Source organism: Rhinatrema bivittatum, chromosome 4 (assembly GCF_901001135.1).
Source record: "Rhinatrema bivittatum chromosome 4, aRhiBiv1.1, whole genome shotgun sequence".
Lineage (NCBI taxonomy): Eukaryota > Metazoa > Chordata > Amphibia > Gymnophiona > Rhinatrematidae > Rhinatrema > Rhinatrema bivittatum.
Window position 1 is genome coordinate 176,014,484 of NC_042618.1, and position 144,179 is coordinate 176,158,662.

Consider the following 144,179-nt stretch of genomic DNA (forward strand, 5'->3'; position numbering starts at 1 on the left):
TACATGTTCCACTTTTTATGTTAAGAAATTTCCTGTCTGCTAAAGCTAATGGTTTGATTCTGGCATCTCATTTTCCAGGATGCTCTGCATTATGCCTCTTACCTCTGATCCAAAGCGACTCCAGCATAGCCTCTGGCAGCATGGTATTCCTAGGATCTGAGCTAGAACTTTCTGTACGTCTGGATTCCTTATATAGGTCCCCTTGCCAGGAATTTCTGTGGCAATAGCTGATGATATCATATTCCCCATCTGTATATAAAGAAGTCCTTTGCAACCAGCCAGTACCTCTTCAACAGTGCATGTTGCTATGTGTGTCTTGTAGTGCCTTGTTCCTTGTTCCTTGTTTCGCTCTTTGCTTTGTCTTCATCTTCTCTGTGCCCTGATCCTTGTCCTGTTCCTTGTCTGGCCTGTTCCTTCCCTTCGCCTTGTTTGCACCCTAGTCCTTGTCTCCTCTGTCTCCCTGTTCCCTTCAGCTTTACTCCCTGGTTTTGACTGTAGCTTGGATCTTATCTCTGCTGTCTGCTGCCTTCCCTGACCCTTGGCCTGGACTCTGTCTATTCTAGCTGCAGCCTAGATCTGACCTCTTGCTTAGACCTGATCATTCTTGCTGGCTGCCTGCCATGGACCCGGTGTGACTTGGACTGTGTTCTTGTTCTCTGCCATAGGGCCCCACCTAAGTCCTGTTGGCCACCAGCCGCCTCCCTCAAGGGCTCAACCCATGGGGGAGGCGGCCGGTATAGGTGAAGTTCCAGTCTGGCCCACTACTAAGTACATTCACCAGCTGCCAGTGTAGGCCTTATGACTTCACTCACGAAGCTGTGTCACCTACTTTGCAGCACTCATGCCAATCCTTATACTCTGGGTGATATTGGCCCAATAAGAGCACTAAATAAATAAGGTATAATTAGAAAGATTAGTTATAATAGGATGATTTTCAGAAGAAACATGATATGAAATCAGCTTATGGACCAACGTAAATATATGGCCTCTATATATATATATACATACATATCAGCTTGGAGTTGACTGGCAAACTTTACGAATTTCCGGTTGTGTGTGTGTGTATATATATATATATATATATATATATATACACACATAGCGTTGCTCATTGTTTCATTTCATTAGCTAACAGAAAGTATATTAAAATTTAGAAAACCTCTCCATAAATTACATTGACAGTATTGTTGTCTGGCAGCAGGAAATTTGACTTCTCCTATTGGCCAACTCTACTGAGTGCCTCATGCAGCTGCCCGGGGGAGAAAGCTACTTCAATTAGTGGAGTAAAATGTGACTTGAAATAATGAAAAATACAGCTGTCCATGGGAGAAACAGCCACTTATTTCTTTATTTGCATTTGTTAGCCATCTATTCCAAGGCCTGCAGCGGCTTGCAGGGAAACATACACAATAAAACGATACAGCACTGTCCCCAATATATGCATGCATGTTATAAAATAGCCTGGATTCATGCACATGTGCGCCAAATTTTAAATGGTTGTGTGCATGGAAGTGCAAATCCCACTTCTACCACATAAGTCGGGGGATTTTAAAAGGTGTGTGCACCAGCACCATTCCCAGTTTACCAGTTCGATCACCAGTTTGTCCAGTTAACAGCTAGGTCCTCCAATCCTCCCATGGTTTGATAGCCTACACTCCCCCCAGTTATCCCAGACCCTTTAAACCCCTCAGAAATGGCTCGATCCTTTTATTTTATGACTTGCACATCATCCATAGCAGAAGTAAAGTTACGTGGCAGGGGACCCGGGCGCATGCAGGAGGGCATATTTATTTATTTATTGACATGCACCTCTCTTGGCCAGGCCTCGAAATGCTCATGGCCTGCCCATACCATGCCCGTGCCCCGCCCCTTTTTGGAAACTTTGTAGATGTGCACGCTGCAACATTTACGTGCGTGTATGGGTGCTTTTTAAAATATGGTCAGCGTGCTGGAGCCCAACTTCTTTGCACAGCCCCTAATTTTGGTGCGTGCTGGGCTCTTAAAATTCACATTTATAAGTGCGGAGTAGAACCCTATTTCTAATTTTATAAGCAATTTGCATTTCACAGCAGAATGATGGAACTGCGTCCCGAAACACTTTCTCATTTCATGTTAACCGCCAATGTATATAATTATATATACATATTTAATAACTCAACAGTACTTAGATCTAAGGAGCATGGCCATTAGCCAGCAGCATTTACTTTCAACATGTGTTTCCAATTTTAAAATGTCCAAATCTAAATCTTTAATCATTTCACACCTGCCTTTATTCCTTTCTCTTCGTCTCCTCTCGGCAAACATTGTCGCTCTTTCACAAAGTAAGGGGCCCAGGCCTCTGCTCAAGCAAGGCAGCTAATGAGACTCCCTTTATCAAAATGAGAAGGCTGATTTCGTGCTGAAATGCAAAGGCTCGTACGGATGGTTCTCAGCGTTAGCTTGGGAGGCCATCACCCCCCCCCCCCCCCACCCCATAATCACCAGACTCTGATCAGATTCCTTGTAGAGAATACGATTTATAGGCAAGAAATGTAACTTTTCAAAACACCCATGTGTATCACTTGTTTAAGCATCTCAACTCTGCTTATTTGGCTATAGAAAGTGAGCAGCTAGATAGGCAGAAAGCTGAAACACTCTGGAAGTTGTTGCTGAACTTGTTCCTGCAGCTTCTTATTTCAGCTGTAACCCTTGATGGAGTGGGCCTTTTACTGTCCCTGCCGGTGGACCTTTCCGCCTGCGTCTTTATGCCGGATCAGGAGTGTCAAGCTGCAATCCTGGAGCGTTGCAAACTGGTCAGGGGGTTCAGGAATACCCGTAATGATTTTTTGCATATTTGTATACAGTGGAGGCAGTGCACCCACATATATCTCATGTGCATTCACTGGAGATACCCTGAAATCCTGACTGGTTTGCAGCTCTCCAGGACTGTAGTTTTATAGCCGCTGCTCTAGAGGGAGTGATAACAGAGCCTAAGGTAGAATATTTTCTTTTCTTTAGGCCTTTTACCTTCAACATATTACAAAACGTTAGCTGCTTACATAAACATCCCAACCAAGTCACTGAAATATGATTAGTGTTTTTAGAGGATTAATGGCCTCTATGTGTTGCTTATGATCTAACTAATCAATATAAGAATAGGTAGGTCCATATTCAGACATAGCCTGGATAGCAAAGTTAGCCGAATAAACTTAGCGGCTAACTTTGGAACATATTCAATAGTGTAGCCACACTATTGAATATAACCACCTATCTTACAGCTAACTTTAACCTTAGGTAGCTCTTTGGCCAGACCAGACTTAGCCAGCTATGTTAACTGGCTAACTCAAATGCTCCCAGTTATGCCCCTAATTTAACTAGTTAAATTCTAGCGGGCTAACTTGTGAGCTAGCTAAAATTTAGCCAGAGAAGTGCCCAAATATTAATTTAAATGCTTCTGAACATGGACCTTGTGAATAATTAATGAATTAAAATGGATTCTATGTTAAATTAATGCAGTGTTTCCTAGGCTATTTGCTATCCTCATTTATGAAAAGGGAATTTATTTGTACCATAGTTATATAATAATGCTATATTAATAATTTTCATATATATAATAACTATTAAAATTAAAATAAAATATTTAAAGTAGGAATACTGCTTGTCCAGATTACTTATTGATAGGAAAGCAAATGTAAAGCAACTTGTGACCTTGGGCAAGTTACTTTAACCTCTATTTCCTCAGAATCAAGCTTTCTGGGTGATGCCTCAAGCTGCAGTAGTGCTCAAAAGCGTGTTAAACAGCATATATCACATGGTAGAGCACTATAGTGATGATATTGCGGTGAAATGCACAATAATATGTATGGCCCTGCCCAGGTTGCCTCCCCTATTACAATGACCTGCTTTGCATGTGATTTTCCTGCATCAATAATGCAAATGCATGCAAAGATCATTAATAGGCAATTTGATAAAAATATTTTATCGCGGCCAACTGAGAAAGTGGTCAGCTATGATAATATAACAACACCTCCTGAGAAAGTGTTAAATGTGACGCGGAAGCCCTGGGACCCTAATGTGGGTCCCGAGGATCCTGCATTACATTTAAAGGGCCGGGAAAAAACTGCTGCAGCTAAAGAAAAGGTTGAGCGGGGGTCAGAGGAGTCAGGTCCACTACTCAAGGTGGACCCAACTCGTCAAAGTACAAAAAAGTAAAGTTTTCATGCGTGCGATAGCCCTCTTAACCCCCTCACCCCTGACCCCTGCTCAACCTTTTCATTTCAGTGGGTTACTTTTTAAGCAGCTTGCCTGTTAAGGCAATGGTGGTCCCTTGAAGTTGAGGCCGCCATTGCACCTAAAGGGCCACCTACTGCATTCTTTTGTCCTGTTGTGTTTGGCTACATGGCAAAAGAAAGTACCCTAGAGCCGTGATCTTTTTTCAGGGGAGGGACCCCACTATCACGGCGAGACCTCCCTCTTATAGTAGGACCCCTCCCGTGAAAAAACATCGTGGCTTAGTGGCTTTAGGCCTTAGATTGTACGTTTTCTGGGAACAGGGAAATACCTACAGTACTTGAATGTAATCCGCTTTGAAGTGCCGAAAAGTGGAATATAAATTTAAATAAATAAAAAAATAAAAAAAAATATAAAGCTATAGATTAAATAGGTACTGGAATATTGTGGCTAGAGCTGGATTTATCTGTTAAGCATGCCTAAGCACAGGAGCAGAGGGAGAGTCACCTTCCAAACATGCAGGAGCAGGGTTGAGTGGTTTCTCTTCCTCCAAACATTCATCATACTGAAATGAGTAGGGTTTCTGTTGAATGATTTTTTTCTGAATCCGAATTGGTTGTTTTCTAATTTGATAAAACTGTTTTTTCTAGGACTTTCGCATTGAAAGGCAGGTTCGCTATGGGTTGGTAATTGTCCCAATCATCGATTCTGCTGGTTTTCTTTTTTAGAATTGGTTTAATCACAGCTTCTTATGCCTTATCGGGGACCAGTCCTTCTGCTAGTGAGTGGTTTATTATGGTTGTGAATATTGGGGTTATTACACTGTTTACAGTCTTCAGGGCACTTGCAGGGATGTGGTCCAGTGGGTGGGTAGCAGGCTTCATTTTAGTGATGATTTGGTTTACTTCAAGTTTACATACTGGCTTGAATGAGTTCTATTTCACTTGACCAAATTTTTCTTCAGGCTCTGTTGTTGGTAAGCAGTGGGAGTATTGTGATTTAAGTGTATTGATAGGGAAACTGGGTATACGAATAATAGTAATGTAATGTGCTGATTAGGAAAGAGAACTAGGTTTTAGAGGTACAGGAAGATAAAGTGACTTACGCAAGATCCTCAGAGTCAGGGGTAGAAACACGGGGGCAACCTGTACAAAGCGGCAGTTACTACCTTGGGAAGCTTGCTGGGCAGACTAGATGGACCATTTTGGTCTTTTTCTGCCGTCATTACTATGTTACTATGTAATGGATGGAGGGTTTACCATTCTCAGACAGCATCTCCACAGAAGTTATTGGCCTTCTGCACAGACATTGGAGAACAGCGTCGGGTTGGTCATGGGGCCGGAGGTAAGTGCGGCGGTCAGTGGGCCTGCCTGTGGACCGCCAAATGCAACAGTTCCCTGCTGCCTGGCTCTTTCACCTGAAAGATCCCTGTGTGTTATCTGGAGAAAAAGAAGTAAGATCTTTTTCTTGCACTTGGAGGCCCCCATCTGGAGTCTTCACCCTGGGGAAAAGAGATGCTAGTGGGAGTTTGTGAAGAGACAGAGACCCTGTGTTTTTTTGATGGCCAGTATTTCTGGAAGGGGTTTTTATCTACCCAACTAAGATAACCCTATCTGCCTGGGAAGCCATTCTTTTCCAGGGCCTGGTGGGTGAGGACTTTCCCCGGGCCTGTTTACTGAGGGACACTTGCATAGATACAGAAAGTCAGAGAACTGTGATAACAAGTTGTTTGTGCCAAGAACTGGAATGTAAAGTGCTACTAACTGCTTCTGAACAATTGCTACAATAAAGTTTTGTTTTGGACACCCAACTCAAGTGTCCAAAGTATTTTGTTGGCACTCACATTCCTCCCATGGAGCTTGAAGAGAGACCTCCCCAGGAAAAAGTAAAAAAAAAGATTCACCCCCGACACCTTTGGCACTGGATGAGTACCTCCTCCCCCCTCCCTTCTTAGTAAGAACTCAACTCCCAGGGGCCACAGGATTGTGAAGAGAAAGCAAGAGTCAACCTCGGGACCCATGTACCCCTACCATTCTAGGTTCAAGCACCAGAACAGGGACTATAGCTCACAAAATACTAACACTCATTCTTTTTATGGAGACTACAGGACATCTTTTGGCAGCAAGTATAAAGTATAGTATCACCAGCCTGCTATTAGGCTTCACAGACAATAGAGGTACTGTATCTCAAATGAGAGGAAGTGGTGGAAACAAACACAGTGAGCATATTTTGGATACATCTCTCCAGGCAAATAAAAACATCCAGGAGTTTATGCAACAGAGGACCTGAATATAATCTGTTTTGAAGTACCTGAAAAGCAGAATACAAATGAAATAAATAAATAAATAAATAAATAAAAGAGGCCCTAAATTATCTGCATATTTGCAGAGGCTGGATTGGGCATCGTTTCCCCGCAGAATTCCAACAGGATTGGTTTGCTCTTCTTCTTTTTCTATGACTTACAAACTAGGTATGAACCTCACAAGCCATAACATCATGCAGGCTGAAGGAACACAAAGGTTCTCCATTTGTTGGTCACTGTCTCAAACCTTTAACTGGTTGTAATGAATTTTGGCCATGTTCATGCTTTGTATATGGCATTTGATGCAAATTGCAATGCGGATTGCTATCCATTTTACAATGCCATTATTGGTTCTGTAACAGATTGGTGTATATTCTTGAGATGTGCAAACAGTTCAAAGCTGAACAGGAAACAGGCAGATCTCATTCAGATTTAGAGGAGGAAACTGAAAGACCTTAGATATGTTTCCAGGGTTTATTTTTCAATTGGTTAACAAAAATCTTTTGAGATGTTTGCATATCTGTAGCCATTATGCATTGTCCTTCAGAACTAAGAAGATTTCTGTGCTGAAACACTGGCTTCCAAATCTAGCACTTCTGACTGCCCCAAAGTCAGATTTACTTCTTGGAACAGGAGTAGGGGGGGTTTCCCTCTAAAGCTGTGGCTGGGGGTCCCCCTTTGTAGTGGAGTCCCCGCCAAAGATCTGCTACTTATGGAACTCTGTCCCCTTGGACCCAGGCACCCAGGACTGGATTTCCCTTTGCACAGTAGGTGCTTAATGGGAATTCCAGTCCTGCCCAAAGACAACCGCAATAAATATGCATCAGATACATTGGTAAACATGGGAAGGGTAATTTTGGAACATCATGAGTAACATATACAGCAGCTACATGCATTAGTTACACCAATTTATAAAGAAAACTTCTGCACTTTGAAAATTATGGAAAAGCACACACACAGATGACCCGCACAAAGTTTCAGTTCTAAAGTAACTTGTTCATTTGAATTTATGCACGAACTTTTTAAAATCAAAAGTATGCGTGTAAGTTCAAAATCTGTCCCAACTTCACCCAACTACAGAGCGAGTCTCTTTTTGTGCTCATAAGAGTATGCATGAAATCAGGTTATGTGCGTACTTTTATGTGCAAAACCTCTGGGCAATTTTGTAACATTACACACCAATTTTCAAAGCACACTTGTGTGCATACGTCCGCTGGGAAAATGATCCTGACAAAACTGTACACCCTTGCTGCAGTTTGGTGTGCATGGTTTTGCTGAGAGAACTGAAACCCATGCTTTTCACAGGTAATGTTCAGCGATTTGTTGAGGGCTAAAGCTTGCCCTTACAAAGTACAAGCAGACTTAAACCTGAATTTTCAAAGCTCTGCGTTCTATGTTTTATTTTATTTATACCCTGCTCTATCAAACCATGTATTCAAAGTGAATTTATACACGTCTACTTTGAAAATTAGTGGTACACGTGGAACCCACTGTGACCTGCATGCACAGATTTATGCCTGCTTGTTGGCAGGTGTAAATATATGTGAGTAGATTTACACACACGCTTTTGAAAATCAAAAGTATGCATGTAAATGCTTATCCCTGCCCCAACTCTGCCCCTGAACACTTCTTTGCTGTACTTTAACAAGTACATGTAGAATCGCTTCTACGGGTGCTTTTACACATTTACAATTTTATGTGTACACAATTTTACATGCATGCAGTTTTCAAAAGCCTATGTATGTGCATAAAACCATGTTTTATGTATGTAAAGCCTTTGAAAATTCAGCCCTTAAAATAAAAAGATACGTGGATATGTACCAACTCTATCCAGACTTCACTGCCTGGAATGCCTCTCTCCTATGCACAGAAAAAAAGGGTAGATGCCCAAGTCTTTTTCAAATCTTTATTGGAGTAGAGACGTGTTTAAAATGTACAACCCGACTCAGGCCGAGTTTCGCCGCTCCCACAGCGGCTGCCTCAGGGGCTATGAATAAATCATACAAAACACTATGATTAACAAAATTAAAATTAAAACATGACGAATAATACATAAAATCCTATGCATTAAAATTACAGTTATGCAATGGAGACATGTGTAGCTATTGGCATTCAATATGGTGAAACTTTACTTATATGTTAAAAAGATAACATTGCTGTTTATGTTTCCTAACGGCTTTTTTAAATCGCCTACCTTCGTGTTTCTTGGGTCTCTCCTATGCACATACAGGAAGAAATTTTCAAAATGATTTATGCGTGTAATTGGGCTTTTGAAAATTGCTACTTTTACATGCATAACTCCTTTGATACTCACTTCATAAGGCTGAATTTTCAAAAGGTTTTACATGTGTAGATGAACCTTATGGGGTAGAGTTTTTTTAAAAATGCACGGGCATCCATGTGAGAGCGGTTGCCAGCGCACGCACATGGACGCACCAATTTTATAACATGCGCGCACCGACACGTGCATGTTATAAAATCCGATACCTGCGCGCACATGCGTGCCCGATTTTATATTGGCGTGCGCATGTGTGCGGATTCCATCTTGCGTGTGGAACCAGAGGGGATTTTATTAAAAAATGCGCGGTGGCGCAATAGGGCTTTCCCCAGTTCCCTCACAGTCCACACCAATAAAGGAGCGGACTGGGAGGGAACTTCCTTAAGTCCCTACCTTATCTGCCTCCCTTTTCCCCTCTTCACCCTGACCCCTAAAACTCTTTTAGCTATGTGGGGGTTGTTTTGTTTTTATACTTACCTGCTCCCCCAAGCAGAGGTAAGCAGTGCGCGCTGGCCTGCCGCCGGCGCATGCTTCCCCGGGACAGGGTCTAATGCCCACTGTCCCGGCCGGCCTTCTCTCCACCCTGCCCCTCCCCCGCCCTGCCTCTTTCACATAGCCCGGCATTTCAGCGCATATCGGGGATCCATGTGTGGCTGGGCCGTTTGTAAAATGCGCTTCGCGGATGCATGGCCCGGCCATGCGCAAATCCCCTGGTTTTTGCGCGTGCGAGCTTCTGAAAATTCAGGCTTATGCATTTAAATGAGCTTTTGAAAATTGCTACTTGTATGCGCGTTACTCCTTTGAAAATTCGCTCCACAGTGTGTATGCATACAAGTTTGCATGCATATCAAACGTGCAATCTTCAAAAAGGTCATTTCTGTGGGTAAAGCATTACTTTCTTTGTTGAAGTTCCTTTGAAAATGATCAGCCCTAAGGCGACAAGAGTTAGGTTAGGAAGGGAAAAAAAGTTAGGTGCTTGACAACGAATGTTAGCACTAGGCACCTAACATAGGGGGTCATTTTTCAAATCACATTAGGTATAAAAAGATGAGATTTGTACATTGTACTCTCGACCTAGCTTGATAGATGCTAGGTATAGAGTGCATCAAGCTAGGTCGAGAGTACATTGTACAAATCTCATCTTCGTGTACCTTTTTATCACTCCAAATCAAATAAAATCTCCACTGATGTCTACTTTACAGTTCGTACCCCTGACTGTGCATGTAAAACTGACCCCCAAAACCTAGCCCTCCACCAAAACCTTACCCTGAGGTATTAGTTACCCCTCTTACAGTGGTATAAATAGTCTACTTATATGCAAGCCTTATAAAGCTTTTCTCTTCTTTCTCTCCCTCTCCCTCTCTCAGGAACCCAAAATGCAATAAAAGCCTGTCTGGGCACTTCTCATCATGAGATGCAGTTGCTGTAAAATAGTTATGCAGTATCAGGAAAATTACCCTAACCACACCCCTCTTTTTTTTTTTTTTTATCACAGGCACTATTTTTCACAAATTTTATAGCAAAATGATAATTCTAGGCCATAGACACCAAATCTAGGCAAATAAATTGCAGAGCTAAATTTAGATGCCTAAGATTCAGACCATAAATTTAGAGAGGTTTTCAGCTGAAAACCTAGGACCCTAAATTCAGCTGAGCAAAGAATTGTGGTGGCCATATTAGTCTACTTGGATATGTAGAAATAAAAGTCAACAAATAAGTTGTAGATGACACCTTTATATTGAACTAACTTAATATATCTGGGGGTCAATATTGAAATAGTTTGTCCAGCTAAGTTCAGGTCTTAGCCGGACAAACTTCTGGTTTTCAAAATTCTCATGCGCTGATCACCTCCAAGTTATCCAGCTAAATGTATCTGGATAAATTGGAAGTGGTTCAGGCTTTTCTGGATAAGCTTTCTGGCTGACTCTGAAATTCAGCATTATCCAGGTAACTATAGGGCTTCCTCAGAGCAGACCTAACGTTATTCGGGTACACATACCAAGATCACTTTAACGTCAACTGGCTGTTTTCAGAATTGGAGAATGCGCTTAAGGCTCCTGTGACAAGCCAGTTCTGGCCTAAGAGGATCAATAGAAAAGAAACTGGAATGGCCAGATTTCCATGGGTCACTGGCTCCCTGAGGAGGAGAGTGATCCATGGTTTAAAATCATAGTTTTCTTGGAAAATTGATGATCTTTTTATTAGTTATCCCCCTGAGAAAAGGAAAATGCCTCAAATTTGGATGCAATTATATTTTTACATTTGCAAGAAAACAACACCTCAGAAGCCTAGCCAACACTGATTTTGTTTTTTAAAGCATGGTTTGATTAAGATAACTTCCATTCAAAGACACTACAGATTTGGCATGATCTCGTAGGGTACTCTGGGAATTGCGTTGACATTTCTGACTGAATCATAAGGAAACCAGAGCCATGTTTTTAAGATTCAGGTCAGACTTAGAGGTTGCACTTTTCTCAATTTTTTTCTTTCTTGTGGTTCATTAACATCCTCCTTCTTTGCTTTCCTTTTTTTTTTCTTTTCACTGGAAAATAAAAATTTCATCCAAGCTTGCCAAGTGATTTTTATCTTGGTGAATAAGAACTTGCTATTTCCTGAAAACCTACCGCTGGCTTTTTAAATACTTTCTGAGCATGGAATAGACCCAGGTAACTTGATCAGGAGTTAATGAAGTCCTCGAATACAAATTAACTTTGTTTGCAGAAATGCATTGAAGTAAAGGAGGGCTTAGGCTGCTGGTGAAAAGCCATGATTATTGTCTGTGTTGAGGGATATGCTACTTGGAGGCACTATTGTGGGCCTTTGGAGCTATTCAAAATGGTCTTTCAGGATCAGCGTATTATCTCTGGGCAAAAATTATGTTTTTTTTCTTGCTTTGGGTAATATAGATAGCTTTGCACAGAGCTCATCTAATAAGCACACATGAAAAATATCTATTATGTCTGTCTACTTAGCTATTTTATGTATAATATACCATATCTGTCTTTCTAGCTGTTTGTCTTTCTGCCTATCCACCCATCTGCCTGTCATATCTACAATGGTGACCGTATTAAACAAGAGAAAAAAAATGTGGGAATCCTTGGCTTAGCCATTAGAAACATATGGCCTTTCTACTGAATGGAATGGAGCCTCCATGCCCTGCTTCTGTAACTTTTGGAACTTTTACCATAACTAATCCATGATTTTCCAGAAATACCAAGACAAAATTACAGCCCCAGGTATCGTGTGGATATTGCTGTACAAAATATGCAGCCTCTGGCTGCAGTAAAAGGAGACTTGCTGGATATCCATTTGACTCTTAAGCTTATTGTTTGTCCACTGGGGTATTTTCAAGTAACTGAACAAACTTAAGGTCACCAAGTGAATCCAGGTCATGAAAGAGACAGGCTGAGCCAGTTTAAGAGAAGAGATCATGGTATGTTACTTCATTTTCAGTTTTTATATTATTTTTCCTGGGAATTCCATTGTTATAACCAAAATTAAAAAAATCAGTGGAAAAATGACTTGGTTATAACACAGGAGAAAAATCAGTAGAAAAGCCATTTTTCTACTGTATTTTTTTGTTATAACATTGAAATTCCCAGGAAGAATAAAAACTGAAAACAAAAATCCCTAGCTATGAAGCAGAAAAGGGGAAAAGGAGGTGCAGTTCAGATTAGAGTAAGGTAAGAACATATTTATTTACACAGAGGCTGGTAGGTGCATGGAATAGTCTTCAAGTGGAGGCTGCAGAGACAAAAACTGTAACAGAATTCAAGGAAACCTGGAATAAGCACAGACAATCCTTAGCAGTGGGGATCAAGTAGAGTCTGTGATATAGAAACAGCAAGGGAAAAAGGACAGATCATGATTCTATCATGTTCTGTGTTTCAGTTCTGGTTTTGTCCCCATTGTGTATATGTAGTTCCACTTTCTGCAAGATGGAATTTGTTGCCAGAGGATGTGGTTAGTGTAGTTAGTGTAGCTGGGTTTAAAAAAAGTTTGGGATAAGTTCTTGGAGCAGAAGTCCATTAACTGCTATTAATCAAGCTGACTGAGGGAATAGCCACTGCTATTAATTGCATCAGTAGGATGGGGATCTTCTTAGTGTTTGGGTACTTGCCAGGTTCTTGTAGCCTGGTTTGGCCTCTGTTGGAAACAGGATGCTGGGCTTGATGGACCCTTGGTCTGAACCAGCATGGCAATTTCTTATGTTCTTATATTTCAACAGATCCATAAACACAAATGGGGTAAAAGCAAGACTGGCTTAGCCTATGCTTGATGAAAATGGACCATCAAGTAACTCTACATGAAGGCGAGAAGGCTGTCTTTTAACAGCAGAGTATTAAAGGCATGGGCAAAAGTAGGGAAGAATGGCAAAATATCACTGGTTGAGTATTCTTCTTCCTTTCTGAAGGGATTCATTGGAAGAAACCTGTAATATAAATACAAATACGTATTTTTAAGGACGTGCTTTCCAGGATTTCTGTTCTTTTTCTTTAGAGTGCATGTTGAAAGATAAGTCTAACAATCGTGTGATTTCAATCTTTTCTGCTTATTCAGTGAGTTACTTCATACTCCTGATTGGAACCAGATTTGTGGGAATTAGGAGCTGAAATTGGAACGGCGACTGCTGTGTGCAGGATGTAAAGAAAAGAGAATGAATGGGCTATTAACCTTCAACCACTGAATATTAATCAGTATTTCAACAACAAAAAAAAAATACAGTGCCTGCCACACTAAATATTTTTAACACTTATTGACGGCTAAGATTTCCTTTTCCTCTGACTCCTTTAACTACCAATCATAGATTAAAAAACAGCACAGCACAGATGCAATTTGTCTATATAAACATATTCTTATAGATATCTATATACAGATATATATTTGTATACTTGCAGACCATAAACTAGCTGCAATGGCAGAGTGGAACTCTGTGGCCATTCTTTGAGTGACTCCATGTAAAGCAATAATCCATCTTTTAGGCCCAAAGTTTCCAAATCCAGTCCTTGAGACCCCCCTCCCCCAGCAGGTCTGGTTTGCACAGGGAAACCAATATATGCAAATGAACCTAGCCTAAATGTATGTGACCAAATATCATGAAAATTCATTATGGATATATTGAAAGTCAAACCTTTGTGGGGATCAGGACTGGATTTGGGAACCAATGCTCTAGGCATTCACAGGACTATGTAGCTTTTGGCTTAAGACACTTATAATTCACTCACCGGAGGAAAGAAGGGGAAAGGGGGGGGATAGGATAAAAATAAATAATTCACAGGTTTAAGTAAAGTACGAGAAAGTGGATGATTTCATAGAAAAGGAAATTTAAGGATAAGGGGTGGATTATGATCTGAAGTTGCAGGGAGGAAAGATCAGAGGAAACATAAGAAAATACTTCTTTACTGAGAGGATGGTGGATGGATGCCTGGAACAACCTACCAGCAGAGTTGGTAGAAACTAGTACTGTGACAGAATTCAAGCATGCTTTGGCCAGATATAGAAAACAGCGGTAGGAACAAGGTTAGATAGTTGCAGTACTGCAAACAACCCAATACTTCGGTTCCAACAGGCAACCGACTCATTTGTTTTGGTAGCTGTATGAACTATTACAAAACATCGTGGTAAGACATAGGGGGGAGGATTTTAAAAGGCCTGCGCGTGTAAATCCTTCCGGATTTACGTGCGCAGGGCCCTCGCGCGCCGGCGCGCCTATTTTGCATAGACCGCCGGCGCACGTAAAGCCCCGGGGCGCTCGTAAGTCCCGGGGCTTTCGAAAAGGGGCGGGAGGTGGCGTGTCCAGGGGCGTTCCCGAAATGACGTGGCGTTTCGGTGGCGTGCCGCGGCATTTCGGGGGCGTTTCGGGGGCGTGGCGCCGGCCCGGGGGCGTGGTCGAGGCCTCCGGACCAGCCCCCGGGACTGGAGGATGGAGCGGGGCTGCCGGCCGGCGCACGCAAAGGTAGGGGGGGGTTTAGATAGGTAGGGGAAGGTGGGGGGAGGGCGAAAGAAAGTTCCCTCCGAGGCCGCTCCGAAATCGGAGCGGCCTCAGAGGGAACAGGCAGCGTGCGCTGGGCTCGGCACGCGCAGGTTGCACAAATGTGCACCCCCTTGCGCGCGCCGACCCAAGATTTTATAAGATACGCGCGGCTACGCGCATATCTTATAAAATCCAGCGTACTTTTGTTCGCGCCTGGTGCGCGAACAAAAGTATGCGATCGCGTATGTTTTAAAGATCTACCCCCGGGTGTGTAAGGACCGGCAATTGGTTTAAGAATGGGAACTTGTATGCTCATTAGAGATGTGCAGAGGCAAAATATTTATTTCAGTTTATTCATTTAGTTTGGAGGTCACCTCTATTCAATTCATTTGTTTCAAACAAAAAAAAATGTCTTTTATTTGTTTCATTTGTTTCCCATTAAAGTCAATGGGGAAAGCAATGCAACCTATTTTGAGTTTCAAAATTGGGGTTTTCTAATCAATTATAATGACACTTGTGGGTAGACAACATCAGAAGTGGAGCGCGAACTCCAAAGCACCAAGACTGTGGCAAAGTGACACCCAAAGTGGCATGAATAGCCAAAGGCACCGTAAAGGGATAAAAGGGTTCCAGCAGTGCCAGGAGCTCTCCAAGGCACCATCAGAGGAACAAAGCAGCTACAACAATGTCAAGGCTTCACAAGAGGGCAACTATAACAGTAGCATGAACCCCCAAAGGCAGCACAAAAGGGGCAAAGTGGCAGTGAGAGTGGCACGAACATCCTAAGGCACTATGAAAGGGGAACAAAGGTGCAGAAAAACCCCCAGGCACTGAGCAGAAGGACAGATCAGCACAAAGAGTGGCATGAAGACCCCAAAACACTATGAGAAGTGCAAAGCAGTCACCCACAGTGGAAATAGCACACCAAGGTGTAGGTTATGGGATATGGCATTAAGGAGGAGTGGCAGAAAGACCCCTAAGGCATAGCGTAAGTGATATAGCAGCAAGGCAGAGTAGCAACAAGACTCCAAGGTATGGAATCTGGGATATGGCAGCAAGAAAGAGTGATGGAAAGAATGTCAAGGTGGTACAGCTGGGGTTGCCAACTGGCTCCTGATTTTTAGGACAGGTTGATCCAGTCCTGTAAAATTTTACTCACCTGCATGCAGGTACTTATACTCTTGCATCTCTTAGGGAATGCAATAGGAAAATCAGAATAAATCCCAGCATGCAATGGGGTAAAACCAGGACTGGATTAACCTGTCCTGAAAATCTGGAGCTAGTTGGCAACCCTACATACAACAGCGGTATGGCAGCAAGGCAGAATGGCAAAAAGACCTCAAGGTGTAACATAAGAGGTATAGCAGCAAGGCAGAGTGGCAGCAATACCCACAAGGTGTAGCATAATAATAATAATTATTATTATTATTATTATTTATTTGACTTGATTAATTGCCATTTCTTACTCCAGTAAATCAAGACAATTTACAATAAAACATAGAAAATTAAGCAGCTTAATAATAGGCAATAAAAAACACTACTGTACAGAATGCTACTAAACAGAACATTATCAATCATAAAACCATAATAAATGAATTAAGAATTAAAACATAATAATAATAAATAAATCCATACATGAATAAACTAATACAATGAAACCTAAAAAGAAATTCTAAATTAATGAGGGAAATAAAAAAATGAGAAAATGGAGTAACAGTGAGACAAAAGGTAAAAATAAATAATTAAAGAAACCCTTGAAACAAATGTGCAAATAAGAAACTTTTACGTGATTTCCTAAATTTCATGTACTCATTCTCAAGGTGTGAGCTTAGAGGAAGAGTGTTCCAAATACTAGGAGCAGACACATAAAACATCTCTCTCTAGTAGTTTCCAACTGGATCTCTTTGTGTGAAGGAACTGTACGTAGTTCTTGATGAGTAGAATGAAGAGTTCAGTTGAGACAGTTTCACTTGATGAGATTAGCAAGATAAGAAGGTACACCTTGTCCATAAGCTTTGTAAGCTAAACAAACAATTTTGAATGTAATATGGGCAGAGACTGATAACCAGTGAAGATCTATGAGGAGCGGTGTGACATGATCATATTTGTTTTTGCCAAAAATACCTTTTGCTGTAGTGTTCTGAATGCTTTTAGTAAAACTGTGGAAAAGTGCATTGTAATTGTCAAGTTAACTGAGGACTAAGGCAGGTACAATGGTTTTAAGGTCATTGGAATCAAGAAAAGGATGCAATCTGCGAAAGAAATGAAGATACAAGTAAGTTGTTGAATCAGATGAGAAATGGATGATTTGAATGTTAAATCTCTGACCAGCCTTACACATAAAGCTGTAGGGACTTCATTGACCATAACTGAAATACCATCCATAACTGGAGAAGGTGGCTGATTAGCAAGGAAGAGTGGGAGCAAGATTCCCAATGTAACCCGCCTCTTCACGTGGATAGCTGAAATAAGGAATCATACAGTTCCATGGCCCTTACTCATCATCCTGGACCTCTAACTCAGTTATACATCTTAAACAGCCTTGCCTGGCCTCTGGGGTGCCAGGATCCTGGGTGTGATGGTGGGGCAGCCCAAAGGTTCTCTCTTAGTCTCCCAGACCCATTCACATTCACAGTCTACTGGGTACTTGTCTGAGAAGCACTTACAAGTAGAATTTCTTTCAAAAAAAACAGTCAGCATCTCGTTTTTGGTGTTCAACAAAAATGGAGACAAGCTTCAGTTTGAAAATCAAAATTCATGCCAGTATGGCAAAAATCACCAATAGCAGGAGAAAATACACAGCACAAAAACCACAGACTCTTCGTCTATGAAACTCCTCTTTGGGCCCCTCTCCTTTAAATCTGAATCAATATCTATTATCCCTTCCCCTAAAAGGGTAGGGGAAATGGCCTTCAGAAACAATCATCCACCAGCAAAATACTATCAAAAAGATTCCCTCCTTAGAACAAAACAGGTCAGTAAAGAGAGTCTCTTCTATGTGAGCATGGGACTCTATGGTTAACTGTCCATAGAGCCACACCATAGAGGAAATCCAGTCCCTTGCAGCAGAAGGCTACAGCCATTCTAGGCAGGATATGGTCAATAGCAAAAACCCACAAAACTTTTCTCCTTGAAAACCAGGAAAACATCCTGAAGTCAGTGAGGGCTCTCCAAATCAACTGTCCTTAAGAGACCTCAGCTTTTAGAGATAGGCCAGGGAGCCTACTCAACACCCCTAAAATAGCCTTCTCAGCTCCACCTTACACTCCTCTAAAACACCTCCACAACTCTTCCCAAAAGAGGCTTAACCCTTCTTTACAAAGGGCTAGGCCCACCTGAAAAGGATCAAAAATGTAAAGATCCTTCACCATGTGGCCAGAGGGGAAATTCAGTTAAAAGGTAAAGCCCTTGTTATGCCAAGGTATAATATCAGGGACACGGATGGCAGTAGGGCAGAGTGGCAGCAAGTCCCTCAAGGAATAGCATAAGGGGTATAGTAACAAGGTAGAGTTTCAGTAAGACCCCCAAGTGTAATATCAGGGGCATGGCAACTAGGTAGAATGGCAGAAAGCCCTCCAAATGTAGCATAAGGGATATAGAAGCAAGGCAGAGTGGTATCAAGACCCCTAATGTGTGGATTCTAGGATATGGGAGCAAGGCTGAGTGGTAGCGAGGCTACCAAAGTGTACTGTCTGGAACAGGGCAGCTTTACTTTGATTGGTATTTCATCTACTTGACCTCTTCTCCCACCTTGGCTCTGTCCTGGCTTCTACCTAACTCAGGAATTTCTTGGTTGTGATACTTAATAGTCTCACTACAGCACTTTTCAACTCAAAAAGGCACCCTCCATTCGTTTTGAGGGTCCATGAATGAAACAAAAGTTTCATCATTTAGTTAAGATCAGCGGGAAAAAATCTGTTAGAGGTACCCACAGTAAAGAAGGCGGCATTAAACGTAACAAGACAAAGAGCATTCTCGGTCGTGGGCCCTATTTTATGGAATGCCTTGCCTGATGCATTGAGATTAATTTCGAATCAAAAAGAGTTCAAGAAAGCTTTAAAAACTCATTTGTTTAAGGAAGCATTTGAGAGCATTGAAAGTATGAATTAACAATTTGGATGAAAGAAAAGAAATAGATGCCTGTAGTCTTAAAACAATCCTTTATTGCAGTGGAGACACAAGGGTAGCCCGACTCTGGCCGAGTTTCGCCGTTTCAAAACGGCTGCCTCAGGGGCTTACAATAATCTTCTTGAATTCATTAGTTATATATCGACTAAGAATATAATGTGATCATATAAAGAGCTGTATGATCTCTTATGTTGCGTTTGCTAGTGGAGTTCTGCTATCGCGAATGCTTCAAGACGCAACATAAGAGATCATACAGCTCTTTATATGATCACATTATATTCTTAGTCGATATATAACTAATGAATTCAAGAAGATTATTGTAAGCCCCTGAGGCAGCCGTTTTGAAACGGCGAAACTCGGCCAGAGTCGGGCTACCCTTGTGTCTCCACTGCAATAAAGGATTGTTTTAAGACTACAGGCATCTATTTCTTTTCTTTCATCCTGACGGCTATTATAGATCGCCTTCCTTCGTGAATTAACAATTTTACAGCTATATAAAGTCTTAGCTTTTGCTATTAATATCTTTAACACTATAGTTGTATTTTTCTTTCTTTTAGTTCTGTAATGTAGCAGCCAAGTTAAATACTATTTTAGGTCACTAAAAATTTTATGTTATTGATCATGTCATTAATTGTATTTTTATTCAAACTTTGTTTAGATGTTTAGTTCTTTCTTTATTTTATTTTATGTTATTTTTTATTTTATTTATTTATTTTTAGTTCTTTATCTTTAGAGATTTTTTATTATAAATATACCGCTGTAAACCGTTTTGATCAATATTTGTATTGGTAAACGGTATATAAATATATTAAATAAATAAATAAATAAATTTGTTGCATTTTAATTACTTGTTTCAAATGAATGCACATCCCTAATGCTCGTCATCTATCCAGTTTGAGAAAACAGCAAAAACTGACTTGGATTAGGAGAAATATCCTACTAGTGGTCAAGCTTCTAAGCTGGGAGTAGGGATATAACCTTCGTAATGTAGACCAAAATAACTGGGCAGATTGGATGGGTCAATTGGCTTTTATCTGTGTCATCTGAAATGCTACTATTTTCCAGCAGTCTGCACTGTACATAAAAGGTATCACAAAGCCTGGCTCAAAACACAAGAATCATTCTCAAAAGCTGCAAGAAAATATAATCAGAAAGTGTGATGAACTGCAGCAGACCACTGGTCAACTCTAGCAATACTGTGAAATCCTTGTCCACTTACATGGAAATTGCTGTGGGTTTCTGCACAGGGCTATGAAAGAGAAACATAAAATATGACAGCAGATAAAGGTCTTCCCAGTTTCATTCCTAATTCAGTACCTTAGACCCCAGTAGATCTCAGATTTTCTCCTCCCTTCTTCAGAATTAGGGATCATGTGTGCTTATTCTAAGCTTTCTTGAATTCTGTTACCTGCAACAGACAAGCATATGTTCTTAATGGATGGCCATGAGCACACAATGGAAGCAAACCTTGTGAGAATAAGGCCCATAGTCCTTCTAGCCTCACATATGGCTTTGCTATAAGTGTCTTGAGCAACATCTACTGAGCAAAAGCGAGTTTCTCATTTTCATTTCATCCAGTTTCTGATTTATACAACATTTTTCTTTGAACCTAATTAAGCATGTTAATTAATAAAGCCTAGCCTTTTATTCTATTTTGGGAGCAAAACATAATATTGGGAAAGGGGGGGTGGGGAGTGGGAGGGAGTAAAGATGGCTGCGTGATTCTAGGTGTTGTCCAGACCTTCTGCTTGATTTCCTGGTTACCTGTTTTGCTGATTATTAGCGCTTGTTGAAGATACCTTCAAAATGTAAGGATAAGGTCAGGATTTATCTTGATGTGCCCTTGACTTCATCAACTCAGCAGAAGATTGTAGGATTCCTAGAGCCTGCTATGGGGCCTTTGGAGGAGCTCTCCGTTGCTGAGGTCAGCATGGGAGAGCCTTTCTCAGCTGGAACAGAGGCTTTCCTGTCCCCTTTGTGCTCTCTTCCACCGCTTGTGAGACCATTATATCCAAGTACTGTCACTGCTGCAGTGACCAGTGATGTCACTACTGTTGCTGGGATTCAGGCTGCTGCGGGTGCAGAAAACCAGATTGGAGGATTTGAAATATCGACCTATGAGGATTTTTCAGGTGATCCGGGTGTCCTGAACAATGTTTTACAGAGGGTGGATCAAGAAGACACCGCTGCTAGGGTGAATTCCTGAATCTCTTTGGGACTGTAGAAGTGTGAGTTACCTCTTCCCTTGGGGAAACCCTCCGTGGTTACCCTAGATGCCATTTGGACAGTTCTGGCAAGGTTGGTCTCAGCTATTATCTTTTCTTCTCAAGATATTATTAAGCTATATGATTCGGTTAATTTCTTTGCTGGAAAACAAGAGGCTCAATTTTGTGAATTAAAGAGGAAGGTTAAGGAGCTGGAAGACGAATTCAAGGAAGTGAAGGGGTAGATCTTAAAAGATGCACGTGCGGGTTCATGTGCGCGCGGTTCCCAGCGTGTGCACATGGACGGACCAATTTTATAACATGCGCACGCCGGCGCACACATGACATAAAATCCATGGGCCGTACAGATATATGTGCTGAATTTTAAAAACCATGCGCACATGTGCGGGAGGCACACGCAGGGGAGGGGGATTTTAGTAGATTACTTGCGGCAACAAAATTGGGCCTTCCCCGTTTCCTCCCAGTCCACTCGAATTAAGGAGCAGATTGGGAGGGGACTTTCCATCCCCCCTAAACCCCTCCCTCTTCCCCTCTCCTCCCCATCCCCTTAACCCATCCCAAAAACTTACAATTTTTTTGTTTCACTGCTACCCTGGAGCAGAAGTAGTTTGTTCGCGCCGGCCAACTGCTGGCTTGTGCTTCCCCGGGACAGTGGCTAATGGCTGCAGTCCCAGCCGGCCTCTGTCCTGCCCATCCCCACCCAGATCACGCACCCCAGGCCCACCCCCTTTTCAGGGCCCGGCAATTATGTGCATATCGTCACGCGAGTGGCCGGGCTTTTTGAAAATATGCATGGCATGCGCAGGGCCCGGCCATGCGAATAAGTGATGATATTTGCTCGCATGGCCAATTTAAAATTCAGCTGAGTGTATACTAATTCTTTCTTGGTTAAAGACCAGCTTTTGGTTCATAGGCATCTAGGGGATATTGAAAATCAAGTTTGTCAGTTGATCCTGCCATGTCTTAATTTTCCAAAAGTTTATACCTCTTCCCCCTTTTTTCAAAAGTATCTAAAAGAAGTTCTCCTAATGACTCTAGAGGAATTTCCTCAATTGAACACAATTTTTTGTCAATGAAGAAGAACTCCTCAGTTAGGGTGGATGTTTCTGAGACTCCAGTAGAGGCTAATGTAGACATGAACTATGATGTTCTTCAGAATTCTATGAATGCTGAGCCCAACCGAGCCACATTTAGGGTTGCCAACTGGATCCAGATTTTCAGGACTGCCTACATGAACTTTTCTCAGGGGAATCAATAAGAGCATCAGAGTTACTAGGCAATGCAGGAAATACAGTAAAATCAGGACTGGATCGACCTGTCCTGAAAATTTGGAGTCAGTTAGCAACCCTAGCCACCTTACTGTATCATTCATGTTCAAACAGGACTTACATAATATTCTTCGCTTATATTTTCAAAAAAGTTACAGATCACAGCAACATATACAGAGTTATCTTGTTGTTACTAAAGCCATGCAAGATAGGAGGAAACAATTTTTGGCTATGTGGCAAGAGACTAGATCCCTAGGAGCATCTTTTCTCTTGTGGTACCCGTGTAAATGCTTGGTATCATATGCTCAAGTTGATTACATTTTTCTTGAACCAGAACATTTGTGGTCCTTCCTAGTCAAGAAGAAACTCATAGTACCCATGATTGGGGATGGGAATGTTTGAGAGCTTTTCCTTCCCCCCCCCCCCCCCCCCCCTAGCATGCCACTAATTTTTTTTTATTATTTTTTTATCTTCTTTGTTATCTAGTTTCCTCTTCTCCTCCCTCTATTCATATTGAGGGGCTACTAACTGGGATCTTGTTTGTTTCTGGTTTTTTGGTTTTTTTTGTTAAAGTTGAATTTTGAAACTTGGCTTTTGATTGTAATAAGTTTTGTATTGTGAATATGTTGAAATTTAATAAATATAAAATTTTAAAAATACTTCTAATATTAGAGCTTTAAAAGCAGGCATATTTGATTTTAATGAATTTGTTTTTATTGATATATAATGATGCTGCATTTGTTGCTTATTTATTGATATATAATGATTTGTTTTTATCTGTAACCTGCTTTCATGCATTTTTTGAGAGCTGTCGAGAAATCAAATTTTAATGAATAAAATAAATAAAATATTGCCAAATTAAGACCTTGATTTACTAAGGCTTTTCTCCCATTCTGTGTCTATGAGAAAAATGCTTGGTAAATGAGGCCCTAATGTTGCCGATCTTTTTAAATTCCCCCAAAAAACAGAAATAATGAAAAAGGTAAACTTCAAAGGCATTTCCATAGATAAAACAACATTTTAACACAGAAATGGACTGTTACAAAACTGCCCACCCAATTTGCAGGTAAGCTTATGCACGTTTGCTATGCTCATGCATAAGTTTATTCAGATTGAGTGGAGGCATTCCTGGGGGTAGAGCTGGGAAGGGATTTGGACATAAATGCACAATCTTGGATTTTCAAAAATTTGCAGGTGAATTTTTCTGAAAACTGTCTGAGCACATAATAGCAGGTGTAATTGTGGGCCAGCAAATTTGATGGGATAATTTTCAAAGTAAAATCGTGTGCAAGTCTACTTTGAAAATTGATACATCTCACCTGTACTTTTTTGCACTAATTTACCCCAGGATTCATCATTCCGCGGGAAAAAAAAGGGGTAGGGGGGCGACAGTGTGCAGCCAGCCGCATTGTGGTGGTGCGGTTTCGCCTGCTGCGGTGCGTCGTGCCGCACACCGTCGCCCCCATAGCACCACGGGAAAAGGTGGTGTTATTTCCCACGGTACTGCCGGCGATAATGTGTAAAACATTATTGCCTGCAGTGCTGCCGAGCCATAACCCCACCCAAACCATGCCCACACTCCTCCTCTTCCCCTGATTTAAACAGCACCACCGCGATGAGGCACGTGATAACGGCACATTGTAGGTTAATAAATGTCCCTGTTAGGTGGGCTGTTTGAAAATTAGCCCATAATGTCTCACACATTCATTTTTTATAAATAGCATGAGATAAAAATGGTGTGGTAGAAATGTCGCCAGATATTCAGCTTGTGAAGTTTACTGAATTATGTCATCAAGTCAGTACAATGCGGTCCTTGGAGAACTATGGCTCAAATGAGTCTGAAATTGCATTCCATCAGAATTTGGAACTCAAATAGAATGTGATTCAGAGCCCGGCCAGTACTGTACATTCACTATAACACAAGGGAATACAGCACGATGTTTTCAAGAGTTTGATTCAAGCAGCAGGAGAGGATAGGTTGCAATCTTTTGGACTCATACTACGGTAGAGCCTTTCCCTGTAGGCAGACTGTATTTTCTCCATGGATGTCTGGCGACTGTTAAGTCTGAAAGCTAAGCAAACCCGTGTTTCGCCAAAATGCAAACGTTTAACACGGTGCACAAGTGGGCTGTGTTTTTTTTCAGCCTGGGGAGCAGTTAAGGATCTTTCAGCACCTTTTTCTGGACTTCTTTAAAAAAAAGATTTAAATTGGAGGCAATGGCATTGAAGGCTCAGCTTTTGACACCAAGACGAGACTGAATGAATCATATGTTTAGGAATCATCAATTTTCTACAACAGCTTCCTCCCCCCCCCCCCCCCCCTGAAAACATTTGTTTTTCAGGCAATGGCTTGTTAGAGACAAGAAAATTGTGCATTAGTAGCAGGAAAACCTGATACAATAATGCTATAAACCCAATTTGCTTCTGTCTTCGTGCTAACACTTCTTGCAAAGGTTCAAGGTCCCTATTTCAAGCTATTTTAACATTGTTTCAAAGGGCTAATCTTTCCTGAAACAGACAAATATGCAGCCCTTTTAATCTATGCTGCTGCAGCAATGAATCAAAACCATGGAATAAAGTATAATGGTTAAGGTTACTTGTTTGATGAACTCTTAAAATAAAAAAAAAAATCAAATAAAAAATGTGACCTGTGTTAATCAAGAGTTTTGACTGCATGCACAAAGCTTCTGTACAATGTTAGCATTTGGACTGCACGAGAGCTAAAATTAGGGTTATCCCCAAAGGATGCTGTAGAAACATAAATTAATCAGGAAACGGATCCAACATTTGAGAGACTATAATAGGCACTACTTAGGTTAAGCAAAGCGAACAAGCCTGGAGGCACTAGTCAATGGCGAACTCAATTTGTTTTAGCTTGAAAATACATATTATACATATTGACAGGGCACCTGTGAAATGCACGCGCTTGTGATGTGCTCCTGCCCTATCACAATGTGGAGACTCCACATGACACTACTGAGAGGGTAACACACCAGTAGCAGGAGAAGTCTGGTAGCTAGGAGGGAAGGTTAAGGCTCATTTCTACTTCCAGATCTCATTCAACGTATTTATTGATCATCAAGAGAAGTTCTCACACAGATGCAAAGAGCCTTGGGATGTAAATCATATGCACCACAGTGTTAGAAATTAGGCATTAATTTGTCACTGATAAATATGTGCAGTTGAAGGTTCTGTCTAAGAGTGCAGATTTCTTATTTGGCACTAAGACCTAGATTTATCAAAATGCTATAAATATTGTGGAAATAGCACCTGCCATAAAAAGGAGCGTTGCAAGGCTAATTTTCATGATACCGCATCACATAGGTATGCGTGATACATTTATTGCACCACTTGTTATTTTTATTAGTCTATCACAGCCACCATCCAAAAAGGTTTTTATTGCAGTTCAGGCTGATGGGGAGAGAGAGAAAGAGACTCACAAAAAAGTTTAACTATTTATACCTCTGTAAGAGGGGGCACCAGTAAATCGGGGTGATATTTGTGGGGGTGGGGTAGGTTTTAGGGGAGCAGTTTTACATGCACAGTCATACATATGAACTGTAGGGATGTGCATGCGTTTAGAACGAATTAGGCAATTTCAACGAAATTGCCTAATTCTTCGGGATTCGGGAGACCTGAATCCCGAAACGGACTTTTCCCGAAATTCAGGAAAATTTGTTTTCAGGTTAGCGTAGGGAGAGGGGCACATTTATTTAAAAAAAACAACCCAAACCCAACCCAACCCTTCAAATTTACTTAATTACACCCCCCCCCACCATCCTGATTCCCCCCCCAAGACTTACTGAAAGCCCTAGTAGTCCAGCGGGGGTCCTGGGAGCTATCTTTCACTCTCGTGTCGTTGGGCCTGCCAGGAATCAAAATGGCACTGGTGGCCCTTTGCCCTTACCATGTGACAGGGGCTACCAGTGCCATTGGTTGGCCCATGTCACATGGTAGGAGGAATGGACGGCTGGCGCCATCTTAAAAAATACTAATTTAAAATTTGCATATGCATTATGCGATGCGGTATTTATCGTGTACGTTACAGCATTATCACAGATGTTAGGGCCCTAACACGCGGAATAACGCCCTAATGCATTTTGATAAATGACCCTTTTAGTTTCCTATTCCTACATTTGTTAGGTGCTATAATTGGATCTCAGTCTGCTGAAAAAAAAATATTGACTTGACCAAATAAATTATTCCACTAAATTGACATAAGTTGGTAAGGTCCACTATGTGCAGCATTTGAGGTTTTTAGATTTTAGGCCAAAGAATGAAAATATCATATGTGTCACACAAAAGTGAACTGCATGAGGACAAATTTGTAGGCAGAAATATGAACCAAATAAGAGTTGGTCCCCTAAGATAATGGCAGAAAAGGCTATCATTCTTGCCTTGAGGGATGTCCTCCTAGCTCCTTATTTTTTAAGAACATTTTTGCATCCTCAAATGCCCCAGCCATGTATTTATTCCAGAGAATGTTAGGCTGAATGGAACTGTGATCAGGCTTAACTTTATGAGAAAGGTGAAAGAGCACTGGGTCAGGCCACCAAAAATTAAAAGAGATCCAGCAAAGTTTCTGGGTAGTGGTGAGGGTTATTATATGGTTAAATACATAGGGAAATTAGCATGGAGAGGCATGAGATGAGGAATGGAAGATTAGTAGAAAGGGTTGGTGGGATTATTACATACGGAAGAAAATTTTGAAACTACCCTCAGAAGTGCAAGATTGGTCGGTATTTTTCACTCATGGACTTTGCATCAATTTTGAAAATAGCCATGGACTTTGAAAATTGCCTAAGAAAAAGCACCTGCACAGCTTTGCACCTTCTATTGGTGCGGATACCTCTTCTGGGCAAAGTTACATGCATTCGTTTGAAAGTTTAGAAGCATGAGCGCATCTGCAGGCCCCTCTTCCCCAACCCCCACCCCCCGGAATGCCTCCGTTCATTGTGGGCAAATTTACACCTTCCTCATTTTACCAGCACATATTGTGGGCAATTTTCAAAGATTCCATGTCTGTGGGCAAAGCATTGTTTGCCCTTCTGAAATGGCTTGGAGATTCGCCCTCATGCAGGGCATGCAATGCATGAATTTTATAGTTGTTGCAACATGTGCAAACCTTAGCAGTGCTGACCTTGAGGGAAGAAGGGGAACTGGGTCAACTGCCCTGGCCTGCAGCTTTGGAGGGGCCCCCGTGGGTATGTATGTGTGGAGCTGTTGTTGCATACAGAGCCTGTGGATGTGAGTGTGAGGGTGTGAGGAGTGTTGCGAGAGGGGTGACAATTGGTGTGTGTGCATGTGTGTGGTAGTGCGTGCGGGGTGTATGATTGTGTATGGGTGTGTATGGGTGTAGGGGAGGTATGTGTGTATGAGCGCGATGAGTATGGTATGTGTGTTGTGATAGTGGTGTTGATTGTGATATGTGTGTTCATGTGCTGTGCTGTGAGCTGCTTCAATTTTAGCCTTTTTTTGCTGTGGGCAGAGCTGCTGGGGAGTGAAGGAGGCTTCACCTTACCTGCCGCAGTAAAACAATTTGGGATTTTTTGGAAGAAGTTGTTTTCTGAAACGAAGCGTCTGGTTTTTGAACTCATCTGAGGTATTCCCATTTTCTTCCAACACGCCACATTTAATGACTTTTCGGTCCTTCTTTGGAGAGTTATTTTGGCCCTCAACAGACACAGAAACAAATCTCTTTTACATAATTCTTTCCAACATTCCTTATGTTGGGAAGCACAAAACTGTTTAAAGACGCCAGATTTCAGGATTTCTCTTACATTGCTTGAGAAAGTCACCTTGCTAGTCATGAAAGCCTGCTTCTGAAAACATTTGTTAGCATTGTATTGCCTCTAATCAATGAATTTCCTGATTTTCTAAGCAATTTTACTTGTTTGGAACTGGCAACCTCTGAAATTTGCTTCTCTGTCAGTTTTACAAAATGTTTGTCATTTCTTTTCTTAGAGGAGAAAGAAAATGTACAAACAAACATATCCTTTTTAATCACTATGACGAGAACTTTCATCGACCTTGCAAGGTATTTGGTTTGCAGCCTGCTTCTCCCACTATTCTTCTTTAATGTTGCAGCTCACTGGTTTGGGAACTTAACCTGATGTCAAGGTGAAACCGATCAGCGTTTCCTGTCACTTTATCAATTGACCTGGAAGATCTGACCGGGAGGGAGGAGAGAATGACCAAAATCAAACCTGTCTGCAGTGGACAATTTTTCAACCTTTCATGGGAAAACACAACCCCATTCTGGTGCTTAACAAAGGACCTGATTCACTAAGGGGTTTTCCCCATAGAAAGGTTCTATTGAGTCAAACTCAAAAATTGCTGATGACACTTGACCTCATTTCGGTTTTAAGAGACATACCAGCTAATAGGGGCTGGTAATGTGTAAAATAATATTGTTTCTTGTCATTATGTCATTTCGTTTCACTATTATGTCATTTCTTTTGTCTCATTTTCCAATGCATATCCTATTGTTGTAGGAGACATTATATTTTTACAACAAGTGAACTTTGCTAAATTTTGTGAATAGTACATATATTGAAATGCTTTAGCGTGAACTCAGATTTAATAAACAACGTAAACAATATTTCATTAATTATTTTGTAGTATTTTGGATGGGAAACAACTCAAAACGATGTTTACCCGGCTACCCTTGTTTCAAAACTGTGTAGTTTTCTCACGTAAGGAAGCTATGATTGCTGTAAACTGGATTTTTCAAGGATGCTTAGCTTCCATTTTATCTCTTTGATGACGTACACTGTCCCTCTTTTATTCTGATGAAAAAATGATGTAAGAAAACTATCTTACATTACTTTAAAAGTAAATGGCACTTTTTTTTTCCTGGTACTGAAATGAGTAAGAAACTGTTATGTCCTTGGTGGTCCCAGCTCTGTCATATTGTAATGTTTGCCAGTTGTGGAGTTGTCCTGCAGCTAGCAGCACTCACCTTAGCACCTCCAGTGGCCTCCCAGCGTGACAGAACATTGCCACAAGCAGATGGGCTCTTCACAGCAGATGCTGCCATTGTATCAGCGCCACTGTCACCCCTCTTTGATGTGCGCACATGCACTCACCCACCTTATGTAGGCCCTGCGGCAGGAACTCTCTCGAGGCATCCTGACCTCCAATGCCTGTTGGGCTGTTTAAGGAAGGGCCCTGTCTTGTGTGCAGTACGTGTTTCCTCAGCGTTTCCTGCCTCCGTACCTTTTCTCGTCCAGCCTGCCTTGTCCTGCCTCTCCAGCCTGCCTTGCCTTGTCTTGTCCAGCCTACCTGTCCTGTCTCTCCAGCCTGCCTTACCTCATCTCGTCCAGCCAGCCTTGCCCTGTCTCTCCAGCCTGTCTTGCCTCGTCACCTCTGCCTGCCCTGCCTCATTCAGTCCATCCTGCCTTGCTTCTGCTCTTGCCTTGGACTGACTTCCTACATCTGACCACTGCCTAGACTTGACTACACTTCATCTGCCACCTGCATCTGACCACTGCCCCTTGATATCCTTCCAGCCCCAGGCTTCTCCCCTCTCCAGTTCTCTGTTCCTCTTTCTGTGGTCCTCTCTCTCCATTTCCCTCCCTCCTCATTTTGGATCCTATCTCCTGGATCCTCCTCTCTCCTAATGCTTGCCCTCTATCACTCAATGTAGCTTTCCCTGCCCCTCTTCCTGTCTCCAACCCCACTCCCATCCAATACAGGTCTCATATTTCCTGCCATCCCCCAATTCCTGGTACTTTTATTTTTTTACCTCCTCTCCCCGTCACAGCCATATCCCAGTTATTCTTTGGGCCCCTCCATGGACGGTAGGTGTGGCTCTTAGTTAGTAGTGCATCAACTTCCTTTGTCATGTAAACCATGAGATCTATGGGGTCTTGCAGCTCATACTATAAAACTGACCCCGTGTGACAAAGGAAGCTGAGGTGCTGTTAAGCGGCACTTATTCCATTGCTGGCTGCGCATATGGCATGGGGGTGGCATGGAGACAGGCCTGGCGCAGTGCAGTAGCTGAGACACCCCTTGTCTCAGAGTGCTCCAGGTGACCATTTGGCTCACCCTACTGTAGGGCTGGCCCTGCTCCTGAGAGAAAGCTACTTAATTTGTCAGATGGGCACACTGCAGGAGGGGGAGGAGGAAAGGTTGCAAGTTAAAGAGTTACAGAGGAAATTTCGGTCACGATGAGGCACACCCCCACCTTCCCTAACCCTAAGTGCTGTGCAGATGGTCCCTTGAAACATTAAGGGTACATTTTCAAATGTGTGCGAGCGCTTCCTGGCACACGCACATAGACGCACCAATCTTCTAACACGCATGTGCCGGACCGTGCATGTTAGAAAATCCGTGCGCTACGCGCACATGCACCCCCAAACTTTATAATCCGCAGGCGCACGTGTGGGCGGCGCGTGCAAGGGGAGGATAGACTAACGTAATTTCCGTGTGGCGATGCATCCTGGCCTTCCCCAGTTCCCTCCCAGTCCGCTCCAATTAAGAGGCGGACTGGGAGGGAATTTCTCTATCCCCCTGCCTAACCTCCCTTCCCCTTCCCCTCTCTTCCCCACCCCCTAAACCCTTTCTCCTACCTTTACTTTTTAAACATTTTATTGCTTACTGCTCCGTTGGAGCAGAAGCAACTTGCGTGCGCCAGCCAACTGCTGGCACGCACTGCCCCGGCACAGTGGCAAATAGCCGCTGTACCAGTCGCCTCCAGCCCTGCCCCTCCCCACCCTCAGACCGCCCTTTCTCTGGGCCCGGCACTTCAGTGCGTAACGGGAGTTATGCGCGTGGCCAGGCGCCTTTGAAAATGCGTGTCACCCCCGTTTTTTTACGCGCGCAGGGGACTGAAAATCCGGCCGAAACTCGTTCTGTAACAGATTGAAAAGGTTCCTTATCAGACATTTTACGCCTTACTGTAGATTAGATTTTATGAGATCTCAATGAGCTTCTTGCCAGGAGCTGCTAGATTTCTTTTGCCCCCTTTTCTGATTTATTTTCAGAGCATGTTTTCTTTATTACTTAACATCTCTTTTTCCATATTGTTAGTTTGTATGGTCAGTGCCTTGGGATGTGGTTGCTTATAAATTAGTTCTCCCCCCACCTCAAGATTTCTGTCCCTAGATGATATTTTTGGCAACATTTCTGGGTGGTTTAGAAAAAAACAAATCTTTTTTTTTTTTTTTCCTTTCAAACTCAAGTCTGTTAGCAGTGGAAATAAAACAGGGTTTGTGAGTCCCTGTGGAGTGGAATATTTTCACAGGGCGGGGAAAGTCTGTTTCTTAATTGGCTGAGAAGGTGTTTTGAGAAGCTTCAGGAGTGCGCACTTTAGGGGGAATCCGCCCTCGTTATGACATTCAGTGTTCTGTAAGGTGATCTAACGTGGTGGCGGAGAGTCTGGGCAACAAAGTAAAAAAAAATCTCTTTGTGAAAATGGTAAAAAAATAGTGAAACCATTACTTGCTGCATTCCCTTGTGCTGACATTTGAAGGAGGGACCCGTCTGGTTCTCAAATATACCCTGCCTTACAACATCTTTTTGGTTGGTTCAACAAAAATTATCAAAAGCTCCTAAATTTCCAGTTCTCTTATGCACAGGGCATTATAAAGAAAAGTACATCCCCCATTAGAAAGCCTATGGGTTTTTTTTAACTTTATTCCCTAAATATCTGTCACTATTGCACTCTGTCCTGCTTTCAGCTTATCAGTGTCTTTTAGAGCCATTTTGTTTTGACCTAATGGTGAAGGGAGTGTAGTTCCTGAAAGCTGCTCAAAAAGAGGTCGATATTCAGCTGTGGGCTGCCTGGCTCGGTTACACAGAGAAACGTATATTCAGTGGCATAGCCGCACAGCTGAAAGAAACTGGACAAACCCAAAGTTATCTGCCTAATTTTATCCAGATAACCAGGGCTGCCTCTGAGCATGACTGCAATTGTCTGGATAACTTACCCCAATAAATTTGAATATTTTATCTGAGTTATCTGGTTAAGGAATCTATGTACCCTGCAAGAAACAGCCTAATGTAGTGATAATGCGTGGTATTTAAAAAGATGCCAGCTGGCCGTTAACTTGGCTTTGCTCCAACATGTGATGAGGCAGCCAGCAGCATTTTGGAAAATACCCACCACTGTGCGCGGAGCCTAGTGGGCACGCTGGGCCCCTACCAGGCCATCAGGGCAAATTTGGTAAGTCAAGAGGGGTTGGGTGGGTGGCCTAGGGAGTGGGGCGAGAAGGCTGGCCTGATGATTTTGTGAGAAAGGGGAGAGGGTTGGATGTTGGGGGAAAGGCCATTGCCAGGAGGGTTCTAAATTTAAAACTCTTTTTGGGAACATTAACCGCCTCCAGGAGCGGCAGGAGGTGAACGGGATGGGGGGGAGGGGGGGGTCTCCAGAGACCCATGGGATCTTTTGACCGTCTTACGGGGGGTGCTACTTGGGATTGAATGGCCTTGTTAAGGCATGATGGCCCCACAGCCCAGGGATGCAATCACACATTAGCTCTGTGGGCAGCTAAGCTGCAATGTTTCTCCCAGTAGTATTTTACCATTGGAAAAAATACCATGGGGGTTTATTAAGCTACGGTAGGTAGCTGGAGGTGGACATACAATACCAAATGCTGCAGCTTAGCAAACCCCATGATATTATTTTCCTCACTGGAAAAGCCCGTAAGTTAGCTGGATAACGTTGGTCTGCCCAGAAATGACCTTGGAATAAGCCTCCTTTATCAGCATAATAAATGTTACCTGGGCAATGATTTACCTGGGCAAAATTTCTCTGGTTAGAGGAGAGGGAATTTAAAACCTCACACAAACCCCTTTCAATTTTGACCTCAAATATATTAAGTTATTCGAAAGAAAAATATCACCTTATATTATTGGAGGTAGACATACAGCCACTGGCTAACTTAGCTAGGATATTCAGCAGGACAGATGCTAAATATACTCAGCTATCTAAATGTTAACTAGATAAGTTTATCCGGCTAACTTTAGGCCTGCTTAATAACGGGCCTAACATTCCGGCTACCTTAACCAAGTGAGGGTGAATAGCGGCACTTATCTGGCTAAGGCCTGGATTCACCATTCTATCGCAGAATGGTGAATCCAGCGAAAATGGGGGGTGGGGGGGCGGGCCTGCGAAAGCCGGCAGCCTTCGCACCACCGCGGTGTTTTTGCTGCTGGCTTTCGCACCCAATAACGCCACCGTGAAAGGTGGTGCTATTGGGCGCGCTACTGGCGATGATAACGTTACTTACCTTATTGCCGCCAGCGAAGACATCGCCGAGTCCACCTCCTCGCCACCCTGACTCCTCCCCTCGCCCCCCCCAACTCTGCCCTGACTCCGCCCTGACTCCGCCCCCAGCATGCTATCGCACGCGAAAAGGGCCTTTTCGCGTGCGATAGAGGCTTATCGCACACGATAAGCCTTTGAAAATGACCCCCTAAGTTAGCTGGATAAGTAGCCACGCCATGGAATGCCCCCGTCCTGCCTGCCTTTTAGCCTGATAACAATTTAGATGGATAAATAGTTATCTGGCTGAGTGGCAACTGCTGAATGCGAGCAAATATTGAAACAGTGCCGCATAGCCAATAAGTGTGAACTTATCTGGCTAAATGGAGCTGAATATCTATCTTTTTGTTGTTTATTGAGTTTTATTTCTGTGCCTTCAAGTGGATTAACATGGCAACCAAACTACTTAATTAATTTGATGCATATTGAATTTCTTTGGTGAAAACTACAATTTTGCTAATGACAGTAGATTCCTTGAATAAAATACCCTTTGGACAAATGTAATATGTTCTGATTGTTTCTTTCACAGGATCCTCCTGTTCCAATTTACTGTAGGTGTGCAAGATGATCCTATTTGTTGTACATCTGTCTGAATGGGTGGCACGTATATTTACTTTAGAATGAGCTACCTGAGGTTTCCCATGACTACAGAAGATCAAAGATTTCCATGTCACTTTAGCTGTTAGCACTGTAGAATTGCTGTGACACAGGGAAGATTACTGTCAAACAACTACACATGGTGGCATATATGCATGTATTTACAATAGTATTTTATGTCCCGCACGTAACTCAATCACAAATATTATACGTGTATCTCTGCCCCGCAACATATGCGCATATACATGCAAGGCACTGAAAGTGAAATAACTAAATGCATTAAATGCATGCACTTTTCCTACCTTTCTTAAAAATATATGCGTGCATATTTTACGCAATAAAATAAAGTAGGACTTACTCGCATAAATCCCGATTTACACGTGTATATTTTAAAGCATGCGTGCAGGATCGACATGACTAATTTTAACAATTACTCCACCGGTTTGCCCAGTCCTTCTCCAGCTCATCGAGACCCCACTGGTTCTTCAGCTAGAACTCCCCCCAGTTCACCCAGACCTCCCACACCCACCCTACACTATAAGCACTTTTGATATCATGCAAGATAATTAGTAGATTCAAAATGATATAAGTAAGCTGCAAATCTACATGTGTATTTTTTATAATAAAATGACAACTTATGCAGGGACATTTTGGGACCCCCTGTTTCACTCACGTATATGTGCATGTGAAATAAAAAATGTGCGCATATGTTTATCAAAGAACTTGTAGGTGAGTAGACGCTACTTACGCGCATGCATGTTAATTTTTACACCCGCAAATCTTTGAAAAGTCACCCCTTAATGTGAAATTGCAAAATTAAAAGCAGCTGCCTAAAGTTTTTCTGGGACCCTATGGTGGATGTGAATAAAGCAGCCTTTCCACCCAGCCCATGCCAGGAACGGAAGGCAAGAAATTGGAAGATTTCTTTCTTTGCAATTCTTTTTTACTAGGAAAAAAAAAGAGGATGTCTGGTGTACCTGATGAAAACGTTTACTTCCTGCTGTCTCCAAAGCCAACCGTCTCCTGTGTCTAGCAGACGCCCCCCACCCTGGAAAAATGAGGATCTTCCGAATGCCAAAATCTCACACTGCCAACAAGAATTGCTTCCAGGCTGCTGGAGACTGATGCAGAGACAGAGGACTATACTATGCACGTATATTCAGCAGAAACCTGTTCAGTGCACACATTGCTTCCACAAAACCAAGGATTCCTTCTGCTATGCGTTCCTAGCAGAAGTGGCAACTCGTCTGTAGGAAAACTGGCAGCAGGCAAGGCAAGCTGCTCGGTACTGAATTGGAGCAGTTCCAAGGAAAGTACCACAAATGCACCCACTCCGCCGTGTCTCGTTGGAAGGAAGGGGGATATAAACACCAATAAACAAATAAATCCAAGAACGAAAACAAAGGCCAGAGAAAGCAGAGACTGAGTGAGGTTGAGTGACCTACATTAAAGTCTCAAGAGGCTGTGAATTTCAAACTTGGGTCTTGAAAGTTTTATAGTGCTTCTCCAGTCAAGTTGGATTTCAACTCCCTGCAACTGCAAAAATAAAACGTATTTATTGAACAAATTCATTCTTTTGTTAGGTCAACTTTTATTTTTCTCATTCCATGTAGTAGAATAATCTCTGCTTATAAAAGCATAGAGGATGTCAGCAGATAAGGATCACTGGGGTCCACCCAGTTGCCGTTCACACCTGCCTACTGTGCAGCCACAGAACTTGTTTGAGCTGTGGTTTTCTCCCCCCCCCCCCCCCCAACTCTTGTCTTGTCGCTAGGATCCCTTTGTATCTATCTTGTGCATGCCGGAGATGATCTGCTTTGGATCCTAGTGTCTCCACTGGTAGGGTAGGGAATGAGCACAGAGGATTCTTAGGTGGTAAAAGTGGAGACAGCAGACAGCATGACCTAGTGACACTATTTTTAAGCATTCAGAGCACCACATTTGTGTGATTCAATGATAACTGTTGGGGCTGCCAGAATGTATGGCAAATAGATTACTATAAAATGTTAGGGGACCAATATTAAAATCTATCCTGCTTATCCAACTTATCCAGCTATCTTACATAGAATATTAAGCTTATCTGGCTAACTTTATTTATTTATTTATTTATTTATTTATTGTTTTTGTTATACCGAGTTTCATGACAGGCATCACATCAACCCGGTTTACAATTAACAAAGTGTGAAAGCATAACGTAGCGTAGTAAACAATATTCTCAATAAAAACCTTGAACTTTAAATACAGGGAATCAGAAAAAGGATGTGAGAAAGTTACAATAAAACAGGGAAAAATTAACTTGGAACTGGAAGAGGGGAGAGAAAAGAACAGAGCAATATTTACATTTCAGCCAATTAAAGTAAAAAAGTAACAAGATGAGTAAATAAGACTATGCGAATAAATGTGGCTGTACATCACTGTGAGATGGAACATACGTAACCAGAAGGTTAAGTATGACACAGAATATGAATAAATATGACACAGAATTTAGATCCAATTGTGCTGTTGCGTGAAGGTTTTATTCAGGGCTTGGAAATGCTTTTTTGAAAAGCCAAGTTTTTAGTCTTTTCCTAAACTTTAGACCTGCTAAAGTCACGTCTAACTTATCCAATTAACTTAACTAGATAAGGCTCATTATCACTACTTAACCTAAGTTAGCTGGATAGTTATGCCACCCTGTCATGCCCATTGCCTGCCCACTGAATATATGGCTAACTAGCCAGATAAGTCACTTATCCGGCTAAGTGGAATATCCAGATATTCAGCGGCAGGCACTTAGCTGGATAAATCCGATTTATCCAGCTAAGTAGTGTTTGACTATCTACCTCTAGAAGCCTTGGCAATAACACAAGCATCCTCATGGCTAGATTTTCTGAGAGGCTGAGATAGTAGAACCTAGGGAAATGCTTTCCTTTAAAACAAAATGTAATTTTGTTTTGAAACCAAACCAAATAAAACCAAAATGTTATTTGTTTTCATTTTCTTATCAAATGGCCACCACCATCACCATCACTGACCCCTGCCCCGCCCATTGCGCCCCCCCCCCCCCCCCCACCCTGGTCTCCCCAAGGTCACATCCCCAGGTCTCTCAGAAAAAGGTAAAGACCATGCACAGTTTTGGTGGGTCCTCCCTTGAATCACCACAACCTTTTCAAATCAATATCCCTTTGTAGATGTGGTCTCCAGAACCAGGTTTTGTACACATAAGATGGATGCTCATCTGAAAATCAGTACAGAGGAAATATTACCACTTCCTTCCTCCTCTTGATTATTTTCCTTATCTACCAACCATACTATTGATTTATCATAGTGATTGGTTACCATAAGGTCACATTCCTGTTTGGTGGCTGCCAAGAATTTCTGCACGCAAATGCAAACATTTGCCTATCTGACCCTTTTTCTAATTTTTTTGAAGGTTAGATTTCATTATACAGTATCTATCTTTCCAGGTGATCTCTCTGTTCCAGATGCCATGTCCTGTACTCTCTCCCTTTTGTTCTTCCACAGTGTTCTGTGTAAGGACATTGAAGAGGACTGGGCTTAGCACTGGTCGTGGTCACTTTGCCTTCACCAGAATGGATCCATCCTTGTTCTAACCATACCCCCTAGTTCCTCTCGCTAGTCCCCTGGCTTTCCTCTGAGCAACTGTGCACTGATGTTTATTTCACATCTGACATCCCATCAGTGCAGTGCCGCACCTCGCTAACAACCAGCCTACAGACATCTCTAAATGCAGCGGACAAAGCTGGGCTTTCCAAAGCACACTCAGGAGTTAATTGGTGCAAAGATTTTTCCACCTGGCAAAGTTAGAAATAATTAAAAAAAAAAAAAAGAAACCCTCCTAAAGCCAGTGGAGATATTTTCAAAAACATGACACACAGGAGTGTGATCCGCTTGGGTTTCTAGGTGGGTGGGTACAGTGATTTTTTTTTTTTTCATGTTATTCTTGTCAGTGAGCCCAACTTCACAAATATGGCCTTTACTATTGCGTCTGATAATGTGAAAATAAACTAGCACTTTTCCTTTCCAGCCCACAACTTGTCACTGCCAGTTGAGGAAGTGGTAGTGGAGGAGTTGCAGGGGATTAAAGAACTGGTCGATAATTAAAGTCAAAGGAGAAGAGAGAGGGGCATGTGTAGACAGGGTGGAAGGCAGAAAGAAGGGGAAGAGGAGAGAGCATATTAGTGGAGGGGAGAGAAATGAGAGGGGAAAATGAGGAGAAGTTAAACAAGGGCTAGGAAACACAGAGACAGATGGGAGAACATGATTGAAAATCCTAGTCAGATCCTGAGACTGCAAACCTGATACAATATTTGGATAGTCTGAATTTTAATCTTGTGGGTGTTGCTTCTCAGCCAGAGATGGGGAATGTTTTGAACTCCAGGGTCATGCCCCACCCTGGCAGATCTGTTGAGAAACTGGTCATATAATTTAGGATGGCTAGTAGGGGCTCCATTCCTTTCTGGTGAAAGTTGTTCCTCTTGATTGCTGGTAAGTATGGCCAGGTGTGCCATCCTGGGCACTCCTACTGTGAGTTTCATCAATCATCATTACTTTGAAAGTCTAAAGGCTTCTTTTGGTTCTTTATCCATTGTAAAAGGAGGACCTTTCCAGGCTCATTGTCAATCAGAGTAGCCTAGTGGTTAGAGCAGCGGGCTACAAACCAGGGAAACTGTTGCTCCTTGTGACCTTGAGCTAGTCACTTTACCCTCTGCTGCCTCAGGTACATATAAAGTGGGTCATTTTTAATTTTGCATTAGGGCCCTAACGTGCGATATGGCCGTAACAGATGAGATAAATATTGCAACGCAAATGCGTATGCAAATATTACATTGAGAATGCAAGTGGGAGAAGTAAATGCAAAGTAGGATCTCCTACTGCGTAATGCATTAGAGTAACGCACAGTAACCCAGGATTTAACATCAGAAATAACTACACCTAATTTTGGTGGCAGAACAGGTAAAAAACATTTTTTCTTGCACATGCATGGCCATTAGCGCAGATCATGACTATTATCATGCATGCTAAAATGAGGCCTATTAGCAAAAACACCTACCACACCCTCTTGGGCCAATAAAAACACCTATCCCTACTTGGCCCGCTCTCCTAGACCCATAATGCTTGTGGCTAGTGCACTTGTGAAGGGATACTGGATGCCTGAGGAGGATCACCACAACCAACAACTGGAAGAAGAAGAACAACCAGCCCAAGTACCAGAACAGGCCAGGGAAGCCCCAACCCTCCTAGGGAAGTCCCTGCAGTGGAGCCTGAGCCACTGGCCCAACAGAGAGAGCGTCGGGGCCAACGACAGCACCTCCCACACAGGCGGCCATGGCGGAAGAGATACAGGGATCACACCTTTCCTCCATGAATCTCTTTGCTGGGCATGCCAGAAGAATATGTGGTAGGCAGGTATTACCTCAGCTCATGAGCTATCCTGGACTTATATAAGGAAATAAGAGGGGATCTGGATCCGGTCACGAAATGGTCTCACGCTATACCTGACCTCACTAAACTATTGGCCACCCTGCATTTCCTGGCATCCAGCTCCTTTCAAACGACAGTAGGGGTCGTTGGGGGAATGGCCCACAGCAATTTTTCGTGCTGTCTGGGCCAGGTCAGAACAGCTGCAACTGAATGCATTGATCACTACATAGCATTGCCTCAGGACAGGCAGGGCTTGATGGATATCAAGAGAGGCTTTTATGCCATTGCACATTTTCCCAATGTTGTGGGAGCAATCGATTGCACTCACATAGCCATCATCCCACCATCTCACAGGAAGGAGATCTTCCGCAACAGAAAGCTCTTCTACTCCCTTAACTTGCAAGTTGTTTGTGACACATGACTGCGCAGATTGTGATAAATTGTAGGAAGACCTTGTGGGACTGGAAAATTGGGCATCCAATTGGCAGATGAAATTTAATGTGGATAAGTGCAAGGTGATGCATATAGGGAAAAATAACCCATGCTATAATTACAAAATGTTGGGTTCCATATTAGGTGCTACAACCCAAGAAAGAGATCTAGGCGTCATAGTGGATAACACATTGAAATCGTCGGTTCAGTGTGCTGCGGCAGTCAAAAAAGCAAACAGAATGTTGGGAATTATTAGAAAGGGAATGGTGAATAAAACGGAAAATGTCATAATGCCTCTGTATCGCTCCATGGTGAGACCGCACCTTGAATACTGTGTACAATTCGGGTCGCCACATCTCAAAAAAGATATAATTGCGATGGAGAAGGTGCAGAGAAGGGCTACCAAAATGATAAGGGGAATGGAACAGCTCCTCTATGAGGAAAGACTAAAGGGGTTAGGACTTTTCAGCTTGGAGAAGAGACGGCTGAGGGGGGATATGATAGAGATGTTTAAAATCATGAGAGGTCTAGAACGGGTAGATGTGAATCGGTTATTTACTCTTTCGGATAATAGAAAGACTAGGGGGCACTCCATGAAGTTAGCATGGGGCACATTTAAAACTAATTGGAGAAAGTTCTTTTTTACTCAACGCACAATTAAACTGGAATTTGTTGCCAGAGGATGTGGTTAGTGCAGTTAGTATAGCTGTGTTTAAAAAAGGATTGGATAAGTTCTTGGAGGAAAAGTCCATTACCTGCTAGTAAGTTCACTTAGAGAATAGCCACTGCCATTAGCAATGGTAACATGGAATAGACTTAGTTTTTGGGTACTTGCCAGGTTCTTATGGCCTGGATTGGCCACTGTTGGAAACAGGATGCTGGGCTTGATGGACCCTTGGTTTGACCCAGTATGGCATGTTCTTATGTTCTTATCCTCAACATCATGACCAGGTATCTGGGATCAGCACATGATTCATTTATACTTAGCCAATTGGGTCTCTGATGATTTTGGGGACAGCCTCTATGATGATGGTTGGCTCATAGGTAAGAAACATGCTTCTTACTCTATTTACTCTCTGGCTCTATGTTTCTATCAACTGGCTGGGTTGTGGGGGGTGAGGGGCTGTAGGAGAGAGTACAGCATTGCTTAAATGACAAAGGGCTTGTACTGTTAGGTGTACATGCCAGAGCACCAGGGCCTGACTTTCTCTTGTCATGCTGGAGAGGCCTGCTAATGTTGTGTGTCCACACGATGTACTTGCCATAAAGCTTTGTGAGGGCAGCCACCACATACTTCGCTTAACAAATTTGTCCTTTCCTAGCCTCACATTTCCAGCAGTAGAAATGTGTTTGTTTACTCACATTGTTTTATTATCCACACTATTGGAACTCCCAGATCATGTGTGGTCGGTTAGTCATCGGTCAGTTAGGATGTCAGCCACAGTTTGTCTTGACCATCACACAGGTCAAACAAAAGCTGTGGAATGCCCATGATTTGGACTGGCATATTCAGTGTGTCAGGTCAGAAAAATGTGTATCTGGGGAGGACATACAGCGAGCAGCCCGGGACTTGCACTATCATACCATGAGGTTGAAGTTTATAGGCTAGGACATTTGTGGCAGCTGTGATGTACAGCTCCAGGGTTTGATTAGGGCTAGAAAATGGTAGCCTTTGCTTTTTTATGAGTGACAGGCACATACAGTTGATCAGAACACCACATGCAGTTAGCCATTTTGAAAGAAATGACACAGAATAAGCAAGTCCTAAACTTGTGGCATGGACTTAGTGTAGGGAAATAGTATTTGAAGGACCACACTAATATAGAGGTAACCTTAGACTGTCTTATAACATGTTATGTCTTGCCATTGATATCTCCAAGTCATGGTGGGATGAATGATGCAGCCATTCTGTGTTTGCCACAGGAAATTCAGGATATGGTTGACAGGCCTGGCTTCTCACTCCTGTTGCTATTCCCAACACGCTGGCTAATATGAGGTACAAAGAAGCCTTATGTTCAACTCGCTGTGTCATAGAATGCACCTTGGAGCTCTGAAAAGTAGATTTCACTGTTTGGATAAAACTGGGGGAGCTTTAATGTATGTGCCACACACAGTAGTGATGCTCAGTGGTATTCCATAATCTCGCCCTACGCCATGGTCTACCAATAGAAATACTTCAGGACCTACCCCAGGATCCCCCATGTCCCCCCCGTAGAAGCCCAGGACAACATGTTGAGTGGCAGCCAGCTTCGCCAAAACCTCATACAATGCTAATTTGCCTGATAGCACTCAACTACCCCGTCTTCTTCCATGTAAGAAAGCCGAGCAGAGTGTTAGCATCAGCTCTCCTCTTGAGAATCTTGATTTAACTCTGGCTTCCTCTGTCTGGGTCCATGTGTAAAGAAACCACTTAGGCCTAGTTAGCCTTCATCTTGACAATGCTGTAACTGATTGTACTAGAAAACATGTACTCCAAGTAAAGAGAACAACAAATACACGTGGCTGCCCTATGGTTTTCTGAATCATTGTGAGTGTAAAAGAGCCTTGTCTCTACGTAGTGTTTGTATAGGCTTGCCAACACAGAGCTTGCCCTAGCTTGCAGCATATGGCTGACTGTACCTACCTCTTGGACACAGTCTTAGGCTTCATACAGAGTGCCATAGGTCTGCTGGGATTCCAGCAAGGCCTGGAGCATGGAGGGCCCCAGTTCTGGAAATCAGATCAAGGCCAGGTAGCTAAGAAATGTGAAGGCACATTCAAAAGTTTCAGGTTGTCATAAAAAATATCATTCTCAGAGTATACATTTAACTGGCTCATTCCATAGAGGCCATCCGTGTCCTTCTGACATAATGCACTGTACATGGGATGCATTGTGTCACAAGGGCCTGGAAAGACACTGATACCAGCACTGCATCAGCTGTGGCAGAGCAACTGTAGACATCAGAGTGCTCATTTATTTTTTTTAATTTTTTAATTTAGACATTTTATATACCGTTGTTCCAATCAGTAAATCACAATGGGATACAAAGTAACATTCATAATTATAATGCATTGAACAGACAAATATGGATTTTTTAGAGAGGTAGTATGCAAAGGCAGGCATTTATCTATTAAATCTATCAAATCCAGTGTTCTAGTACATATTAACAATGATCTAGTACATAAGGCAGAGATTTCAACTAATGAAAATACGAAGTGATGGTTTTTGCCTTTTAGTTAGTGAGTTGATTCTATCATTCGTTCTATCATTCGATTTTTTCTTCAAGGTTTATTTCATATCTTTTGTCCTTGTTTTTGTGGTTCTGATGTCTCTAAGTTAAATTATATGCGTTCCTGGACAGCCATGTTTTTAATTCATTTCTGAATCTCTTTCTATCTGGTAAAATATGCAATGCCTCAGGCAGAGAATTCCAGAGCTTTGGATCCACTATGGAAAACACTTGATCTCTTATTTGCGTCAGATGTGTGCACCATATTGTGGAAATAGACAATAGCCCTTTATTTTGAGATCTTAGTGTTCGTTGAGGATTGTAAGGTTGTAGCGTCACTCCTAGTAAGCCGGTGTTATTGAGGTGAATGATGTTGAATATTATAGTTAATACTTTATTATAGATTCTGGATTGTACTGGTAGCCAATGCAGTGATATCAGCCTTGGTGTAATGTAGTCATATTTCCTAGATCCTAGTAATAGCCTTGCTGCAGCATTTTGCAATAGTTATAGTGGTTTTAAGTGACTTTCTGGAAGACCTACTAGTAAGGAGTTGCAGTAATCAAGGTTTGAGAAGATTAGAGTTTGCAGTACAGTATGGAAGTCTGGATGAGTTAATAATGGTTTCAACCAATGTAGAATACACAACTTGGCATAACCTCTTTACTGATGTGCATTTTTATTGTGAGGTTCTCATCTAACTGTATACCTAAATCTCGTACTTGATTTGAGGGATTAATTTGAAAATTACCCAGGTCTAGGACAGGTGGTTTAACTGTCGATGAGTTTCTACTCAGCCAGATGATGTCTGTCTTTTTAGGGTTTAATGTCAGTTGAAGTTGTGATAATCTTGTTGTATTGCTTTCATATATGTAGAGAGTATTAAAGCTGTGTTTTCATAAGATCTAGAGAATGGTATGCAAAATTGTAAGTTGTCAGCATATAAGAAGAAAGTTATTCCTCGATTTGTTAATAATTTACACAATGGGAGCATGTAGATGTTGAATAGTGTTACAGTGAAGTTGTAGTTTCTCGAGATGGACTATGACGGGTCTTTAATTAAATTTTTACAATCTCGAAGAGCAGTTTTGAATTAAATATAACTCTGTGAATTTGTTTAGCATATTATTCTTTTTTTACTTTATTGGTTAGTATATGGTATTTTGTAAGGAAAGATTTATATTTTCCTAGGGATTCAGCAGATGGGCATTTCCACCATCGTTGCTCTAATTTTCTTAGGTTCTGTTTGGTGCTTCTTAATTCATCATAATAGCAAGGCTTTTTGTGTTTGGAGTTATTTCTTTCTTTGTTAATAGTTTTCAATTAGACTGGACTAAGGTTTTCAGCTATGTCATTGTCTAACTTGTCCCAAGAATCAAATGCCAATGTGGCATTGGTTTGATTTAGCTCATGGATCTTTTTTTCTTTTGCTTCTGCAAGTACTTCTATCGCTATCTTTTTCCTGAATGTAAAAGTAAGCTTATTATCTATGTTATTGTGGATTTGGTTGGTGAATTCTATATCCGCTTTTATTAATTGGTGATCACACAAGGGCAATATTGTGTGTGAGGTGTTGATTAGACAGATATTTGTACTAGCAAATATTAGTGTGGCCCACTTTATGAGTGGCTCTAGAGACAAATTGTGACCATCCCAGGGCTTCCATTGCTTCTAAAAACATTTCACAAGCTGAGGTTCTTGGTATTTTGTCTACCTGGAGGTTGAAGTCTCCTACAATTAATGTAGATTCTGGTGTTGGAAATACTTTAGTGAATAATTCAATAAGTGGTGAGCAGTCTTTTTGGAGTAAACCTGGTGGACAGTAGACCAGTCCTATATTTAGTTGAAATGATTTTAAAATTGCACCTTCATAGGGTGGGTTACTCTCAACTTTGAAAATGTACTATCATAAGTTCTTTTTTACAGATTATTAATAATCCCTCACCTATTGATTTATGTCTAGGAAAGTAAAATATTTCATAGTTAGGGTGAAAACTTTAGTTTAGGAGTACATTATCTTTATCAGTCAGCCAGGTTTCAGAGATGCAAAAAAATAGTGGGCTGAAGGTCTTCTAACAGGTCATTAATCAATGGAATGTTCTTTACATAGATGGAACATTTAATAGGAGCAGTGTTAACATTAGACAGGAAGATATAGTGGTAGTGTTAGTACTTATCGATGGGCAGACCAGATTTGTTATCTTTCTTTCCTTCTTACTTGAGGCACTCCTTAGATCTATGTTCAGGACCTGTCCTAATAATGGCTCAATGAAGCACATCTGGGCTATGATTGTGGTATTCGATTCAGTGATCAATAAAAAATGCACTTCAGGCTCGCATGAAGGGACGTACAAAGGGTCAAGTTCCTTTGTTGTGCTCCTTCGAGGACGCACGATGGGTGCGCGCCTCACGGCACAAGCACCTTCAACGTCACCACGCTGTAAGTTGGTATGGGTGGGCTATGGGTGGTGCAGTCAGCATGGCGCCAGCGACTCCTTTCTCACCTCCTCCTTCCAGGGAGGGAGGGCGCTCTCAGTGTGTCCATAGCACTGCCCCCAAAGCCGGTTGCTTTGGGGGCAGTGCTATGGACACACAAACACAGTTAGTTCTTTATTGTACAGCATGAAGAGTACCACCAGAGATGGCAGTAGTGAGGTAGTCTGGTAGTTGCAGTCTCAGGGACCTCAGCAGAGGGAGCCCTTCTCACCCCGTTGGTCTCTGCAGCAGGTTTCCCAGCAAGGTAGTACTGTGGAAGAGATAGACTGAGAGTTAGAGTACTCACTAGGTGTTTGCTGAAGGTATGCGATTCCACCAGGTTGAAGAAGATAGTGCAGGCACCGAGGCAGGGAGAGCAGGCCCTCGAGGAGCGAGTACCTGTTCCCTGTAAGGCACCTGAAATAAAGCAGAGGGCCCCCGAGGAGCGGGTACTCAGGTTAGCAGTTACCCCGAAGGGCAGAGAGAGAGCTTCCAGTGGCAGCACAGAAGCGGCAGAGTCGTATAGACAGGAACGGATTTGAGTCCCGATTCAAGTACGATACAAGTCCTTGCTAACTCAACGAGCTAGCAAATTAGAAGAGATTATATACCCAGATGGCGTGACGTCAGCAAGGGGGAATGCCCCCGAGGTTCGCGCCAAGGTTGGAATAAAGACGTGGGTGATGTGCGCGCGCGCTCGCCCTAGTAGGTACCTGGGAGAAGCATGGCGGGAGGCTGCACCATAGCCATTCTGGGGATGCCGGAGAGGTCGGCTTGTAGACACGGTGGTAGCCATCTTTCCTAGGTAAGCAGGAAAAGCCCTGAATAAGGTGAGGCAAAAGGGGCGAAGCCGTCTAGCACTGATGGACGCACACAATGCTCACAGGTCTTTGCAAGCCAGCATACCTGTTTGTGGTTGGGTGTAGTCATACACAGATGCATCCTGTTCCAGCTACCTAGGCTGTCAACTATCATGCACAGATGGTGAGGCCCTTGTCTGTTGGGGTGTCATGTTGATTATGTGAACGTCTCAGGGAGGCTAGACATGGATGCTGTTCTGATTGTGGTAGGCAGGATAGGGAATCAGATAGTGTCATCCTTCACCTGTATTAGTAAGTGACCTTGCAATTATCAAGGTCATAGTATAGTTTTTAAGGACTCTAATAGCACCCACATGTCTCCTAACAAAAGTTTCCCCTCATTGAACCCACTGCAAAGGTGTGTTAGAAGCAATTTGCCTAGCCAGACAGGTCATAGGTAACTTTTGCCGACTATGGAGATGTGACGGTTTTGCACGTCTCTTGGCCTGTCCAGCTCAGGGCTAGTCATCTTGTGCAGCTGTATGTACGTACCTATAAATTTTGCAGAGTTGTGTGCTTGAAGCGATAGTATCTTTTCCACTTCTTATGCTATCGGTGGGCACCCTTAAAATACATAGGCTGTTGACTCTTGGGGTGAGCAGCATGCAGAAAGGGCAGAGCCCTGGGTGAGCAATCCACTGTCAGGTGGATTAGGGTTAGAGGCCCTTGCTAATCCAGATGACAGCCCTGACTTGAGGCCCCCAGGGAAGAGTACCTATCCTATAGGCTGTGTCTCATGTGGTGCTTGACACTGTAACAGTTTGTGGTGAGCAAGGCAGATGTGTTGATAGTATCTCCAACCTTAGCTCAGTGTCTAGTATCATGCCTAGAAAAAGTGTTGTCAGCTGTGGACCACAGGATACTACAAGCTGTCTCTACCGTAAACCAGCCACAGTGCTGAATGTAGAGGTCTACTGCTCTCAGAGGTCTCATATATTTGCATGATGGCTTATGCACTTTTTGTGTTGGTCTCTTGCAAGACATGCATTTAGTGCCACCTGAGGCCTTGAGGGGCCAATGTGAGTACTTCAAACAAAATATGTCCCATATATGTCTCTGACAGATGTCTTTTATGCGTGCAGGTGTAGATAATGTTATGTGCTGAGCAAGGACTGGAGATACAACGGACTGGTTTAAGGCAGCAATAAGATTACATACCCCACAACGCGAATTAAGATCATCCCATAAATGTTTCCGTACACTTCCAAATATTAAATCTGCCCACCTTTGTGAAGTTAGGGAACGAACCATATCAATTGCCGGTCCAAAACTCTGGAACAAATTACCATCGGATCTGAGAGTGCAACGTGATGAAAAAGAATTTCGGAAGAATTTAAAAACTTGGCTATTTCAGCAAGCGTATGCAGATGAAGAGAGAATATAATAGAATCCCTGGGCAAATGACAGATTCTGAGTCTTTGGATACTTTTCTCTTATTGCTTACTGTATTAATTTTTAAGGGTAGCATTTTATTTTAATGATGAGAGTTTTATACTTTTTAGTCATAGTTTTAGATTTTATAATATGATAATATGTATTCTTTGTTTCATCTTTCCAACTGGTTTTTCTCACTTTATATTATGTTTTATTCTTTGTGAACCATTGAGACGGATTCTTCCATTCAACGGTATATAAAACTGTTTAAATAAAATAAATAAATAAAATACCTCATTAGCAGTTAGGGACCTGGCAGCCACAGACATCAAAGATGTTTGTTAGCAAATAGTCCAGGAACATATACATTGGTCATGTGTAGGAGTAGTTAGTCAGTACTCAACAGATATGTGTGTCAGTGTGCGTCTGGGAAAGTGACATGCTGTGTTAGCCTCTGTCAATATCTGTGTCTAGTGGGTGATGTGGACTGTTAGTTCCTAGGGATGTGCAGACCAAAAGTTTAAGTTCATAAGTCCATAAGTCGAAAGGGGGTTCCATTTGCGGTCAATATGGACATATGGAGAATTCCATAAGTTGAGTCTATGTCCATATGTGCAAATAAAAATTTAAACCCCTCACCCACCTTAATCCCGCCCCCCCCCCCCCCAAGACTTACCAAAACTCCCTGGTGGTCCAGCGGGGGTCAGGACGCCATTCCTGAACTCCTTTGCAAGGAGCACGTGACGTCGGCGTCACGTGATTCCCCTCGGGTTCGCTCCCGGACCCCTCGTTGGGCCCAAAAGGCACTTTTGGCCAGCTTGGGGGGGTCAGGAGGCCCCCCCAAGCTGGCCAAAAGTGCCGTTTGGGTCCAACGAGGGGTCCGGGAGCGGAAACCCGCGATGGACCACGTCACGTCGGCGTCACGTCGGAGTGATGCAGACGTCACGTGATTCCCCACGCGTCCGCTCCCGGACCCTCACGGAACTTTTGGCCAGCTTGGGGAGTTTTGGTAAGTTTTGGGGGGGGGGATTAAGGAGGGTGAGGGGTTTAAATTTTATTTAGATCAACAATCGCGATTTCCAACGTATTCAACATAGCTATGTTGAATAAGTTGGAAATCCGATCGTTTTCGCCTCATCATTTTTTTAAGTTAAAAAAAAAAAAAAGTTGCGTTTTTCATTTAAGTTCAAAACGAATGCACACCCCTATTAGTTCCCTCCCTAACTTCACCAATGCAGGGAGTGTATGTGTATGCATTAATTTTGCACAAACTTGCTTTGGACAGCAGTGATCCAGTGATTCCACTCTTGACAAGGCCTACCTCAGAGATCTGATAGTATGGGTTGGTGTCTGAATGTCCTCACTTGTAGAACTTTGACATTCCTCCTAGGCCTCTTACTATTAATACCTTGCTTTGAGAGGGGGAGTAGAGGGGTGGGGTGTGAAAATTGACATTGACAGACCTCAGATATGTATCACGATTTGGGAAGAGTTCATATCTGCCCGTAGTGCACACCTTCCCCCCCACTCCTGAGGCTCTGCCACCTAGTACCTAGAGAGGGTCTAATAGTCCAGAAAATTGGAGGTGTGCATTATTCTGAGATTCAGCTGCCAGGGAGGCCTAGCAGTTTTTGGGGATGTGGGTGTAAATAAGCTATTCACTGAATATGGGGATGCAGGGATGGGAGGAACATAGAATGCCAATGGCCCCTCATGCCATCAATAATGGGCTTATACAGAGAAATAGGTTGGTGGAAGGGCTGAGTGCCAACATGTTGCAGATACCTGGGGGGGGGGGGGGGGGGGGGGAAGTGTGTGTGTGTGTGTGTGTGGGGTGGGGTTGCAGGTGTCTGAGGCCTGTCAGCACTCCGATTTGAGGTTCCCTTTTTCCTGGCAATTGCCTCTTAGACTCCTCTTTGTAGATCATATCATGGACAATCGACATAGCGGCTGACGACACAAGCCACTGTTATTACTAGCATCAGTAGCATGGGATAGACTTAGGGCTGGATTTTCAAAGGGTTACGTGCGAAACCGGGCTTACATGCACCCGGGCCTATTTTCAAAAGGCCAGGTGACGCGCGTAAAGCCCCGGGACATGCGTAAGTCCCGGGGCTTTACTAAAGGGGCGTGGAGGGGGTGGGGTTGTCTGAAGGGCGGGGCGGGGTCAGAGGCTCCAGGCACAGTGGCCATTTGCCGCTATGAAAGGGATCGCGCGCCAGCAGTTGGCCGGCGCACAACTTACTTCAGCCCCAGCACTGAAGTAAGTTTTGCAACAGAAGAATGAAAAGGAAAAGGTAGGGGGGAAAGGGCAGGTGAGGTAGGGGAAGGGAAGGGAAGGCGTGCATGTTATAAAATCGGGTGTACATGTGTGCGTGCCAGGTAGCACGCACACATGTACACCCTTGCATACATTTGAAAATCTACCCCTTAGTTTTTGGGTACTTGCCAGGTTCTTATGGCCTGGATTGGCCACTGTTGGAAACAGGATGCTGGGCTTGAGGGACCCTTGGTCTGACCCAGTATGGCATTTTCTTATGTTCTTATGTTCTTATGACCACATCATTTGACACTTATTCTGCCATCTGTATTCACTGGCAGGGTAGGCCTACCTGGATTCAGGCATAAGTAGCTCAATATGTTTTCTGTGTATACATAAATCATGGGATAGGAGGCGATGTCCTTTTGTGGATTAAAAACTGGTTAAAAGACAGGAAACAGAGAGTAGGATTAAATGGTCAATTTTCTTAGTGGAAAAGGGTAAATAGTGGAGTGCCTCAGGGATCTGTACTTGGACCGGTGCTTTTCAATATATTTATAAATGATCTGGAAAGGAATTGGACGAGCGGGGCTATCAAATTTGCGGATAATACAAAATTATTCAGAGTAGTTAAATCACAAGCAGATTGTGATACATTACAGGAGGACTTTTCAAGTCTGGAAGATTAGGCATCCAAATGGCAGATGAAATTTAATGTGGACAAGTGCAAGGTGTTGCATATAGGGAAAAATAACCCTTGCTATAGTTATATGATGTTAGGTTCCACATTAGGAGCTACCACCCAGGAAAAAGATCTAGGCGTCATAGTAGATAATACATTGAAATCGTCAGCTCAGTGTGCTGCAGCAGTCAAAAAAGCAAACAGAATGTTAGGAATTATTAGTAAGGGAATGGTGAATAAAATGCCTCTGTATCACTCCATGGTGAGACGGCACCTTGAATACTGGGTACATTTCTGGTCAACGCATCTCAAAAAAGATATAGTTGCGATGGAGAAGGTACAGAGAAGGGCAACCAAAATGATAAAGGGAATGGAACAGCTCCCCTATGAGGAAAGGCTGAAGAGGTTAGGGCTATTCAGCCTGGAGAAGAGACGGCTGAGGGGGGATATGATAGAGGTCTTTAAGATCATGAGAGGTCTTGAAAGAGTAGATGTGAATCTGTTATTTACACTTTCAGATAATAGAAGGACTAGGGGGCATTCCATGAAGTTAGCAAGTAGCACATTTAAGACTAATTGGAGAAAATTCTTTTTCACTCAATGCATAATTAAGCTCTGGAATTTGTTGCCAGAGGATGTGGTTAGTGCAGTTAGTGTAGCTGAACTCAAGAAAGATTTGGAGAAGTTCTTGGAGAAGTCCAATAACTGCTATTAATCAAGTTTACTTAGGGAATAGCCACTGCTATTAATTGCATCAGTAGCATGGGATCTTCTTGGTGTTTGGGTACTTGCCAGGTTCTTGTGGCCTGGTTTGGCTTCTGCTGGAAACAGGATGCTGGGCTTGATGGACCCTTGGTCTGACCCAGCATGGCAATTTCCTATGTTCTTATGTTTTTATAGAAGTGGTGGCAACTATCTGTTGTTGAATTGAGGGGACAGGTTTGGCTTGAAATCTTTGACATTTAACTTTAGCACTAACCAGTCTTTGCATTATGCACCACTGTTTAGTTGCAGGCTGCTGGAACAGGGTGTCAGGTGCTATATGACAACTGAGGTCGAGTGAGGTATTTGTGTCGTGTAGTGAATGGCCACAGCCCAGGAGCTGACGGTCTAGAAGGTTGCTGCTGCTACTGCTGCTACTTGGTACCAGGCAGATTTTCATAGACTGGGTGCCATCCTTGTATTAGCCTGGCTTATGGATCTGTATTTAGATTTATATTCCGCTTTTCACACTTTTTTCAGCGCTTCAAAGTATCTGTATAATATCTGTAATCTGATGCACTTTCTACCTAGCTGCAATCAAACTAGGTAGAGAGAACATGGAACAAATCTACTCTTCTTTCACCTTTCATCACTCCAAATCACATTACATCTTCACTGATGGTAACTGAACTGTTCGTAAGTATGATTGTGCATGTAAAACTGCCCCCCCAAAACCCAACTCGCCTCTCAAACCTCACCCCAAGTTACTATGCCCCCTCTTACAGTGGTATAAATAGTTAACTTTTTGGTGAGCCTCTACAGAGTCTCTCTCTCTCTCACGCTCTCTCTCTCACTTACTCACTCACTCACCCCAAAACACAATAAAAGCGTTCTGGGCCAGTAACACAACATGCAATGGGACTTCTCAGCTTGCGATATGAAAATAACATGGGTGTGATAAATTTAATGCACGTTGCGGTAAAATACCTATGCAAAGCGGTACCAGGAAAATTACCTTAACCATGCCACTTTTTTATCACAGGCGCTATGTTTGCTATATATATAGCAAAATAATGAATCTAAGCCTGAGTTAGCTGGATAAGACTTATCCGGCTACCTCATACAGCATATTCAGCAGTATGGCTATACTGCCTAATTTTCCTGAATAAATCATTAGTTAGCCGGATAAGTCTTATCGAGCTAACTTTCAACCTGCTATTGAGCAGGTCTGGCTTATCCAGTTATCATAGCTGGATACGTTTGAATATCACTACTTATCTGGCTATGTTAACCAAATAAATAGCTCCCCCCCAATCACCCATTTCTCATGTTCTTATCTGCTAAATGCGACCACATATCAGCTCTTCCCACTTAGCTGGATAAGCTCTAACTTAGCTGGGTAAGTGGCCGCGCCCTCCGGAACCGCCCCCAGGTTGCGTCTCGGCGTGCTAGCGGCCCGCTGGCGCGCGGGGATTTACTTCTCCCTCCGGGAGGCGTAAATCCCCGAACAAAGGTAGGGGGGGGTTTAGATAGGGCCGGGGGGGGGGTGGGAGTGGGTTAGATAGAGGAAGGGAGGGGAAGGTGAGGGTAGGGCAAAAGCGAGTTCCCTCCGAGGCCGCTCCGATTTCGGAGCGGCCTTGGAGGGAACGGAGGCAGGCTGCGCGGCTTGGCGCGCGCCGGCTGCACAAAATCGGCAGCCTTGCGCGCGCCGATCCTGGATTTTAGCAGATACGTGCGGCTACGCGCATATCTACTAAAATCCAGCGTACTTTTGTTTGCGACTGGTGCGCCAACAAAAGTACGCGAACGCGCATTTTTTGAAAATCTACCCCTAAGGAATCTAGCAACTTTTTCAATCTCATTCTAGATTTCCTGGACTGGTGACTCATGTTACATATGTGTCATGTCATTTATGGACAGCCCCAAATACATGCAGTTAGTCCCATGTATCTACAATTAGCATAATGCATTCAGGGCTGACTTCTTGGTTTGTATAGAATAATGAAATCTGGAGAACCTGGAAGATTTGTTTCTAGCCTCAACTCTTCCACTAGCTTTATGATCTTAAACATATCACCTACTGCTCTTGTGTTCTTTTTCAAGCCAAGCAGCACCCAGTCCTCTCCACAAATCTTGTTCGCTCCTGTCTTCCATCTCTGATGACCCAGCGGGACCAAGGGATGTGGATGGTTACTACCAAGACTCCTCATAAGGTTCCTGGCTAGATCTGAAACACACAGATAGCAGCCGAAAAAGTAGAGTGACTTCATGTCTCACATTTACTGGCTACATGCAGTTCTAAGTGGTCACTGCTGGTAACATAAACCATACCATCAGCAGAATCGGTATTAGATGAATGATGCTTTTTTAAAAAACAATAAAAATCTTTGTTGTTCTTGTCTACAACTGCTGTTTCAATGTTGTATGCTTTTTTCAGGCCACAAGGTTCAGGTTTGCCATTTACTAACCAAGGGAATAAAACAAGGCAGTTGCTGTGTTATTCCACTTAGGTATAAAGAAATATAAAGGTCAACAAATAAGTTGTAGGTGAGAGTTTTGTGCTGGACATATATAAAAGGAACATGCATTCATTTGAAACAAATGGATAAAATGCAACAAATGAGACCAATTTTTGTTTCACTTATAGACCCTCAAAATTAATATTTCATTTGTTAATGTTTCCCATTCAAGCCTATGGTTCATTGAAAAGTGATGCAATGATTCTTATAAGTATAGCAGCCAAGAAATTCCTGAGTGAGTTAGTGGCTACGACAGGGTTGAGGTAGGAGAAGAGGATGGAGGACCAAGGTGAAGCTGCCCTATTCCTAGTGACACACTCTAAGAGGTCTTGCTACCACTCAGCCTTGCTACCATACTCCCGACTCCACTTTAGAGGTTTTTCTGCCACTCAGCCTAGTTACCATGCCCCTGAAGCTACATTTGGAGGCCTTATTGACAATCTGCATTGCTGCTACTCCCCTTATGGTACACCTTGGGGGTCTTGCTGCCATCTGGGTAATGCCGCAGCTGGTGGGTGGAGTTGGAGCGCCGGTTCGTAGAGGTACTCACAGAGTGAAGGTGACTTCCTGATGATAGAATGGTGGGACCGAAGGTCCGTGGTGCAGGATATGAAGTAGATAGGCCCTTGAGGAGCGAGTACCCAATGGTCCAATATCCTGGAATGAATAAGAGAAAAGACCCCGAGGAGCGGTTGTCTAGGTTAGTGAGGATCTCGTAGAGAAGTTGGAAGCGAGAGACCCCTGAGGAGCTGGTGTCTAGAGCTTCTGCTAGAGCGAGGCCCTTAGCTAAGGAGGTGTCTAAGCTAGCAGCTTAGAGCAGGCAGAGTAGTGAAGCAAAGTCTTTGCTAACTCGTTTGGTAGCGGAAGTGGAGGCTAGATATACCCGGAGGTACTGACATCATGCGGTGGGGCCACCCCCGAGGTTCCCGCTATGATGTATACTTGAGTGTCAGAGCTGTGCGCGCTCGCACCCTAGGAGGTCACGGGAGTGAGCATGGCGGATGGGGATGCCCATGCTGGTCTGAGAACACTGAGGCCTGCAGCACTCGGCACCAGAGACAGCCATCTTGCCCAAAGAGAGGAAAAGGGGAGAAAAAGAGGTAAGGCAGAGCGGTCACAGCCGTCTGCGACCGATGGATGCAACAGTACCCCCCTTCAAAGGGCCCCCTCCAAGACCTCTTCCAGATGGTCTGGGCTTGCGTGGGTGTGCCAGGTGGAATTGCTGTAGCATCTCCTTGTCTGTAATATTGGCCAGTGGTTCCCAGGAGTTTTCTTCTGGGCCATAGTTCTCCCAAGAAATGAGGTACTCCTATGTCTTGCCTCTTTTACGTACATCAAGGATGTCATCTACGGCATATTCAATGTCATCTTCAGTGTCCAGGCTGGTGGGCTCTGATTCTTTTCTGGAGAACTTGGAGAGTATCACTGGCTTTAGTAGAGATACATGAAATGCATTGTGTATCTTCATTGATGGAGGCAGTTTGAGACTGTATGTTAAATTTCCTAATCGCTGAAGGATGGCAAAAGGACCCACAAAGTGAGGAGCAAATCTTGCAGAAGGGAGCTTGAGTCGGAGGTATTTTGTGCTTAACCAGACCTTGTCGCCTGGCTGGAATTGGGGTGCCTTTTGATGATGGGCATCATAGGTCTTCTTTGCCTTTTGTCCTGCTTTGAAAAGGAGCTCCTTTGTCTGTCTCCAAAGTTGGGATAATTCTGCTTTGGTAGCTTGGGCAGCAGGAGAGGCTACTGTCAATGGAATAGGCAGCAGAGATAAAGGTTGTCTCCCATAGACAAGTTGGAAAGGGGACGACCCCGTTGAAGAAGCAGGATGTGAATTGATGGCAAATTCTGCCCACGGCAGTAGCTCATCCCAGTTGTTCTGTCTAGAGTTGACATAGGATCGCAGAAATTGCTTCAGCGTCCTATTCATCCTCTCAGTCTAATCATTAGACTGAGGATGGTAGGCAGAGGTTAGATCTAAAGCGATGTCAAACGTCTGACATAATGCTTTCCAAACTTTTGCAGTAAATTACACTCCTCTGTTGGATAGGATATGTTTGGACATCCCATGAAGATGGAAGATGTGTTTAATGAAGAGTTTAGCTAATTTAGTAGCAGAGGGTAATCCTGGTAAAGCTACAAAGTGTGCCATTTTAGAGAAACGGTCGACTGTAACCCATATGGTATTGTTGCTGTTGGATGATGGCAGGTCCACTACGAAATCAGTAGCAATATGGGTCCAAGGTTCACCCGGTGATGGTAGAGATTGTAATAGACCCCAAGGTGGCCCGGGTGGTGGTTTTTGCTTGGCACAGACAACACAGGAATCTATGTACGCTTGCACGTCCTTCTTCATGGGTGTCCACCAATAGTACCTTTGCAACATTGCTAAGGTGCGACTCTGTCCAGGATGGCCTGCCAGACAAGAATCATGTGCCCACTTCAACAGTCTTTCTTAAACTTCTAGCCACCACCATATTCCCAGCAGGTACTGTGTGGGTGGCTGCGAGAACCACTCTTGTGTGATCAATAATATGATGGGGTTCATCTGGCACGTTCTGAGGTGAGAAGGAGCGCGATAAGGCATCAGCCTGAGTGTTCTTTTCTCCTGAATGGTATTTCAGAAGGAAATCGAACCTGTTGAAAAACAGGGACCATCTTGCCTGATGGTTGTAGAGTTGTTGAGCATGTCGAAGGTATTCTAGATTCTTGTGATCGGTGAGGACTACTATTTGGTGTTGTGCGACTTCTAGCCAGGGACGCCACTCTTCAAAAGCCAGTTTGATCACGAGGAGCTCCTTGTCTCCTATCCCATAATTTCTCTCAGCAGGCGAGAAACACCTAGAAAAGAAGGAGCAAGGATGGATTTGCTGTACTGACTTAGAACCGCCCCCACACCAACGTCGGATGCGTCGACCTCCAGGATGAAAGGATGGTGTGGGTCAGGGTGGCGGAGACACAGCTTCTTTTGAAAAGCCTCTTTAAGCGTCATGAAGACTGAGATGACTTCAGGAGACCAATTGGCAGGGTTGGCTTCCTTCTTGGTCATAGCAGTTAGAGGGACTGTCAATGATGAGTAGTTTTTAATGAAGGATCGGTAGTAATTGGTAAATCCTAAGAAGTGACATAATGCCTTCAGGCCTGTGGGTTGAGGCCAGTCCCGCATACTCTCAAGTTTCTTGGGGTTCATTTGAAAACCATTCTTCGAAATGATTTATCCCAGGAAGGGTACAGCTTCTTTGTGAAATTTGCACTTCTCAAGCTTTGCGTAAAGTTGGTACTCACACAGACGTCTTAGGACTTTCTTAACATCCTCCTGATGACTTGGCAGATCCTGAGAAAAGATCAGTATATCATCAAGATATACTACTACGCATTATACAGTAAGTCCCGTAAGATGTCGTTCATCATATTTTGAAAGACTGCAGGTGCGTTACTTAAACCGAAGGGCATGACGAGGTATTCAAAGTGTCCATCACGGATGTTAAAAGTAGTCTTCCATTCATCTCCTCCTCGAATACGCACCAAGTTGTAAGCTCCTTTTAGGTTCAATTTGGAGAATATTTTGGCCCCTTGGAGTCTATCGAACAGTTCAGATATTAAGGGCAGGGGGTACCTGTCCTTGATGGTAATCTCGTTCAGACCCCTGTAGTCGATGCAGGGGCGTAAGGTGCCATCCTTTTTTTCCTACAAAAAAGAAGCCTGCACCAGCAGGGGATTTGGAAGGTCTGATAAATCCCTTTTGTAGATTTTCCTGTATGTAGGTAGACATAGCTTTGGTCTCAGCTTGAGAAAGAGGGTAGACTCTTCCTTTGGGAGGTTCAGAGTTTGGCTTCAGATTTATGGCACAATCAAACTCTCTGTGTGGAGGAAGCACATCAGCTGCTTGCTTAGAGAAAACATCCTGAAAGGAGGCGTATTGTGGAGGTTAGCCAGGTAATGATGGAGTGGTAGGCATGCAGATGAGCAGTGAAACTTCAGCAAGACACCAACCATGACAGTCTGGTCCCCACCAGGACAATTCCAAGGTAGCCCAATTAAATTGTGGCATATGATCTTGAAGCCACAGCAGACCCAACACTACCGGATGCATGGCTTTTTACAACACTAGAAAGGAAGTTGATTCTGAGTGTAGGGCTCCAGTGCGCAGGCCAACAGCTTGGGTGATCAATGAAACTTCTCCAGGAAGTGTTTCTTCATAAATGGATGACAATAGCAGAGGCTTCTCTATTGGTGTGGTAGGAATCCTCAGATGTTCGACCAAGCGCTTCAGAATAAAATTGCCTCCGGCACCGGAGTCAATGAGAGCGAGGGTCTGAAATTCGAATCCTCCGTAAAGCAGGGAAACAGGTAAAGATAATGGAGGAGTAGGAGAGGTGAGGCCCAGGAGAAGTCCTCCTGCAGATCCCAGGCCTGTCAGTTTCCCGGACAAATGGGACAGGTTTGGACTGCGTGATCCGATTGGCCACCGTACATGCTCAGGCCCATGCGCTTGCGGTAACGTCTTTCCTTAGAGGTAAAGTGGCTTCGGCCTAGTTGCATAGGCTCTTCCTCCTCTAGGGGTGCAGATGGTAAGCTGGAAGCAATAGGCACAGGTTTTGTATGGTTAGACCCCACTGTAGACTTTCGTGGACTCTTAGCCTCTTGAGTACAATGCGGATATGGCGGTCAATTCTCCCTGCTAGTTCCATCAGGGACTCAAGGGATTCAGGCAAATCGCGAACCACTAGTTCATCCTTTATGCGAGAGTTGAGACCCTCCATGAATATGGCACGTAAGCATCCATTGTCCCAATGCAGTTCAGATGCTAAGAGTCTTAAATTCAATAGCAAAGTCTGTAAGTGGCTTGTTACCTTGCTGAAGGTTGAGCAAGGCTGATCCAGCAATGGTCTGGCGAGCCGGGTCATCAAACACAGACTTAAAAAGTTGTAGAAATCCTGATAGGTCATTCAGGATAGGATCTTCATGCTCCCATAGCGGTGAAGCCCAGGCCAGGGCTCGTCCTTCAAGGAATGACAGGATGTAGGTGGTCTTTGAAACAGTGGGAAAGAGGGTAGGCTGTAAGGCAAAATGTATGCTGCATTGATTGATGAACCCTCTACACATCTTGGCTTCACCCGTGAAGTGGGTAGGTGTAGATAAAGGCACAGTGGTCTTAAGGGTTACCAGTGGTGACAGCAACTCCTTCACAGGAGGAGCTGAGGAGTTCAGTTGAGTGTGTAACTGACTGAAGGCAGTAGCAAGATTCTCCAAAGACTTTTGTTGTTCTGTAATCCACTGGGCTAGGCCAGGAACGACCTGCAGGGCTGCGAGCTGAGCCGAGTCCATGGAGTTAGCAATCTGTTGTGTTTGAGGCATTGTGGACCCTTGGTCGTGGTGGAGATGATTCTGCCCACGGGGAGGAGCCCCGTGGGGAACCTACTGTGATAGGCTGACACAGTTAGCAGACACAGAATGGACAGAGTCTTTAATGTACTACTGTAAATAGATGGTAATGCAGGAAGGTAAGGCACTGATCCATGAAGTGCCAATACGCTCAATAGGCTCAGAAGTATAGTCTCACCCAGATGTTCATGATAGGCAGGAGCCCGCAGTGCGAGTAGCGCCGTGGCTGGTGGGTGGAGTTAGAGCGCCGCTTCGTAGAGGTACTCACAGAGTGAAGGCATCTTCCTGATGATAGAATGTGGGACCGAACGTCCGTGGAACAGGATATGAAATAGATAGGCCTTCGAGGAGCGAGTACCCAATGGTCCAATATCCTGGAATGAATAAGAGAAAAGACCCCCAAGGAGCGGTTGTCTAGGTTAGCGAGGACCCCAAAAGGAAGTTGGAAGCGAGAGACCCCCGAGGAGCTGGTGTCTAGAGCTTCTGCTGGAGCGAGGCCCTTAGCAAAGGAGGCATCCAAGCTAGCAGCTTAGAATAGGCAGAGTAGCGAAGCGAAGTCTTTGCTAACTCAGTTTGGTAGCAGAAGTGGAGGCTAGTTATACCCGGAGGTACTGACGTCATGTGGTGGGGCCGCCCCCAAGGTTCTCGCCATGACGTGTACTTGAGCGTCAGAGCTGTGTGTGCTCGTGCCCTAGGAGGCCACGGGAGTAAGCATGGTGGATGGCGATGCCCATGCTGGTTTGAGAATGCCGAGGCCCACGGCACATGGCACCAGAGACAGCCATCTTGCCCAAAGAGAGGGAAAGGGGAGAAAAAGAGGTAAGGCAGAGCAGTCACAGCCATCTACAACCGACGGATGCAACACCACTTATGCTACACTTTAGGTGAACTGGCACTCAGTCTTGCTGCCATACCACAAACTTTTAGGGATGTACAGAAGGAAAAAATTTGTTTCGATTCGTATTCGTTTCACCAGGACCCAAATTCATTGCATTCATTTCATAGGGGGAAAAACCAATTCCTTTGATTTGTTTTATTTGTTTTCCGTTTTCCCATTAAAGTCAATGGGGGAAATATTTGCAGCCTACTTTTGGCTGCAGAATTGGGGTTGTCTTATCAATTCTGATGAAACTTCTGGGGAGCAATCATCAGAACAAGAAAAGAGCTCCAAGTTACTTAGACTGTGGCAAAGTGGCACCAAAGTGGCATGAATAGCCTAAGGCACTGTAAAGGGGCAAAGGAGTACCAGGAGTGGCAAGAGTGCTTTAACAGAGGTGCAAAGCAGCAGCGAGAGTGTCAAAAACACACCACAGCTTCAAAAGAGAGCACCGATAACAGTTGCATGAACCCTCGAAGGCAGCACGACAGGCAAAGCATCAGTCTCTCTCACACATACACACGTCACCTCTCTGGCCAGACTCTCTCACACATACACACATCACCTCTCTGGCCAGTCTCTCTCAATCACACAATTCTTTCGCTCTCTCTTACTTACACTCAGGCTTTCATTCACACACATGCTCTCTCTATTTCACTTACACACAAGCTCTCAATCACACACATATTCTATCTCACTTACAAACAGGCTCAATCACACATATGCCCTCTTTCACAGCCAAAAGCCAGCCAAAAACATGCTTCATCTCTCTCTCGCACACACACTGACTTACACAAGCACCCTCCCTGACTCACATATACACCACACATATACAGAAGCACCCTCCCTATCTCACATACATGAAGCACCTTCCCTGTCTCACACACAGAAGCACCATTCCTTTCTCACATACACACCACACATACACACACACACACAGAAGCACCATTCCTTTCTCACATACACACACACTCAGAAGCACCCTTCTGATACATAGAAACATAGAAATGATGGCAGAAGAAGACCAAACGGCCCATCTAGTCTGCCCAGCAAGCTACGCACTTTATCCATTTTTTCCCCTTTTTTTTCTCTCCCACTTGTTACTATTGGCCTCCAGTACCCTCCAGCCCTAATTCCCCTCCACCCCACCACCAATTTAGAGAACAGCGCCGTATCTGCATCCAAGTGAACGTCGAGCTCAATTAGGGGTAGCAACTGCTGTAACAAGCAGGTCACACCCTTACCCCATACTCTTACCCACCCCTGTTTTTATTTTTTTGTTTGTTTTTTTGGTTTTTGGGGGTTTTTTTGGAGATAGCAGCCCTCCATCCTTCCGCTCCGTGAAGGTGGAACACCAACTGCTGGCCACTGGCATCCTGCTCCGTGAATGCCTCTGTGGCTACTGCCGCTCTGTGCAGTGTTTGAATGCCTCTGTGGCTACTGCCGCTCCGTGCAGTGTTTGAATGCCTCCTCTTTATTCACGCCCTCTAGACTTGATGGATCCACAGTGTTTATCCCACGCCCCTTTGAAGTCGTTCACAGTTTTAGACTTTACCACTTCCTCCGGAAGGGCATTCCAGGCATCCACCACCTTTTCCGTGAAGAAATACTTCCTGACATTGGTTCTTAGTCTTCCTCCCTGGAGCCTCAGCTCGTGACCTCTGGTTCTGCTGATTTTTTTCTGACGGAAAAGGTTTGTTGTTGTCTTTGGATCATTAAAGTTTTTCAAGTATCTGAAAGTCTGAATCATATCACCCCTGCTCCTCCTTTCCTCCAGGGAGTACATATTTAGATTGTTCAATGTCTCCTCGTATGTCATCTGATGAAGACCCTCCACCTTCCTGGTCGCCCTTCTCTGTACCGCCTCCATCTGAACAGCTCGTCTCCGGCAGTGGCTATCAGCGCCGATCTTCTTTTCTTCTGCCCCGCCGGCCTGGTCTCGGGCGGCAGCTGGCTGTGCCAATCTTCTTTTCTTCGGCCCCACCAGCCTGCTCTCTGGCAGTGGCTGGCTGTGCCGATCTTCTTTTCTTCGGCCTCTCCAGCGGTGGCTGGATGCACCGGTCTTCATTTCTCCAGCAGCCGCTGGCTGCGCTGATCTTCTTTTCTTTGGCCTGGTGCCCTCAAATGTGAGTAGGAGCAGAGGAGGCCATGTGATCAGCTAGTCCGGCCCATCGGGGGAAGCCCGATCTCCCGATAGGCCAGCATATTTGCTGCTATTCTCTTCCTCTAAACTTTTGCCCCTTTGAAGGATAAAGCACCAGTTTTGTGATTTATCCAGCAGTTGCACTTCCTTTGCTTCCAGCTGCAGAGAGCCCTTCCTTGGCCTTCCTTCTGGCAAGCTTGCAGTTAGGAGCTCAACCTTTGCTTTCCATTCCTTCTAGGCACATACCCAAGCAGTCTGTGCTTTATGGCACATTCTTGCAGCTGTCTCTATCCTTCCAAGAAGTTTTGAATCCACACTTCTATTTCTTGCTTAGTCATGCTTGGCTTACTTGTGCTCTAGTGCAGAGCAGCTATCTTGCTGCTGGAGGGCCAGGTCCTGTTCAAAAACACACTCAATAAACATTTCCTTTTTTTTTTCTCTGAGAAAAAGGCAAAAACAAAACAAAACCCCTTCTTGTCCAGCAATAACTCACTTTATTTCCCTTCTAGGTAGGTGGAGCTTCTCTCCTTATTCGCAATAATGATTTTTTAAAAGGCTACTTTTGCCTTCAGGCCCCAAGACATAGCTCTCTGTGTTAAACACAACTTTTTTAAGCTCTTTCCCTTCTCTGCTTTCCCTGAGCCAGAGTCTTTTATTCTTCTCAGTGCTCTGGGCACAGCTTAGTAGCACTACTTATGTACCCAAACTGCTTCTTTGGGCAGGATTCACACACACTTTCTTTTCTTCTTCTTCTTTAGTCTCTTTTCCTCTCCTGGTGTTACAACGTGCCTCGGTGCCTCAAATCGAGGAAGCACCCCCCCCCCCCCAACTTCACTTGGCTCTGTCCCGTCGTCAGTACAGCCGTGCATTGCCTAAAATAACCTAGGCAAGCTCCAGCCCCCCACGTTGACATCCCCGACGGCTCAGCACGGAGCGCGTGAAAATTTGGTATTTATACCTAGCTTCTCTGCACAGCACATGCCTCAGCTACAGGCTTGCTTGTGCTGGTACATTCTTTGTTTGCTGTTTTCCTCTGGACTCAGACTGTTATTTGGATCTGCTGCCTCGCTGCTAGTCCAGAACTTGTGCGTTCCTCACTGCTACTCTACTCAAGGTAGGCGGTTACTCTATCACTGGGGTCCAAACTACTGTCGGGTGCTAATACCTGGAGACTTGGGTTTCTGCCTGTGTAGTCACATAGTGCAGAAATCCCCAAACTTGAAACCGTATGTAGGATAGCCAAATAACTTCTTAGGCTGGATACATAAGCACACTAACTCCAGCCTTTCTTTCTTACAAATTCCAGCTTTATTATAACACCTGCATTCACAACATGCAAACTGCTTACCTCCAGCAGTATTACAACATTCACTTAGGACAGTGATGTGTCAGGGGCTGACTTCTCCTGGAGATGCGGGACCTGTCTGTTCCCAGCTGGGCTCAAATTCTTATTTCTCCTCCGAGGGGACCCATCCACAAAGCGCTCTCTCTCTCTCTCTCTCTATGGTGTTTAAGATAGATCAGGTTAGATGCTATGGGAATCACAATGCTGCGGTAAAAGACCTGTGGCTTTGTGAATCCCCTGTGGCTTTGTGAAAACTGTGGTATTTTTTCCCATGGGAAAACACTGCAGTCCCATTGTATTTTCCTGCAGGAAAACATTCCATGGTAGAGAAGACTTCCCTAACTATGCCAGATGGTCCAAGGACAAAGAGGCCAGTTGGCCCTGAGAACGACCCCCCATGAGTTGTAAAAACTCCTGAGGATCTACATAGACACCCTGACCCACCCACCTTGGCCCATAGTTATCAAAATAAAAAAATCACTATTTTGTAAATGCTGCAAGCCCTGCCCCTGCCCCAACCCTGCCCCTTGACTCAAAACATTTGGTCCTGGAAGGCTGGGAGACTGGAACACCCATCCTCAGACTTCCCCCTGTTGAAAATTGTCATGGTGGCCTAGTGGTTTGCCCCAATCTCACCTCTCAACTCCCTCACCTTCATCCTGGTGGTCTAATTGTTCCCTGACCCCCTCCCTGCTGGATTCCCCCTTTAACTAAAAAAGAGGCATTATTGGTACACTGGTGGCTTAGAGCATCCCTAAGACACCAGGCCCACATGGCAGCCATTTTCCAAAATGGTGCCAACCAGCCTTTGCCCCTACAAGCTGAGCAATGCCACCAGGATAATTTTGTTAACAAAAGGGGAGGGAGTCTGGGGAAGAGTCTCGGCCTCCCAGCTTCCAGGGTCCAAGTTTTGTCAGTGAAGGGGCAGGGTTGAGTGATGGGTGTTCCAGCATTCTGAAAAAGTGCTTATTAAAAATTGTCATAACAATGGGCCACCTGCAAGGGTGGGACAGGGGGTTTATGCAGTCCCCTTGGAGTTTTTACTATTTTTGTATGGGGACATTCTCTTAGGCTGTGGGCACATCGCATCCCGATGCACCCATAGAAAACTAGCTACAACTCCTGAGTATTACTGTGAGTATTACTGCTGGAGGTAACATGTCTTGCAAATTTTTGGGCAAGCCACATTATTTGATTAGCATTGTTTAGGATAATAATAAGCTCATTAACATGTATTTACATGTTAATGAGCTCATTTAAATACATGGGTTGCAAGGGCTCAGATAACATGAGAGATTTGAAATATCAGTGTTTTTTGCCGCTAAATGCGGCTTCATGAATGAGACCCAAAGTTAGTCCAATAAGAAGGCCTAACCTAAACTTCTTTGTTGATGTTGACAAATCTCTGGTATTAAGTGCTGGAAGAACCTAAAAAAACCTCTGATCTTTCTTAATATTAGTTTTGACATTTTGACAAACATCTATAAAATGTCTAAAAGCGGTTTATACATTTCATCAAATAAATAAATAAGTGAATAAATAATTAATGACAACAAAATTATTGCTAATTAATTGATCTCAGAAAAGCTTATCCAGTCCTGGTTTTGCTCCATTGAAAGCATGGAGTTTTGGGACTCCTTAAGCATGGATTTATTTCACTCCTGGTCTGTGGGTTTTTTTTAATCCTTAATACAAAGCTACAAGAATTGGATTTACCAAATTTTCACTTGGGTTTTGTTTCCTGCAAAAATTATTTCAGATTTACATACAAATATTATTTTCCAGTTTTTCAATGGGAAAAGGACCAGAATAGAACTTCAGCAAAACTGTGATAAATCCCTACTTGGGTATTTTCATGGTTTTATTCTTACCATAGGAAAATCTGAAATAAAAATAAAACATTGCTTTGAAAATTGAAATGAAATAGAGGAAGTAATCAAAGTGAACTGTTGGTCTATGGTGCCTTTTCTATACTGGTATCAAATAATAATATAGTGTAATAATATTATGAATTTGCTGTTTTATCTGTTTTGTTTATTGCTATTTGTTTGTCTGTTGTTTTGGTTTGGGTTATGGTTTGTGTTGAGGTGTTTTAGATTTATTATATGATTATGATTGTTATTTTAAAGTGCTTTTATATGTTATCTAATTATGTATATCAGCTTGAGCTTTTTCAGGCAGGCTATTTATAAATGTGAGCAATAAATAACTAAATTAATAGGGATGTGCACTGATTTTTTTTCGGATCATTTTCGTTTTGAGTCGTTATCTGTTAAATTTCATTTTTAAAATGGTTTGCGAGGTATTTATTTTGGGTTTTCCTTATTTCAGAGTTATTGCACGCTAACAGAATTTAATGTGCACTAACATCCAGTTAGTAGCAGCCTGTTTTGTATGGGGTGGGACTACTGAGAGGGGAAGTGACTGGGGTGAGTGTATGGGGTGACATGTGGGAGAGAGAGGCAGCCTGGTGTGTGTGTGTGTGTATGTGTGTGTGTGTGTGTGTGGGGGGGGGTGACTGGGTTAACTATATGGGGTGACAACAGTCACCCCACACACACATACCAGGTTGAATCTCTCTCTATAGTCACCCCCCAACTAGCCTCTCTCCCACCTGACACCCCATACATTTACCCGTCACTTCACCTCTTACCAGTCACCTCCCCCACACAAACACACAGATTCAAACCAAGGAAATTTAAAGTATGCACATCCCAAAATGCCATGTTCCCTTTCCTAAAATAGAAAGAGATTGGCAGATTGTAAATATGCATTTACATTATATGCTTTTGCTGACTAGAACTTGATGCTATTATTACATCATTTGTTATTTACACTTGTTACCAGATACTGGCCATCCCCCCACAAACACCACCTTGCAACCTTGGCATCACAAACAAGTAACTAAGGAGACAGCCAATGGGAATGCAGAACCATACCTCTAGCTAACAAACTGCCCCCAATTGACACTTTTTAAATTATCGGTAACATTTTTAATTAGTGCACCCTAAGTCCTATTAGTGCGCACTAACTCCAAAATTAGGAAAACTAGGTAGTGCATACTAACGGGACTTAATGCACACTAACATTTAGTTAGTGCACACCAAAGGCCCGTTGGTGCGCATTAAGTCCGTAAATAGGAAAACTATAGTTAGTGCGCACTAACGGGACTTAGTACGTATTGATACAAAAATCGAATTCTCACAAAATTTTGTCTTTTTTTTTTTGTTTCGTGGTGCTCCCAAAACAAGACAAAATAGACAATTTCATTGCCATTTTCTATTTTGTTGAAAACGAACGCACATCCCTATAAATTAATATTGTATTTTAAGAATATATATTCACATTCATTTTCTTATGTGATAGTGCTAATGTGGCCAGCGGTTGCAACAGATTTGCAGGTATTGCTGTAATGTACAGCTAGGGATTACCTTTTTTGTTCAGAGTATGATGTAGTATTTCCCGTTGGAGATTTCCATTCACATCTAGGAATATAAGCAGTTGGAAACATTAAAAAAAAGAAGGCCTTGGCATTGAAACAGGATACAGATGTTGCATGTAAAGCCAGACATATCAGCACTGTCAATGACTGCAGCCATCTTGCAAGGTCCAGCTGAAGAGCTCAGCACTCTGCCTGCCATACTTTAATGGGGATAAAATCCTTCCCTCCTCTCAAGTTTAACCCTATGCATGTTGTCTGAGTTCCTATCATAAGTGCAAATGTGTCTTGCCCATTCGGAAAATACAGCTGGATCCTAGTGCTGAAACAAAACAGGGAGAAAAATTGCTCAAGTGGTTAATTGATTTCTTTATTTTCAGTTCTTATATGGTACCCTACTCAGGTGCCTCACCATTACTACACAAAGGGTCAGCAAAATAACCAAACAGTGATACCAAAATGACTACATAATAAATGAGAGGATGAAAAAAGAGGCTAGGGATAACAGTAGTGCATTCATTTTTCCCAAATGGGAGATATGTGACAAATAAGTAAATTTTTAGTTTGGTTTCTTGTAACTGAACCAAAAATGTGACTTATCAAAATGTATATATATCCAAATATTTTGGAAAAGTTCTGGATATTTTCATTTTCAGATTTTGCTGACATTTTGCCAACTTACCAGCTTCTCCCCTTACACCCTGCCTCTTTAAAAATGTTGGGCCAGACTCTCCCCCAAAATCTCCCACCCTTCTTGTTGAGATTCGTGGACCCTTGGGCCGGTCAGGACGAGTGATGGAATGCTGCGGAGGACCCCAGCAAACGGTCCCGACCGGGAGGCGGCTTGACGGACCTGGGAATACTTGGATGCCGGAACAAGATGGAGTCCTATGCTAGCAAGGACTCGGCGATGGGAAGGAGACCGGACAATGTTGGACCCTGTAGTTGGGGAGCACTTCACCCTGGAGACCGGCGCCCCCCCGAGAGGAGCTCGTAGGAGCCTGGCCGCTGGGACTTTTGGAGATTCGCCCTGGAAGCCGGAGTCCCCCCAGGAGGAGCCTGAAGGGACCCAGCCGCTGGGACTTAGGAGAATCTTCGGGCCGGTGAACTCAGGAACCACGGAGCGATGAAGATCCGAGACGGAGTCCGGGAACCAGTCGAGTCGTAGAGCCAAGTCGGAGTCAGGGACGGAGCTGGGTCAAGCCAGAGGTCAGAGGTCGTACCAGAGCCGAGAAGGAGAGCCAGGAGCGAAGTCGGGGACGGAAGCAGGTCAGAGCCAGAGATCCGAGGACGAAGCCAGAGCCAAGGAGCAGACGAAAGAAGGGTCAGAAGTCAGGCCGGGTCGGAGTGGAGATTAAGGAACAGGAACACTGCAACTAAAGAACAGGAGACCTGTGAACCTCGTTGCAAGGCAGGGAGTGCTGTAACTGCAGGGCTTAAATAGCCCTGCGGCGTCTGACGTCACCAGCCGGATGGAAGAATCTCCCGTGCTGGCCCCTTTAAATTTAGAGCCCTAGCGCGCGCACGGCTAGGGGGCGGGGCCAGCCACGGGAGGACGCCGGCTGCTTCTTCGGCGCGGGAGCGCCGCGCCCGAGGCCTGCACGGGCCGAACGGAGCCGGAGGAGGACAGGGGCCGAGTCGGAGGTGAGCGGCGGTCCCAGGGCCGACCCAGGATCGCAACACTTCTGCCAGAAGCCACAATTAGATTACACACAGTGCTGACATCCACCCACCCCAAGTGAAACTCAGCAGCAAAACCACCCTCTCCTGACCCCCCTCTCCCCAGTCCCAAGAAATCTCACCTGAAAACTTAGCTGGGAAGGCACAAGTTTCAGTCTTCCTGGTTAAGCATCCAGCATTTATTTGACAGCTACGTTGTTAGTGCACACCATCAGCTTTGCTGTCAGAGCAACTCTAAATACTAAGATGTGGATTTGAAAAGTGTTGCTTGTGCAAAAATGGCCACATACGTGTCTATGTGGAGCGTGTGCGAGCAGCGTGAATTTAAAAAGCCAGGAAGGATGCACATTCATGCCTGCGTGCATTTCCAGAATAAGGAGGCAGAAAAGGGGTGTTCCCAAGAATAGGAGGTATAACCACAAATTTTGCAAAGGCAACATCTGTACGTTACTGGTGTAATATTACTACAGGCCCTCATTAGGGGGTGGGGGTGGGGCAGAAAGAGAGAGAGGACACTGCTGTATGTTTCAATGTAAACCGGTACAATAAGACACTAGTCTTGAGTATCGGTATATCAAAAGTATTTAAAATAAAATAAATAAATAAGGTTAGCCTGACACTCTATATATAGGTGGGTGGTGTTACAGACACATTCAGAGGTATTATTCATTGTAAAACTGACATCACTAAAGAACTTTAGTCTTTCGGATAATAGAAAGACTAGGAGGCACTCCATGAAGTTAGCATGTGGCACATTTAAAACTAATCGGAGAAAGTTCTTTTTTATTCAACGCACAGTTAAACTCTAGAATTTGTTGCCAGGGGATGTGGTTAGTGCAGTTAGTATAGCTGTGTTTAAAAAAGGATTGGATAAGTTCTTGGAGGAGAAGTCCATTACCTGCTATTAATTAAGTTGACTTAGAAAATAGCCACTGCTATTACTAGCAACTGTAACATGGAATAGACTTAGTTTTTGGGTACTTGCCAGGTTGCTATGGCCTGGATTGGCCACTGTTGGAAACAGGATGCTGGGCTTGATGGACCCTTGGTCTGACCCAGTATGGCATGTTCTTATGGTCTTATGAAAAGGAGTCCATTTATACAATGTAGCTAGTAGAGACTGCAGTGTACAAATCTACCCCTCTTGTTAGACTTTTCATCACTTATAAGGACTAAAGTTCTTTAGTGATGTCAGTTTTTCAATGAATAATACCTCTGAATGTGTCTGTAACACCACCCACCCTAACCCCAGCCCGCCTCCAGAAAATCCACCCCGATTCAAAGTGCCCCTCTACAGTGGTACCTATTAGGGATGTGAATCGGGCTTCGGACGACTGAAAATATCGTCAGAAATCGGGGGCTCCCCCAAAACGATAGGAAAACCCCACGATATTGTTCGTGGGGGTTTTCTTATCGTTTTGGGGGAGGACGGGAAAAACGGCACACAAAAATAACCCCTAAACCCACCCCGACCCTTTAAAACTAATCCCTTAGCTTCCCCCACACTCCCGACCCCCCCAAAAACTTTTACAGGTACCTGTGGTCCAGTGGGGGTCCCGGGTGTGATCTCCCGCTCCCGGGCCGTCGGCTGCCACTAATCAAAATGGCACCGATGGCCCTCGGCCCTTACCATGTGACAGGGTATCCGTGCCATTGACCTGTAAAATGTTTTTGGGGGGGTCGGGAGGGTGGGGGAAGCTAAGGGATTAGTTTTAAAGGGTCGAGGTGGGTTTTTTGTTTATCGGCTCGGGCGCAGCCGATAAACAAAACCGCGATCAGGCCGGACGAAAAAAAAAACACGATGTGAATCGGAACAGGAATCCGAACCGATTCCGGTTCCGATTCACATCTCTAGTACCTATATATATATAGAGAGAGGGTTAGACTGATCCTATACAGAGGCACTCTCTCTCACTCCCCTTTTGTGCAAGCATGTAAGATACACATGCCATCAGTATCTTAAATTAAATGCTACACACATACTTTATAAAAGGAGGTATATTGTTTACTCTCAATTTATCAGAAAGAGAGCTAGGAGCCATGTCTTCCCATCATTATTTATTTATTTATGTACAAGCCGTTAAGCCCGTCACAACGGGCTACATTACATTTTTGTTTTCGGTCCATTTTCGAAAACAGCACCCTCCTACACTTTTTCTCCCTCATTCCCCCTTCCCCTCAGTCACTCACCCCCTTCCCACAGTCTTACTCACTCTCTGTCTCCCACTGCCTCCTTCCCCTCACTCTCACCTCCCTCCCTCCCCTTCCCTCAGTCACTCCCACCTCTCTCCCCTTCCCTCAGTCACTCCCCACCCTGTCTCAATCCCATCCCCTCTCCCTCAGCCCTCCTCCACTCCCTTTTTCTCTGCTCCACAACTTCTTACCCTTCCACTTACTCACATCCCTGTCTCTTACCTCTCCCTCACTCCTCCCTCCCCCCTCCCTCACTCAGTCCCTCCCCCCTCCCTCCCACTCAGTCCCTCCCCCTCACTCAATCCCTCCCTCCCTCTCACTCAGTCCCTCCCTCCCCCCTCAATCCCTCCCTCCCTCTCACTCAGTCCCTCCCTCCCCCCTCACTCAGTCCCTCCCTCCCTCTCTTTCTCTCCTCCCTCCCTCCCTCTCTTTCTCTCCTCCCTCGCTACTGGCCGCCGCTGCTCCTCGTCGTCGTTCACTGCCGTCGCTGCCGCCGCCGCTGCCACCCGCTGCCGCCATCGCCGCCGCTGCCACCCAACGCTGCCATCGCCGCTGCCACCCGCCGCCGCCATCGCCGCTGCCACCCGCCGCCGCCATCGCCGCTGCCGCTGCCACCCGACGCCGCCCTCGCCGCCGCTGCCACCCGACACCGCCATCGCCGCTGCCACTGCCACTGCCACCCGACGCCGCCATGTTTTGTTTTTTTTTTTGACGCTGGCTAAGAGCAAAGTAGAGCAAAGTAGAGCAAATGCTCTACTGCGCATTTGCGGGCCGTCGGTCAGGGCCCATTTATAAGGTAGATTTATTTATTTATTTAAGGATTTTTATATACCGCGGCTCGTTAGCAAACATCACCTCGGTTTACAATGAACATTAAATTAGCAACAAGCTTTACAATCGAACAGATATAAATAATGATATATAGCTGATAACATAGAACTTACAATAATTGAAATAAATCAAACTAGAAATTAGCTAGGGGTATAAGACTGGCGGATCAACTTAATAGTACATTATTAACAATACAGATATTTTCACATCAGAATTAGATGGGAGATAATTACAATATTAATCATATTGCAGGTAAATAGGACACCATAGTGTGTTTAGTGTAATTAATAGTAACTGATTGGAATGAGAAGATAGTATTATATAAATGTCATGTTAAATTTTAGTCTGGAGAGAAAGGTTCACAAATTGTAGGCTTGTTTGAACAGCCATGTTTTTAAATTCTGTTTGAATTTCTTGTGGCAGGGTTCCAGGCGTAGATCGGTGGGAAGTTTGTTCCATGTGTTAATTCCAGCTATCATAAATGTTCGTTCTCTCGTTGTGACATATCTTATTTGTTTCAGCGTTGGAGTATTTAGCTTAGCCTGGTGCATTTTTCTAATTGGTCTGTCCGATGTATGGAATGTAAAGAACTCGGAATACCAATGCATGTCATGTCTTGGTTATATAATGTCTTGTGTATAAGGGTGAGAACTTTGAATATTATCCTAGATGCAATCGGAAGCCAGTGTAGGAGTTGGAGTAATGTGTTCGTGGCAGTGTGGGTTAGTAATCAAGTGTGCAGCTGCATTTTGTAGCATTTGAAGTGGTTGTATTGAGTTATTTGGTAGACCTAGTAGTAAGGAGTTACAGTAGTCCAATTTAGATAATATAGTAGCCTGTAGTACAGTCCGGAAGTCATTTGGGTGTAGTAGTGGTTTTATCCTTTTCAAGGTCTGAAGTTTGTGGAAACCATTTTTTATAGTGGAAGTGATGAATTTTTTTAGCGTAAAATGTTTGTCAATTATGACACCAAGACTGCGGACTTGTTGTATAGTGTGAAGGTCAGGTAGAGATTGTAGAGTAGGGCTAGCATGGTTGTTGTTTTGTGAATAAATGATGAGCAGTTCTGTTTTGTTGTTTGAAGGTTTTGTCAAACTGGTTTGGATAACTCCTCTTAAGGAGAATGCCACAGATAGCAAATTTCCTAATGGATCCACAGATATCTAAGGTAGATCCCCAGGAAATCTGCTGTGAGCCAGAATCTGACTGGGAAAAATTCGAACACATTTTCTCTGTGGATCTTGGGGAGCGTGAGCCAAGCAGAAATCTCAGTCTCTTGTGTTCAGTCTGCATCCATGAGAAAGTTACATTTCAATATGGCTATTTTTTTTTATTTCTCTCTTGATGTCACTTTGAAAAGATAAACCCTGACCTTTTCTTCCCTGCTTTTCCCTAGGACGTACGGTTTGGAGAATATTTACAATGGATATATGACTTGCAAAAGTGTCTGGAGAGAAAGACATTTTTACATTGCATATACAGAAAAAGTGTATGTGTGTGTGTTCATATATATAAGACAACCAAAAGCAAGACAAGAGTTGCTCCTATAATAAACTTCTGTTTAAATTCTGAGTGCAGGTATCATAAAGTTTATATAGTCTTGTTCTCCCTCTTTCCTCCACCTTTCTTTCTCCCTAACACCGGAAGTGTAGTGGGTTTTTTTTTTTTTTTTAATGAAATGGAAATTTCTTTTTAAAATAGCTTTTGGCTCATTACTATAACTATAAATTTTGGTCAGCTGAGAATGAGATTGTAAACACCTCCTGGGCCTCCTGCCCTCTCCCCTTGGTGGCTGGAGAGGGGGAAGGAAGGTTTTCTATAAAAACAGCAGCAATTATGGAATAAGTCTGCGAAAATATGACTAGCCAAGACTTGCAGGGAGCCTGTGTTTCATGGCAGAAATCGTTTTATTAATGTTGGAGTATTGTATTCCCTGTTAAAGGCAGGCAATGGAACTATTCCAATGTCTATTGCCACAGAGTGTTTGTTAAATGTGATACAATATGTTGGTTGTTGGACAGTTCTTGCAGAAAGATAATCTAATATGCATGCATAACCTTCATGAGAGGCTGAGGGCTCCTATAAAGTCTCTATTATTCAAAATCGACCCCTTAGCTTCCCCCACACTCCCGACCCCCCAAAAAACTTTTTACAGGTACCTGGTGGTCCAGTGGGGTCCCGGGTGCGATCTCCCGCTCCTGGGCCGTCGGCTGCCACTAATCAAAATGGCGCTGATGGCCCTTGGCCCTTACCATGTGACAGGGTATCCGTGCCATTGGCCGGCCCCTGTCACATGGTAGGAGCACTGGATGGCCGGCCATGGCCCGTGCCATTTTTAAACATGGCGCCGGCCATCCAGTGTTCCTACCATGTGACAGGGGCCGGCCAATGGCACGGATACCATGTCACATGGTAAGGGCAAAGGGCCATCGGCGCCATTTTTATTAGTGGCAGTCGATGGCTTGAGAGCGGGAGATCGCACTGGACCACTAGGTAATTTTAAAACGTTTTTGGGGGGGTCGGGAGGGTGGGGGAAGCTAAGGGGTCGGTTTTTAAGGGTCGGGGGTGGGTTTTTTGTTTATCGGATCGAGCGCAGCCGATAAACAAAAACCCAATCACGCCAGACGATAAAAATTTTAAGATTTGAATCGGAACCGGAACTGATCACATCTCTAGTGTATTACCAGTTAAACACGCTATTGAAAATGTAGCCCTCTTTGGGTTTTCTCCTGCATCCATGTGCATCTCTGCTAATTTCCCAGTACAGTGTAAACAACATACTTTTAACTGGCCCCTGATCATGCCTGAACAAAGTTAAAATGAAAGCTCTTAGCTATATGAATCCCATTTCAGGAGTTCTGCCACAGTCATTAAATAGGAGAAGCCCTTTTCAAAATAGATGGCTGCGCTATGGAGTCTCAGCTCGGTAATATTTAAGGGTTAAGGCAAATCCTTGCTTTGCCTCTGGCCATGCTCTGCTCCAACAACAATAGAGTTAATGCTTAAATAACCTCCCTTAAGATTTATCAATAGTCACATTTAGGATCTCTGCTCTTAACACTTCCCCAGGTAATTTTAAAGAGAGGCTGTAATTTAAGTTCTGTTTTTGGAAAATAATTTAGAAAAACGGCACCAGAGAAAATTCACCTCGCAACCAAAATATTTTATTTATTTATTATTTCTTTATAAGCAAAGAACTTTCATTTTACCCTCTCATAAAATCTAGTCTGTGCAACAGGGTACATTTATAACACCTCCAGCCTATAAATGAATTAGGCTTTTCCATCTTAATCCCTGATTATTCCAAAGCAATACATTAATGGCTCCTGTCTTTCCATTTGGGGAACATAAGTACCTATTCACTGGGAGAAGGAATTAATACATATTACAGGCAGGTGACAGATGATTTTAGCAGGAACGAGGATGTTTGATTACAGTATATATATATATATATGTTTCTTCCTCAGTGCTCATTTTAAATGCATCAACTGAAATTCAGATAAGTGGTCTTTGAAAGAGCAGTAAGACTGAATGCACCACACAGGATATGTGTGTGTATATCACCTTCACCCAGTAAGATCCAATTAAATTAGCGGCTCCAAGTCATCCTGCTCCCTGACTGGAGTTTTCTGGAGGTAAATGGAGGTGTCCATGTGCTTAATACAAATCTTGGTGACCAAATCTGGATGACATCAGAGGGCTGCGGGATGAGGAGGTGTTGCTATGTACTTGGAAGATTTGGATCTTGGGCCTATAGTCAACGATTACCAGAATTCAACAATCAGAAAAACAATTATGTTAAAATATAGGAAACAAGTGCAAGTGAGATCCTGCTGGCCTTGTGGAGGACAATGCCCCTTGCCCCTGTATGCTGAGTGTCATGTAGGCAGTATGAATGAAAGCAAAAAGAATATCTATAAAGTAGGGCCTGTTTTGTACCATTAGAATGAGGAAAGGTTCCCTTGGTGCCGAGGGGCCCTAGCGGGCCTTCATTCACCACCGATTGTGGAACAAGGGTGCATACCTTTAACTACATTCTCAGGGGCACGTTTTGGGTAGAACTGGAAAATAACAGGAGTAGTATTTTCATGCCCGATGTACGTATTTTACTTGCAAACTCTACCTGTACAAGAAAGGAAGTGGAAATGTAGGCACAGCAATTTTGTAAGGAAAAAGTAGTGCGGTAAAAAGCACCGGCGAACTTTGTCCCAAAGTGGACAATCTGAAAATTTCCCTCATAATGTGTGCAGTGCACCAACCACACAGGCAAACACACAGGACGATGCAAGGGGATAGCCATTCTGGTTTATTTTTACATAACCAGTGATGGCAGTTTCTTATCAAAGGGGTTCTAACCAGCTCTGTTCTACTTGGTGAGGTATTTCTTGTTTTCAAAAAATTATTTAGCCTTCCGCCAGCCACCTCTCCCCATATAACAAAAAATTAAAAAAAAAACTGGACATAGAACATATGCACAATAATTTAATACTAAAAATAATATATTCCAATCATGGGATTCTGTTCAGATTCTAGAACCTTTTACTGGATCAGTCTAAACTCCGACCCCCTCTGGAATATAGTGGTTCTCCCTCGCTTGGAGCAGCTAAGGTGACAATTCTGTATAATGGGGTTTCTGATGTTTCTAGCGGAGTCACTAAATTGAATAGTTCCCCAGAGTGAGGGCCAGAAAAAGATTTCTCCTGTCTGTTGGCTTTCCAGCAAGAAAACGGGAGCCGGAACCCTCCATGCCAGTCCTTCAGGGTAGAGCGGGAAAGCAGAACTCAGAAATAGTAATAAGGTAGGGTTAAAGCTATTCAAGTTCCAAAATTTAAACTTTAAGATTTATCTTCGTCAAACAGTTGTATATTATTATTGACGATTAACTGTAAACAGAACACCACCAATATGATGCTAAACAAATACTTTAAAACCTTTTTCCTTTCTTTTTAGAGTGTCTTAAGCATTGGAACCAGTTCTGCGAAATTGTTTATCAGATAAGTATACTTTTAAGGTCTTGTGGCTAACTGATCGTGACTTAGAATATGATACCAGTGGTTATTACTTTTAAAAAATTTGGTTCATGGCTTAAACTTCTCTTCACAGGTGTCCCTGTGTTGGCTGTTGAATATGGTAGGTAGGTAGAAATAATTATTTGGTTGATTTAGGTCTCTGGACTTCTTTCTTTACTCTGTTTTTGTTCTTTTGTAAATCTTTCTTTTTCATGTGTCTCAGTGTGTGTAAGTGTTGTGTTGTAATACTGTGTCTAGCTAGCTAGACCTTCTCTATTTCCTTTTATGGGTCTTGGTGAGTGTGCACACCTAAATTTTAAAAGCCCTGTGCGTGGGAAATCCAGAAGATATGCGCGTGACTGGGACGCGCGTTCCCATGTGGATCTGAAGAAGCCCGCAGCCACGGGCGTATCTCCTGGTACACGAATAAAGTAGGTTACACAAAAATGGGGTGGGGTCTAGGTGGGGTATGGGTGGGCCGGTACAGCGCCATTAAGGCACAGTCCTGCACAAGCACGCGCCTAAATCTGATGGAACGCGTAACCTGCTGCTGCTACGGACTGCGGGTAAGTAATAAAACAAAATGTTCTAGGCCTGTCATCTGGGTTTTAGGGGTCGGGGCAGGTAGGTTAAAAGGGAGGCAGGTTAGGTAGAGGGTTTAGGAAGTTCACTCCTTTACAGGGGCGAACTGGGAGGGAACAGGGAAACTGCCCTATCGCGTTGCCACGCATACCTACTAAAATCCCCCCCCTGCATGTGCACACGCTGTTGTAAAATCGTGTGCGTGCTAGCTGGCTATCTAGTGGCCGCTGAACTTAAGTATATATTCAGCGGCCACTAGCTAACTGGACAAGTCCTACTTATCTAGCTATCTGCCGGCTGAATATTGGGCCCATGAAGCACTGTACAGAAACACATAAGAGATAGTCCTTCTCCATGTAGCCTTCAGTCTTGTCAAAACACAGAGCCTTCAGGAAATTTATTATACAAAATGGTTAAAATCAACAAGACTATGATCATGGAAAACCAGGGTTTAAGATTTAAAAGTAGCCTCAAATGCAGTTCAGTACATGAGGCAATCACCAGCCACAGCAAGAAGGGGAGATAGGAAGCACTGTAGTGTTAAACAGAGTCAGGTCACAGGCCCCATCTGTTTGTGCCTAGTGATGCCCCGGCTTGGTGGCTTACATGACATGAGTTTTTCCATAGCGAGGTGACCACATAGAAATCTTCTAAACTGGCATTTTTATTGGTAGATGTGTAAAAAATATTCACACTAAAAACAAAAAGTGTGAAATCAGAAGTCACAACACGAGACTCCCAGGGGCTAGATCAGGAGCAGCATCAGAAAATATTTCTTCACAGAGAGGATGCCAGGTGGTGGAGGTAAATTTAGTAATATAATTCAAGAAAGCCTGGGAAAGCCCTGAGATTCCCTAATTGTAATGAAAAAAAAATAAATCAGGAGGACTAGATGGGTCTTAGTACCCTTATCTCTCATTATATAGTCTGTTTCTGTGTTAAACGTACATACGAGACACATTTTTCATACTTGTTATGGTAGCGGTATTCCACTGAAACTATTTTTTTTAAATCAATGTGCAGTAATCATAACCACATTTCACATTCATTTTTCATGCTGACTGACTCTCCTCTTTTTTTTGTACAGGAATGCATTGGAAATAAGATGCATGTGCTGCGCATGATACCAGGGAAGCTAAAAGATGACTACAAATTAATTAGTGCTCTTTCCACTTCTTGCTCACAAAGTACTATCCATAAATCACTGAAAGCAAGGAACACAGCAGCTGGGGGGGGATATGGGGGAGGCCAGCCCTTAGAATTAGAGCCACGTGCATTGTGTACAAGATGATCTATGGGTGGGTTGTAAGGAATCGTAACACTTGAAATATGACCCACTTTTTCTTAATCTCTTACTGCTCCCGAGAGTCTCTACCTGCTGGCCCTTACTTTCTGGGCCCCATATGTCTGCCATTAACGGCAACGACTTGAAGGACACTCGTCTCGGCACCTAGGATATTTGCTCCAGTTTGACGGATTGGTCGCAGGGGGTGGGGGTCACGGATACAAGAGGCCAAATGGCGTGCTTTATCATTTTCTTATAAGCTTTTGAAGCAAGTTTCCAGAGGTGATGGAAAAGTCACCGCGTAGACTGAATTGTCTCTTGATAGCTCTGTAATAATGTACACTGCAGGGCTAGACAGAAAGGACATCATACTGGCAGGCGACTGGGAGTCCTAGCTAGGCAATTTTAATAATCCACATCCTCTGTCATGTTTTGCAAATATGATAGCTTTGCTTCAAAGGTTCATACGGCACAATTTCTTGGTTTTGTCTTTGTTTTCCATTGTTTAACCAAGTAGTTGGCAGCAGGCCCAGATAGTCTTTCCAGTTCTCCTTACCTGCTGTGTAGTCACAGACCCTACTCTGTCTCTGATTGTCCACGCTAGGTCAGTCATAGTGCATAGGAGCCAACGTTTGAAAATGATTGGGGGTGATGAACCGAACACAAATTACAGCTTCCCCAGCAAAAGAGAGAAACCATACATGAGCTTGACTGACCGGCCTGTATTTAAATATCCAGATAATGTAGACATGGGGAAACGTCATGTGTTCAAAACAAAATGTATGGAAGTACTCGAAGCTCCATCAGTCCTCCTCCCCAACTCAGCTCATCCCCACCAAACTCCTTCCCCCTCTCCCCCACCTGCAGCCCATCCACACCACAGTCTCTGCCCCTCACTCTCACCTGCCCACACCACTTCTCTCTCAACCTCCCCTTTTGTCGCCCATTCTCTTTCCTCTTCTCCCCACCTTATCCCTTATTCCACTTCCTTCACACATTTTTTTTTTATTTCTTCGTCTCCAATATGGGTATTCTTCGATTTTTATAATTGTAGGCGGGGGGGGGGGGGGGGGATTAATGATCCTCTACCTGCTCCTCTTCATACACTTCCTTATCCTATTCTGCTCCCCATTTCCCCTACATCCAACTTTTCTGTTCCCCTCCCAGTTTCTCTTCCTATCTCTACTCGGCCAGCTCCCCTCCTCTGCAGGCTTGGTTCACCCATTCCCTTCACTGCTCTCCACCCCTTACCCCTCCTCAGCACATTAAACTTCCCTTCATTAGCAGGCTTAGCAGTCTTCCATTAGGTTAGCCCAGCAATTGCCTAAGGTGCCAAAACGTTTTACTGGCCAGGAAACCTCCAGATGCTGCCTACCCACTTTTAAAGCACAGCAACAAAAGAGAAAAATGAATGGATTCCAGGTACATGCGGAGACAGAGGAACATGAGTGGGTGGAGGAGTTGTGTAGAGCGAGGTTGTTAGTTGGGTGGAGAGAGAGAAGGTGCAGAGCAACGGGGGGGGGGGGGGGTGGGGAGGGTGGAGAGAGAAGATTCTGGGCATGAAGGGGTTTCAGAGGAAGGATATCGGACACTGCAAAACAAAAAAGGGATAAAGATTAGGGTGATGCTGGTGTGCTGAATAGGGAGTGAAGGGGAAAAAGAGGAAGATGCTGGGGGGCAGGAGATGGAAGAGAGGAGAAATGCTGAACAGAGGGATAGACAGAAGGGATGCTGGGCACTGAGGATAGAAGACAAAGGTAGGGGAATGCAGGAGTTGGAGAGAGGAGAGCGAGGTGGATACTGAGCAGGGCAAGAGAGGCATAGGCAGGTGTATAAGGGGAGGCTGCCAGGTTGATGGTTCTTCTAAGGGGTCCTGGCTCAGCTCGCCTCTCAGTTTGTGATTCCCCCTCCTCCACAGGCTTGAATCACTTCCTTGCTCTATCTTCCCTAAGCCCAGTTACACCTCTTTTTCCCCCCCTGCTCGGCCCCATCCCCTGCAGTCAGCATTTCCCCAGAACCAGTTGCATGTGATGTTTCCCACCCTCAGCTTGGAAACCCCAGAGATAATTGATGTCTCCTGCAGGGTATGACAGGGGGAGGATTTTTTTAAATTATTATTTTTGTGAACAGGGGGAATCGTGTTCCCCTCCATCCCCGTGCAATCCAAGCTCTGACTGTGGCCCCTCTCAATATTGGTGCTGTCAATGTGAAGAGATTTTTAAAAGAGAGCTTTTCATTCCATGGCATTGAACGCCTCCACAACCTCCTCCCCTTTCCCTATCCTTCCGATATAAAAGGGCAGATACTAGGGATGTGAATCGTTTTTTGACGATTTAAAATATCGTCCGATATATTTTAAATCGTCAAAAGTCGTTAGAGGCGATATTTAATAGGAATTCCCCCGATTTATCGTCAAAAATCGTAAATCGGGGGAAGGGGGAGGGAAGGGGGAGGGCGGGAAAACCGGCACACTAAAACATCCCTAAAACCCACCCGACCCTTTAAAATAAATCCCCCACCCTCCCGAACCCCCCCAAAATGTCTTAAATTACCTGGGGTCCAGTGGGGGGGTCCCGTTGTGATCTTCCACTCTCGGGCCACTCGTGCGTTGATAGAAAATGGCGCCGGCAAAGGTAGCGCCAGCGCCATTTTGGTTCCTGTCCCCGATGTCACAAGCGTAGAAGATCGCTCCCGGACCCCCGCTGGACCCCCAGGGACTTTTGGCCAGCTTGGGGGGGCCTCCTGACCTCCACAAGACTTGCCAAAAGTCCAGCGGGGGTCCGGGAACGACCTCCTGCACTCAAATCGTGTTGCCGTAATGAAAAATGGCACCGGCCATAAGGCAAAATGGCCATATGGCCGGCGCCATATGATCATATGGCCGGCGCCATTTTGCAAAATGGTGCCGGCCATATGGCCATATGGCCGTACGGCAAAATGGCGCCGGCCATATGACAGGGCAAAGATAGCGCCGGCGCCATTTTCTATCAACGTACTCGTGGCCCGAGAGTGGAAGATCACAACGGGACCCCCCCACTGGACCCCAGGTAATTTAAGACATTTTGGGGGGGTTCGGGAGGGTGGGGGATTTATTTTAAAGGGTCGGGGTGGGTTTTAGGGATGTTTTAGTGTGCCGGTTTTCCCACCCTCCCCCGATTTACGATTTACACGATATTTTAAAAAACAAAACCGCGACGATCCGATTCCCTCCCCCCCCCAGCCGAACTCGATCGTTAAGACGATCGAACACACGATACACATCTCTAGCAGATACCGGCTAGTGCAGAAATGTTAACCAAACTTAAAACAGACAATTTTTCAACCCCTGTGCCTGTAGTTTAATCTATCCCATGCCTCTGCCTCCTCATAGATTTTCTTGCAAATCAATTTTCTGGTCATCTTCTTGTTTCTTTCTCGTTTTTGTTATTTTTCCTCCATGCACATATCTTTCTATCAGCCAGCTGTATTTCCGCAGCTCATTATCTTCTCTCACCTCTTCCTAGTCTCAGACCCTCCTGCCACTTCCATCCCTCTCCTCTCCCCTTCATGCCTGTCCTTTCCACCATGATTCTCTCTCTCTTCTCACAGCCCTTCTCTTCTTTTATCTCCCTAATCAACCTCCCTCCTTTCAAGAGAGGTGAAAAGGACTGGAAAAGGGGCGATATGGGACAGAGGTGAGGAGTATTCCTGGGGCAGCAGAATGCCTTTTTGGTTGGAAGGGCCAACCGAGCTGCACCTCTAGCATTGCCTGTAATCCCCTCATGGGGCACATAAAATGTTGGTGAGAATTCCCTACTGATTTAGGGTCACCCTTCTCATCTTTTGTGTGGGTTCCTGTAAACTGGTCATACAGATGGTGACGCCAACCTGATGGAGACAGCCTGCCACAACACAACTCTCCTTCTCACTTAACTGTTAAGGCAGGGAGGACGTCCCCTCGCTCCCCTCCACGATCTCTGACCACATCCATGCAACATACTGGCTCAAAGATGTACACTGACATATAGTATCAACTTTCAAACTCAAACTGCAGCTTTATTGCTTACTAGTATAAATCAGCCAGCATCAAGAACTATGTACATGGATGAGATGTTATACACAACTAAATGCTGAACAAGTCAGAAAAAAACATGGGCTTCATGACAGTGATTATATACTATTCCTGCTGACCATAAGGGTCACCATGTTATTCTGTTCACAGCCTTTTCTCTCCCCGAGCCGTATGGGAGGGCTGGCTGATTTTTGTTCTTCAGGGATGCCCATATTAAAACTCTCATCCGACGGGCACACAAATACACAAACACCATATTTCCAAGACAGCCCAATAAACCATCACTTTTTCCAGGGCACTGTTCACCCTCCATAGTGGTCATGGACCTCTTTGCACTAAATCTCCCCTTTACCACCCTTCCATGCTGATTTCCCTGGACACAGCACGAATAAAGACTTCTTGAGGAAATACCGCACTACAAGTTCCCCCTCTCTTGAACATAGTCCTTTCCTCTTGGAGCACCCTGCTCTGCATCTTTTAGGTGAATCCTCAGGAGGAGGACAACGCCATGCCACACTCCAGCCATTGGCATCTCCATTTCCCCACCATGTCAAACTCCTCTGGGGAAGGAGGACACCTCTCCTTTCCATCTGTGCTAGGTTCCCTGGACCCGACACATAAGGATTACTACAGGGCAGTTCCCACTGGGTTAACTCATTCTAATCCTGCACTTCTCCTTTTGAGATGCATAGTAGTTGACTTGGGATAAAAGAACTTCACTCCGGTATTATTTGGTATCCAGTCTAATCCTGAAGGTAAACAGACTCTTCTCCAGCTCTTCTCAGCCTCAGACCTCTCGCCTTGAGGGGAAGAGCCCCTGCAGGATTCCCTTCCTTTTGGAAGGTCCCCAGGCCTCTGAGCCCATGGGCTGGGTGCTCCAATGCGGTCACATTCCTGCAGTTCCCTAACCCCACCCTATACTGGGGAGGGGAAGGGCAGGCTTGGAAAGGGCAAAATCCAGCCAAAATCTTTCCCCTTTAAACTTCCCACTCTATAGACTCCACCAATAAGAAATTCTCACTGTTAAGAGAATAAATATTCTTTTCTGAAAAAGCATCTAAACAATTTACATTCTGACTCATTTCCCTATAATGCCATCCAGTTGTCATTTCATGGTACTACATGATAACTGTTGAGCACTTTTGTTAATTAGTCAAAACAGGATGAGGGCAGTCTCTCCACACAGACAGTTTTGTACAACCCAGCATAATAAGAGTCACCCCAAGGGGGTTGCCACATGAGACAGGCAGAAAGCCATGCAGTGCCTCTGGTAGTGGCAGCTAGAGTTCCAGGACAACAGCCCAAAATTTGGGCAGGCCAGGGCCTGGGTGGGTGGCCCACCACATTCATATGTCTACGCCAGATCCTCTGCTTATCACATCCCATGTCATATCTCTCAGTTTGCTTCCCCATCTCCTTCTCTCAGCCCATGTCCCCTTTTTCAACCCCTCTCATCCTCACAGTCTGTCTACTTCTCTCACACATCTTCACTATCAGTCCTTCTTGCCCTTACAGTTTCTCTCCTCTTCTAGCCAGAATTCCTTCTTTCAGTTCCTCTCCCAGACCTTATCAGCAGTATTCCCTTTTACAACTAATCCCATTTCCCGGTCAGCATTTTTTTCTCCTTATCTCCCAGCAGTTCTCTCAGCCTTCTCTCCTCACTGTTCCTTTGTCCCTCTTTCCCTTCCCATTCCCTCTATCTAGTCCTCTCTATTGAACCTCAAGACAGACCAAAGGCAGGAAGTCTGCCTGTTCTAAACTACTGCTACTCTCTGGTCCCTCTGCAGCCCATTGGTCATACAATCCACATCCAGCCATTAGACTGCAGGGGAAGGCAAGAACAGTGGCAAGGAGGGAGAAGTACTTCTATCCTACTCTCTCCTGCAAGAATGACGTATTGAGCTCTCAGCTCGTGATTCACAGGAGAACTGCAGACAATACTGGGGATGCTGAAGCACCCTCAGTACGCACAAAGCTGGCTCTTATGTCATAATGAGAGCTAGCAATGTCTTATAAGTCATCAGAAATGTCCAGCTACAGTTTGAGCCTGCCCGCCTTTTTCTGATGTGGTGCTGTTATTAAACTGCAGCAACAACCTCCATAGAAATCAATGGTTTGATCTATTCAAGGGTTACCAGCTGGCTCCATTTTTTCCTGGATTGGCTGATCTAGGGAGAGTCAGCTTTGCTGTTTCCGGCTCTGCTGATGCTGTGCCTGTAATATGCTTATTGCATCTAGTATCAGAGTCTTCTACACTATGGGCCTATACACTACTATGACCCTAAGTTGCCTGTTACCCTGGGATCTGAGGCCATTAATGGGTGCTTGGTAAAATGAGTGTGTAGCGGCATATAAATGAGGGAACATCATATATGAATTAGGATTTATTGGGTGCATAGAAATAACATGGTATGCTTTCCTCTGGCCACTATTTAGTTTAGCTGATCTTTTTATACACAGTTCACAGGTAAATCAAAGCAGTTTACAAAAGAAAACCAATAACATAAACTACAATAATAAGTAAAAACATAATAAATACAAAATATATAATAAAACACAAAACAGTAAGAAAAGAACATATAATAAAGTATAAAATAAAACAGCCTACTACCATAACAATAAAATGAACTCAGAAATAAAAAGATAAAACTTATGTTAAAGCTAATTAAAACTGAGGTTACCGAGGGTCTTTGAAAGCCTAAAACTTAATATCTACCTCAGACAAAGTATTAAATGTTAGTGGGTTCCCGCCTAAACTAAGGGGCCCCAAGATCTAAGTTGGGCCCCCTATGAAACCTCTCCCACACCCCCTGATGTTACCATGAAGAGCTCCCTCCAGGACAACCCTCCACCCTAATGTCACCATAAAAAGTAGGGAGTATCTCCAGTTGTTTTAAACAAAATTCAAAATGTGACAAAACAACCACATTGTAATTCATTTTAAAACAAAATAAAACAAAAAACCTCTGACATTTGTATTTTTTGTTTGGGGGGGGGGGGGAAGTCAACAAAAAAGGAAAATGCCAAAACAGCAAAATGAACTTCTCTTGACCTTTTCCATAAGCCTCCCAAACCCCCCCCCCCCCTTTAAGAGATCACTTATTCTCTTCCTGGAGTCTGTGAATTAGAAAGGTGCAGGAGTGATCTCCAGTCACTCCTGCACAACTGGGTCCCAGTTTGAAATGCTGGCCAGCCCTGAGGCCTTCAGCATTTTGTTGTATAGAGGCACCTCTGTAGGGAGATATAGATATGATATATCTCCATACAATAAAATGGCACAGTTCTCATGGCTGGCTGGTGCCAGTTTTTAACTGAAAACCAGCAGGGTAAGCATGATAGGGGATCTGTGCTCCCCATTTCTACTTTGCAGACCCACGAAGAGGGTAAGAGACTTTTTTTTGGGGGGAAGGGAGGCCCATAGGAGAGGCCTGGGTGGGCGGTGAATTTGATATTTTAGTCCAGGGATGAAGGAGGGGGTAGTTTTTTTCTTTCAAGTTTATAAAAAAAAGTAATGTTTATGTAGGCTCAGTAAATAAAATTAACCAAAATAAACATTAAAGAAACTAAAATCCAAATAAAAATACCCCACCTGAAATGAAAAAACAAAACAAAACAAAAAAAAAAATTTCCCCCACACACCCTTAAAGAAGAGCTCCCTCTGGGGACAGCCCCTCACACCCTATAAGAATGAAGAAAGCCCTCCAGGGAGACCTCCCTCTGCTCCCTGACGTAGCCTCCTCTGGGGACTAGGCCAGACACCCCTGCCTTCCATCCACCCCTCCATTAAAGTGGCCTATAGCAGGACACTGAGTTTCCCTTTACCCTGCTACCAGTGGTGTTTCTGGTTCATGAGGGAGCTGCCTGAAAAGTTATTATCTTACCATTTTGCCCAGTCAGAGCACTATTTCTGAGGCAAACATTTGCTAGTCTGAAGTCTTTCGGTACACCCTACACCAGGGGTCAGGAACCTTTTTGGCTGAGAGAGCCATAAACACCACATATTTTAAAATGTAATTCCATGAGAGCCATACAATATGTTTAAAACTAAATACAAGTAAATGTGTGCATTTTATGTAAGATCACTCTTTTAAAGTACAATAAGTCTCTGAAAATATTACACCAGGCCTTAAGACACCAATACATCTCCTATTAGGAAAACGGACCAAGTCAGGCTGCTATAGAGTCCTACACAGAAACTACACGCCAGCAGAAAACCTCACCTGAATCACGTGCTGTCCCTCACCTAACATAGAATAAAGAGACCAAAACGCATAACAAGAAGCATGCAGAAAAAACTGAATTGGAAACTGCAACAAGCCAGAGTCTCTGTATGCAGTGTAACAAAGGAAAAAAGAAACATCACCCATCCTTATAAAACAAATCAAGAAATATAAAATCATCAGCAGTAAAACTGTACTAACAAAAAGAACATATTTCAAAACAGCTGATGAGTGGAATATCCAATAATTAAAAACTCATATAAAACATTTCCAGATACCAACAAAATATTTCAAAATAGCAGACACAAAGACCCAGTAATGAAAAATAATAAGGATACAAACATTTTTTTGCTCTTCATACCTGGGAACGTTTGATATCCAGGTGTCCTGAGATTGTTCTGAATTAGCAGGAGGTGGGGTGGTTTGCTTGGAACTTTCTCCTCTCTCAGTCACATACCAGCGCTCTCTCTCACACTGGCTCTCAATGACACACCTATACACACATGCTCTCAGTACTCACATATACACATGTTTTTTCTCTCTCACTTATATAGGCTCTTGATTACACATTTACACACATGCTGTCTATCTTTTCACGCTTACACACACACACAGGCTTTCAATCACATAAATACATGCTGTCTTTTTCTCTCACACAGACTCTCATTCACATGCTTACAAACATGTCCTCTCTTTCTCTCATTTACACACAGGCTCTCAATCACATACTCACATGCTCCCTCACCTAAATCAGCTCTCAATCACACACAGACACACATGGTCTCTCTCTCATTTAAACACAGGCTCTCAATCACATACTCACATGCTCCATCACCTAAACCAGCTCTCAATCACACACAGACACACATGATCTCTCTTACTTATACACACAGGCTCTTAATCATACATACACATGATTTCTCTCACACACAAAGGATCTCAATCATACACACATACTCTTTCACACAAACAGGTTTTCAATCACAAACTTACACATACAGGTTCCCAATGGTAAACTTACATACAGGCTCTCAATCAATCATTCACATACATGCAATCTCTCACTCACTCATACTCACACACACACACACAGCCCCCCCCCGCGGCCCGGAAGAGGAAGTGGAGAGTATCGGGTGCCTGCGCGGCAAGCAGAGGCCACGCTAGTGCGCTCGGCATCGGCCCGAAGAAAAGAAGACTGCAGCGCGGCTCGGAGGAAAATGAAGAGGTTCAGCCGCGGCCATGGGACTCCGCCTCCGCGAGGGCTGAAGATGAAGGAGGTTAGCGTTGGGAGGAGGCTGCTGCTGCCGCAAGTTCCCGGGGTGGGGGAGAGAGTGAATGAGCGAGCTGTGTTTGCTCGCTCATTCACTCTCTCTCTCTGCAAACAGAAAAACAGCGTACAATACAAGCGTTGTACGGCTGAGGAGACCCATCCCACAATGGTAGTATAGGGAGCTCCGATGCAGATTTCCAATGAGGAGCTGTAGGTGAGACAGACTGGTAGATGTTAGTTTACTCACACTCTTGCAGGTGTAGTGGTGGAGTTCCCAGCAGGTAGAAGTAATGGTAGCAGGCACCAAGGTAGACAACTCAGGCCCTCGAGGAGCGAGTACCTGGATATTGGGTAGGCACCTGGTAAGAAGCATAGAGCCCCCGAAGAGAGGGTACCCAAGTTAGTAGAACTCCGAAGGGTAGAAAGAGCTTCCAGCAGCAGCAAGAAGCGGCAGAGCAGCTTAGACCAGACAAATCCAATCCTTGCTAACTCAAAGACAGTCAGCAAATGGGCAGGCTAAATACCCAGATGTTGTGATGTCACTCGAGGGGGTCGCCCCCGAGGTTTGCGCCAACGCTGGAATAAAGACGTGGGTAGCACGCACGCGTGCACCCTAAGAGGCCCTCAGGTGAATCATGGCAGAATGCCTTGCCATAGCAGTTCTGGGGACGCCGGGGAGTGCGGCAAGCAGAAGCGGCAGTCACCATTTTCCCCGAGCTGGTGGAGAAAGCGAATATTGAGGTGAGGCATGTAGGACGAAGCCATCTGAGTCTGATGGACGCAACAGTTGTAAGGTATGTGGTTGTGTGTATTTAGGATGATATTCAGGGTATCAGGTATTTATGGGGACATGTTTCCTTAAATTGGTAGGTTTCATGTGATGTGTGGTTGTATGGTGTGAGAATGTGACCTATATAATGGGCTGATATTATCCGCCATGTTTGATAAGTGTGTTGAGATGTTGAGTGTTACTTGGTTAGTAGGGAACATTCTTCTAACCAAGGGCTAGATTTATCAAAATATCACATGCGATAGGAAGAGGGGCGTGTTTTATCGTAATAGCCTATTTATCACAATGTACGTTATCATAGCACTTCACATAGGTATTAATAACCACAATTATTGCATTTCCTACCTGCAACCACTGGAGAGGAGGGAGAGAGGGAGAGGGAGGGAGAGAGAGAAAGAACCTATTTGTAAGGCCCTTGTAGTAGTTAGCTATTTATGCTACTATATGAGGCCCACCTAGAAACTCGAGGTGAGGTTTAGGTAGTAAGGTAGGGATTAGGGGCCACTTTGACATGCAGATTGAGATTACAAACAGAACAGTGTACTCTTGTGAAGATTTGATGTTTTCAGAGTGAGGAAACTCACACCTGTTACTCAGGTAGAGAGTCCATCAAGCAAGGTTGAGAGAACATTGTACAAATCTCATCATTATGTGAGTTTCCTTACTCCAAAAGACATCAAATCTTCACAAGAGTGCACTGTTCTGTTCATACGTCTCACTCTGCATGTAAAAATGGCCCCTAATGCCTATACTACTACCTAAACCTCACCTCGAGTTACTAGGTGGGCCTCCTATAGTAGCATAAATAGCTGTTTACTATGTTGCAACCCCCAAATTCTCTCTCTCTCTCTCTCCCCCCTCCCCTTCCCCAGCCTAAAAATGCCCAAAACAGAATTTGTGAAAAAATCGCAATTTGCATTATGGGCATTGCACATCTTAATGCTAATGAAAAATATGGTTATTTGCGGTGATATCATGCGTTATGGCTTCACACTTTGTGAAGCCAGCCCAATTTTACAAAATTCCTGCCCCTGACTCCGCCCCAACCCCTCCCCTTTTAAAAACTAGCATCGCACCATGTGTTATGATGCTTTTTGCATATGTTAAGGCGTTTTTCGCATGCGAAAAAGCCATAACGCAAGTTGGAAAATGACCCTACAAGTTTCGATTTTGTCTTTTTTATACTGCAAAAATTGAAATACCCCTGATGCAGGCATGTAATTTGCCAAAACGACATTGACATCAGGTTGTTGATTTGTGGGCATTTTCCTATTGATAAGTATTGTTTTTCATTTATACTACTTTGGATTAAGTAATAAATAGAGCAGTATACTCATAAATAGAGCAGTATACTCAAATGGTACATGAATGAATTTGTTGTGCTACTTGCTGACTCTATCCTTCATTGTAGACAAAAGACTGCAGACTGAACAATTTGCATTACGTTTTCGCAGATACCATGAGTGTTTAGATCTAATGGTGGTTATAGTGGTTGCTTTATTTTTTAAATTGTCTTATTGTACAGTAAGTATTTCTATAAAGGAATTGATATGCAATTTTGTGGAAGTATTTCTTTGAAAGTTACCCTCTTTATTGGACTAATAATGGCATTTCTCTCATTGTGTCCTTGTCACAAGTCAATGCCAAGATATGTAGTAGAATTCATAGATTCATGGGATCCCGACTGGAGCTCCAATGTGAACGTTTCTGTTAACTCAGCATTAAGGGAATCTATTCATTAAAGGATTGCTTTCTGCTCTTTATTTTTACCCTAAAATCAGTAGAGATAAATTTAGCACCAAGTAATTACTTCCCTGCCTCATGCACTGCGAATCCGAACTACAAGAATAATCTAGAGCTCTGTTCTGTGGCAAACTCTGCAGACTTCTTTCCAAAGTGAATTTTTATTTATGCTAAGGTCTTGAAATAATTACTTCTTCAGTGCAAAATAAAATGTTCTAAATTTCAGAAATCCTATATCTCATACTTTCAAAATGAAATGAGCCCCTTTTAGTTGGGACTTTTTTTTGTAGGTGTAGGATTAGAGACTTTTCAGTTACCGAAAGGCTTCAGAGTTGCGATTGTTTGCCTCAGAAATAGTGCTCTGACTTGGCAAAATGGTAAGATAATAACTTGTCAGGCAGCTCCCTCATTGCTATTAACATGAATCACCACTGGTTCCAGGGTAATGGGATTGGACTGAGATACCCATGTCATTTCGCATAGGCCACCTTGGCTGGAAATTGAAGTGGTGGTTTAGAGGTAAAAGGCTCTGTAATGTTGTGAGCAAACTTCTGAGCACCCAGTCCCCCTCACTGCATTGAGGCAGCAGTGATATGTTGGAGGGGGATCCCGGCAGACCCTTGTTGAGTTATTTTGTGAAAAGAAAATGTGTCTCATCATGTGGAACGGAGCTGACAAAATCCTCTGAATAAAAAAATGGTGGTTGGTTGCATTGCACCTGGAGCTGCCACAAAGGTGAGACAGGCCAGAGAATAAGTGGGGAAAATTATGTGGCTTTCTATGGAACATTTTCTGTACACTAAGTGCCATTACACTTCTAAATTACAGCATTTAAAAAGTTGACATGTAGCTGTGTTTGGGATGGATGGCTTGTTTAGGGAGTCACTTTTAGCATTCAAGCTTCCTGCTGATTTTTGGAGGGGACAGGGCAAAGGGAATAATGCTATTACTATTAATATCTTGAAAAACACATTGATGTTCTTTAATTTTTGAATTTTGTGATGTTTGTTTATTATGGATGTGCAATTGTAAGCAATGGTGAACAGTCATTGTAGAGTGGAACTGGTGGGCAATAAGATTAACAAATATACATAAATAAATATTCAGTAAATTAAATGAATTGCCTGGGGTCATATTTATAATAATGGCAGGGGCGGCATGAGGGTTGCAGGGGGGAGGAAGGGATGAGAAGGGAAGAAAGAGAATTGGAGAAAAGAGGGAGAAGAGAGTTTGGTTGGTATTAACTCACAAGTTATAGAACATCTGGTTCTGTGCTCCCACTATTACACCACTGATCCTCCTCTAAAGGAAGATCTGTATTCCCATAAATCTAGGAGGCATTATTCAAACTTTCAGGCCGATACAGTAAAGTCCGCGGGAGAGCGGGCGAACGCCCGCTCTCCCGGCACGCGCACCGGCCACTCGCTGGTGCACGCGATTCTGTATTTAAATTAGGCCTGGCGGTAAAAACGGGCAAAAGGAGCGGCGGCTGTCAGCAGGTTTGACAGCCGACACTCAATTTTGCCAGCGTCGGTTCTCAAGCCCGCTGATAGCCACGGGCTCGGAAACCGGACACCGGAAAAATTGAGCGTCCGGTTTTTGGCCTGACAGCCGCGGGCCAAATTCAAAATTTTTTTTTTTAACTTTTTTTACTCTTCGGGACCTCCAACTTAATATCGCCATGATATTAAGTTGGAGGGTGCACAGAAAAGCTTTTGCTTTTCTGTGCACTTTCCCGGTGCCGGAAGAAATTAGCGCCGACCTTTGGGTCAGCGCTAATTTCTGAAAATAAAATGTGCGGCTTGGCTGCACATTTTACTTTCTGTATCCCGCGCGCATACCTAAAAGGCCCTCAACATGCATTTGCATGTTGAGGGCGCTATTAGGTGCCGCGGGTTGGACATGCGTTTTCCTCCCCTTACTGAATAAGGGGTAAGGGAAAACGCGCGTCCAAGAGGAGGCTAACAGTGCGCTCCGTCGGAGGCACTGTCAGCAGAAGAGAGTTTGGTTGGTATTAACTCACAAGTTAGAGAACGTCTGGTTCACAGAACCAGACGTTCTATAAAGCTCCGTCGGAGCGCACTGTACTGTATCGGCCTGTTTCTAGGTGCAAAGTAGGGATCTGCAGGCCAAAAACTGTTATTTTGTTTTCTTTTGGGTGTTTTTCAGCTGAATTTCATTTTCTTTTAGGTCTTCCTTCTGTTTTCCCAAAATTAAAAAAAGTGCATGCCATTTCCCTAAACAAAAAAATAATTTAAAAATAACCCTGAATTTAGATAACATTTTTTTTTTGTTTAAAAAAAATACAAGGGTGATTTGTTGTGGTTTTTTTTTAAATTTCATTTGTAAATATATGCAGTCCCTAGTGCAAAGTCTGTGTGTGCTTCCCTTTTGAAAACTGTCCACGGGTATGAAGTACCAGCAAACCTTTGCATTTACTTTTCTGCAGGTAAAATTTCTATGGAAAATAAGATGCAGATATAAACTGTGTATGTTACTGTGTAATCCTGTCCAAAACACTGCCCTGGGAATACAGACCCCCTCAATCTGGCTAAAAGTACATGCATTATGCCACCCCTTACCATGTACTTTTAGCTGAATTGTAGGAGACCAATTTTTCAGACAATTAGTTAACATGGACAAATTGCTATTTACCAAGTGCGAGTTTTCACATATAAATGCATTTATCAAATTAATTTTTATTCATTGTCCATTCAACTTAGCTAAGCAAGCAGCTTTAGGATCAGGCTGAGCTTTGCCTGAGCATCAGGAAATAGTTTCGGCTGTTTTGGGATACTTAATTTTTCCGAAGCAGTAGGGAAGCCTCACGTGCAGAAGAGGTCACTGGTAGGAACCTTTTTAGCCCTGCTGGCCTCCTTGGCTCGTTTTGCACTCTCTTGGTAGCATGCAAGTCACAGAAATACAATCAAATATTCACAAAGGAAAGGAGCACTAGTTTAACCACCGTTCAACTAATCCAATTAGATACTTCATGCTTTTGGCACATTGCCTGACAGACTTTTTTTTTCTTTATTTTTTTATTTCCTCAGCAGATCGGGTAAGATGTGCAGCAGTATTGTCCTGATTTATCAGGCGGCTAGAGAAGAAAATATTTGACAGAGCAGCTACAATGTGTGTTATAGCTGTGGGTCACGTCATAAGAAGCACATGCTGTGCAGAAGAAGTAGATTAATATTCCTGTTTTCCACACATAGATTTCTCACTCCAGGAGCTTCCCACACAGATAGAGATTAATTTAACAAATGTAACACTTCTACAGGGTGCTTTGAAGTGGGGGAGAATCCCATAAATTCAATCATTGCAGCAGAGTCTTTTCTTATTTTTTTTCCTGCTCTTGAGCTACTGTAAACCAGTAAAGGCATGAGGAATCTGTTACATGAGAAGGAGGTTGAACAGACAGAGATTAACTTCAAAGCAACCCCCCCCCCCCAAAAAAAAGGGGGTTTGAAAAACAATCAATACATTTATGATAAATTAATTCTTGACCCATGATAAACTGTATCTCACAGTGAACAGGAGGCTGAATTTGGCATTGGAATTTCACTTTTTTTCTCTCCTTTTTTTTGGCTGAACATCAGCACTCAGGCTGCAGGAGAGGGCTGAGCAAACAGAAAATTCTGCTTATGTAGAAGGTAGTTCGATATATCAGTTTGAACACAACAAAATCTGATGTTTTGTTTTGTGTCATTTCCAATCTGAAATGATGCAAAAAAAAAAATCAGATTTTTGTTTCATTATGTTTTCTCATTTTTGCACATTAAAACCATTTAGGCCTGGATTTTCTAAAATCGCAGGCCTTAGTGAATCGCGCGGTACCGGGGGGCGGGCCTGCGAAAGCCTGCAGCGATCGCACCACTGCGGTGTTATCGCTGCCGGCTTTCGCAAACCAATAGTGCCACTGAGAAAGTGGTGCTATTGGTCGCGTTACTGGTGGTGATAAGGGGCCTTACCTTTTCGCTGTCAACGATGTCTTCGCCGCGCCCACCCTGTTGCCGCCCCAACTCCTCCCCTTCCGGTGACGACTCCGCCCCGATCTAGCTATTGCGTGCGAAAGCTATAGAAAATGACCCCCTTAGTACACATAAAACATCAAATGGAAATATAGCGAAAACACCTCTAAAATGAACAAAACCAAACAAAATTATCAGAAAGCAAAAGGAAAAATAAAAGGAAAAAAATATGTTTTCCTTGCACACCCCTTCTTTTGGGGCTACAGAGATCTTCTGAAGATCTCCTTGAAAACTATCACTTGAGTTTTTGGGTGCGGTGGAAGGTTACAGCATTACTACAAAGCTGAACGTCAACATCTTGACTCATAAGCGTGCACCTTACATAGCAAAAGCTGTTTAAGTGTATGAGGTCAAAGATCATGACCACTGTCAGGAGTTTCATTGCCTGTTTTCTGTTTGTCAAATTAGCTCCCTGTATTTTACAGCTTTTCAAAAATCATTTAACTTTCCCTCTTTATCTAGAATGGTGGGTTTCCTTTGAACTACATTTCATGTTTTAGGTAACCAAAACTCCTCTTCCCCCTGTCTTCCCCCAGAGCCATCCCTACAAATACTGGGCCGGATTTTAAAAGGGTTACGCGCATAAGGTACGCGCGTAACCCTTTTAAAACCCCCCTGTGCGCAGCAAGCCTATTTTGCATAGGCTCGGCGGCGCGCACAAGCCCTGGGACGCGCGTAAGTCCCGGGGCTTGCCTGGGGGGGACGTGTCGGGAGTGACGTGGTGTTTTTGGGGCGTGTTGGGGGAGTGTTTCCAGCTTGGGGGCGTTTCAGGGGCGTGGCCGAGTGCCCCGACACAGCGGCCTGTGTCGGGGCCTGCTGCGCCGACGCGCGTAAGTTACTACTGCCTGGAGGCAGTAGTAACTTTTAAGATAAAGGTAGGGCGGGGGTTTAGATAGGGCCGGGGGTGGTGGGTTAGGGAAGGGAAGGTGCGGGGGGGGGGGGGGGGTGAATGGAAAGTTCCCTCCGAGGCCGCTTCGATTTTGGAGCGGCCTCAGAGGGAACGGGCAGCGCACGCAGGGCTCGGTGCGCGCAAGGTGCACAAATGTACGTGCGCCGATTTGTGCACAAATGTATGCGCACCGATTTGTAAAATCTACCCCAGAGTGAAGAGTAACGGCATGAAGTACAGGAGTCTGCTACTGGTGGGAATGGATAGGCACAGCTGGAGGCCTGGTGAGAAGCTAGACCCATACAGGTCGATGCAATATCCACATGGGAAAAATGGGCGCTCATGATTGAGGGCTTGCTTTCTTAACGCACGCCCATCTACCTCTCCCAGGCACGCGATACAGTAGGCAAACGAGCCGCTGTGTTAAAAAAGAGGTACTAGGAGAAATTGTGGGTTAGATTTTAAAAGCCCTGCGCGCCGGCGTGCCTATTTTGCATAGGCTGCCGGCGTGTGCAAAGCCCCGGGACACGCGTCCCGGGTCTTTTTAAAAAGGGCGGGAGGGGGCGTGTCCGGAGGCATGTCCGGGGTCAGGGGGCGGTCCAGGGCAGGTCCCGGGGCGTAAGAACAGTTCGGGGGCGGGCCGGGAGGGCGGTCCCGAGTCCCCCAGCACTGCGGTCTGTGCCAGGGGATGCGAGGCGCGCGCAAGTTACGCCTGCTTCAAGGAAAAATGTCTACTAGGGGCAAGAGTGGGGAGAGGCAATCAAAATTAGGTCATATGTGACCTAAACCAAATTTGACTCCCATGTACCTACATAGAGAAATCAGCCAGGACACAAGCAATAGCCAGCAATTCAAAGATGACATTTCAGGAACTCACAAGCTTTATTTATGGATCATGAAATATGGATTTCCTCAGACTTGTGTAGATCTACACAAGATGAAAGAAAAAAATGTTACATTGCACTGGGAGGCATTTTCCATGTAAAATGTCTACTAACAATGTCTAATGTTAAGTATATATTTCTTGAACTCTCTCATTTGAGGGCCTTTATTGATTCTAAGAAACCAACAAGTGTTGAACTGAACTCCCCATTTCCTGATGCAGGAGAGAATAAGATTCCCTTTTACCTTTTCATTTATATTTCATTCAAAGATGTGCTCTTGGTTCTCTCCTATTTGTGATACGTCCTTTTTATCTTTTTTTTTTTGTTGTGTTTTGAGGTATCATGTACACTTTCTTTGACAAGTGTATGTTTGTTTTGAAAATTGAAATAGAAATTTAAAAAAAGACGACAGTTCAACAATATGGATTGTCGAGGATTGGGGGAGGTAGGGCCACACAAATTTTATCTTCTCTCTCACACACATTTATTCTCTCACTCACTCCCTCTTTCTAACATACATAGGCTGCCTTTCCCTCACCATCACAGATACATTATATATGTGTGTGTGTGTGTGTGTGTGCGTGCGTGCCTGTAAGAGCCTTTATGTGACTCATAGGCTCTCAAAGGCACAAAACAACACAAATACAGAAGCTCTCACATAGACACACACATAGGCTCTCACACAGTCTCTCTCACACACACACAGGCTCTCACACAGACACAGACACACATACTTGCACATACAAACAGGTGCTCAGACACACACAGGCTGTCACTCATTCACACATACAAGCTCACACACATGGTCTCCTGTTATCATCGGGCCATGGAGAGATGAGCTCCGGCACAGTCTTGCGGGCCTCCTGCCCTTTTGTCTTCAGGCCGTGGTGGGATGAGCTCCCCCACAGCCTTGCAGGCCTCCTGCTATCTTTGGGCCTTACAGCCCATCGATCTTCCTGCTTGGGAGGGGAGGGAGCAGAAGCTATGCGTGGGTGCACTTGCACGCATGCCCATACAGAGAAATGGGCTTTTCCTTCGGTCTTCGGCGCTCTTTCCTTCCTCGGCCACCGGCTGGTTAGGCTTCGCCGGTGGCCTGCCAGAAATCCAGCTGCTGATGGCCCGCTGCCTCCCCAGCTATGCTGCCCCCGTACAAATGCATGGTATATGCACCTGGTTTGCACGCGAGCCTGGGAATGAGTGTGGTCTGAGTGGGGCATAGGTATGTAGGGAGAAGGCCAAGAGATGTGTGCATAAATACTTACAAGCATAGGTGCGCACCGGGCTCCCCTGCTGCGTAACTTTACTACTGCTACGGATGGCATGTACGTAATAAAATAAAAAAATTCTAGGCTGGTTAGTGGGGTTCGGGGCTAACAGGGGGAAAGGGAGGCTATTAAACCTGCGGGGTTTGGAAGTCCTATTCCTTGCCTGGGTGAACTGTGGACGAGCTAGGAAAACTGGTAATTGCGTTGGTGCACATGTGTACTAAAATCCCCCATTTACATGATAGAAGCGTTTTTTGTGCACACATGTGCGCGTGTTCATCCTATTTTCTGCAATGCGTGCATATATGCGCGTATGTTATAAAATGGAAATGTCTCTTGACACAAACCGGCAAACACGCATACGTGTGCACCCGCATGACTGTTTCAAAGTTACCGCCCCAAGGTTATGTGGGCAGAGGCTTACTGAGGGTCTCCGATGCCTGGGAGCCAATGCATTTGTGTTGCCTCCCCTGCACCACCCTCTCCTCCACCATCCTCCTTATAGAAATGCTTGTGATCGCAGAAAGGCACACTAATTCAAACCCCAGAAAAGAAATGAACTGACAGACTATCGTGAACTGCCTATGGGGTAAAAAGCTGCAGACAAACTGCCAATAGAGTTTCCTTTGCTTCTTCCCTCTGTGGTACTGCAAGCAAACAAGCACAGCCTCTGAGAAAGAATGAGACCGAGAGCAGGGGCAGCTCAAGGCAATCTGCTGCCTGAGGCGAAGGATGAGGTGGCACCCCCGCTGCCGCCCCCTCCCCTGCCCCCTCTCTCTGCACCCACACAAAAGCACCCTCACACATGCTCTCTCTCACCCCCCCCCGCCAGGCTTGCAATCTCTCTCTCTCTCTCTCTCACACACACACACACACACACACACACACACGCTGTCACCCACACACACAAGCAAGCTGCTTCACACATGTGCACATACATACAAGCTGCCTCTCACTCAAGCACTCATTCACAAGAAAGCTGTCTCACACAAGGGCAGACACACACATATAAGCAAGCTGCCTCTCTCTCACGTGGGACCTCTCTCTGCTCTTCAGCAGCCGCCGGCCTAAGCTCCAGCGGTCGCCTCAGCCCCTCTCTGTTCTTCTTTGGGGGGGGGGGGACACCCAAGGTTAATATTGCAGTTACAAATACACAATATCATGTAAAAAATAAACAAATAACATTTCAGAAACATCAGATCCAATCACATAATAAAACAAATATCACTATATTATTTTATGAATGCTCTTTCTAAAAATGCATAAAACTATAATAAAACAGCAATAATCATAATAATCATCATTAAAAGATTTGCAACAGGTGAAGAACAGGACTAGAACATGGAAAAAAAATTCAAATTCTGGTGTCACCTCAGTGACAGTAAAACACATTCCCTTCAATGCCAAGCATTTTGTTAAGTAACACAAACCCTGCAAATAAATAAAACTTTATCATACCAAAACAGTAATAACTGTGGTTAGTGCAGTTAGTGCAACTGGGTTCAAAAAAGGTTTGGATAAGTTCTTGGAGGAGAAGTCCATTAACGGCTATTAATCAAGTTTACTTAGGGAATAGCCACTGCTATTAATTGCATCAGTAACATGGGATCTTCTTAGTGTTTGGATAATTGCCAGGTTCTTGTGGCCTGGTTTTGGCTTCTGTTGGATACAGGATGCTGGGCTTGATGGACCCTTGGTCTGACCCAGCATGGCAATTTCTTATGTTCTTAAGTTCTTATGTTCTTAACTCTCAGGACTCAAACAGCAGGCTCTAGAACACTAATACACTACCTAATGGGCAAATAGAACAAACCAAACGGCTACAGATCCCTACAGAGAAACTAGACGCTAGCCAAAATACTGCATCTCTGTCACACATGCGCAACACAGACAGACCCTTATCTAAGACAGAATAAGGGAGTACAAATTAGAAACAAGCATGCAAACAAAACTGAAATAGAAAGCCTGAGAAACTAGACTCTGTGAGCACTGGAATACTGAAGAAAAAGCAAAAAGCAAATTTATAAGAAATGCACTTTCCCAAAGATGGTATTCCAATCGCTGAAAAGCAAAATAATTTTTTTCACCTTTGTTGTCTGATCTTATTTTTCTAATGAGTTGGCCCCAGTCTCTGGTATCAGTCTCTTTTCCCCCCTTATCTGTCTTTTCCTTTTCCAGAGTCTCTTTAATTCTGTCTTCTTTCTTTCCTCCTTCATATACACACACAGACTCTCTCTCATGTTCTCTCTGTCGCACAAACTTTCTCTCACATAGGATCCCGCTCTTCCATTCTCTTTCTCTCATACACACAGACTCCCACTCCTATACACACACGCACATAGGCTGTCACTCTGACATGCTCACTTTCTCACAGGCTCCCACTCCTACAAACACACACACAGGCTCTCATTCTCACATGCTCCCATTCCCACAAACACAACACACAGGCTCTCACTCTCACATGCAGGCTTCCTGCTCCCACTTCCATACATTCGTACACACACACAGGCTCTCATTCTTATATGCAGGCTACCACTCTCACACAAACACACAGGCTCCCATTCTCACATGCTTTCTCTTACATGCAAGCTCCCACTCCCATATCATAATTTCTCACTCCTACATGCTCTCTCTCTCTCTCACACACACACCCTCAGGTAGGCTCTCATTCACATCCCCCCAAGCAGGCTCCCATTCACACTCACACACCTTGGTAGACTCCATTTACACCCCCCCCCAGCCCCCCAGGTAGGCTCCCATTTACACACTCCCAGCTCCCCAGGCAAGCTCCCATTTACACACACCCCCAGCTCCCCAGGCAGGCTCCCATTCACATACACACACATACTCCTTCACAGGCAGGCTACCATCCACATACACCCCCACCCCTACCCCAGCAGGCTCTCATTCACACTCACACACCCTGGTAGGCTCCATTCACACACCCCCAGCCCCCCAGGTAGGCTCCCATTTACACACACCCCCAGCTCCCCAGGCAGGCTCCCATTCACATACACACATACTCCTTCACAGGCAGGCTACCATCCACATACACCCCCACCCCTACCCCAGCAGGCTCCCATTCACATACCCCCACCCCCACCCCAGGCAGACTCCCATTCACCCCCCACTCCCACTTCCAGGCAGGCTCCCATTCACACCCCACCCCCACCCCCAGGCAGGCTCCTATTCACACACACCCCACCCCCAGCCAGGCTCCCATTCTCATACACACACAAACACAAAACACAGGTACCAAAAGGGGGAGCCTGTTCTGCTGCTGCTCCTCATGTGTCTGCCCGTGGGATTCAAAACTCGCATGAATAGCGCGATGCACGAGATCAGCATAGAGAACTTACTGACCGCACGGGTATTGAATGTGCAGAGCTGGCACAAATGGAGAGGCAGAAGAATGGGAGCCTTCCAGTGAAGGTTTTCTTTTCTTTGACCGCCAGTGTCGCGGGCATCCTCCTCTTCTTGGCAGCGTTGCGGACCTTTTCCTCCTCTTGCCCGTCGGTCCACTGCGGCCCTATGACAGGGCCTCTCTTCTTGGGCCGCTGGTCAACACTGATTGGGTGGGCCTGATTCCAGAGTGGGTGGGCCATGGCTACGCCACAGCTTCAGCTGCCATCGGCCTGTGCTCCGGAGGCGGCCCCAGCCTTTCACTATTCGTCTTCAGCCACCACCGGCCCCAGCCTCTCACCATTCTTCTTCAGTCGCCACCGGCCTGTGTTCCGGTGGCGGTCCCAGCCTCTCTCCAGACGTCCCAGCTGTCGCCAGCTTGAGCTGAGGCAGCCACGGCAGGGCGAGGCGGACGCCACAGCAGCGTTCTGAGAGGGGCATTTTTTTGCTGCCTCAAAATTCTGCCACCTGAAGCGGCCGCCTCACCCTGCCTCATTATAGAACCGCCCCTGACCGAGAGTCAAGGACTGTGATGTAAAATTTCTAACTTCCTTCAAAATTTCCAATTTTTCCACTTCTGACCATCAGGAAAAAAAGGAAAAACCATTCCAAATATGTTCTGTTTTAGTGTTTTCTAGACCTGCACATATCACTGCAGCCTCATTACAGCACACTGCCCATCCTCTCAGCAAATACAGAATAATTGACCGCAAATTAGAAAGAGAAATATGGAGACAAAAGCTGAACTGGAAACCCTAAAAAGCCAGACTCTGCCTGCAGTTTAATACCAGAAAAATAAATACAAAGTGCATTTCCTGTGAAAAAAATTAGAAATATTCAGATGCACATTTCTAAAAAATAACAGAGAAAATCAGATTCTTCCCACTTCCCATCTCAGAGAAACAGAAGCAATAGCAGTCTAGACTCACACTCCTACCCTCCCAGTCCCCAGCAGTATTGCTCCGTCTCCCCTGGGGGGAATGGTCAGAAACTGTATCTGCAGGTGTGTGTGTATGTGTGTGTGTGTGGGGGGGGGGGGGGGGGGAGGGGGATAGAGAGGGGCAGGGGCTCAATCTGCAGCACGGCACATTATTGGAAATTTTGAAGAAGCTTGGTGGGTGAGGGATTCACGGCTCATTCACAACTTACTTCAGGCCCTGAAGTAAGTTGTGAAATAAAAAGAAAATAAGGAGAAAGGTAGGAATTAGGGGTTGGGGAGGAGAGGGGAAGGGAAGGGAAGTTAGGGTAGGGGGTAAGGAAGTTCCCTTCCAGTCCACTCCTTAATTGGAGTGGACACTTTAGGGGAGGCATTCTTGGGGCTGGGTTTGGGTTGGGGTTTTGGCACTATGCGTAGAATTCTGAATTTTCAAAAGTATGCACCTATTTTTAGTCAGATAATGTACCCCTTAAACAGCAAGTGTGAATGTGTATGGCTAATTTTCCTTGGGCAGTTTTCCTTAGGAAAGTGCTTGCATGCTTTTCACATTGAAGATTGCTGCAGGAACCATGGGTGAAATCCAAGTACCTGAGGAGTTTGCAGGAAGGAGATTAGATTGAAAATTAGCCTCCTCATGTGCTGTGTACTTTTCAAAGCACTGACCAGCGTGTAAACCACCACAGTATTGAAAGATTGTAAAAATTATATTATTTGTTCCCAGAAAGGGACAAGAAGTTCAGGAAAATATTGAGTTGATCCCAAATATTGACCGGTTGGAGGAAGGCAGTGCCAAACAAGGCTCCACAGTATGCAAACAAAATCTTTGACACTGAAATGTAAATTTGGGTCACTCAGTTTTGGTTTTTTTTCCCTTTTCAAAGGGCTGTAACAGAGTTATATATATAAAAAAAATATACCAACAAAAGTACACTAAACTGGTAAACTGTGCTCAGCTCCTGGTCTGAATGAAAAAAGAGAGCCTTTAAAATCAACAGCACAGTTCTGCACCAGGCTGGCAAGGTACCAGCTTCAACTAAAAGGGTTTCCAATTACAGTCCAGGGGTTTTATACTAAGTGTTTCTGAGGTTAGTACGTTGATATCTCTATATTAGTGCTTTTCAGATCAAGATGATTACAGAAGCCACTTGATCAAAGAGACTTATGGACTGTTTATTACCACATATTTAGCTTATGGTAAGAAAGGGTTTCCTTGTATTAGGAGAAAGCCGCAAAGATTTTTGTTAGCTACACCAGAGCCTCCCAATACTTTCAGTTATTTCTCAAGACAGAAAGGGATTTTATTGGGAGTCAACAGGCTCAGAAGCTGCTAAACCTCAATTTCATAATCACATGTGGCTGTGGGAGATGACTTTTTTTTTTTTTCTAATTGTGGAATGAGCCACAATCCTGTTGAATAGAAAATAAAACGCTGCTATGCCTTGCATGTAAGGACTGTACAGTGTTAAACTTAAGTATTCCCATCATATAAAAAGGCACTACTGTGCATTCCAGCACTTTGCCTCAGCTGCTTTCTCCTTCCACTTGGCAATGGTCATTTCTTTCACTAGCCAAGGGCTTGGAGAAGAGATGTTTTGCAAAGCTACTGTTATGTTCTAGATATTCGAACGCGGTTCTGATTCTTATAATAGCATATTAGATGGCAGTAGAAAAAGACCTGTTAGCCCATTTGGTCTACCCAGTTATCCTGTCTGCACTGCTAAGGATACATCCCAGCCACCAACTACAGAGTGTGACCACCTACAAGATATCTCTCCTTATCGAGGACAGTCTTTATTTGCTTCCTCCTTGGTACTCCACCATCTTGGGTAGATGAGCCCATCACATCCCATCCTGTTTCCACCTTTTCCTTGCTTAACCTTGCTTAACCACAAAGCTCTGTAATAATCTAAACAGTCAACAATACTAGTGTGATCATTGCCCAAACATCCAACGCCCAAAGTCCCTTGTGTAGCCTGTGTTTCCATCAGATCTAGAGTGCTTGCAGCCTGCCAGACAGTCCCAGCTGCTAGTCAATTTCAATACTGCAGTCTGTCAAACAAACTTGGCCACATAATAAGCTGTGTTCCCACTAAAACCTCTAACCTTTCGTATTAACCACTTTGCCATTCAATCTGGCAGTCCCAACATTCACTGTTGAATCAGTCTAGCATGGCACAATAAACACTTAAGTACCAATAGGCTCACACTTTCTCCTGCCTCTTCACTTTTTAGCAACGAAAGTTCCTTTGTTCTTATCCGTTGCCCTTTTATACTTCATTACTTTTTTTTAGCCACCACCATCATACACCCCAGGAGACCAGTCCTCTCTCCCACCCCTCATTCTGTCACAAAACATTTCCTGATGGTCCTCTTCAGTCTTCCACCTTAGAGCCTCTTATCATGACCTCTGGTTCTAGAACTTTCCTTTCCCTTGAAAGGATCTCATGCATTATACACAAGGATTTTGCTTGATATTCAAAAGGACAATGACTGGTGGCCCTCGATCGTGCACCATATAATCCAGGTAATCATTGTTTAATAAAAGGGCATCCATTTCTAGGGATAATCAACAACAAATCAGAGCAAGAGTCCACAAAGTCTAAAGAAATGTTACCTTTTTATATCTCCCCCTTCTACAACAATTACATTTGGCTCATCATGTATGTGCCACAAATAGACATGCACACTGTTTACTGATGTATTCATTGTGGTGGATTTGGCTTCCCTTTCTTTGAAGTCCCACAAATAGATTATTGTACAAATAATCATTATGTCATTGAAATTAATGGACACATTTATTTCAGGATTACTGTCATATCTCCAATAAGTAAAGAAATGTTGGCCTAATGCAATAACTTTAAAGAAAGATGAATCCTCTGTGCACTATGAAATATTTTAGCAGTAGACACAAGTAATTATACCACTTTCCCTTTTATCGATTACGAAGTTTTCCTGCAAAGTCATTACTTTTCAAATTTCTTAAACTGCTCCCCTGCAAATTCTCTCCAGCTCCTAGGATCTGTCATGCTTGGATAAGCATCATGAAGCATCTTGCATGGAATGCGAGCTGATTGGTTCAAACAGTGAATGCAATGTCATTTGTGATATCATAGCCAGCAAGAACCAAGTGGCTCTAGAGTGGGGTGTGGCAAATTGAGAGTCTCTGCCCAAAATGGCTACTCCCAGAGTGGTAAGGAAGTTGCAGGACAGACACTTAACATAAAACAAACAATGAATTAGCAGTAACCCATTTTATTTAATAGAGGGTAATTATTACTATTTGCCATGTTTGCTTTTGAAATATGACCCAATATTCAGAGAGCAGAGATTTATCTTATAGTCTCACTTAAATGCACTTAATAAAACTGACTTTCAGAGTGATCTCCCTTTAAGTGATCATCTTTCCCTGGTAAGTAAATTGTGCTGCAATCTACATTAACAAACTTTGGTTACTTAAGTGGACAAGTAAAGGAAAGGCCAGCATTCCATAGTCATTTTATCAAAATGTGTCATCCCGCTGATGTCATGGAGTTCTCACACCTGGGTAAAATTCTTCACATATCATTAAAAAAAAAAAAAATCAGGCCACAGTCTGGGCTGTTTCCTGCCTGGCCTGAGAAAAACAAACAAGGATGCAGCAGGTGCTAAAAAGAAAATATCTCTTTATCTATGTCCCTTCTGCCAAGGTCTATTTGCACTATAAGAGCAAAAGTTCCCGGGAACCTCATCAGCATAGTGAAAGACTCACTTAGTACTAATGCTCTTGGTCATAGGTTATAAGAGCCCATACAGCGGTATAGTCTGTGTGTACATTGTACATGCGCATACTTTGCAGAGTATTTTTAAAGCAAACCTACATGCATAAATTCGCTTTGAAAATCCTTGGGTCGTTGGGTTAGTGCACACAAAAATTATCTGGTACAAAGCTATACTTGCTCCTAGTGGGACACAACTTGTGCCAGACAACTTATGCACATACCTTTTAAAATCAAAACTACGCCTCCCGCCCCCCTCCGGAACATTTCTCTTCAGTGTGCGCAAAAGTAACGTGTGAAACTGGCTTATGCATGTACTTTTGTGTGCACTAACCCCTGACTGATTTTCAAAATGCCACTTTCATGCATAAAACAGGGCTTCATGTGCATAAGTTGCTTTGAAACCCAAGCTCCTAAAATCCTATTATATATTTGTTGAATAGGGTCAGTTCAGTAAACTGCTCCACTGTGAGAACTCTGTGAATCATAGTGAAAAGAACCCAAAATTGTGAGGCTAACTAGCCGGAAAGAAGCATCCCTGAGTAGGTTATTAGTGGTGGTGGTAGTGGCGGTGGCCATCTTGCTATTGAAAGCTTTTGAATGGATTTGGTTGCTGAGATGTTTGACTATGTGCAAAGAAATTCTTCCACTTATTGAAGACATACTATATAAAACTCTTCGAATAATAATGGGAAATGTGCCCCATGTCATTTGCAAATAAAGGCATATCCCCACCACTTAGATGGATGCCAGAGATACTTAGATGCAGAACTGAAGGCATTTCAAAATTCATTAAATGCCTAATTTATGCAGATAGCCATCAATGGGCTGGATTCATATTGGGCTCATACTAGTTTCAGGGGCCACAGCAGAAGCATTGACGTTGTGGCTTCTGTCAGATTTCCATGAATCTGTGAATTCTGCTCCAAAACTCATCATTGAGACAAGAGAATAATGAGAGAGAGACCAAGGTCTTTTTCCATAGACTCAGAACTAGAAAAGAAAAGCCTCAGTGACTTGCCTGCCAAGTCTGGTTTTTGACATTTAACTTCTGTGCAAGCTTTTGAAAAGTTAGCCCTTAAGGACTTGTGGTCCTAGTATTTTTTTTTTCATGGAAAAAGTCACCAAAATATAGTGGGAGGGGCTTATGAGAAGTTAAATGTGGGGGCAAGAGCAATCTGTAGCCTTCAGTTTCCAGGCAGTAACTAGTAACATTAACATGACCTTCCAGAGAATTTCTCTTAACTATATCAGTAATACAATACTTATATGTCCCTCACCATGTCTTCGTCTTGCTTTATGTTAGACAAAAACCCAGCAAAAGTCACAGACGTTCAAAATTACAGCCCTCAAACCTTCCTTACAAATCTAGACTTGTTGGACTGTGAAAGCCCTGGTTGAGTTGGTATAAACAGATTGTGAGGAAATCTTTCCAGTTTTTTGCAATGTGTTTGCTTGGTTTCTGCGATACTGCACAGCCCTTGCCAGGTTAATTCCTAATTTGGGTCTGCCTGTCTGTGAGCTGTCACACCTGAGTGATGGTAGCTTGCCAGGTTTTATTCCTGATGCAGGCCACGGGAACTGGCTCCAGGGCAAACACTGTCGAGAGTCAAACTCTGGGCTTCTGTTATACATTGAAGCACTGGAATATGCACTCTGGAGGCAGAAGAGAAAAAAAGTCAGAGAGAGAGAGAGAAAAACAGGAAGGACAGAAGAAAAGCCAATTTGGAAGAAAGCAAAATCATTTTCAGCAGCATATGAACAATGCAGAGCACTATTTAAATGTTCAGCTCATATTATATATTAGAGATTCAAGTTTTTGAAAGACCCTTTTAGGTAACCTATCTGCCATTAGGAGTAAAATAAAGAGGTGTGAGGAAGGAGGAGTGGCCTAGTAGCATGTGCCCTGGACTATGATTCGAGAAATATCCTGGAATGTACCATCAAGAGTGCTCTCAGTCACTGTCTTAGTGTGTGGCCCTGGTTGAGCCACTGTGCCTGCAAAACATAGTGGAAAACAAGGCGTATGTGATAAAAGGACTTTCCTGGTCAACAACTTAAAATTATTTATTAGAATGCCATGTAGGCAATAGTATTATACTTACCTGAGTGTAGCATGAACAATTCTAGAGTGGACTCGAGGGAGAAGAAAATAAAAAATGTCGGTCATGGTGACAATCCTGAACGGACCAGCAGCAAAGAGGTCCTGAATGTAAGACTGCAAGTGGAAACGAGAGAGCCGACAAGCAGACAAGTTGATATTTAGAAGAATTTTGCCATCACTGCACTGCTTTAAAGCTGGTTTTCAGACCATTAAGATTTTCGGGTTCTCTATGACTTGTCCAAAAAATGGGTCTATTTACACAAGATGGTATGCCTGAAGTTTGCAAAACTAATTGTAGTATTTTTGTGAAAAGCTTCTTGAATTGACTCTTCAGCCTTTTTAAAGAATTATTTTTTGCATTTTTTTAGCATGTGAAAATGAATAAATAGATTCCCCTTTCCTGGAAACATTTATTCAAGATTCATTTGTGTGACTTATGTTTTGTCAAAATTCTTTGCTCAGTCCTTCTTGCTGTCTTTCAGTCTGTTTGCGGTCTTCCATATCATTCTCCTTCCCTCCTGACCAAGGCCTTCTTACTGAGTCCCGCCTCCTCCCAATCTCAAGATCCAAGCATTTCTTGCCCCCTCTGATATTAGAGCAAATAATCTCCTCCTGCTGGCCTCTACTAGTATTGCTCCAAGATGTTTGTTTTCTATTGCCACTTATCCTCTTAGTTTTTTCGATGTGCTGTGTGTGGAACTGGCTGCAGATGGAAAATGGGATTCTTTTTATTACCCTCTTCTGGATTACCAGATGGAGAAAATAAACAATTAGAAGAAGCCTGGCTTTGATGGACATTTGGTCTTTCATCAATTAAGTAGTATAGTTGCCTGTTTTTTGTAAACTTCTATATACTGAGTATTAATGTGTAGAGATGTGTATCGTGTGATCGATCGTCTTAACGATCGATTTCAGCTGGGGGGGGAGGGAATGGGATCGTCGCGGTTTTGTGTTTTTAAATATCGTGTAAATCGTAAATCGAGGGAGGGCGGGAAAACCGGCACACTAGAACATCCCTAAAACCCACCCCGACCCTTTACAATAAATCCCCCACCCTCCCGAACTCCCCCCAAAATGTCTTAAATTACCTGGGGTCCAGTGGGGGGGTCCCGTTGTGATCTTCCACTCTCGGGCGTCGGGCGTGTTGATAGAAAAGGGCGCCGGCGCTACCGGTAGCGCCGGCGCCATTTTGGTTCCTGTTCCCCGACGTTTTTGCTTAAAATGGCCGGCCATATTGCCGTACAGCAAAATGGTGCCGGCCGTACGGCAACACGATTCGAGTGCAGGAGGTCATTCCCGGACCCCCGCTGGACTTTTGGCAAGTCTTGTGGGGGTCAGGAGGCCCCCCCAAGCTGGCCAAAAGTCCCTGGGGGTCCAGCGGGGGTCCAGGAGCGATCTCCTACGCTTGTGACGTTGGGGAACAGGAACCAAAATGGCACCGGCGCTACCTTTGCCCTGTCATATGACAGGGCAAAGGTAGCGCCGGCGCCATTTTCTATCAACGCGCCCGACGCCCGAGAGTGGAAGATCACAACGGGACCCCCTCCCACTGGACCCCAGGTAATTTAAGACATTTTGGGGGGGTTCGGAAGGGTGGGGGATTTATTTTAAAGGGTCGGGGTGGGTTTTAGGGATGTTTTAGTGTGCCGGTTTTCCCGCCCTCCCCCTTCCCCTCCCCCTTCCCCCGATTGACGATTTTTGACGATAAATCGGGGGAATTTCTATTAAATATCGCCTCTAACGATTTTTGACGATTTAAAATATATCGGATGATATTTTAAATCGTCAAAAAACGATTCACATCCCTATTAATGTGAACCATACTTAGCATTGGCAATTTATATAACAGCAGCAGTAAATGCCAATGAATTAAAGAGAATATCCCACAATGAGATGAAGCCATGTATGCTCTCAAAGAAAACTCCCCTCACTGGGTGCTCTTGATTTATTCCTAATTAAGTAAAAGTCCCCTAAATGCAACATACCATCTGACTTTACATACCCAGTAAGAAATCACCAAACCTGAAATATAGGCCATTGTGCCTAATGAAATTGCTGAGAAATTAAAATCCCCCTCGTGCTATTTCTCTGTGACTCCCCCCCCCCCCCCCCCTGCTTTTTGGGTTTCCATCATCTTCATTACTTGCCTCAATCTTGCTCATTGGCATTCATGATGCGGGACATGGGGGCTCTAAAACTGAGGTGCCATGGGCCTACATTGCTAGTATCCGCCTTCTCCTCCATTCTAGACCGGCTATTGCTTCAGCAGTCCTCCTACTAAGCAGGGATACAGATTTTAATTCCCTTCAGAGCCCAGTACAAGTGTACTCGTCCACCAATTTTGTCTTTATTTTTTTCAAGATTTTTAAAAATGTATTGACAAGGATCACTTTTGAGTAGATTCTTTCTTTTAGCACAGACTTTTGGATTCTGCCTACAAAATACGCCAGACTAAATGAATATTATTGAACTATCCCAAAACTGCATAAAAGATGTAGAAAGTATTTTTTTTAATTATTTGTCTGTTTTTCTTTTAATGTAAACCATAATTGGAACAAAAGTGATCACTGTGCAAAAAAAAAAAAAAAGTATCAGACCGACATAAGCAATCAACTTTGTTTTTAACCACCAATCCACCTGAAATACCTAGGGGGGGAATGAAACGATCTGTGGAGACATGTATTAACTGACAGTGAAAGACAAGCTGGTTTTTTTTTAAACACAGCTATTAACTATGAACTTTTCTGTGCCGGAAAAATAATCAAGCATTGAACTTAATGAGGAAAATGGTGCGATGCACAATATCGCAACTTCACAAGATTTAAGTTATTTTTATTATTTAATTCTGCACCGTATCTGCTTAGAGGATTTGATAGCACTTTAAAATGGTAGCACTTTAGAAACATCCCACTGTCTAAACCAGACAGAAGTGGGGATGAAGTTGCCCAAAAAGCATTGCATAGACTGAGGTAGAGGAAGAAAAAGGGACTGTCCCAAGATCACACCAAAAAACCCATCATTAGAATGCAGAAGATTTTCATTGATAAATCACTGGAGCACATTGTTGATACATCTGTCCTTCCCCCCCCGAGTCTTGACATCAATCCCATACTCCAATCACTAAAACCTCAAGGCTATCCAATTAGCCATCCTGGTTTCATTGTAGGAAAAGCTTTACAGCCAATTTAACAGGCCAATGCAATAATCTGTGCATTAAAACTGTGCGCTGAAATCCAGGGCACGGTTTCTTAACACCCAGATTACAATTTTATTTTACTTATTTATTTTATTTTATTTATCTAAAATGATTTGTTGACTGCAGCCTCCGAGGTTCGGGGCAGTTTACAATAAAACGAGCATAAAATATGATTAGTAGTACACAGGTTACATATAAAGTAAAAATAAAAATTAACATGAACAGTACATTTAAAATGACAAATTGTTCAATAAATAAACATGAATAGGGAGGGGGGGGGGGGCTACAGACATGATAAGGCGACAGACCATACAAGCAGACAACAAAGTCAGACGGGGGAAAAATTATAAAAAATTGTTGAAAGCCTCTTTGAATAGGTGGTGCTCTAGGGCGTCCTTAAAGTCTTGACTGCCGTTTAGTATTCTGATGGAATTGAGTAGGGAATTCCATAAGATGGGGCCGGTGATAGAAAAGGCCCCTCTCTTTTGTGGTGTTGAGTCTTGTGGCTTTAGGGGAAGGGACTTGCAGAAGAAGCTGGTATTGGGCTCGGAGGATTTGTGAGCGAGTGTAAAGATGAAGGGTGGCGGAAAGCCGCGGGCTGCAGTTGTAGTGAACGTACGTGCTTCCGGGATTGGGGCATCAGTGAGGGCTTAACTGAAGATCTGTGGGGGTGTCTGGGTGTGATTTGGTAGTCTCTGCAGGTGCTGCAAGGCCGTCACACACACTAGAGACTCCAGTGGCAACTCCCTCACCCACCCACCAATTCCTGATGCAGTAAGTTAATGCTATGTTAATGCACCCTGAGTTATAATGATCACATGATGAGTTAAAACATGGGTTCAGCAGGGGCTGTACGCACATTTGAACCCAGGGTACGGGGGGAGAGGATGGGTGGGTGAGGGAGCCGCCACTGGAGTCTCTAGTGTGTGACAGCCTTGCGGCTCCTGCAGAGACTACCAAATCACCCCCACAGATCTTCAATTAACCCTCACTAATACCCTTATCCTGGCAGTATGTACATTGCAGGCTGGCGGGCTGTGGCCATGATGAAGGGACCCTGATGTGGGCTCAGGATGGCCTTGTGCAAAGGGGCCTGAGGCTGGAGCCTAAGCTGGCCCCTTGCAGTATGCAGGGGCCCTGCTGGATCACGTCATATAGTGGCCGCAGGGGCAGTGCAAAGGTCTCCATGCAGTCACACCTGATGGGGGCACCTAGGGCCCACTGCCTCGTCCTGTCCTTCCGCTTCCTCCTCTGGCCTTGCTCCCTCCCTCTCTCCACCTCTTCCTCCTCTACCAGAGCCATGGTAGCAGCACCAACACCCTTCAGTTGCTGCCTCTGGCACCCCTGATTTTCCATCATGGGGAAACTGAACCCCATCTCTGACCAAGAGTTAATTTTCCAGTGCTAAGAAAACTTGAGATAAGCTAGCACACCTCTCTGCAAAGGGGAGGACTGCTTAATGCCCTCATTTGCATGGAATTTCCATGTGAGGGTGCTAAGCAGGAATCTCAGCTTTCAGTGCACATTTTGTGCACATAAAACTCCTTCCTGCAATGGCAGAAAGCTTTATATGCTCAAAATGTTCATTCAAATGCAGGTAAAACTGTGTTTGGCTGAATGCACCTTTCTGCATCGGCCCGTTAGTTTGGGATACCCAGTGATATTTAAAGGGTCTGAAACATACTGGGCCATTGCAATAAGGCATGGTAAACCTATCATAGGTTTTTAATTGCGTTTTAGCATTTTTTTTTGGCGCTAATGTAGCTCTGGTATGTAAAAAGGGCTTTAGCGTCAAAAAAAGCCGCACTAAAAAAACCATCAGCAGGCTTAGTGCAGGTGTATGAAAATTGCAGGGTAATAATTAGTTATTACCCTACAATGAAAAGACTCTGGCCTGCTAAGCATGAGACTGCCTAGCGCACCTCCTACTACTGCAAGACATTTAACACCTTTTCTGAGGCAGGCATTAAACTTCACGCCGTTGGCCTGACCAAAGCTCCCCCCTCCAAGATCAGGCCCAATGGGCCAAGTGGTCCGGGTTGGACCCAGGGTCCTCTCTCTGAAATGGTGCATTCAAAAGGTCCATGTCTTAAAATAAAGCTTGCCAGACCTCAAATCCCCCCTTGGCAGTAAGTGAAGGGTGGATTTGGGGGTCTGGCAAGTTTTTTTTATTAAGACATGGACCTTCCGAATGCACCATTTCAAGTAGAGAACCGAACCCCCCGTCCGACCTGCACTGTTTGGCCCATCGGGCCAGACCTTGAGGATGGGGAGGGAGCTTTCTGAAAAAAACGCTCATGTTAGCGCGATTGTGGGCGCCCGATGCATTTGAGTGCTAGGGACGCACAATTTTTTTTCCTAGCACATCCCTTTTAACATGGCAACTTATTTTAATTATAGCATCGGGTGCCCAGGAGAGGTGGCTGTGCACCCGGTAGGAAAACAGACCCTCAATACGAGCGCCCATCTTAACTTGCGTCTCATTGCCTTGGCCCCACTGTAAGAGATGTGCTTTAGAAAAGCCCACATACGCTGCCAATATGAGAAAAAAAAAAATCGAGAAATCATAAATAGCTTATAGAGCTTCAACGTTTCCAAATGAACCTGCGTTGGGTTTTATGAAAAGGTTATTCTGTCATGTCCTGTCCATGCTACCCACCCTCATAATCCAGTTATTACTTACAAGAATGTTTTATAGGAAATACTAAAAAACATTCTGGGGTTTTCCATGAGCCTTAACCAAGCTGGCCATGATCAAAAGAAAGGTATGTTCACTTAAACCTTGGCTGGAAATGAACTTTTATTGTCTATTTTTTTTTCCATGACCAATTTGGCTACTCATAACAAATTCATGGCTAAGTTTCTATACTGCTTTCTTTTCCTATACGCTATACATAAAAAAAAAAATCCTAAAACTTCAGTGACAGTTTTTAACAGATGGAAGTCAGGTAAAGTTTCCCTGTAATGTAATGGCCTTCACATAGTGAGAGCAAAGGCCACGTAAAATCAGGAAATGGATTAGGGGAGCCCCTGTTTTTTTTTGGACAGAATTTTATGAAAATATTCACAGCAAAAGCAAAGAGAAAAAGAAGACCAACCACTACAGAACGTCTTTCACCTTTATAGAAATATGCATGAAAAGGGGGAGGAAAGGGACATGGACATGGGGAGGAGAAGAGGATGGGAGAAGGGGTGGTGACTGTGATAGAATTCAATGGGATTATTTTGGACTAAATAGCAAACACATATTAATGGCTTTATGTAAATGCTAACATGCAAGGGTTTCCATTAATCGGGCCGATGCAGTAAAGTGCACTCAGGTTGAGCGCACTGTTAGCCCCTGTTTGGCCGCATGTTTTCGACGCGCTATTTTTACCCCTTATACAGTAAGGGGTAATAGCGAGTGGAAAACGTGCTGCCAACCCCCCGAAACTAATAGCGCCTGTAACATGCACATGCATGTTGACGGGCCTATTAGTCATTCCCGCGCAATTCAGAAAGTAAAATGTGCAGCCAAGCCGCACATTTTACTCTCATAAATTAACTGCTGCCAAAGGCAGGCGTTAATTTCGGCCAGCACCGTGGAAGTGCTTTTCTGTACACCCTCCAACTTAATATCATAGCGATATTAAGTGGGAGGCCCCCAAAATAAAAAAAAATTTAAAAATCTGCCCGCGGCTCGCGGGTTGGAAAACGGATGCTCAACTATGCCGGCATCCATTTTCCAAACCTGTGGCTGTCAGCGAGTTTGAGAACCGACGTCCGTAAAATTGAGCGTCGGCTGTCAAACCCGCTGACAGCCGCCGCTTCGGTCAAAAAGGAGGCACTAGGGACGCGCTAGTATCCCTAGCGCCTCCTTTTACCATGGGCTCTCATTTGCATTTTTTGTTTTTCTGAATCACGCACAGGTTTTTCTGTATCGGCCCGAATGTGATTTGATGCAGAAAATATTTAAATAAGCTGCTAAAATTCATAATTACTGTAGCTTGTGTTAATAAGTGTGTCCTTATTAATGTAGCCATTAATGCAAAAGGGTCAGTTTTCAAAAAGCTACTGAGTAATGATTACCAGGTAAATTTGACTGCCTGATTGATTATCTTTATACTGATATTCAGCTGAAACTAAACAGCTGAATATCTGTTTAAATCTAACCACTCAGATTTGAGCGATTAGATTTAGGCCTGCTACCAGAGGTGCATATAGTAAAACTTTTGATTCATTTTCTCATTTTTTTGTTTACTGATTTTTTCATTTTGCTTCATTTCTGTGTTTTGGTGTATGCTAAATCATTTTAGCATGCACTAAAATTTAGAATTAAAATGACAGATTTTTTGTTTTTTGGTTCCATCTTGGATAGGAAATGACATAAATTGAAACAACAAATATCGAAGTTATTTCCATGTCATTTAAAAATTTCAGCACCTCCTTACCTACTATTTGTGCGGCCTGAGTTACATGGTTAAATTTAGCTAATTAACACTAGGGGCAGCTCTATCATTAGGCAAGGTGAGGTAGCAGCCTCAGGCAGCAAAATTTTGGGGTGGCAGCAAATGGTCCCTCAAAATACCCCTGCAGCAGCTGCTTCACCTTGCATCTAGACTTGCTGGTGGCAGCGGTTTAATGATGTGCCCATGGGATTCCCACACCCTGCGGGCAGGAAGAAGACCCCAGTGGTGGCACCAGAGGAGGTCGTGCTGGTGGAGTTCCTGCTGGACTCCTGAAAGTCTCCATCTTGTTCTAGACCCCGTCCAAGTGCCCCTTAGCCCTGCTCCATATCCATAAGTATCCGAAGGGTGGGAACCTGACAGCCTATTTGAAATCACCAATTTGCTGATACTTCCACCAGTTCACCTAGCCTGTCTCCAGTCCACCAAGACCCTCCTAGTAATTTACCCTGAACTCCCCCAGTTCACCCAGACCTCTCACCCAAAAATAGTAGACAACAGATGAGTTTGATGTCAATTGCGCTAGTTAATTAGCAGGTGTAAAATTGCACAAATAAATTGCCTAATGTATTCATGTAAGCCTCATATAAATCAGCAACTTGCTCGCAAACCTCTTGGTCCTGCCCCAGAATGCCCCTATTTTGTGCAGAAAAAAAACTGCATACTAAATCGAAAATATGCATGCACTTTTGATGTTTATAAAATTCCATGAGCACAAATACAAGCTACTTATGTACAAATATGCTAATTGTTGGCCAGATTTTAAAACCCCGGCGTGCATAAATCTCAGGGCTTATGCGCGTGGCTGGGCCTTACATGCTCCAGGCCAATTTTCAAATGGTCCCGGCCATGCGTGTCAACCCTGGCAAGCGAGTAAGTGCTGGGGCCTGAAAAGGTGGCTGTCCGGGTGGCGGAGAGGGGCAGGGCTGGAGGTGCCAGTACAGCGGCCATTTGCTGCTGTGCAGGGGGAGTACGCACCGGCAGTTGGCCGGCGCGCTCAAGTTGCTTGTGCTCCGGAGGAGCAGCAACTTCAAAAACAAAAAAAAACACCCAAAGGTAGAAAACTTTAGGGGGTGGGGAGGAGAGGGGAAGGGGAAGGGAGGTTAGGGTAGGTTGTAGGGAAGTTCCCTCTCAGTCCACTCCTTAATTGGAGCGGACTGGGAGGGAACTGGGGAAGGCTGATGATGCGTCACCGCGCAAATTTAGCTAAACTGTGCCCCCCCTTGTGCGTGCCGCCCCCGATTTTATAACATGTGTGCACACATGTTATAAAATTGTGCGTCCATGTGTGCGCGTATTTTTAAAAAATCTACCCCTAAGTGTGTAACTCCGTTGAAAATTAACTCCTAAGTTTGCGTGCCTCGCTGATTAGAGAGCATTCATTTTGCCCATTGACAAGGTTTGATATTTAACTAGTTAGATAGGTACATGCTGTTAAAAGATTATTTTAACCACATAAATCTGTTGTATATCAACCTTTGAAACTTTAACTACCCCTCTTGAGGTGTAAAGATTTTTTTATGTTAAAAGCATGTAGAAATGTGTGTTTACAATATGTATAATAATTGCAGCATTCCAAAGCTTTCACTTAAGGGACGTAAAACAGTAGTGCATCATCACAATTAGCACTTAAAGTGACTGCCAAGAAGCCCAGGATTTCTTTGCATGGGTGGAACTGGAGCAGCCTTCTCGATCTACTTCAGCAAGGCGCAACCGATGAGGCAGTACCAGGGCGGGGAGCGGGGAGCTTGTATTGCTGCATATTATAGGGCCTCTGTTCCATGCTTAGTGGGGCTTTAACTTTTAGTGCTATCAATCCAGTACCATTAGTGGGCACTAGATTCACTATGAAATATTATCAGTAATTTCCTTTGCAGTATTAATTTCTTTTCGCTAGGCAGCAAGGAAGGGTTAAGCAATCCCTACGGCTCACTATTTCTTTAGCGAAGCAACACAACATGGGCTTTCTAGTCACCCTCCACTTCTTCCTCAGAAATCAAATGCATGCAAAGAGCAAGAGGCTGTTTTTATTTCACTATCTCAGTAGCCCAAGGCTCTATGCCAAATTTAAAGCGCCAGCACTAATTAGATTTGTCAAATTAGCAACTTCCTTATACCCTGGCTCTAATGACTCCTTATTTGGATTTATTCCTGTATCTCCATTCTCTGTTGGCTAAATATATTTTACTTCTTCCATTTGTATACTTTTTTTTGGAATCAAAAGAGTGAACTTTGATGGTAGCCCTTTCTTCTTTTTATGAAAATCTCTTTCCTGAGTGCAGATTTCAGTATTTCATCCTATTTGCATGCTTTACCTATGTCAGGAGAGTACCTGCTCGGCATTCTTCTGTGATGAGTGCCCAGTCTTTACTGAGCTTCATAACAAAGGGAGTGACTATGAAATGAAGAGGCTTCAAAATAAACTAATACTGTATCTCCTCCAGAACAAACATCAGAAGGATAAGAGGAAGAAATTATTTTGTGTGCTAGCTGCCAACTGAAATCTCTGGGTTTCTTCCCCTTCCCCCCCCCCCACCCAATTCTCCCATTCCTATGCTTTCAGATCTGCTCAGGACATTGCTATAGAATTTAATCTACCTTTAGAAACAACAAATAACATAGAATTGGGATAATTGATTTGACCCCCTTTCCAAAGCTATCCGTAAGTGCCCTGGGCTGAAGAAAAGAAAAATAATCCAGGCATAAAATACTGCATAAAAACCTCCCAAAACAAAAGGATAGTTAAAAACTTGAGAGATTCATTCTATCTTTTGCATTTCTGAAACCTGGCTGACCGACAAAGATAATGTAATCCTAAACCAAATTTCCCACCCTAACTATGATAGACCGAAACGTAAAGGTGGGGGGTTTCTTAATAATCAGTTAAAAAAGAACTGAAATTAGTAACTTGCAAAGTAGAAATTAACCCACCCTATGAAGTAGCAATACTAAAATCCCATCAGCTAAACATAGGTCTGGTCTAGTGCACTCCAGGGTTACTACAAAAAGATTGCTCACCACTGACTGAATTATTCACTTAGGTATTTCCTTCACCAGAATCTACAATAATTGTAGGAGACTTTAACGTACAGGTGGACAAAACACCAAGAATCTTAGCCTGCAAAATGTTTCTAGAAGCAATGGAAGCCATGGGATGGTCACAATTTGTCTCGAAGGCAACTCACAAAGCGGGCCACACACTAGACCTAATATTTGCTAATACAAGTAATTGCCTAATCAATACATCACACACGATATTACCCTAGTCCGATCACCAATTAATAAAAACAGAAATAGCATTCACCAACCAAATCCACAATAGTAAGGATAATAAGCAGACATTTACCTTCAGAAAAAAGATAGAGATAGAAGTACTTGCGGAAACAATAGAAAATAAGATACATGAACTAAATCTAATCAATACCACATCAGCATTTGACTCCTGGGACTATATTGTCAATGACATAGCTGAAAACCTTAGCCTGGTTCAAATGAAAACTATCAACAAAGAAAAGAATAACTCCAACATAAGAAGACCTAGTACAATGATGAATTAAGAAGCACCAAACAGAACCTTAGGAAACGAGAGAAACAATGGCGGAAATGCCATTCGACTGAATCCCTAGATAAATACAAATCTTGTCGCATAAGATACCATATACTAACTAATATTGCAAAAAGAGACTACTATGCTAAACAGATTCATGGAGTCATATTTAATTCTAAACTTCTCTTTGAGATAGTTAAACATTTAAAGATCCGACATCTTACATATCGAGAAACTACAACTTCTCAAAGGCCTCTTGCAATAAGTATGCCACCGCATTCTTAGACAAAATTGATAAGTTGAAAAAACAATTCACTGTCTGTTCCCCAACAAAGCACCTGAAGATGCAAATGACATGGTGAAATGGTTCACATTCGACGGAGTGCAAAACTGGAAATTAATCAAATCATTAATAAAATTAAACCTGCTACTCACCCATGTGACCTAATAACAGCCAGTTCCTTAAAACATGTACACCAAGTTATCACCCAACAATCACATCCTTGATTAACCATTCACTATCAGAAGGAATCATACCTCAAAGGTTAAAACAAGCAGTGATGAAACCGATCCTAAAAAATATGACTGGTAGAACAGATGATTGAGACAATTACCATCCAATATCTAACTTGCCTTTTCTAGCAAATGTTCTGGACACTTCCTGGAAGATCAAAATATCCTATACCCAAATCAATTTGGATTTAGGAAACCACTCAGAGACATTACTCCTCTCATTAACGGACTCGGTTTTATGAGGACAACACACAGATGAATCCTATTGTCTAGTGCTAATTGACTTAACAGCAGCAATTGACACCATGGATCATAATCTATTATGCCATCAGCTGGAAAACATTGGGATCGATGGTACAGTGCTCAAATGGTTCTCCTCATTTCTAGCCTTCAGAACATTTCAAGTCAAACTGGGAAATCAGATATTTGACACCTTCCTGTGTGATACAGGTGTCCCTTGAGGCTCTGCCCTCTCAGCAACACTATTCAATATTTACATGTCCCACTGTGTAAATTATTGATGAATCTTGGAATAAATTTCTTCTTGTATGCAGACAACCTGCGTCCATCGCATCACGCTGAAGGATTGTGAGCGTTCCTCGTTGTGTTTATGGTAAAGAAAATGGTAAAGAAAATGGAAAAATAGTAATGGTAAAGAAAATGGAAAAATAGCATTTTCTCCGTGGACTTACTTGATGAGTTTGAAATTGAGAATGGAGAAAGGATACACATGGGTGTAATTGAGAAAGCCGTATAGAAGATCTGAGGACAGTAGTGGATTGGATTATGCTCCCCTGAAGAAGCTGATCAAGGTGAAACATGTTGGGAGTGTTGAAAATACAGTAATAGAGGAAGGGAGTGTTAATATTCAATAAAACAGCGAAAAAGAAAGTCTCATTACAAAGCGGGATTTTTTATATATGTGTGAATGAGTGTATGAATGACATTTTAGTGATGTGTTTTTCCTGAATATAGGTTTTTTGTGTGTATCCGAAGAAGAAAGAAGATGATGTAAAATGTAAACCGATGTGATATCTCAGATCGAATGTCGGTATATAAAAAATAAAAATAAAATAAAAGGTTCTTAAAACAGATTTATGTGTATAGTACATAGGCTGAAATCACTATTAACTTTTGCAGACTTTCATATAGTATTACAAATGCTAATATTCTCAAACCTTGACTACTGTAAGTCCTTACTTCTAAGTCTCCCAGCAAGTCACTTAAAAGCACTACAACTATTACAGAATGCCACAGAAGGACTATTAGTAGGATCTAGGAAATCTAATTACATTTATACCCTCGCTGATGGCACTGCATTGGTTACCAGTACAATCCAGAATCTACTATAAAGTAATAACGATAATATTCAGCATCATACACTCCAATAACACCGGCCTATTAGGAGTGACACAACAGTTTTACAATCCTCAATGAACACTAAGATCCCAAAATAAAGGATTACTGAATATTCTCACAATATGGAGCATGCATCTGACGCAAATAAGAGATTGAGTATTCTCCTTAGTGGGTCCAAAACTCTGGAATTCTCTACCGGAGACATTACATACCTTAACAGATAGAAAGAAATTTAAAAATGAATTTAAAACATGGCTATTCAGAAACACATATGATTTAACTTAAAATCTCAGAATATACAGAGACAAAAAGACAAGAGGACAAAAGATAACAATTGTATCATGAAGAATACATTAAAAAAAGAGACTGCAAGATTTTCAAACAACCTACAGACTAAGATGTCAAAAATTACCATGTTATTTGTAATTACCACATACTCCTTGCCTTATACACTAGATTACTTCCATTTGTCCTAGAAACCATCATTAGATAGATGGAAATTAATACCCTCCTATGAATACCAACATTATAACTAATCTTTGTTTTTGTTTTTTGTTTGTTTGCTGAATTTAACTATGAATGTAACCTTGTAAACCGTTGTGATCTATACATGGAACGGCAGTATAAAAATGTCTAAATAAAATAAAATAAATAACAGAAAGAAAGAGAGATAGACAATAAAAGACAGAGATCAATCACTGGAATAACTGATAATGATGCCATGTGACATCATTTATTTATTTATTTATTTTATCGAGTTTTATATACCATCGTTGGTTTCGCCATCACAATGGTTTACAAAGTTTCGATGTTTAACAGATTTTCCAAAGGTTTTTATGGTTGTTAACCTAGATAGTATAACTTAGATAATTTAGATAACAGATAACAAAGTTTTGATGTTTAACATAGAATCCAAAAGGTTACTGTGGTTGTTAACCTAAATCACTTAACTTAGATAATATATATATTAGGGGTGTGAATCGTGTGATCGATCGTCTTAACGATCGATTTTGGCTGGGGGGGGGGAGGGAAATCTGATCATCGTGCTTTTTTTTTAATTTTTTTTAAATCGTTAAAAATCGTAAATCGGAGGAGGGCGGGAAAACCGGCACACCAAAAAAACCCTAAAACCCACCCCGAACCTTTAAAACAAATCCCCCACCCTCCCGAACCCCCCCCCCCCAAATGTTTTAAATTACCTGGGGGTCCAGTGGGGGGGGGGTCCCGGCATGATATCCAGCTCTCCAGCTTTCTGGCTGCGTTGAGAAATGGCACTGGTGGCCCTTTGCCCTTATCATGTCACAGGGCAAAGGTAGCGCCGGCGCCATTTTGGTTCCTGGCTCCTGACATCACACGTCCAGGAGATCACTCCCGGACCCCCGCTGGAACCCCAGGGACTTTTGGCCAGCTTGGGGGGGGCCTCCTGACTCCCACAAGACTTGCCAAAAGTCCAGCGAGGGTCTGGGAGCGACCTCCTGCACGCGGGCCGTATTGCCAATCTTCAAAATGGCGCCGGCGCTACCTTTGCCCTCACTATGTCATACGGGCGACGGTCGCCCGTATGACATAGTGAGGGCAAAGGTAGCGCCGGCGCCATTTTGAAGATTTTGCCCTCACTATGTCATACGGGCGACTTCCTAGGGTTATGGCTCTCTTTTGAGTTGTAAGTTGTTTGGTGCGAACTGGCGGAATTTTTAAAAGACCTTTGTTAGCTGAGCGGAGGTTTCTATTTGGTGAAATATAAACATCATATAATTTCCAATATATTATGTGATCTTAATGTCCTACTATATGAAACCAGCTTGACCTATAAACATATTATGCAAACAAACTTCAATTGCTTTGTAAATATTTCATATGATGTCCTTTTCTCTACTGCTCTTCAGGAGATGCTTCAATGCTTGTGTTTTGTGTGGCGGAAATGTTGATTAATCCTGGTCAGGAGACACAATTTGATTCAGAATGATACCCTGCAGTTCATGTGGATACCTTTGGGTTCAGGTTCTCAAGGATGAGACCAACACATGGCAGAAAAAGGCTGAAGAGATTCTTTAATGATTCAAAGAGGATGTGCAGCTTATACCCTTCTTTGACTCAAAGAAAAACCTGAGCTTGAGCTGGCATTTTGCTGCAAGCCTGCACAAAGCTTGTCAAAATATGAAACACAGTGTTGTACTGCCCTGCTGGTCAGTTTCCCAGGAAAGACCCCCCTACAGTAGCGTTCAGAAATCCAATGTAATTGGCTGCACCTTAAATTATCTTTAATTGTGTGTGAGTGATTGAAGCACTTCTCTTCTCTGAACCGAAAGACCCCTCTATTAAATGCTATGCCATAATTGCAGTGCAATAGGTCAATGAGAAGGTTACTACAGCGTAAACAAAGAGCAGACAGCTGGCTGAGAAAGCTGAATGAATGACAATGTCACCTATCTACATACAGAGAGAGATAAATGTATTTACTTATTTAATAGATTGCTTTTTGAGTTGCATGCATTAACAATGCACAGCTCCTTCTAACTGAGAAGTCTTAGCATTGGATTAATGTTAATGTTATGGTGTCCTTGCCTCAGCAGAACTGCCAATCCTTTTGCCTCATGAAGGATACTCTCTCTTACCTGGGCAAAGAATGAGCTATTTTTCCACCTTCTTCCTCCGACAGTTTCTCTTCTCTTAATGTTATAATCGACAATAACTTCCTTGGCCTTTCCTCCCTCTTGCCTAGAAATCTCTGTTTAAGGTTATCCCTACCTAAGCATATCCATATCACATTCTCCTAATTGGTTTGCGGTTCTTGTTGGTAATTATAGAACACACCGGTGAGTCAGCAATCCACACACAGAGCTACCTAAGCATTTTCTATTTTCCTTCCAGCTCTGCGATAAGGAAAATTGGGCCTATCCAGGGCCCAGCAAAAGCCCATCCTGAATAGCATTTATCTACAATCCTGCAATAATATATGTATTTTGTGTGGTACCAATGGGCAAGGCCTTTGATTCCTGAACTTGGGACACCTGGGTAGAACTTGCAAACCTCCTGCAAAGTTTTTGAATGAATGATATTCAGGGTCAATGCAAGGGTATTAGGTACCCTAGGCAGACTTTTGGACTTATTACCCACCCCCCACCACCCCTTGACTTACCTACTGGTGGCAGCTTTAGCACTGGGCTCCCTCCTGACAATGGCAGCAGTTACAGCATAGTAAACCCTTCTTTGGCAGCCCTGGCTTTGGCACAGAACCCCCCCTCCCTCTCCCCCAGGGCCAGTGGAAACATTATGCAGACTAGGTAGCTGCCTGGAGCGCCACCAGTTGGGAAGCGGCAACAGCATGGTCTCTCTTCCCACCTGCGTGGCCCGGAAGAGAAAGCATCATGGCATGGGCCCACGCGGTTGAAAAGGAGAGACCATGCTGTCTTCACAGGAGGCAGGAAGAAGAACAGCATGTTCCCTGTTTCAAGAAGTATCGGCCCCCGAGCCAGCACAGCAATAAAGAGGAGGAGAAGGAGCAGCAGCGCAGCCCAGGAATAGCTTGAACAAGTAAACATCAGCCGAGCAAGCCGTCAGAAGGAGGATGAGGAGCAGCGCGGTCCCCACCCATGCAGGAAGAAGTAACATCAGCCCGGTCCCTAGTCAGCAGTAGGAAGAGGAGCAAGAGGAACAGCATAGGCCACAGGTGTTAGGAGCAGGAGGCAGAGAAGCATCAGATCCTGCAGGGCTGATGTAAAAGAAAGAATACCATAGACTGAAAGGGTTGGAGGAAGAGGCTGTTTCTATTGGCCTTGTGTGTGTGTGTGTGTGTGTGCATGTATGAGAGAGGGCATGTTTGTGTGTGTGTGTATGAGAGATGGCATGTTTGTGTGTGTATGTGTGTGTGTGTATGTATGAGAGAGAGAGCATGTCTGTGTGTGTGCATGTATGAAAGAAGGACATGTCTGTGACTGTGTGTGTGAGTGAGAGATAGGAGAAGTTTGTGAGCAACAACCCCTCTCTTCTCTCTCTGCTAATGAGATCTCAGGACATCTGGAAATCAAAAGATCCCAGATATGGACAGCAGGGGATTTTTTATTCCTATTCATTTTAATTATTGGGTGCTGTTTGAGGAATCTGCTGTTTTTAAATAGTTTATTGGGATTTGGAAAATTTGTATGGCTTTTATATTACTGGATGTTCTATTCATAAGCTATTTTAAATATTTTTTCTTTTTATTAGTATGATTTAACTCTTTTGATAATTTATATTTCTTGATTTTATTGATTGATGAGGAATGGTGATGTTTCTGTTTTTCTATGCAAACTGAGTCTGGCTTCTTGTGGTTTCCAGTTCATTTTTGGTCTGCATGTTTCTATTTATAATTTATGGTGCCTTTATTCTATATTCACTGAGGGTCTGGCTGTGTTCTGCATGTACGATCGAGGTGAGGTATTCTGCTAATCTGTAGTTTCTCTGTAGCGATCTATAGCAGCCCGACTTATTCTTTTTTTCCTAAAAGAAAGGGTATTGGCGTTTTAAGGCCTGGTGTAATATTTGCAGTGTTGCTTTTTCATAGGTAGGATTGTTACTGTTTGAGTGCTGGCAATTAGAACTGTTTTAGTATGGGAGGTTTAATATATTGAAATTGTACTACAGTTTATTCATAGCTTTCTGAGGGCCAAGCCCACACCAAACAAAAATTACAATAGGCTTAATACCAATTCCAAGTGTCTTTTTCATTTTTTTCTGCAGGGTTTTCTAGTTGGCACCACATCAATGCATGCAAATATAATAAGTGATATTTATACCTCAGAATACTATACTTTGAATATACTTTTTCATGTAAAATTATTATAAATGCATCATTTTCAATTGCGTGTGGGAAGGGTGTGACCTGGGGGGGGGGGGGGGGGTTAGCAGGCTGTAAGTTTTACCTAGGGCACATAATACCCTAGCATCAGCCCTGGTACCCCCTAGATCTCTCTCCTCACCCTCTGCTCAGCATTCCCATTTCTTTGTCCATAGTGTGCAGCATCACATCTCTTTCTCTCTCTGCCCAGCATATCTTCATGTCCCTTATAGCATACCAGCATACCAGCATCACTGCAATCTCTTTGCCCTCTTTCCACATTGACAGCATCCTTTATCTTCACCCTCACTTAACTACCCAGTACTCTCTCTCTCTCATCCCTGCTAAGCATGCAGCACCTTCTTCCCTTCTCTCCACTGTCACGTTAGTACACTCTCTCCTTTCACTACCACCCACTCAGCATACACACTCTCTCCTCCACAACACTCTCTTTCTCCACTCCTTATTCACTCAACACTCTCTTGTCATCCACCCAGAGCCGTTTCTGTTTTTCTTGACCCCCATCTGCCCAATACCATCTCTCTCTCCATTTCTCCACCATTACCATACTTGGGAACTCTCCGGATTTGACCTGGAGAGTCAGGGTTTAGAGACCCAACTCCGCATCTCCAGGAGAGCACCCAGGATATCCGGGTGTTAAAAAATCCTCACTGCTCTGTGTAGCTGTCTTTTTATGTAGCACAGGGTAAAAAATGGCAAGCACTAGGCCACAGGGGAGAAGCCTCTCAACCTGCAGATACTTCCCCGCCTCTCCCTTCTGATTGGCTCTGGGTTGCATAAGGAGCCAATCAGCAGTGAAAGAAGGGGAAACAAGGGCTGTACTCAGGAAAGGCTTCCATGCCCTTCAGTGTTGCCAAATTTGCTTATTTCCCCGCAAGTTTGGACTTTTTTTTCTAGCAATTTGCTTTTTTTTTCAATTAGCAGGTTGTTTATTCGCAGGTGTATTTTATTCTGCCAATCGCGGGTTTTTTTGGGCTTGGTGGGTGTGACTTGTGTCCAGCTGTCCCTGTGATTGGCTGTTGCTGCCGATGAGGATGAGGCCTGTCCATAGCAGATCACCATAGCAGATCACCCTCTGGAACTCCCTCCCTGTGAACATATGCCTTGAACCAAGTGTGATCAAATTTAAAAAGAAACTAAAAACACTACTGTTCAAACAAGCCTATCCAGAATAGAATACCCCCTCCACACCATCCCTGCACTACCTCATGCTGACCGCATATTCCTTACATTAAGGAGCAAATTTTGTTAACTTATGATTGTTCTTGTTATGTTAATCTATCCTTCCATGGCAAGCAACAGCATAGGGTGAACAAGGAAACTTTTATGCAGCATGGCAGGTTCGAATGCTGAAGGGAGTGAAGCACTCAGCTGGCAACAGTCAAAGAGAAGAGGTACCTGGAGGAGGAGGAATGAGTGTGCTGGGAGGAGGAAATGAGTGTGAGGGGACCGGAGATGTGCTTGGAGGGGGTGGGGAGCAGGAATGGGTGTGTGGGGGCCAGGGACATGCTTGGAAGCGGTGGGGAGGGGGATTGGATATGTGGGGGGCCAGGGATGTGCTTGGAGAGGGTGGGGAGCGGGAATGGGTGTGTGGGGCTGGTGTTTTTTTATTTTTCACATAGAAGGAGCTACAGAGTTCAGTGGCTGAGACTGGAATGGTGGTGCACCAGTGAACCACACAACTGGCCTGCATGGGAGAGTGGCTAAACAGAAGCCATTACCGAATAATGAATTGTGACTTTGAAAATTTACTTTTAGCGTATTTTGCCTGGAATAATCTGTGTAATGTCATATGTAATCCACAAAAATCTGCTGACTTTTTAGAGGGTTGAATACTATTGCAAGCCACTGTATTTCCTCCATTACACTCACAAAAGTATTTTTTAAAGTGCTTTCTCTGTATAAATACATTCTAATAAAAGTTGTTTTAATCTCACATGTTTTGGGCTTGTTTTTTTTTCGGCAAATAGCGCTTGTTCTTTCATGATTACCTGGCACCCCTGACACCCTTCCCTTCCTCACAGCAGGCCAAGTGGGTAAAGAAGAAGAGAGAGTGATTGACTGTGTGAGGGCAGTGAGAGGAAAGAGCAAGAGAAGGAAAGGTGTGTGCGTGTGAGAGAGGAGCAATCAAGAGTTGGTCGGGGGAGGCAAAGAGTAAGGATGAGAAGAGAGAGGGGGTGATCAAAGGTAAGAAGAGAACAAAAAGGGAGAGCAAAGGGGGAGGGGAGGAGGAAGATGAAGGGAAAAAATAGAAACAAGGGCGGGAGAAGGAGAGGTCCCTGGATTGGTTGTGTGTGTGTGGGGTGAGGGGATCTAGAAAAATAATGTAGGAGGAAAGGTAAGAGGAATGGAAAAGTGAGCCTGAGAGAAAGAGGAGGCAAAACGCAAACGGTGAAAGGAGAGAAGGTAGGAAGAATAAGAAGAGGAAAAGGGGAAAAACAGGAGAAGAGGCTAGAAAAATGAAGAGAAAGCATTAAAATATCTGCAGCTGAAGGAAAGAAACAAAGAAGAAAGAGAAAGAACTGAAATAAAATAGAAAAGGAGAAATAGAAAGGAGGCAAGGGCAGAGAATGAGAAGAGGGAGGCAGAGCCAGAAACACCGAAGGTTGGAAGCTATTTTATTATCTGCTAGAGAATGTTATTTTATTTACTTGTTTATTTATTTATTGGTAATATTCTGCTTTTTGACACTTCCGAGCAGATTATATTCAAGAAAGGAGTTTCCTAGAAGGTGGGGGGAAGAAACCAAAAATTCTTTAGTGCAAACACCATTCGTATCCCCTCCACGCTAACCCCAGAATGAGCCTAACTCAAAGGTTCCCAGGTTTAAGCATTACCCAGAATGTATTTCCCTCCCTCTCTCCCCTTCTAATGGGGAATCTCCAGTCCTCTTCCTGTATTCCTCCACTTCTGGTAGGATGCGCTCTGCCTGCAGCCCTGGGATGGGAGGCTCAGCTGGCAGAATAGGCTCTGCCGACAGCTTCAAGCTTTACGCCGGCAGATTTTTGCCGCCCCCAAACTTTTGGAGCTCTAGGCGACTGCCTAATTCGCCTAACGGAAGCGCCAGTACTGTCAATATTAGTGCATAGTGCAGCTTTTCCTAACATACGAAATTATGCCCTGTTTGGTAAAATGAAATGCAATCCCTTTGCAGCTCTGGAGATTTATAGAATTCTATCTTGTTATTAAAACCTTCTCTTTTTTTTTTAATTTCTTCTTTCTGATTTAATCATGAGTCTTTGTTACAGGCATATATTTCAGAACTTAGACAAGCAAATAAAATTGGCAACACAATAATAATGGGGCATTTCAATTACCTGGGTATCGACTGGATACATTTCTCATCAGGGCATACAGAGAGATAAAGTTCCTAGATACCATAAACGATTGCTTCACGGAGCAGCTGGTCCGAGAACTAAGGAGAGGGAGAGTTGCATTAGATCTAGTCTTTGGTGGAATACAGGCCCTGTTGCAAGGGGTAATGGTGATGGGGACATTTAGCAACAGTAATCACATTTGATATATCCACTGGAGAGAGGACATTAAGTAAAACTACTGTAGAATAGGGGTGTGCAGGGGTAAAAAATGTTTCATTTTTCATTTAGTTGTGTGTGTGTGTGTGTGTGTGGGGGGGGAATTTCCCCCCCAAAAGTTCATTTTGTTTTATGTTTAATTTGTTTCTTTTGTTTAAAAAAAAGCAAATGAAATATTAAAGGAAAAACCCCAAAAACAAAAAAAAGGAAATGGGACCTCCAAGGCCTCTCGCCATCACTAGCCATCCCTCTCACCTGGAAAAATGCTAGGGCCAGGATCCCCCTCCCCTGGCCACCACCTACCCAGTTCATTGGGGATGAGCTGGCAAGGCCTAGGCCCAGGCCGGAGCCTTGGCCATGAGTAGGCCTAGGCCACAGTAGGACACAGCGACCTTGGCCTAGGTTCTATGCAAGGCCGAGGCTTGGAGGCCTGGCCCTGACACCTCGGCTTAGGACTGATACCAGGGCCTAGGATGCCAGGGCCTTGGACTCAGCCGGATACCGACTCCTGAGCTTGGGCACGTGTGCATGGAAACTGCCAACATTCATGCACCAAGTTGCTCAGGAGCAGGTGTAACTTTGTACATATATATTTATGCATATAAAGGTGAATTTTCAAAGATTTGTGTATGTAAGAATCAGCTCATATGCATTTAAATAGCATATACTTGCAAATATGCTATTTTATAGAACTCAAACTACGTGTAAGTAAGAGTATGTGAGTAAATTTGCGAGTGTAAAAGGGGGGCGGACCAGGAGTACTCTAGGGCTGGGCCAACATTTAAATGAGTAGGTTGCTATTTCATAAACAATTAATGCAGAGTCATTTGGCAGCTTACTCAGGTATATTTACACCTGCTCTGGGTGTGGGGTCTGGATGAAATGGGTGGAGTTCAGGCTGACCAGCCAAGAGGGTATCGATGACCGGCAGATGAACTGGTAGACTAATTGGTAAAACTTGTAATTTCATTTTTGCGCGCATTTTAGAAAATTCCCCAACTTACTTCCGTAAAACTTGACTTATGGGGGTTAAATCATACAGGTAAAATCTCCACGTGTATACTTTTAAAGTTAGATGCAAAAATATGAAAGCATAGCAATTGCACGTTATTTATCCGGATGAATTCTGATAAAATTTTGAAATCGGTAGTTATCTGGACAAATTCTGTTATCCGGTTAAGTAGCGGCACTTATCTGGATAAGTTCAGACTTATCAAGTAGTGTTTTAAGACACTACTTAGCTGGATAATTCATAACTTATCCAGATAAGTGCCACTACTTATCTGGGTAACCTGTAACTTGTCTGGATAAGTAGAATAATGTACTGGTGTGGTTTTTTTTATATGTTCCCGGGTATATTTATGAATATTTTATAACCTGTGTACATTGTATATGTGCAGGTTATAAAATATCAGATTAGATTTCCATGAGCCCATATACAGTACACATGAATATTGGTGCATGCTAAGATTTTAAAGTTATACTCATATTTTGAAAATCAAAAGTATGCACTAAATCGTGTCCCAAACCCATCTTCGTCCTCCGGAATGCCTCTTTGTAGTTCATAAGAAAATGTGTGTGAAATTGTTTTAGTGTATACTTTAATACATGTACGGCCTGATTTTAAAAGGGTCACGTGTAAATAACGGGGATAGTGTGCATGGTCGGGCCCTGCGAATGCTGCATGCATTTTTGGATGGACCCGGCCACGTGTGTAACCCCCTTATGCACTGAAGTGCCAGGCCTCTCCAAAGAGGCGGGATGGGGCGGTGCCTGGGCGGGGTGAGGGCAGGCCGGACAGCACCATTCGATGCTGTCCCGGGGAAGCGCCCGCTGGCAGCAGACCATCGCGCGTAACTTACTTCTGCTCATCAGAGCAGAAGTAAGTTACAGGAAAAAAAAATAGGGTAGGTAGGTAGGGCTTAGGGGTCGGGGTAGAGAGGGGAATGGGGAGGAAAGTTAGGTAGGGGGTTAGGGAAGTTCCCTCTCAGTCCGCTCCTTAATTGGAGTGCATAAACATTCCCTGCACCCTGCGAGTTGCGGGCTGCCCGCACATGTGCGAGTGGATATTAAAATCCGGCGTGCATGTGCGCATGGACATCTGATTTTATAACATGCGCACGGCATTATTCTTCAACCAGTCGGTAAAGTATGAGATAATGGGGTTTGATCCAGCCCCTTTCTCCATTGGAGACCACAAGGAAGGGGTAAGTGGGGCTGCAGAGTGGTGGCAGAGGGAATAGGGGTGGTATGTTTTAAAAAAAAGTTGCAGGCAAATTGGTCCTGCTACTTGCTAATAGTGAACACTATTTGCTGAACTGAAAATATCCAAAATGTTTTGGATATTTATGAATGAGACAATGTTTTGGTTTGTTTGCAATGAACCAAAAAAAAAATCTACTCATTCATCGCACTTTACCCATGAAGGTAAAAGAAATGCACATCCCTACTGAGGACATTAGTTAGAATAAACTATAAAGGGGGGCTACAAAGGTTAAATGTTTGCATGAGATGTGGAAAACCTAAATAAATTCTTTGCTTTGGTCTGTGCTAAGGAGGATATTGGGGACATTCCCATACCTGGGTACTTTCCAGATTTTCCCCGGAGACAGGAAATTTGCATCAATTGCTGGGAGTCAGAGGTAACACTAAAAAGCTCCATTTGTCTCTGTTTACTCCTTCAGGCATTCCCCTTCAGTAAACCTATTGGTAGGGGAGAAGTAAGCTTGGCGCACACAGATTGCAGGCAACATGTGAGGAGAAACTGCAAATGTGATTCCAGCAGTGCTGGTGCAAGGGTCTGCAGCCGCCCTAGGCGGTGATGATGTAACGGCATCAAATGATCTCTCTCTCTCTTTCTCTCCTCCCACACCACTCTGAATCTCGCAGATTGCACACCACGAACCTCCAAAGCTCCGCTCACATACCACAACCTTTCCCAGCTCTATGCCTCTCCACCTTCGTTCACTGCTTTAAAAAATTCCACCCTCTCATCTGACTACAGCGTGCCGCCCTCACGTCTAACTATGGCGCCTCGCCCACTTCCAGCATCCTAGGCAGCAGTCTAGTCCACCTAATGCTCCCGCCAGCCCTGGATTCATGGACTTGGGAATCAGTTGAGGATGGAGTAAGGGAAGTCTCGCCTTGCCAATCTACTGGATTATTTTGAAGGTATTAATAAACATGTAGATGAGTGTGAGCCAGTTGATATAGGGGTTGATTTTAAGACCTGATTGTGTGCGTCCATGTGTGTGCAGCTCCCGGCGTGCGCACATGGATGTGCTAATTTTATAACATGCGCGCACCGGTGTGTGCATGTTACAAAATCCGATGGCCACGTGCACATGCGCTGGATTTTAAAATCCACTCGCACATGTGTGGGCGGCCCTCAACTCGCACGCTAAAGGGAGGAATTTTAACAAAATACGCGTGGCGATGCAATAAGGCCTCCCCCAGTTCCCTTCCACTTTGCTCCAATTAAGAAACGGACTAGGAGGGAACTTTCCTATCAATAACCCTACCCTTCCTACCTCTTCCCCTCTCCTCCCCAACCCTTAACCTAACCCCACCTAGCCCTAATTTTTTATTTTAATACTTACTGCTCCACGGGAGCAGAAGTAATCTCTGCGCGCTGGCCGGCTGCTGGCACACGCTTCCCCGGAACAGCGGCTAAAGATGCTGTCCCAGTCCCCCCATCCCACCCCACTCCCCCCCCCCCGTCCTGCTCCTTTTGCAGGGCCCGGCACTTTGGCACGTAACGGGGGTTACGCATGTGGCCAGGCCTGTTCTAAAATGCGCTCGATGTGCGCAAGGCCCGGCCACACGTGTAACCTCCTGTTTTTTTTACGCATGTGGCCCTTTTAAAATTGGGCCGTTATTTTTTCTGGATTCTCAAAATACATTTGATAAGGTCCCTCATGAGAAACTCCTCCGAAAATTAAGAAGTCATGGGAAAGTAGGTGATGTCCTATTTTGGATAGGCAACTGGTTAAAAGCCAGGAAACAGACAGCAGAACAAACTGGTCAGTTTGCCCAATGGAGAAAGGTAAATAGTGGAGTGCCCCAAGGTTCTCCAATGATTTGGAAAATGAAGCAGTGAGCAAGGTGGTCAAATCTGCAGATGATAGAAACCTATCCAAAGTTGTTAAAACACAAATGGTTGTGAGGAACTGCAGAAGGACCCAGAGAGACTGAAAGCTGGGCATCTAAATAGCAGATGAAATTCTGTGGACAAGTGCAAAGAAATGAACATAGGAAAAAAAAAAATCCTAATTATAGGTACACCATGCTGGATTCTGTATTAGGAGTTACCACCCAGGAAAACAATCTTAGAGTCATTGTAAACAAAACGTTGAAGGCCTCAGCTCTGTGTAGGGTGGCAGTCAAAAAAAGCAAAGAGAGTGAAAATAATTATTTGGAAAGGAATAAAAATAAAACACAGGATATCATACCTCTGTATCGAAATATGGTTAAAAACATACCTTGAGTGCTGTGTGCAGTTCTCGTCATCCCATCTCAAAGAAGATAAAGCAGAACTAGAAAAGGTACAGAGAAAGGCAATAAAAATGGTAAAGGGGATGGAACGGCTCCCTTATGAATAAAGGCTGAATAGGTTAGGGCTCTTAAGCTTGGAGAAGAGATGAATGACAGGATATGATACAGGTTTACAAAATCATGAGTGGGAGGAGCTAAACAGGGAATGGTTATTTACCCTTTCAAATAGCATTAGGACTATTGGTCACTCCATGAAATTATCAGGTAGCAGATTCAAAACAAACATCAGAAAGTATTTTTTAACTCAATACCTAATTAAGCTATGGAATCTGTTGCCAGAGGACATGATCAAGGTGACTCTCACAGTGATGTTTAAAAGAGGTTTGGACAAGAACCCGGAGGAAAAGTCCATAAACAATTATTAGCCAGGTAGATGTGGGAAAGCCATTGTGCTTATCTTTGGGAGTGAGCAATAAGGGACTGGATCTACCAGATAACTTCTGACCCAAATTAGCCCCTTTTGGAGACAGGATGCTGGGCTCCATGCACCGTTGGCCTGACTCAGCATGGCATTTCTAACTTCTTGTGCTGTTATCGTTCTTTGGTACTTTCCTAGGTCCCGTAAGATTTCATTGTGACAAAAAAATAGTACTTGTGCCCACAGAAATGATGTCTTATAGAGTCAGGTCACTCATGTATAGAACTGTCCAAAAGGTTCCTACTTCAGTAAAGTAGGGGCAAATGACATTGCTAAAAGCATTTGCACTATTATTGCGTTCATGTGTCCCTCTCACTCCTGGCAACCAGCATATTTTAGTCCATTTCCATGCAGTGCGTTAATGCGGCCTCTACTACATATTCCCTCGGTACTGTAAGTACTATGCATTACTGGATGCTGTAGCTCACTACCACACTTGGCAATGATGAATTCATCGAAGGGTCAGCAATTTAAAATCCCGTAAGGCATAGTGTGTGTCCATAGTGCTTGGAAAGTTCATCTCTTATGTTGTACCTTATGTGTAACCAAGCATCCCAAATTATCTGCAGACACTAGGGGGCACATGAAGGATAAACTAACTTGTTCAAGCTTTGGTCTCGAAGTCGCCTGGCTCCTCTGATGAATGCCCTTGTGGAAAGGCTGAACAGTAGCTGGATACAGAACAGAATTTCATTGCATTAAGCTCCTTTGGGAGACTGTAAAAACTCTTTTTAATAGTACTTTCCAGAGTTATTATTATTTGGCTTGGTTTTTACCCATTGAAAAGTGTCTTTGTTTTCCTCCTAGCAAACATTTTAATCTTGTGTGAAATGAAACTCCCCCCACCTCCCTGCTTGCACAAACTTGGGAGGGAATGAAGTGGAGAGGAACGTTGAGACAGCGCTGTCTATAAAACCTTCAGCGTATGAAGTGGCAGAGGAAACAAAGCCCAGGCTTCCACAAAGCTCCTGGATGGACACTGCAGAAATCAGAAACACGAGAGAATATGGACTTAGTCCTGTACTAAAAACAGAAACAACCTAAAGACAATAAGCAAGGAACGAGCTTTTCCTCTTAATGGCTTGTTTTACTAGGATCTTGAATTGCTTTGGTGTCCACATCTTTGAAAACCGTGAGCTGTTAAGGCGGAGAGTTTACTGTCCTTGGGCTTAGCCCTAAATGGAAAGAATGTCTGATACAATGACAGATCAGTCATCATAGTGTTTGAAACGAATTGGTACAACTTTACATTTAAGTGCAGTCAACCTCTGTCAATCAATTAATCAAGCAGTTGTTCCATGTACACAAGCATGCATACACAAACATATTCTTCACACTCTGAGCTCTCTTACTTATCTTCTCCCCCCTGATAAAGTTATTTTCCTTCATTTGTAGCTCATTGCCTGAGTACAGATCAGAACCTTCATCATATTCACCACGATCATCATGTGCTGTCTTTGATATGCTCGTTCTCTCTGCACTGAGCTTTCCTCCTTGCTTCATCACACAGCTTAATGACAGGAAAAATGGTGTAGTTATTTCTGGTGTTGAAAGCATGCAATAGCATGCATTATGCTATCACATGGTGCGATATTGACCCTCATTTTCATAAATCCTGCCCAAACTCCTCCCTAATCCCACCCCTTCCTAAAATTTGCATTCACGCCATGCGATAGGGCTATTATCGCATGCGTTAGTGTGTTATCATGTGCGTTAACGCCATAGTGCATTTTGATGAATGACCCTGTGAATTTCTTCAAACCCTGGGGATATGTGAGCTGAAGATTACAGACCTGACTTGTACTACTGACAGGTGATCCATCTCAGTGCTGTGCATGACTATTGTTGATGCTTCCGAAAGGGTTTTAAAATTGCCTCTCTTTCAAAATCAGAAAAAAAAAAAAATGCACCTTGTGAAATACCTTCATGATTTCAAAGGGGGGGATGTCAATGGAGCCTGGGAGCTCTCAGTGCTTCATGCTGCGCAGTAGCCAGGAGATGGCAGGAAGCCCTCCTCTTCTTTGTGTTCTTGCAAAGGACAGAAGATGGAACATAATCAGCAATGTGGGCTGATCCAATTCAATCAGTAGACATTGCTAGTTTTCAGCTTCAATGTAAATCAGTTTCCCTGGGCACCTGTGTGCATGAGATGGGCTGCAGGGAGCCCAGTGCTGGAAGAGGAGGGCAGTTTGACAACTGCTTTAAAGACTTTACAAAGGGTTTAGTAGTAAAAACACAGCAAGGCAGGCCAAAGCCAGTACCATAATGACCATCTGCACATTGACATCCCAGCGACTTTGCAAGTGCAGTTCAGTGGCAAGTGAAGGAGGGGAAAGAACATAACAGTTCACAGGGCTGGGTAAAGTGGGTTGGCTGGCAGAATGGTTTAATGTATTTATTAACCCAAGGCAAATTAGTCATCTTAATCCCCACCTTGGTTAGTTATCCACAAAGCACCAAATGAATTAGCAGGTTTATTTATCCCTCTCTACCCCTGATAAAAGAATAAGAGACCTGAAGTGGAATTGCAGGCTGTAGCCATCAAGACTGAGAAACATTAGCAAAACGAGGCCTGGCCCCAAGTCAGTTTTCTGGCCTTTCATTTCTATAATCATCAATACCAATGCAACTATAATTGTACACAAGTGACTTGAATAAGTGCGTCTTTCTGCTTAAGGTCCAAGTCACAGAGTGATTTTTAATCATGAATCTCCAGGTAATGTAAAGGATGGGCATCTTTATTCTTTTTCTGAATGAGTTCAGCAGTCCTAGAAGAGTTGCACCAGCTGAACGCATGACCGCAGTAGGATTTCCTCAGGGGAATTGATATTCATTTGGGTTTAAATGGCCCCCAATTCAGCCTGCTCCAAGGATTCTCCTGGAGATGCAGAGCAGTAGCTGACAGGACTGTCTGCAGCACTGTAGTACCTTTTTGTAGGGGTTCACGTGGAGAAAATCTTTTCTTTCATTTTTGTTTTTGTTTTTCTGCCTTTTGTTTGCGATTCTTTTGTTCCTGCGTTTCAGTGCCTGCTAAAACGCAGGAATAAAAACAAAACAGTATTTTGGTGTTTTGTGTAGTTTCAGCTGGGAAAACGGCACAAAATGAAACAGCAGATATCGTTGGGATGGCTTCTCCCTGTCCTTTCAAGACGACAGCATATTCCTTTCCTACCTTTAGCACTGAAACTTTCCGTCTCAGGATGCTGGCACCGTTTTGTCTCGAGCCTCTAGTTTTTTTTTTTGCCAACTCCCCTTAAGGTGAAGCTCCGTCCCACATGTCTGATTTTTTTTTTTCCCCTGAAAGTACGCCAGGGAAATGTTCAGAACCTGAGATCATAAGGCTCATTCCACCGCAGTCACTTCAACCACAGACACGCCACAAGTTAATTGTGGCTGTGCATAATAATTGTGACAGTAACATGTCGATTGTTCCTGCTGCTTTCTTTCGTTTGAGCTGCTCTGCTTAGCGTTCCAGGGCACATCCTCACTTCTTCTTTAAACTACTATGGGCAAGATAAGTTAGCATTAAAGATTTTAAAATGTCCTTTCGTTGAATCCATACTAAGTGCTGCCAGATTAAGGAGGGGATTGGGAAAGTGAGGGTAGGTTGTTGGGGGGAATAAAGCTGATAAGAAAACTGGAATTCTTGTTAGCCTACATTAAGCATGATGCCTAATGTTTATTGTTTGCTGTTTGTTGTACAATTTTACAATAAAAAAAAAAACTGAACTAAAACCAGTTTTCTTCTATATGTGATACCACTGATAGGCTCAGATGGTGACATTTCAATATTTTAAGGGTATACTTAAAGGAGAGGAAAAAGCTCATTATTTCAGGGCTTCCAAAACCTGTCCTGGTGAGCTACAGCCAGTCTTGTTTTTAGGATATGTACAATAAATATGCACAAGACAATTTTTCACGTATTGGAGACTCAGTATATACAAATTTATCTCGAGTAATAATTGTGGGTATCCTGAAAACTGGATTAGCTGTAAAATGCACAGGACAGCTTTGGTTTGCCCTGCATTAAATGCAAACAGGGGCACAGGGCCTTTCATCTTTATACAGGATCAAAACCACCTTCTATCAAATACGAAACTCTACAGATTCTGCACTGTAGCCCACCTGAAACTTTGTTCACAATCCTTCTGAAAGTGGTCTGAACTAAGCCGACTTGAAAGTATTTTTTTATGGCTTTTTTGAAATCCCCACGTCTGCTCCGTGGTCATGTCTTCCTCCTATCCTTCCCCAAGATCCTTTTTATTTCCCCCGTGTGACTTGGTTTACTAAGTCTGAGTCGGGTGGTATCAGAATCTCTCTTGGTACCCTCAGCACCGCAAGCCTGTGGGCGGGTGAGAGATTCCAGCACACATCAGTTACAGCAGCATGCAGCTAACCCTCCGGGCAAGGGAGGAGGAGAAGTAAGTTAGGTGTGAAGGGAAAGAGAGTGATAGAGAAAAAAAAGGATGAAAGGGAAGAAAAAGGAACAGAGAGAAGATGAGAGTGAGGGAAAGAGGAAAATGTGGAGAAAGATAAGCTTGAATGGGGAGAGGGGGGGAAATGGGAGAGAAGGATGAAGAGAGAAAGGTTGGCGTGAGTGAAATGATGTAAGTTCAAATTAATGGTCCCCAAGCAACAATTTCAAAAAAGCATCCAAGATCAGGGAGGGATCCATCTCGGAAGATCCAGGAGTGGCAACCAGTGGGGGCCCCCTCCTCCCTTCCACTGCTGCTGCGCAGAATTTATGCCATTGTGTGGGCAAAAAGGTTTAAGATAAGCAGGGAGGGGCAGAGAGAACAAGGAGAATACCTACAGTACCTGAATGTAACGCGCCTTGAGCTACAATGAGAAGGTGTGAGCTAAATACACTAAATAAGTGAATAAAATAAATAAGTGTAAGAGATATGGAGGGGGCAAGATGCAAGGAATGGTCTCTTTACCCGCTGCTGATGCAGCAGGGTTAAGCGGCGAATTCACGACGTCGGACCGGCGAGGGTATTCGCCGCCCAGGCCGGCCCAGGACACATCACGTGGTCTGCCGAGCGCGGCTCTGTCACGGCTGCGCACGGCAGACCACGTGACTGGAGCAATCGGCCCATCAGGGGATGCCCGATCCCCCGATAGGCCAATCCGCCCCTGGCAGGGTTGCATAGTGTCGGCAGCAGATGAATATCTTCCAGAGATGCTATAAGTGAAGGAGGCCATGCACATGGAAAATGAACTAGGAATAACACTTCACAACCGGCTTTTACCTTTACTTTAGTTTGCAAATTTCTTACACTGCTCTTTGAATAAATATAACCACTGCAGAAACAGAGACCTCGTGTACAAATGAAGGATTATCTTCCAGCCAATGAAAGGTTTATGACTGAGAACACTACAGTTTTGTTTTTCCTCAAACAGAGATTGAATTATTCCTTCTTATTCGCATACAGCAGCCATTAAAATGAAATGTTTGTGACAGATCCAATGAAATAAACCCTTAATTAATAGAGTTCCCTCCAACTCAGCTAAATGTAAAGAAAATACATAGCTAAAGTCATACTTTTGGTATCACTTTGTATGTGCGCTGCTTCACACATTAATATAATTCTTCTGGAAAGAGGAGCTCCTTACATGTTTTCCAACATGCATGCCCCTTGCAGAAAATGCACTGTAGATGCATGATGGCGTGCATCAGATCTAAATTTCTGATAGGGTTGAATGAACCTCCTCTGATGTTCCATTCCTCGTCAAAATCTGTGCATAGCTGATTCATTTGTATTAGGTTCCTGAATTACAAAACAAAAATAAAACTGAATTTACTCAGCACCCAATTTAATAAAACATGGGTAAAAGATATGCAACGAACTTCAGAGTACATTTATAACAGGGTTATATAACGCTTATATAACCCTGTTAAATGTAAAATGCTCCGGCGTAAGTTCCTGTTTACTGTACACCGACGTGATATCTTTGATGAGCGGCGGTATATAAAAACTTATAAATAAATAAATAAATAAAATTTACTGAGTCATTGTTGAGCTTCTGCCCGCGGCCGGGGCCATGGGCAGCATCTTACCTTCCTTCGCGGCTGAGTCGCCGACGCCGGGATTTCCTGCGGCAGGGGCCACCGACCAGAGTCCTCTTCTTGCAGCCTGGAGGCCGCAGACGCCGTTGGTTCGCAGCAGGGAGAGCCGCTCTCAGCGTCTTTGTGTGGCAGGAAGCCACCTCCCACATCCAGCCCTATCCTACGGTCCGCTCCTCCTCCTGTTCAGCGTCTTCAGCAGGGCCACTGTCCAAAGGTCCTGCACTCCTTCCTACTTCCTCCTTAGGCGGGGGGCCGCGTCTCTTCACTGGATTTAAAGGGCCAGCCCTCCTAGTCCTTCCTGTGATGTCATCTGGGCATCTCCACCTTCAGCCCTACAAAAGGGCTCACTCGTCACGTCAACCTTTGCCTTTGCAACAAGGTTCTTCCTGTTCCTGTTGGTTCTTGGCTGTGTCCTGGTTCCTGAACACCCTATCTTTGATTACTTGGTATCTAACCTCCTCCTGCCAGACTATGTTGTCTTGTCCAAGCCTGACCTCCGCCTGTTCAACTACGCCGTCTTCTTCAAGCCTGACCTCTGCCTGCCTGACTACATTGTCTTCTCCAAGCCTGACCTCCGCCTGCCTGACTACGTTGACCTCTCCAAGCCGACCTCCGCCTGTCCGACTACATCGCTTTCTCCAAGCCTGATCTTTGCCTGTCTGACTACTCCATCATCTCTCCGGGAGATCTCCAGAGGCCCACCTAAGTCTAGGCGGTCTGGGTACCCAAGGGCTCAACCTGCGGAAACCCTGTACTGTTATTGGCAAAGCTCCAGCTTGCCTCCATCTCCTCATGAGCTCCGCCTCCTGGTAGCAGACACTCTCTGGGTCCGACCAGAGGGTCATACCAACTCTGCACCGGGCCAAGGGTCCACCTCCAGCGCAAGACTCATGAAGTAAAAAAAAAAAGTTAATTCCCGATGAAGTAAGCGAATCATATGCTAAAGCATCAGGAGTTAAAAAAAAGTATGTAAACTTTAAAATGTATACAAAAAAATTATTAGCACACATAAAATATGTTTAATGCACACAAACCATGATTTAGTAGCACAGAGGATAACTTTTAAACAACTCTGTATGGCCCCATATACACACGTAGATGAGTTAGGGATGTGAATTCATTTTAACTGAATTTGAAAAATGTAGCTAATAGTTAATCAGTTGTTTGAGGGAGGATCCGAGATGGCCACACTAGCAAGACACAGTTAAGGGCTCCTCTTACTTGCTCCTTTCTTGGGAGAATATGCCTCATTCTGCCCATAAATGGAGTGCCGGGGAGCGAGAAGTCCCAGTTGTCGCCTTCCCAAGCCTTGCTTTGAGACCCATGGATGCTCACATGTGTCAGGGAATGTCTGCTCCAGGAGCAGAGTCACTGGAGAGGTTTCGAGAAGGAGCTGTACTCGATCTCCTCCCTGACTCATTGGTTTTTCTGTCTCCGGAAGATCAGATCTCGCCTTCAAACCCTGCCTAGGGGCTGCTGATATTGGACAAGCATCGACACTCGGCATTGGCAGAAGACACGGCGTCCATAGAGTTGAACTCTGGGACCACGAGCCCAGCTAAAGAAGCGCTGGAAATGCCTTAATATCAGCCCCATTGATCAGCAATTGACTGCTAGGCAGTGCAGTGGAGAGAGGAAGAGACTGCAGTTGTAGAGAAGGAAACAAGTTTGCAATCTTTTACTTTAGTAAGAACAGCCATATTCTCTCTTGAAAAGATTTGGGAGGCAATTAAGACTCTGAATAATAACATTTCTTTGCAAATAAACCCTCTTGTATAGCGTTTAAACTATCTGGAGACCCGATCTCTAAAAGAAATAAATGCTTCTTTTAAAATTTAAGTGGCTAGTCATACTGTTCTTCAGTAGAATATATTAAAAGAAAATCAATATATTACATCTCAACTGGAACAATTAGAAAATCAAGCAAGGGGAAAAAACCTCAAGTTTAAGGTTCCTAAATATTTCTTAGAGGTTTTGAAGATACCTGAACAAACTTCACCTATTATTTCAAGGACTTATTACCTGCCACCTTATAAGAAAAGTATCTCCAGTTAGTCCACTGGATTTAAATTTGAATACAATTTTGGAATCTTCTTTGTTTGAAGTAATTACTCCAGCTACTTTAATTGCTGCTTTCCTTGTAGAATCAGATAGAGATTGGGTTCTAAAACTTTTCTTTCATCACCGTACGGAATTGTTCTTGAATCTTAAAGTATGAATTTACCCTGATATTTCAAGATAAACTCAGAAGAAGAGGAGGCAGTTCTTGCTGTTAAGACCTCGAGTCATGGAATTAGGCTCTTTCTTTGCTCTTACATTTCCTTGTACATGTTTTATAAAATATCAGAGTGTCTCATATATTTTTTTTCATTCACCACAGTTAGGATACTCCACTTCTGTTGAACGATAATGCCTTAGAATATCAGTCATGATCTGAATATATTATTAACTTTCCCGTTAGATTTTCTTTTATATATTGAATTGGAATTTTGTTCCTCTCTTTCCTACAGTATAGTTAGGATCCTCCTTACTTATGACTTGGAATGTTATAAGAAAGAAGAATAGTTTGTTGAATTTTTGTATTGCTTTTATTATTATGTGATTATTGTCTCATTGTTTTCTGATTCAAATTTAATTTTGATGTGTACTTGAAAATGGATAAATAAAGAATTAAAAAAAAAGAAAGAAAAATGCAACTAATATGGGGCCAATTCATTTCTTTTGAGGGGCTTTGAAATGAATTGAGGGGCCCCCTGAATTAAACAAATCCCATTCATTTAATTCAGTTAAAAAGAAATCTACTGTTAGGTCTATGCCTAAATCTGAGGCCGGGGTTGCACCTAGGGAATAGGTGAGGCCAAAAGCAGGGGCCTCGGCCTACACCCAAGCACGATGGAAGAGCCTTGGCCTAGGCTTGAGGCTGGGGCCTTGCTGGACCACACCACCAGGGTCTCAGCCTAGGCCCGCGCTCAATGCCAGGGCCTCAGCTTAGACCCAAGCAAAGGTCCAGGACACCCCTGAAAAATTTTGCTGGGGTCAGGAAATGTACCAACCTTCATTTATGTGATTTGTTGGGGATCAGATGCTGTGGCCTGGCCAGGTCCCAAATCTGGACCTTGGCCTAGACCAAGGCCCATCCATCGGGACCCAGTCTCTGGATCAGGCCCCAGTGTCAGGACTGGGCCTTGGCCTAGACCAGAGCCTGATGCCAGGACCTGGCCTCTGGGTTGAGCCTCAGTGTTAGGCCTAGGCTGGAGCCGAAGCCCAGATATCAGGAGCTGGCCTCCAGTTGGGCCTGGGCCCAGGCTCTGATCTAGGTCGAGGCCCAGGCATTCAGACCCAGCCTCCAGGCCAGGTCCTGGCATCGAGCTATTAACTTCGCAATGCATTGGAAGTGCGTTGTGGAC

At 43.7% G+C, this 144,179-nt stretch overlaps 1 long non-coding RNA gene across 1 annotated transcript; it reads right to left on the reverse strand.

Annotated features, from left to right (window-relative positions):
- Positions 1-35,592: 35,592 nt before the first annotated feature.
- On the reverse strand, positions 35,593-64,086 carry LOC115089472. Its single transcript, XR_003856098.1, has 3 exons — positions 63,944-64,086; positions 53,753-53,898; positions 35,593-35,789 (listed from the first exon to the last, which is right to left on the reverse strand). It is a non-coding gene; the product is annotated as an uncharacterized LOC115089472 (long non-coding RNA).
- Between the last annotated feature and the right edge of the window lie 80,093 nt (positions 64,087-144,179).